General features: G+C 36.6%; 3 protein-coding genes across 18 annotated transcripts in view; all 3 read right to left on the bottom strand.

The window, feature by feature from the left end:
* Window positions 1-10,499: 10,499 nt before the first annotated feature.
* Window positions 10,500-33,893, bottom strand: COQ3 (coenzyme Q3, methyltransferase). Of its 2 annotated transcripts, none has more exons than XM_077764755.1 (7): window positions 33,748-33,893; window positions 27,206-27,332; window positions 24,568-24,720; window positions 21,631-21,730; window positions 20,415-20,657; window positions 12,438-12,597; window positions 10,500-11,272 (listed from the first exon to the last, which is right to left on the bottom strand). In XM_077764755.1, the coding sequence occupies exons 1-7, from the start codon at window positions 33,854-33,856 to the stop codon at window positions 11,052-11,054; spliced, it is 1,113 nt and encodes a 370-aa protein (XP_077620881.1). In that variant the 5' UTR covers window positions 33,857-33,893; the 3' UTR covers window positions 10,500-11,051. The 2 variants fall into 2 exon arrangements, with proteins under 2 accessions (XP_077620881.1, XP_077620882.1); XM_077764756.1 differs by lacking the exon at window positions 33,748-33,893 and adding an exon at window positions 33,418-33,587.
* Window positions 33,894-38,172: 4,279 nt separating this feature from the next.
* On the bottom strand, window positions 38,173-63,159 carry PNISR (PNN interacting serine and arginine rich protein). Of its 7 annotated transcripts, none has more exons than XM_077764747.1 (13): window positions 63,071-63,159; window positions 55,808-55,887; window positions 53,862-53,980; window positions 52,201-52,389; window positions 50,617-50,840; window positions 48,941-49,112; window positions 46,959-47,149; window positions 44,200-44,337; window positions 42,944-43,043; window positions 42,151-42,204; window positions 40,930-41,100; window positions 38,513-39,599; window positions 38,173-38,273 (listed from the first exon to the last, which is right to left on the bottom strand). In XM_077764747.1, exons 3-13 carry the CDS (start codon window positions 53,947-53,949, stop codon window positions 38,243-38,245), a joined length of 2,445 nt encoding a protein of 814 aa, XP_077620873.1. In that variant the 5' UTR covers window positions 53,950-53,980; window positions 55,808-55,887; window positions 63,071-63,159; the 3' UTR covers window positions 38,173-38,242. The 7 variants fall into 7 exon arrangements, with proteins under 7 accessions (XP_077620873.1, XP_077620874.1, XP_077620875.1 ...); XM_077764748.1 differs by having other exon boundaries at window positions 53,862-53,976; XM_077764749.1 differs by lacking the exon at window positions 63,071-63,159 and adding an exon at window positions 62,614-62,649.
* A 7,898-nt stretch (window positions 63,160-71,057) lies between these two features.
* Window positions 71,058-123,251, bottom strand: part of USP45 (ubiquitin specific peptidase 45) — a 76,849-nt gene continuing 24,655 nt past the window's right edge. For 3 of the 9 annotated variants that reach the window (XM_077764738.1, XM_077764740.1, XM_077764739.1), the window contains exons 6-18: window positions 116,952-117,094; window positions 116,193-116,288; window positions 112,527-112,657; window positions 103,555-103,642; window positions 88,099-88,180; window positions 85,871-85,962; window positions 84,604-84,660; window positions 84,008-84,151; window positions 81,372-82,032; window positions 79,634-79,731; window positions 77,735-77,821; window positions 72,536-72,689; window positions 71,058-71,706 (exon numbers count right to left, since the gene is read on the bottom strand). In XM_077764738.1, coding sequence (XP_077620864.1) covers window positions 71,576-71,706; window positions 72,536-72,689; window positions 77,735-77,821; window positions 79,634-79,731; window positions 81,372-82,032; window positions 84,008-84,151; window positions 84,604-84,660; window positions 85,871-85,962; window positions 88,099-88,180; window positions 103,555-103,642; window positions 112,527-112,657; window positions 116,193-116,288; window positions 116,952-117,094 — 1,964 coding nt within the window. In that variant the 3' untranslated portion in view covers window positions 71,058-71,575. Of the gene's footprint in view, window positions 71,707-72,535; window positions 72,690-77,734; window positions 77,822-79,633; window positions 79,732-79,931; window positions 80,047-81,371; window positions 82,078-84,007; window positions 84,152-84,603; window positions 84,661-85,870; window positions 85,963-86,814; window positions 87,619-88,098; window positions 88,181-103,554; window positions 103,643-112,526; window positions 112,658-116,192; window positions 116,289-116,951; window positions 117,095-123,251 lie in introns of those variants that run through there. The other 6 variants (XM_077764741.1, XR_013335301.1, XM_077764742.1 and 3 more) reach the window with 6 other exon arrangements.

Genomic DNA, 123,251 nt, shown 5'->3' with positions numbered 1-123,251 from the left:
AAAAACGTCTGGCCCTAGCAGGTCCCTGGAGCATGAACACCTGCGCTGGATCTGATCAGTTTGTGTCACCTCAGGAGCACAGAGAGATTTGCTTCTAGAAGAGTTAAGTTTCAGCCTCCTTTGACTGGTTCTTAGGGAAAGTTCTGGATGCAAAACTGACAGGTCTGTGGGTGCTCAAGTTAATAAGCAGTGGCCGGCAAGGGCAAAGGTCTGGCTACTATGAGGTGGGTTTGGGTGCCTCCTCATGCTCTGTGTGAGCGTGGGGGTAGCTGAGGGCAGGGAGGTGAGCTGCTTGGGTATCACAGTGCATTACAGCCCTTCCCTTAAGCTCTTTGATAACATAGTTGAGTACTTCTCATCCATTCATCCATCCACCTAGCCATCTATCTATTGATCTGTTTTTCTCTATCTCAATCTCTTTCATGAGTTGAAATTCTTTAAATGTTGCAGAAATCTGATTGTTCATTAATTCAGGCTGGCCCTCCACCATGCCATCCCGACAAACGAAGTCTAAAAACAGAATCCCAGAACATCTCTCTGATTCAGTATCAAGAGAATGACCAAAAATGGGGCACCTGGCTGGCTCAGTCATTAGAGCATTTGACTCCTGATCTGGGAGTTATGAGTTCAAGCCCCACATTGGGCATACAGCCTACTAAAAAACAAACAAACAAAAAGAGGCAATTTAAATATCCCACTTTTAGCCTTTCACAACTTTTGAATAATCATGTTCACTTTTACAGGTTACAGACAAAAGATGGAGTGACCATATTTTTCTTTTCCTGACATACTTTGCTAAGTAAAGACTGTATTTCCCACTGCAGTATTTTAGTAATTTTTAACATTTTTGTGTGGTCATAAATTCTTTTGAGACTCTGACGAGAGCCATAGGACATTCTCAGCAGAAAAATACACATACACACACACAAATGTTTGTCAGTTTGTTTTTTAAGTAGGCTCTATGCCCAACTGGGGCTCAAACTCATGACCCAAAGATCAAAATTTATATGATCTACCAACTGAGCCAACCAGTTGCCACCACCCCCACCCCCGCATTTTCTTCCCTATTTAAGTGCTTCCTGGAACCTCAGAAGCCTGTCTCTAGGCCCCAGATACTACAGAGACTGTTTTAGAGTTAGAAAAATGAATGGAGACCACATGTCAGTGAGCTCTATGTCCATTAGTTCTGTCAACAAGAAACAAAAATTCAAATCCAGCAAATTGGAAACATCTGGTATCCATATTTACCTTGAAACTCTTCACCTACCCCCATTCTCAGCTCTGCCACACCATCTTGAGAACGTATTTTTTTCTTTGGGTCTAACTGGTGCCTTTTAGCTCCTAAACAGTGGCTCATTTATAAGTGCTCATCCTTTTCTTGCTGGGACACAAGGGCTTTTGATCTCACAATCAATTCTTTTGCTTGATTTTCATTCATTCATGCAAACCCTCAGTGTCAGGACTTTTTTTGTTTTGTTTTTGTTTTTTTTAATACAGAGAAGGCTTGCATGGCATTTGCATCTCATTAATAGTAATCAACTAAGAATCTCCCTTCTAATAAAGTCACATTGTTAAGTTAATAAAAGCAAGTATGTGTTGGTTGTATTTTCTTTCATTTGGTCATTTCCATCTTTATTTCTACATCCATATTTTCTTAGGATTCTTAGATTTTTGGACCTATTTCTGTAAGTCTATTATGATGCAAATATGTTTTATGGAATTGAAGGGACCGCACCAGTCCAAGTTTGAAATATATTTCCAGTAAACATAATCTGCCCCTGTGCCTGGTTACCAAGCAGTCTCTCTAAATCTCTACCTGTTGCCTCTCAATGCTGTTCTAGGTCAACAGTAGCATGGAGGCCCTCCTGACGTCCCTAGTACACATCATAAAGCCATTTCAAATAGTGTCCAGCACTGTGACTTTTTTGCCTGACTGAGATGTTTTGGATGTGCTGTATTTTAATACTTTTCTTCAATTTATCATTCTTACAGTAGCAAAACTTATAACTATAATAATAAGTAAGGATATAATTTTATTCTGGGCCTTTAAAGCATTTTCTCAAGTTGCAATTAGTAGCATGCCATTGTTTTAGTGATGAAGTAATGAAGCTCTAAGAGAACTGAGGCAAATAGCCCAGACTGTAGACCTTGTGAAGCTCTGTTTGGCATAAATGCTGGAAGATGTCACCTTGCACACAGACAAGGCAGATATGGCGATAAGCCAGTTGTGGGCGGTCGTACTACCACTATGACCATCTACTGGCACAGATACTGGGGCCAACTGTAAATGCAGAGGCGCACAGGCTCAGGTATCAGACTGTCTGGGCTCAGATCCTAGGTGCATCTTAATAGTTGTGTGACGCTGCACACAGTCTAACAGCCTTGTGAAACTGGAGTGGATAGCAGTCCCTACCTCATGGGGCTGCTGTGAGCTTTAAATGAGATAATACATTCAGAGGCCTCAGCACAGGGTCTGGCGTTCCGTAAAAGCAAAAAGATTACAATAAGTGGCCAATATTATTTGTGGATTCTTTTTAAAAAATAGTATAAGACAGAATTTACATTAGTTGATGCAGAATTTCTTTGCTAGACCACTTCAATATCACAATCTTCCCAAACATTTTCTGTCTTTTTTTTGAAACTTCCAAAATTACAGAAAAATTGATGGAGCAGTACAATGAACATATATACAGCCTTCATCAAAATTCACCATTTGGTAACGTTACTACATACACTTTCTTTGTGTTTATACAGACTCGCACACTCTCAGAAACCTAAATAAATATAGCTTTTCCCAAAGTCCTGAGAAGTATTTAATCTGTCTTCATCTAACTGTTCTTATCCTTTTCTAACAATATGGCCTGTTTTCCTTTTTAAACTTTTTTTTTTTTAATTTTTTAATGTTTATTTTTGAGAAAGGGAGGGAGAGGGGGGAGAGGCAGAGAGAGAGAGGAAGACACAGAACCCAAAGAGGTTTCAGGCTCTGAGCTGTCAGTGTAGAGCCCAACACAGGGCTTGAACTCATGGATTTTGAGATCATGATCTGAGCCGAAGTCAAATGCTTAACTGACTGAGCCACCCAGGTGCCCCTTCACTTTTAAACCCTTTGGATGACAGTTGCATATATCTTGTTTTTCAGAACCTACATTTCCAACTGTATGCAGTTCCTAAGAATAAGGACACCGTCTTTCAAAGACACAATGTTATCACACATAAGAAAGTTCATAATAGGGGTACCTGGGTGGTTCAGTCCGTTGAGTGTCAACTCTTGGTTTTGGCTTAGGTCATGATGCCAGGGTCCAGGGTCATGGGATCAAGTCCTGCATCAGGCTCCACACTGAGCATGGAGCCTGCTTAAGATTCTTTCTTTCTTTCTCTCTATCTCTCTTTCCCTCTCTCTCCCTCCCTCCCTCTCCCTCTGTCTTTGCCCCTTCCCCTGTTCACACATGCCCTCTCTCTAAAAAAAAAAAAAAAAAGTTCATAGTAATTCCATAAAGTTATCTCAGATCTAGTATATGTTCAAATGTATGCAATTGTTTCAAAAATATTTTATAGGTGTTTTGTGGCTGCTATCCTAATCAGAATCCATTCAAAGTTCTTGCATTGCATTGATCACTTTCAATCTACATCTCAGTTCAGGTCAGGTAACTTGTAGAATGTCTCACAGTGTGGATTTGTTTGACTTTTCCCTTATGAACAGTTTCTTTTAGCTTGTCGCCAGTGCCCCTGTAGTCCTGGCTCCCTGCACCTTAAGTGGGCCACACTGGTAAGGATCCCTAAATCACTGCTTTCCTTTGTGTGGGATCTTCCCTTCAACAAATATTTGTTTAGGTTATTTATCCCCACCCACTAACTGGTACTACTGACTCTAGGTCTGGAGGTTACGGTAAGGCAAACTATAATAAATTAAGATTTGATTTGGCTGTGATAGAAAGCCCAAACAGCAGTAGTTTAAACAAGCTGATAAGTCATTCAGTCTCTCTCTCTCCGCCTCCCTTTCTCATTCCCTTCCTCCCTCCCTCCATCACTCTCTCTTTTTTATCAAAGTTTGGAGGAAGACAGCCTCAGGCTAACACAGTAATGCACTTATCAGGCTCCTCTGACTTGATACTCCAGCTCTAGGTCTGAACGGACTGTTCCAACCCAAGCCACCATGTCCCCTTTTCAGCCAGCTGGAGGGAGGAAAGGGAAGGAAAAGTGCGCTCTTCCTATGGACACTTCCTGGAAGTTACACATACCATTTCCATTCACATCTCATTGGCCATAATTAAGTTAAATGGCCACATCTAGCTTCAGGGAAGGTCGAGAAATGTAGCTAAAATAAGGGGTCCTACTGCTACAGAGGGAAGATGAGATTTAGGGGATACCTTGGCCAAGTCGATTAAGAGAGGCAGGTGGTCAAGGTCACTGAGGGGTTACTGGGTGGCTCAGTTGGTTAAGCGTCCAACTTCAGCTCAGGTCATGATCTCACGGTTGTGGGTTCGAGCCCTGCATCGAGCTCTGTGCTGACAGCTCATAGCCTGGAGCCTGCTTCAGATTCTGTGTCTTCCTCTCTCTTTGTTCCTCCCCTGCTTGTACTCTGTCTCTCTCAAAAATAAACATTTAAAAAAATTTTTAAAACAAGAGTCACTGAGAAATTGTTATAGGGAAGAAAAAAAAGGAGGCTCTTCAGGCATTGGAAATGAAAGCAGACCATATTCTTAGAAAAGATACAGGAAATTGAGACTGAAAGAACAGCAGATTAAATACTTTACAGATCTCAAGAAAAACTGTATTTATTTATTTGGGTTTTTGTGAAGGTAGAAGTAGCCCCACAGTGCAGTAAATGTACGCAGCTTATCATTTAAAAATAACCAGTACTAACCTGCTGGATTATCCAGATTACTTGACTTTACTGAAATTTCACTGAAATATATTGCCAGCATTTCATTTACTCATTTTCCCTTTCAACAAACAAATATCAAGGACCAGGCACTGAGCTGGGTCAGGGGATATAATAGTGAAACAGAACAATGGCCCAGCCCACATAGTGTGTATGTGAAACAGATTCTAATCAACTATTCAGACAAATAAAACTAAGTCTGTAACTGTGATAAGTGCTACAAAAAAGGGAAATACACTGTAATGTTAAAAAGGGTGTCTGCCCTTGTCAGGAGGGTCAAAGAAACGTTCCCAGAGGAGGTGATGCTGGGGCTGAGGCCTGAAGAAGAAGTCCAATGAACTAAGCGGAGAAGGCAGGACGCTGGCTAGTGAGTTTCAGTGTGCTTGAGCAGAGGGAGAACTGAGCACCATGTAACCATAACAAGGCTTGAGACGAAGTGTGAAACGGTACCATGGTTTGCTACCTTTCTCATAAGCAAGACAGGAAGAAAATATGCATGTATCTGTTTATTTGTGCAAAACAAATATGCACACGCATATGTGACAAACCAGAAAAATAATGCACTTGGCTACCTGCAGTGAGTAAGTGGGACTGGAGTGGAAAGAATCAGGTGTAGTAGGAGATATGGGAGTAGAGGGGACATGGGGGAGTGACAGCTCTCGGAGTAGCACTTCTTGCATAGTTCTGACTTTTAGAGCCATGTTAATGGAACATACCCCAAAAGTCAGCCAGGATGTTGGGGAGGGAGAACCCAAAAAGAAATACAAATAGTAACATATGAACCTAATTGAATATAAATGATTACAAACTAACTACAATGAACAATGTAAGTGGATGGGGAAGAAAAGAACTAACCCAATGTAACTTTGGAAAACAGTATTTTAACTATATATACTCAGGTTAAATTAAATTTGTTTCCCGGGAAACCTGGGTGGCTCAGTTGGTTGAGCAGACAACTCTTGATTTTGGCTCAGGTCATGATTCCAGGGTCATGGGATCAAGTCCTGGATATGGCTCTGTGCTGAGCATGGAGCCTGCTTGAGATACTCTCTCTCTTCCTCTGTCCCTCTCCCCCACTCACGAGCATGCTCCCTCTCTAAAATTAAAAACAACAATAATAATAATAAATTGTTTCTCATAGGAGTATGAGTTATCAATTGTGAAATTATGAGTATTCTAGGATTGAGCAAATAAGTAAAATAAAGAAAGCAGAATTCTGGAATAAACCCTGTGATGCTGGACAGCCATCAGAGGTATCAGAACGAATTCACGGTCATACACACACAGGGCGGAGACGGGGCAGGGGAGAGAAACAAATACAGATGTGTACAGGTATAGATATTCATATACCTAGCTTTGTCAGCTGAGGGGATCTAGGAGCAATGACACCCAGTAGCATGAGGACACTTGGTGCTCAGATCCTGGTTTCTAAATACTATTCTCCAAGAAAAAGAATCGGGACTCCTTGAACACCAGGGCTAGATCAGGACAAATACAAGTTGAGCCTGGAATACCCTGTGACACCAGAACGCGAGGAAGTGCTTGAAAAATTACAGGGACATGAGAGGACATGGGAAGGGTTTTCAAAGGCCAAATCTGGGACAATTTAGGCAATGACAATGAGAGCACTAGGTTATAACCCATAGAAGACAACGTCCATGAGTCCATACTAATAAAAATAAATAATTAAATCAATGAGGAAATGGGGGAGAAGGGACAGTTCTTTCTTTCAGGATTCCATTAATAAGTGTAGAAAGATGAAAATTACCACTAACCAACATCACAGTCATAAGTGTTTCAAGAATCATCACTGGATCATAAAGCCAGTGGGCAGAAGTATGAAAAACAGAGTATTTGCATATTCTTAAGGTATCTCACAATAAGCTAATTATTCATCATACAGGGAAAAAATATGACTTACAGTGAAGAAATCTGCTAGACACGACCTTCACTGAGTAATCAAGCTTAACATCACCAGTAATAAGACATACTGACATCACGTGTCTGACAAAGGCACATCATTTCGGTGGTGCTTTTGCCAAAAACACATTATCTGAATTTACTTGTGAAGAAAAATCAGAAAAACAAACAGGTTGAGGTATTTCCAAACAAACGTCCAGTCTCCAAGTCATGAATGACAAAGACAGAATGAGGAACTGTCCCAAAATAAAGGAGACTAAGACATGACAATTTAATGCAATGTGGGATCTTGTTTCCCCCTAAAAAAGACACTTAAATTTAAAATCTGAGTAAAACTTGATTAAGATTTGTAGACTGGGTTGTAATGTACAAATTATGGATGTTGTGTCAAAGTTAATTTTCTGCGTCAAAGATAACATTTGGAACCCTTTGAATTACTTTTGGAAGTTTTTTTCTAAGTCTCAAATTATTTTATAATTATTTTCAAACTTTTTAAAAAAGTTTTACTTATTTTTAAGAGACAGAGAGAAAGCAGCGGAGGGACAGGGAGAAAGAGAGAATCCCAAGCAGGCTCTGTACTGTCAGCACAGATCTTGATGTAGGGCTCAAACTCAGGAACTATGAGCTGAAATCAAGAGTCAGATGCTTAACCAACTCAGCCACCCAGGCACCCCTATAATTATTTTTTAAATGTAAAGTTTAAGATAATCCAAAAGAACTATAATAAACTCTTTTGTTACTAAAATCCAGCATACTTGTCAAAAAATGAACAATAAGGCTTGAGAGGCAGGCCGGGCCAGATCATGTCTGGATTTGGTAGCCATGGTAAGGGATTTAGGTTTTTTTCCTTAGGAGCAATGAAAAACTACTGAAGGGTTTTAAGAAGAGCTTGGTATTGAGTCAGTTTATCAGTGAGGGCCCAAACAGGAAACAGATGGCACAACTGAAATAAGATAATTTGAGGAAGATTTATTTACAGGAGACTATAAAAGTATAGGTAGAGAGAACCATCCAACTGAAGCCAACAGGTGGATAGAGCAGGAAAAGGGAACTCAGGCTGATAAGGAGCAGTTAGCAGTTTCAAAGGGGGTGAAGTCCTGAAAATGAAGGAGAAAGGCAGAAGGAGGGAGGTAATCAACAATGTCAATGAGTAGAAGCTGAAAAATGGTCTGTGGGTACAGTCATGTGGTCAATGTGTGACAGTGGTGAGAGCTGTTTCAATAAAACAATAATGGAGGAAGGCAGACCAGAGCAAGCTGAGAAGTTCTAGAATGAGGAGATGGAGACAACTCTTTTGATATGTGTGGCTATGCTGGGGAGGGGAAGGAAACACAGGACAGACATCACTCCGTAAACTTTCCAATTATCCATTGTGAAATCAACTGCAACAGTGGGAAGACCTTTAACAAATTTTCTAAAGCAAGATAATTACAAAGAATGGCTCTTTGTGGAAGCTTAACCTTATCTACAAAAATGACTCTGTTAACAAATCATAACCAAACAAAATGTTCGACCTTAGTACCCAAATGGCACCCCTCCCCTGCTTTCCAAATCCAAATATGTTCATTAAAAAATAGAAAGTTTCCTAAGATCACAGGTTGCGGTGATATTGACGTTTTCATCTGAGAGCAGTAGGCATGATTTAGGGGATAGACAATGTGATAGCATTTCTAGCACCTCAAGCTAAAGCAAAAGATTTAAAGAAGATTCTTTTGCTATGTTATGTCTTCAGAGAAAATATAGACCACACAAATACAGCAATGTTTTATATGACTGCATAGTACCTATTTTCCCCAAAACATAGTAACTTAGGGAAAAATCAAAGCTTTAGTTACAACTGCTGTTGCTTTTTATTCTAGTCTCTTAACCACACTAGTTTCTAGAATCCTGCATCTAGAAGGTTCTTTCAGGTTCCAAAGGAGTTTAGCATGTATGTTCTGGGTGCTGGATCCCACTGCTCCTTGTGCACGTTCTGAGAAAAGCTACACTACTTGACCTGTCTCTTGTCACCACCTGTCTTACATGCTCCTGCCATCATTCACAGCTACTTCTAAGTGCTGAAAGTTTTTGCTCTCCTACGGCTTGTAGCCCTTTGAGCCAATCTTACATGGTCTAGCAGTTTTGCTAGCTGTGGTCCCACTGAGCAATCTGACTCCCTCCACGACTGCAGGTGGTCCATGTGCTTGCCCAGCTTCCCACGGTTGTTCCCTTCCCCCCAAACTAAGATTGCTGGCCAATTCCCCTTCTTGCTCTCTCAGCCTTGTTCTCTTTCATTCTAAGACAGGATTACAGTCTCTTTTGCTGCAGTCATAAAGTCTCTATCATGTTTTCTTGCAGGGCACTCTTGTGAACCCAGAGTTCCTGAGGGAAGGCTTGCAGATTAAATGCCCAGCATAGCCCTAATTGCTAGATTACTGCTTTTCAAAAGGTGGTAATTCTCAAAATAAAAATGTGTAGCTGGGCAATCCTCATCGTACAAATATACACTTTAAAAAATTGTAGTATCTTTTTGAGCCCATTTTCCCTGAAATTTGGTTGAAATTGGCCTGAAAGGTCAAATTAGGTTACACACAGAGGGCATAACATTTTCATTTCTTCATTCCACTGGAAGTCAAGTGAAACATAGAGATAGCTGATATTGAATCATCCTGAATTTCCAGCACTTAACAATGTATTTTTAATAACTGAAAGTTAGTGTTATTTCTTTTTCTCTAAAACAAATACACTTGTTTGGGGGACTGTTTTTAATTAATTCCACTGTATGGTTCTTAATCTTTTATACCAATACTTATTTTTTTCCTAAGAGAAAGAACAAGGAAGCTTTTGTTTTTGTAATAAAAACAGTAGAATTCAGACTAAGAATCTAACTTTTAAATGGAGGTTAGTGGAAGCTCCTAATTTTTAATACTCCAATTACACAATAGCAACAGGGGATGCCAGAGTGGCTCAGTTGGTTAAGCATCTGACTATGGCCCAGGTCATTATCTCACAGTTTGTAGGTTCAAGCCCCATGTTGGACTCTGTGCTGATAGCTCAAGCTGGGAACCTGCTTCAGAATCTGTGTCTGCCTCTTTCTCTCTGCCTCTCTCCCATTCACAGTCTGTCTCTCTTCCTCTCTCTCTCAAAAATAAACATTAGAAATTTTTTTAATTAAAAAATATCTTACAATAAGTAAAAAAATAAATATCTAACTTCATAAAAAAAAATTATACAGTAGCAAGTGAAGTTAAATTTCCTCTTTTAATTCTTTAAATTTCAGTTTCCTCCCCTGAAATCCTGCTGAGAATAAGCAAATGGTACATTAAGATGGCTGGGAAGTATTTGCCTGGGGAGCTCAATCTAACAGGCAGTAACAAAGGGAGAGAAAACATACGAGCTTAAAGGTAAAAACTGCTAGAAAGTAAAAAGCTTACCTTCCACCTGGGTCACATGCATTCAATCCATGTTTGTCACATGGGGTCAACAGCCTCTGTGAATGTCCTTATACAGCATCTGGATTTTCAGAAAAAGCCAGACATTCTCAAACTTCAAGAGGCATAAAAATATCTTTCAAGTCAGTTCCTTTAATTATAAAAATGTTAGCCAAAGAAGAAAATTTCCATAACTGAATTTTTAATTGAGTCTTAAAAAGTCCTTTCTACTTAAAAAAAGTCACAAAAAAGCATTTATGGGTATATAGAAGTATGTCCAAACATAATCCAAATTTCTTGATTTTAATGTTTGAATCCAAATCCAGCATACATTTAACTCTCCATTTGCTTTCCAACAAACTAAAATTTAAAGGAAAAAATACATTTTCTCTTCCCAAATATAAGTGGCATAAAACTATATTTGGTTTCATAAGTCAGAAGCATAACTACCTTTAGCTAAAACCCAATAAAAAACATATATAATGCAGATTCCTTTAAATTAAAACACATTACAGCATATATATATGTGCATCCATGCTGGATGAATGTATAATTTGTAAAAGGAGGTAAAATATGCATATTCTATGTATATAACCAAGGCTGAGGAATTTAAGCGCCTAGATTACACAATACCTTGACAAAACTTTTTTATCCTAAATCATAAAATAATCCCTTGAGAGTTGCTACTAGATGAAACAACAAAAACTTTTATCCAAGATTTAGCCCTTTTTATTGATTTTTCTCTCCTTCATGATGCTCTCACAAAAGATCAATTACATATTTTTTCCAAATGTAAACATCAGACTTTCGAGCCATAGTATACGGTCCTTAGAAACCATTCATTTCTTCAGCTCCTCCTGAGCACCTGGGGTGGTAGAGTCTTGGCCTCTGAGCTCCTCTGTTTCCTCCTTGAAAGCAAACTCAGCAGGTACCGGCTGGTCCTGTACCCCGGATTTCACGGCATGAGCTGCATAGTTAAGGCTGGTGTTTTCAGTCCAATGCCAGTAACCTGACAGGGGGTTGTAGAGCATTCCTGCCACACTTTGAACTGACAGACCATCTGGGAAAAGAAAAAAGCAGAAAGAATGGATTTAATAAGTATTTACCTTCCAAATGCCAAGACTCTATTGCAGCTCTGTATTAAAAAAGGATTCCTAATTCAATGGGAAAAAATACGTACAGATCATTCCTCATTGTAACACAGAACATAAAACTCTAAAGCCGACTGCTTGGGTTCAAATCCCAGCCTGGCACAAATTCAATGGTGACCCTGTGCAAGTCACTTAACCTTTCTGAATCTCGGGTTTTCTCACATGGATAGAACATATAGTCATAGAATTGTTGGAATTAGATGAGATATGTGTATAAAGTAGCACAGTGCTTGGAATTGGTTAAGCACTTAATAAACATAAGCTGTTTTTAGAAAACATCTGCCAAAAGTGATTGCTCCTAGAAAGCATCTTAAAATATTTTCTCCTCCTCTGTTTTCAACAATTGCTTAGAGAAATCTTTAGAACTTCCTACATCACAGTGGACTGATAATATTCCAAGTAAAATCGATTCTGATATACTGTTATGTGAACAAAACCCTGGAGACATACATGAGTTTAAGTACTCAAAAGGAACACCAAAGGCCAACTAAATATTCTTACTTGGCAGGAATTCCACATGTAAATCACAAGCTCACAGTATGTAAAGCAGAGCTAAGCACTGCAAGGGGTACAAAAAGAAGACAGTCTTGCCTTCATAGGCCAGACGGGGCTTAAAAACATCCAAAGAATCATAACACAAGGCATGCTATAAGTATCATAAAATAAACAAAAAGTGACCAAGAAGTTCAAAGTATATCTGAGTTTGGAGGAACCAGAAAAAATAACATGTAAGATAAACTGATGCACGCAGGGACTCAATAGGATGAACTGAGGATGTGTAAGTAATAGACATCTGTACCTGATCCTTCAACAAGTGAGGACTAAGCAAACCAAAAAGTATTCATTGATCATCTGTGATTTGGTTGGCCCTGGGTTAGGTGCACCCGGTAAGACAGAAGTGGTATCTAATACTTAATCCTAAATTCAAGGACTTTATGATCTGATTGAGAGATGAAACCAACATCCAAGGAACAGTGGCCCATTTAATTAAGGGCTAGGCTGTGCGATTAACAATTACAGGTATATTAAAAGTTCAGTTAGGCTTTAAACACTGGAAAAATTCTTAATACTTACTTGATTCCAAAATGCTCTCTAGCTTTTCAGGTGATACAAACTTCTCCCATGTATGAGTACCTTTTGGTACAATACCTGCAATTTCCTCTGCAAAAACAATTCCCAAGGCATAGGACAGCTGTGTCTTGTTGATTGTAGTAATGAATAAAGAACCACCAGGCTAAAACCAAAAATTGTATGGACAGAAGTCACATTTTACATGTCAGGGGTATCAGTTAGGTAAAGGCTTGGCTTCCCCCACCTCCTCCTTCCTTCCAAATAATTTAAGTGCAGTTAAGATACATAAGTATAAAGTATAATTTACCAAAATACTTTTCTGTTGGGAAATTCATTACTAAAGGCAGTTTATTACAGATGTACTCACTGGCTCTATGCAACAGTGCTTAGAACTCTTAAAATCACACTGTGACAGGTTTATAGTAGATACTTTCTTTTGTACATATCAAATATTTTTATAATGAAAACATAGAAATGAGATCAGGCTACTCTTCCTTGTTGCACGTCCACATTTACAGTGTAACGTGTCAATGCTGTTTTCCTTTGGGAGCTGAGTCCATCTAACTTGTTTGGTGCAGCATACAGCCCCGTTCTCTTGAAGGTGAGTAACTCTAAGTGACCTCTGATGAAAATGTTAACGATTAAGGTTCGAGTGTTTTCTGTTTCATTTTGATTTCATTAGTATAAAGAATACGAAGAGATCAAGATAAGCACTTAGAAGAATACAAACCATTTATGGGACTATTTAGTCTGCCATTTTTTAGTGGCTGTACTTATGGTGTTTCCTATATTTATTTCCACAAATGGCAAAGAGTAATGTTCTCTCCCTGTTTTACATATTCTCATTAGTCTGATGGGGATAAAGTGACAAAGGTTCCTTTCAAAGTAATTATCTATACGTATGAGTGTGTATAGATACATAGAAAGTGAGAGAAAATATCTCAAATACCACCCCAAAACAAAAAAGGATGAAACCCTGAAATATTGCAAAGTGCCCGTAAATTAAAAACTGAAATATAGATATTATTTAGTCACACATTGTAGCTTTTCTCTCTAAAAGTCTAATATTCTAAAATATCTTATTAAGAATCACTTATATGGGGCGCCTGGGTGGCTCAGTCAGTTAAGCGTCTGACTTCGGCTCAGGTCATAACCTCATGGGTCATGAGTTCAAGCCCCACACTGGGCTCTGTGCTGACAGCTCAGAGCCTGGATCCTGCTTCAGATTCTGTCTCTCTCTCTCTCTCTCTCTCTCTCTCTCTGCCCCTCCCCTGCTCACGCTTCATCTCTTTCTCTCTCTCAAAATAAATAAACATTTAAAAAAAATCACTTATATGTTAGAGCAGCTGGGTGGCTCAGTTGGTTAAGTATCTGACTCTTGATTTCAGCTCAGTTCATGATCTCACGGTTGGTAGGATTGAGCCCGCCTGGGGCTCTGTGCTGGTAGCGCAGAGCCTACTTGGGATTCTTTCTCTCTCTCTCTGCCCCTCCCCTGCTTGCCCTCTCGCTCCAAAATTAAATAAATTAAACAACAATAACAGAGAATCACTTACATGTCAATTATATCTCAATAAAACCAGGGAAAAGAATAGCTTGTGAATAATCTGTGTCCTACAAAATCTGACTCTAAGAAAAAGGGGTAAGAAATGGTCATTTTTTTTAAATAGGCTTTCCATTAATGCAGAAATTAGTTTTAAATTCCACAATGCCAGCATTCCTATTATGTGTCATAGGACATATATTCATATATACTGACTGGTATATAACACAAAAAATAATTACAGAGTTTTGCTTGAAAAATAGAAGATAAGCTTAATAAAACTCATTTAAGAGGAAACACCAAGAAACTGTAACAGACTGAAGAAGACTAAGGAGACACAGCAACTAAATGCAATGCCAAACCCTAGATTGGATCCTGAACAGAAAAATGGCCTTAGCGGAAATTTAATGAAATTTAACAAGGTCTGGGGGTGCCTGGATGGCTCAGTCGGTTGTGCATCTGACTTCGACTCAGGTCATGATCTCACAATTCATGGGCTCAGAACCTGGAGCCTGCAATCTGCTCCTCCTCTGCTCAAGCTCCGTCTCTCGAAAATGAATAAACATAAAAAAAAAAAAAAAAGAAATGTAATAAGGTCTGAACAAGGTCTGTAGTGAAGTTAATAGTATAATGTGAACGTTAATTCCTCAGCTTTGAGAAATGTGCAATGGGTTATATACAGGGAAAGGCCTATGGTGAGGCAGGTGAGTCACCTCAGGAACAAAATCAAAGGAAGCACTCACTTCCTGGAGTGGGCACGTGCAGGGCTGGCACATAAGCCTGGATGTCTCCTTCAGTTTTGTGTCCAAGGTGCCTCACTTGCTTCACTTTAGTTCCTGTCCTTACTATGTGAAATGTTAACAGGAGAAACTGGGGGGAGGACATATGAGAACATTCTGTACTATCTTTGTAATCATCTCTAAAACTAAACTTATTTAAAAAGCAGTCTTTCTAAAAACCTCTAATTAGGTAAGAGCTAAGTATTTCTTTTAGCTCTTGACCTTTAGGGTGTTACCTCTACATTAACAAAAGAGTCAATTAATAACAACTTCAACAACAACAATATTTTAGGAGATTTATTTTTAAAAAATTTGGAACCACCTTCAGAGGACCAAGTTTGTGGCAAATTATGTAAACGTAATAATGTAAGGGGAAGAACCAGGCGTGGAATCAAAAGATGTTATGTTAACCCCACTTAAGTGCCTAGTGAACTTTGACATAAAGCCCAAGTGGCCATAACTAGAAGTAAGAAAATTTTAAAAGGAAAAAAAAATTCACTGGTAAAAGCAAATATATAGTAAAGGCAGTAGATTAATCATTTAGAAAAGCTAGTATGAAGGTTAAAAGACAAAAGTAGTAAAATTAATCATATCTACAAAAATTAGTTAAGAGATACACAATATAAAAATATGTAAAATACAGTGTCATAGAACATAGAGGAGGTAGTAAACCTGTAGTGCTTTTAGAACGTGTTCAAACTTAAGTGATCATCAGCTTAAAATAGACTGCCTGCTATAGATGTAGGATGTTATATATGAACCTCCCCGTGGTAACTACAAACCAAAAACCTATAATAGACACGTGAAAAATAAAGAGAAAGGAATCCAAGCATGGCACTAAAGACAGTCATCAACCACAAGGAAAGAGAGCAAGAAAAAAACAGAGAACTACAAAACAAAACAAAAAACAGAAAACAATTAACATAATGTCATACCTCTCAGTAATTACTTTAGATGTAAATGAACTAAATGTTCCAGTCAAGACACAGAGTGACTAAATGGATAAAAACACAAAACCTATCTATTTGCTGCTTCTTAAGAGACTGCCTTCAAACCTAAAGAGCATACAGACTGAAAGTGAAGGGGTGGAAAAAGATAATCCATGCAAAAGGAAGCAAAGAAAAAGAAAGCTGTAGCAATACATACATCAGACAAAACGGACTTTAGAACATGGACTACAACAAGAAACAAAGAAGGGCATTAATAATGATAAAAGGATGAAGCTAACAAGAAGATATAACAATTGTAAAAATATATACAACCAACAAAAGAGTACCTAAATACATAAAGTAAATATTAACAGACATAAATGGAGGAATTGCCAGTAATACAATAATAGTAAGAGATTTTATTACCCATCCCACTTAAATCAACAGAGAAAGCATCCAAACAGAAAGTCAATAATGAAACAGTTGTTTTGATTGATACATTAGACCAGATAGACTAAATAGGGAAATACAGAGCATTCCATGTAAAAATAGCAGAATATACATTCTTTTCAAGTGCACAAGGAACATCCTCCAGGATAGATATCAGGCCACAAAACAAGAATCAATAAATTTAAGGGGCGCCTGGGTGGCTTAGTCGGTTAAGCGTCCGACTTTCGCTTAGGTCATGATCTCGCGGTTGGTGGGTTCGAGCCCCGCGTCGGGCTCTGTGCTGACTGCCAGCTCAGAGCCTGGAGCCTGTTTCAGTCTGTGACTCCCTCTCTCTCTGACCCTCCCCTGCTCACGCTGTCTCTCTCTCTCTCCTAGAAATAAATAAACCTTAAAAAAATTAAAAAAAAAAAAAAGAATCAATAAATTTAAGAAGACTGAAATCATATCATCTTTTCTGACCACAACAGAATTAAACTGAAAAAACTGGAAAAAACACAAACACATAAGGCTAACAACATGTGGCTAAATAACCAACGGGTCAACCAAAAATTCAGAGAGTAAATTAAAAAATACCTGGGGACATATGAAAATGGAAACAAAATGGTTCATAATCTTTGGGATGCAGCAAAAGCAGTTCTAAGAGGGAAGTTTATGGCAATGACTGACCTCAAAGAAACAAGAAAAACCTTAAATAAAACAATTTAACCTTATACCTAAAGGAACCAGGAAAAGAATAAAAAAGCCCCAAGTTAGTAGAAGGAAGAAAATAATAAAGATCAAAGCATAAATAAATGAAATAAAAACAAACAAACAAAAACAACCAATAGAAAAGATCAATGAAATCTAAAGCTCGTTCTTGGAAAAGACAAACAAAATTGATAAATTTTTAGCCAGACTCATCAAGAAGAAAAGAGAGGGTCCAAATAAATAAAATAGAATGAAAGAGGAAAAGTTATAACCGGCACTACAGAAATACAAAGGATTATAAGAACAACTACGAAAAATTAAATGCCAACAAACTGGACAACCTAGTAGAAATGGATAAATACCTAGAAGCACACAATCTCCCAGCCTGAATCAGGAAGAAATAGAAAATCTGAACTGATCAATTACCAGAAACAAAATTGAATCAGTAATTTAAAAATTCTCAACAAACAAAAGTCCAAGATCAGATAGCTTTAGAAGTGAATTCTACCAAATATTTGAAGAGTTAAAACCTATCCTTTTCAACCTATTTCAAAAAGTAGAAGAGGAACAAATGCTTCCAAATTTCTTGTACAAGGGCAGCACGACCTTGATACCAAAACCAGACCAAAACACTGCAAGAAAAGAAAATTACAGACCAATATCCCAATAACCAAATTCAATAGTACTTTAAAAGGATCATTCACAAGGACCAAGTGGCATTTATTTCAGAGATGCCAGAATAGTTCAATATGTGCAAATGAACATGATACAAGACATTAACAAAAGAATGAAAATCATATGAGCATCTCAATAGATGCAGAAAAATTATTTACTTAGAAATAAAAAAATAAAAAATAAAAGGCATTCCAATTGGTAAGGAAGAAGTAAAACTGCTACTATTTGCAGATGACATGCTATTATACATAGAAATCTATGAGAGCTAACAAATGAATTCAGTAAAGTTACAGGGTATACAATTAATTTACAGAAATTGGTTGCATTTCTATACACTAATGATGAACTAGCAGAAAGAGAAATCTATCTCATTTACAATTGGATCAAAAAAGAATAAAATACCTAGGAATTAATTTAACCAAGGAAGTGAAAGACCTAAACTCTGAGAACTATAAGACAATGATGAAAGAAATTGAAGACAACACAAATAAATAGAAAGATACACCATGTTTATGGATGGGAAGAATTAATATTGTTAAAATGTCTACACTACCCAAAGCAATATACGGATTCAATGCAATCTCTACCAAATTCCAATATGTATGAAACCCCCAAAGACCCCAAATCTTCAGAAAGGATAAAGTTGGACGTACACAATCTAAGATTTCAACCTATACTACAAACTACCATAATTAAAATAGTATGGTAGTAGCACAAAAATAGATCAACAGAACAGAATGGAGCGCCCAGAAATAAATCCATGTTTATATGGTCAATTAACCTACAACAAAGGAGGCAAGGACCTACAATGGAAAACGGTGCTAGGAAAACTAGGCAGCTACATGCAAAAGGGTGAAACTGGACCACTTTCTTACACCATACATAAAAATAAACTCAAAACGGATTAAAGACCTACATGTAAGACCTGAAACATAAAACTCATAAAAGAAAACATAGGCAGCAATCCCTTGGGCCATCAGCTTTAGCAATATTTCTCTGGATCTGTTTTCTCAGGCAAGGGAAAGGAAAGCAAAACAGAACAATTATGATTACATTAAACTAAAAAAAAAAAAAGCTTTTGCAAAGCAAAGGAAACCATCAACAAAATAATTTTTTTTTTAATGTTTTTATTTATTTCTAGGAGAGAGAGAGAGAGACAGCGTGAGCAGGGGAGGGTCAGAGAGAGAGGGAGTCACAGACTCCGAAACAGGCTCCAGGCTCTGAGCTGGCAGTCAGCACAGAGCCCGACGCGGGGCTCGAACCCACCAACCGCGAGATCATGACCTAAGCGAAAGTCGGACGCTTAACCGACTAAGCCACCCAGGCGCCCCAACCATCAACAAAATAAAAAAGGCAACATACTAAATGGGAGATGTTTGCAAATGATATAATTGATAAGGAGTTAATATCCAAAATATGTAAAGAATTCCTACAACTCAACACGAAAACAACCAATCTGATTAAAAAATGGGCAGAAAACACGGATAGACATTGTTCCAAAGACACACAGATGAACAGTATGAAAAAAATGCTCAACATCACTAATCATCAAGGAAATGCAAATCAAAATTATAATTAGATATCATCTCACACCTGTAGGAATGACTAGTATCCAAAAGACAAGAAATAACAAGTGTTGGTGAGGATGTGGAGAAAAAGGAACACTTGTGGACTGGTGGTGGGAATGTTAATTGGTACAGCCACTATGGAAAACAATATGGAGGTTCCTTCAAAAAATTAAATTAGAAATACCATAGAGCCTAGCAATTGCACTTCTGGATATTTACCTGAAGAAAATAAATACTACTTTGGAAACACATATGCACCCCTATGTTTACTGCAGCATTATTTACAATAGCCAAGATATGCAGGCAACCTAGGTGTTCATAAGTACATGAATGGATAAAGAATATATGGTATATATATACAATGAAGTATTACTTCATTACTAGAAAAAAGAAGATCTTGCTATTCACAACAACATGGATAGACTTAGAGGGTACTATGCTAAGTGAAATAACTCAGACAGATAAAGACAAATACTACATGTATTTCACTTACATGTGAAATATAAAAAGCAAAACAATTGAACAAAAACTAGAAACTTACTCATAAATACAGAGAATTGAGGGCTGCCAGAAGACAGGAGGGTGGGAGACAGACAAAACAGGTGAATGGGATTAAGTACAGCACAGGGAATATAGTTGGTGATACTGTAATAACTCTTTATGGTGACAGATGAGAAGTACACTTATTGTGGTGAGCATTTCATAATGTATATAATTGTCAAATCACTATGTTATATGCCTGAAACTAATATAATATTGTATGTCAACTATACCTAAATTAAAAAAAACACAAAAGACCAAGTAACCTCTGACATCTCTCAAATTGTGATCTCCTTTGGTCCAAGTAGGTCACACAAGTACCTGTTTACCTTCCTCATCTAGTTGTAGGGAAAACCAGTGAGATCATATATATGACGTATCCTTCTAAAAGCTAAAAATTGTTATATATATCACATATAGAGATACTTAAGAAATGTTATCTAAGTCGACTTATATTACTAATGGTTTTTGTTGATTTTTAAGTATTACTCCAAATCAGTTTCTTACTAATTGTCATTCAATATCTATTAGGTATTTAATCTAGATTATACCAATGGAAAACTACCACTTTAAGTCTATTGTTTATAATTATAATGTTCAGCACCAACATTTTCCAAGATTCTTGGATATCAAGATACTGTATCTGGAAAATCCTGGTACTGAGTGTAAACTGAGAAGCAGAAGTAATTGCCTAATTACTTCTATCCCCTAATCCTAGCTTCCAGGTGTCAAGTACTATGAAACATTTATTGTTATGGATACATACACACACTCAAGAGGAAAAACAAACAAGTAAACACGGTAAGTCTTACTTTTAACACTTGACAGCAGCACTGTATAAATGCTTCTAGATCAATCACATGTTCTACAACTTCAGAAGCCACAACAGCATCAAATGTTTCTATCATCTCTTCCAAAATCTCTTCCAGGGAACATGCTCTGTACTCTATTCTCTTATCTAGGACTGGATCAAATGATTTATGGTGCTGTGCTGTCTTAATGTTCTCATCCACAGGATCGATTCCAATAACTGAAGCTCCAAGCCGCCCTAAAGGCTAATGGGATAAAAAACTGTTATCCTCAGGAAGAAAACAGGACACATGTGGGCAATAAAAAGGGTATCAAAAAGGAAACAAGATTAATCATGAGAGGATAATTATTGGAGATTGTTTATGGGTACATGGAAGTTCATTAGACCATTTTCTCTAGTTTGTACACATTTGACAATTATCATAATAAAAAGCTTAAGAGTGAACGATAATCACAACAAAAAAAACCTATGAAGAATTATTTGAGAATAGCGGGGAGTGGGGGGGAAAGTTCTATTTTATCTCATTTTATTTTAGTAGGCTCCACACCCAATGTGGGGCTTGAACTCACAACTCTGAAATTAAGAGTTGTTTGTTCTACAGATTAAGCCACCCAGGTACCCCTCTATAAATACATTTACACATACATAATACAGTATTAACATATTTAAAGTGCACAGAAGATATTGTGTTGATAGAAGACAACAAAATAGAGCTGCCTGGAATAAATATATGATAAGTTAAAGCAAATATTTCTTAAAGGCAGTGAATGAGTATTCTTCCAAGTACTCTAAAGCACCTAAGAAGGGGAGAGAGCCCCACAAGCAGGCAATACTCTTAGGTTTTGATACTAAAATAAGTACAAAGAAATGGCTTATCATTGCATTTAAACCAGTGCAAATTGCCTAATCTCCTAGAAGAGACAAAACAATTTTCAAAGCTATTTGAATGACCAGTGCCCAATTTTACGCAAAAACAAACAACAAAAAAAAACCAAAACAATCCTCACTATAATTCTCTGAAACTTTTATATATTTTTTAAGAAAGCAAAAAGCATGTATTAATGTTACAATGGTGAAAATATTAAGAACATTATGCAATTCAGTTTTTTTTAAACAAACAATACTATTTATTAAATGGATAAATGAGTCATAATAAGCCTACTTTTTCTCAAACTTTTTCCCAGTTAAAAATGGCAGAAAAGTTGTAAATTACTTACTTCAGTTAATAATCCACCACCACAGCCAACATCAAGAATCTTCATCCCAGACAAAGGTTTTCCTGGCTGGTGATCAGCAACTGTTTTTAAAAGATTGTCTCTTTTTTTAAAATCCAAAACATACAAAAACAAATTATTAATTTTGTCAATAAAATCTTAAAAAATTTTTTAATGTTTATTTATTTTTGAGAGAGGGAGAGAGACAATGTGCGAGTAGGGGAGGAGCAGAGAGAGAGGGAGACACAGAATCTGATCCAGGCTCCAGGCTCCAAACTGTCAGCACAGAGCCAGACATAGGGCTTAATGGCGAGATTATGACATGAGCTGAAGTCTGACGCTCAACCGACTGAGCCACCTAGGTGGCCCTGTCAATAAAATCTTAAAAGTGTACAATTTTCAAGGAAACATGAAACTCTTACTTTAAATGGATTATTGATTTTTTTAGGGGGGGGTAAAGACCTTTTATTTTCAGCATTAAATTACTTTTTTAATCACCAAAAGCAGGAAGGAGATTTTTTTTTTTAATGTTTTATTTATTTCTAGGAGAAAGACAGAGAGACAGCGTGAGCAGGGGAGGGTCAGAGAGAGAGGGAGTCACAGACTCCGAAACAGGCTCCAGGCTCTGAGCTGGCAGTCAGCACAGAGCCCGACGCGGGGCTCGAACCCACGAACCGTGAGATCATGACCTAAGCAAAAGTCGGACGCTTAACCGACTAAGCCACCCAGGCACCCCAGGAAGGAGATTTAAAGTAAAGCTCTTGAAATAAACTAGTAATAATTATGAGTTAATTGTTACTTCAGTAGTAACCTAAAGAAAAACTTTAAAAACAATCTAGTTTACATTCACCTAATTTTATTTGCTTGAAATATGTCAACTGAGGCATCTATGACCTACACTGTCAGTACTAGTTAGACCCATTTCATGCCAGCAACAAATAGGCTATTTCATAGGGCTTAGAAGCAGCATACTGGTGATCTATATTATCAGATTTTACCTATATTCCCTTCTAAATTGATTCTCTTTTGATCTTCTAAGTTAGTCGTGTTTTCATGATCATATAGATAGACATCCAAATCAAGTTAACTTAATCCTAAAATGATCATAATAATACTTTACCACATATACAAACATAAGCACACACATATACACCCAAAGATATATACCTAACAATACTATAAACTAAACTTGTAAGTTGGACTATATATGAATTTTAATTATACTTTAATGAAGATACCTTAGAATAGCTCTTTTTTTTTTTTTTAAGTAGGCTCCATGCTCAATGTAGGGCTTGAACTTACAACTCTGAGATTAAGAGCTGCATGCTCTACTGAGCCAGTGAGGTACGATAGGATATCTTTTATTGCTATTAACATTGACTGACTTATAAGAATAACCTACATAGTGGTCAAGTAGATAACTTCAGAATGTTATAATATACATAACGTATACTTCCTTGGATAATTTGTTTTAATGTGATGTCTAAATAATGGGGTCACAGTAGTTTGAACAGAGTTATGCTCAAACTGAGTGTGCATCAGAATCACCTGAAAGGTTTGCTAAAACACAGACTGCTAACCCCCAGAGCGGGAGGTCCAGGGTAAGGCCTGAGGAGTTTGCATTCCTAACAGGTTCCCAGGTAATACTGATGTTGCTAGTCCAGGGCCTACACCCTTACAACCACGGATCTAGCCTAAAGAAATGATATTTCTACTTTTCTCTGTCTTAGTGTTTCAGGGATGCACTAATTCAGTGGTAATAGAAAGGTGATCATATATCCCTTTTGCTTCACTGAGTCAGGATGAACCAGCAAAAAACAATGAAGTTCCTTAACGGCAGTCTGAATCGGAGATTCTGTGTCTATTACAGTGCCTTGCTCATACTGGGTGCTCAAAAATTTCTTTTTAATTTTAAGTGTATTTATTTAGTTTGAGAGAGAAAGCAAGGGGGGTGGGAGGGAGGCATACAGAGAGAGAGAGAGAGAGAGAGAGACGGAGAGAGAGAGAATCCCAAGCAGGCTCCACACTATCAGCACAGAGCCTGATGTGGGGCTCAAGCCTACAAACCATGAAATCATGACCTGAGCCAAAACCAAGAGTCTGACAATTAACTGACTAAGCCACCCAGGCATCCCTCATAAATAAATAAATAGACAGAAAATGAATGAACAATTCTTTGGTAAATAGAGTCCAATGAATCCTTGTCTTTATCTCCCATAGAAAACTGTAAGTTTCTGAAGAACATGGATTATGTTTCAAATGATGAGTATCTTAGTAGAGTCCCCCAAGCTTTGTACAAGATAAGTTCTCAATAAATATTTGCTGAACTGAATTGTCACAGTAGGATTCCCTTTATCAAGACTGCCTAGGGGCACCTGGGTGGCTCAGTCAGTTGAGCATCCGACTTCGACTTCGGCTCAGGTCATGATCTCACAGTTGGTGAGTTTGAGCCCCACGTTGGCCCTGTGCTGGCAGCTCAGAGCCTGGAGCCTGCTTTGGATTCTGTGTGTTTCCCTCTGTCTCTGCCCCTCCCCAGCTTGCACTCTGTTTCTCTCTCTCTCTCAAAAATAAATAAACATTAAAAAAAAATACTGCTTAAAGGTCAAAATCTTGAAACCATTTCATAGTTCCATTTCATAAAGATTTAATTCTAATAAACCTGAAGTTGTCCAAAATGCTTCAAGTTAACTAATAAAAGCAGCCTAGATTTTAGGTAACATTATTAAAAAATTAATGACTTCAAACAATGGACACTGAAAAGAATGTCTCCAATTTCTAAAGCAAACTTAAAATGCAGCATTTTGAACCTGGGTATAAACCAAGAGAAAAATAAACTAAGATACATATTTTTAAAATGTATATTTTATTTTCAAAATAAAAGAAGATACAGTATTGAAAAGAATTACATTTTAAAAGACTGAAGAGTTTCTGGAACATTACCTAATAAATGGCACCCTCAGGTCATTCATAGAATGAAGAGGTGCATATATTCCTTGTTCATCCCACCACTTGTGAGCAAGGGCCAGGAATGTTTTTACCTCACTGCTGTCTACAGTGGTCCGAGAAGTGCTATACAGTCTTGTCCAAGGGTACCTACGAAGTCAAAATAAAGAGCCAGGCAAAAACAAACATTTAAAAAAAAATGTAACATGGGATCTATTTTGTAGACAGATATTCTAATTTTTTTAAATGTTTTTTTTATTTATTTCTGAGAGAAAGAGAGAGAGACAGCGTGAGCAGAGGAGGGTCAGAGAGAGAGAGGGAGACACAGAATCCAAAGCAGGCTCCAGGCTCTGAGCTAGCCGTCAGCACAGAGCCCGATGTGGGGCTCGAACCCACGAACTGTGTGATCATGACCTGAGCTGAAATCGGATGCTTAACTGACTGAGCCACCCAGGCGCCCCTGTAGACAGATATTCTAATTCATAATTTATTAGATTCTAAATACATGTGTTGCTCATTTTTGATGCTTTAAAACCAAATTTTCTTATAATTACACTGCAAATATATATATATTTATAAACACACATATGTATTTATACACATGTATTCACAGATGACACAAAGTTAATTTACTTTCAAAGAAAATTGCAACAAAAATGGAATACTACAAAACTTGGCCTTCTAGGTTACATGTAACAGTAATGATAATAATAATATAAATAGGAGTAGTAGTAATAGAAGGAGAAATAGTAATAGCAACCATTTATTGTGTACTTACTAAATGCCAGGTACTATTTAAGAACTCCACATATGTCATGTCACCTTATTTAATTGTCCTGGTAACGCTATAAGGTAGGTGCTATTATTACCCCTATTACACAGAAAAGAAAAGGGAGGCTCAGAGAGATTCAGTCAGTAGTAAAGCCAGGAAGGGGCGCCTGGGTGGCTCAGTCAGTTAAGTAGTAGAGCCAGGATCTGGACCCAAGTGCCCCCATCTTTCTTCATTTCTACTGCTATCATCCTGGTCCAAGCTACTATCGTCTTTTGCTTGATTTATTTATCGTCCTAGCTGTCTAATAAGTCTTCCTGCTTCCTACCTTCCCCCACCCCAATCTGTTCTCTACAATGCATCCAGAGTGTTCTGAAATATAAATACAATCATGCTATTTTTCCACGTAAAATGCTTCCGCGGTTTCCCAGTGACATGAGGGAAAAAATTCGAAATCCTTAACACAGCCTACAATTCTCTGAATCATTTGGTCCCCAGTTTCTTCCCTCCCCAAACCCACTTTCCACTACTCTCCTCTTCCTCCCCCTTCCAGCCACATGGGCCTTCTCTCATTTCCTTGCAGGGACCCCACTTGCTTCTTCCTCAGATACTTTGTATATGTTGTTCCCTCTACCTGGACCATTCTTCTCACATTCCCTTCCCTCCTCTGCACACGTAATTAATTCCTTTTCATCCTTCAGACCTTAGTTTAGATGTAATGCCATCTAAGAAGTCTTCCCTGACTCTCAAAACTGGGTCATATTTTAACCCCCATATAACTTTGTATTTCTTCATGGAGCTAGGTGACAATCTGATTATGTCTCCTCATTAAGCACTATGGGACATGTACTGTCTCGCTTACCATTTTATTCCTTGAGGCTAGCACAGTTCCTAGAACACAGCTGGTCCTCAGAAAATACCTGTCAAATGAATAATCTAATAAAGAAGGCCCAGTAAGGTATAGAATTCACCTAAAAATTTTTTAATACAGTGGGATCAAACAGGGACTAAACAAGGATCAGACACTCTACCATATTCCATGTCAAAGTATATAATAGGAAAATCCTCCAGAAGTTCTCGGGTAAGAAAGAATAAGGTTGTTACATTAGAATAAGAAATGCCTTTCGAATTTTTACTGTGCTTTTCTTAGCTACATAGACAACAGTGTATGTTAATTACTTACTATCCTTTTAAGGGTTAGAGATCATGCTTCTTCAATATTGTCTTATGAATATCACCTTTTTCTTCCATGCTTCATGCAAAGCCTCAATAATCAATGCCTAATTCATAATATGCAACAGCAGGTGGTTACTCAGTTGACTACCAATGAGTTCACATACATCCAATTTCAAATGAGCAAGCTTGTTTACAAGTAGAGCATGCACTTGGGAAACACAGTTCATATCTCAAGTCTATGCAGTATTTTTCACAAGGTTGGAAACTGTTTTATAAAATACAAATACAGAAAGACATTCTTTGATTCAATCTTACCACCTAGAAACTGTATAATTATCCACCTGATCATTTTTATATTGTACCCAAATCATTTATGATTTTAAGCACTGCATTATTTGTATCTTGTCACAAAGTATGTCTCTAGGTAATACAGTCTTACATTAAAAGTAATAGCTATATTTAAACATGGATGAAGGGTATGCACTAGATGTATACCGTATTACAACTTTTCTATAGGTTTGAAATTTTCCAAATTTAAAAGTTGTTGGAAAAACGAGAAATTTAAATAAATATACCTTAATCGAACCAATATGCTATTTCATACTAACAGCGTTTATGAAACACAATCAATATGAACTTATTATTGTACATAATTATGTAAATTTTTGCCAGAGGAGTGAATAAACTTACCTGTGAATTTTTATTCTATTCAAGCAGGCAGAAGTCATTCTATAGAACTTGAACCACATGATTCTGTAGTCACTGAAAATCCATGGTTTAGTCTGTGGAGTCCAACTGCGCTGATTCTCTGAATAAACTGAAAATAAAAACTATTAAGTAATCTCTATGCCCAACGTGGGTCTCAAACTTACAACCTCAAGATCAAAAGTCACAAGCTTTACCAACTCAGCTAGCCGGGCACCCCTGAAAATAAAAATTAAATGTCTTGAGAAAGCATTTCACAGTATAAATCCCTGATGTGCATATAACTGAAGAAACTATTTCACATGGCAATCTCATATTACAATTGATAAAAAGTTTTCCCCCTTAATTTGGGTTTTATTCTAAAATACAAAACAAAGGTCTTACATTCTGCCATTTAACTGTAATCAGAAATTTCTGAAATTTTCATTAGCAAAAAAAGGTAATGCATATGTAAAAGTTTTTCATGCCATTAGTTTCTGCACCAGGATTATGTTGCACAATTATAAAAACTGATATTCAAAACAAAACTGTGACCTTTTAAAACAAGGATAATATGAATTCTGAGATGTCAAAACTAGCTCAAATTCTGTCATATTAGCTACATGAAATGGATTTATACACATACTAAACACCCTTTACAAAAGAAAACTGTATGTGTATGTGTGTGTATGTATACATATCATCCTAAAATAATCACTCATCCAGTCTTTACATTCAAACTTATAGAGACCTGCTTTATGAACTAGTTACTCTGCCACAAACATACAGTTGTCCAATAAACATTTAGACAAAGTAGACCTTAGAGCAAATTACTAGGGACATTATAAAGTTCACTCAAATCATTTTTTGACAATGGTACAAAAGCAGTTCAATGGAGAAAAATAGTCTTTTCAATAAATGGGATAGAAACAATTGGGTATGATAAACCAAAAAAGAAAATTTAAACCTAAATCTCACTTCTTATATAAAAATGAACTTAAAAGGGATCATTGATCTAAATGCAAAACCATAATACTTTTATTTACTTATTTTTTTAAATTTTTTTAATGTTTTATTTCTGAGAGAGAGAGACAGCGTGAGCAGGGGAGGGTCAGAGAGAGAGGGAGATACAGAATCTGAAACAGGCTCCAGGAGCTGAGCTAGCTGTCAGTACAGAGCCCGACACGGGGCTTGAACCCACAAACCGTGAGATCATGACCTGAGCTGAAGTCGGATGCTTAACTGACTGAGCCACCGAGGCACCCCAAAACTATAATACTTTTAAAAGAAACTATTGAAGGTCTTCATGACTTAGGATTAGGCACAGAGTTCTTACATCTGACACCAAAAGCACAATCCATGATAGAAAATACTGATTAAATTGGTCTTAAAATTTAAAACTTTTGCCCTGCAAAAGACTCTGTTAAGGAAAAAGACAAATCACAGATGGGGAGGAAATATTTGCAAAACACATACCCCACAAAGAACTTATATCTGGAATATGTAAGGATACTCTTTAAACTCAACAATAAAACCCAACTCCCATAAAACAAAAACAAACACAAACAACAAACCAAGCAATCCAATTATATAATGGGTGTGGGTATACAAAGGGGTATAGAAAGACATGAACAGACATTTCATCAAAGAAGTGATACAGATGCAAATAAGCACATGAAGAGACGTGAAATATCAGTCGCAACTAGAGGAATGCAAATGAAGGCTACTACATGCCTATCATGTTGGCTAAAATTTAATCACCCTGGTATAACCAAGGCTGCACTGGTATATGAAGCAACTAGATCTCTTCCATACTGCTAATGGAAATATAAAATGATACAGATACTGTGGAAGGCAGGTTAGCAGTCTCTATTCAGGTTAAACATACACGTGTCATGCAAAGCAACAATTCCATTCTTGGACATTTATCCTGGAGAAGTGAAAACTTATGTCCACACAAAAACCTGTATGTAAATGTTCACAGCAGCTTTATTCATAATAGCTAAAAACTGGAAACACCAAAATATCCTGTAATAGGAGAATGACCAAACAAACCATGTTATACCTATATCATGAAATACTAATCAGAAATCAAAACTGATACAAGAACTTGAGATAGATTTCAAGAGTATTTATTCAAGGGGTGGGGCAGACCAATTTCAAAAGATACATACTGTACGATTCCATTTATACAACACTCTTGAAATGGTAAAATTATAGTAATGGAGAACAGATCAATGATTACCAAGGGTTAAGGTCAGGGTAGGGTCTGACTACAAACAAGTAGTACTAGGAGATTTCTTTGTGATTATGAACAGCTCCATATTCTGATTGTAGTGGTTATTACACAAATGTGAATTTGTGGTAACACACATATACAAGTGCATGTAAAGGTGGTAAAATCCAAATAAGGTCTATGATTTAATAATAGAATCATACTGTCAATTTTCTGGCTTTTATAATATATTATGGTTAGGTAAGATATTATCACTGAAGAACTGAATGAAGTGCATATGGAGATTCTCTGTACTATTTTTGTAACTTCTCCTAAGTCTTAGATTATTTCAAAATAAAAAATGATTTTATTTTTATTTTTCACTTTAAAAAAATTTTTTTAATGTTTATTTTTGAGAAAGAGAGAAAGAGCATGAGCAGGGCAGGGGCAGAGAGGGAGGGAGACACAGAATCTGAAGCAGGCTCCAGGCTCTGAGCAGTCAGCACAGAGCCTGATGCGGGGCTGGAACTCACGAACTGCAAGATCATGACCTGAGCGGATGTTGGACACTTAACCGGCTAAGCCACCCAGGCATGCAATTTAACTTTTCAAAATTAAAAAGCACAAAAGGGTATACTACAAAGTACCTCTCCTACCTTCCTTTTTCTACCTATCAAGGTATCTTGGAGATTTCATAACAGAGCATAAAGAACTTCCTTTCTTTCTTCTTTTTTTTAAACTTGTATTTTTAAGGGAGAGAGCAAGCACTAGTGGGGGAGGGGCAGAAAGAGGGGGATAGAGGATGTGAAGTGAAGCAGGCTGTGTGCTGACAGTAGAGAGCACCATGTGGGGCTCAAACTCATGAACTGTTAGATCATGACCTGAGCCAAAGTCAGAGGCTTAACTGTCTGAGCCACCCAAGCTCCCCTCTTTTTCTTTTAGAGCTGCATCCATTATGTGGTTATCTCACAGTTCATTCCAACGGTTCCCTATTAATTCATATTTATTTAGATTATTTATAAGTTTTTGCTATTCCCAAAACATAAGATTGAATTCCACAGGTAATTTCATATATTTTAGAGAGAACTTGTAGGTAAAATCCCAAGAATCACGGTGTTAAATGGCATGTGTATTTATAAATTTGTAATTGCCACTCACAGATGTTGAACGGGTTTGCAACCCCATGGGTAATATCAGCTTCTACTGCTGGCTTCCCTACATCAATAATACATTGATAGTCACCCATGCAATGTATTATCAAATGTTTTTCTTTGTTAATTCAATAGGTGAAAATGGTATCTCAGGGTTATTTGAATTTATCATGGATGAGGATAAATGTCCTTTCTTAATGGTGCTATGTCTGAATGTTTGTGTCCTCCCCAAATTCATCTGTTGAAATCCTAACCCCTAAAGTGACATTAGGAGGTGGGACCTTTTGGAGGTGATGAGGGCTCTAATGGAGTCTTCATAAAAGACCCCAGAAAGCAAGCTTGCCCCTTTACCTCGTGAGGACACAGCAAGAAGGTGCCATCTATAAACCAGGAAATGAGCTTTTACCAGACACCAAATCTTGGAATTCCCAGTCTCCAGAATTGTGAGAAATAAATTTCTGGTTTATAAACCACCCAGTCTGTGGTACTTTGTTACAGTATTCAAATGAACAAAGACAAACGGTCATTTGTATTTCATGGCTTGTCTTATCATAGTCTCTGAATATTTTTCTCTTGAGCTTTTTGTTTTGGTTTTTTAAATTTTGTTTTTTAATACGATCTTCATAGTCTGGCACAAGGTCATTCCAACATTGTCCAAAAAAACTATTTGGGCTTCTAGGCCTTTGCTCATGGTATTCTCTCTTCCACCATTTCTATCTGTATTACATTTTAAAAGCCAGTCCAAATACCACTTCCTTTATGACTTTAGGTATTAGGTAGATAAATGAAATACTGTTATTATTAGAGAATTACATAAACTGTGATACATAGATAAGAACATATAAGGTATGAATATACAACTGAGCATCAGAGGTTTTAACACAGTCATGCTCTGTACTCACTGGTGACCCCTACCTCCCCTTCACCTCCCCTATGTCTGTAAAACTAGCCCCTTGGTCATCAGTATTGCCAGAATTCTCAAAAGCTATAAAAACCACCACACCACAACTGACAGTAACTGAGTTTGTATTAATAAAGAGAATGCTACCAATTCATTCTCTACTTTCTGGTATTTGAGATGTTAAAGAAATGGAGGAAAAAAATAATCTAATTCATTAAAACATCATTTACCCAAAGCCTAAAACGCACCATGCTGACAGTGAATTAAGACTTCTACTCTGCCTGTATCTTAGTTCCAGTAATCCTCACTTATTGTCTAGACATCACTTATTGTCTCAAGGCCTCCTTGAGCCTAGTCTTGTCCGTCATCCCACTTTCTACCCATCTGCAAAGTGTTCTTTCTTAAACACAAGTCTGATTATATTGCTCTTTCAGTAATTTCCCACTGTCCTCAAGATAAAGTCAATCTCAGGAGGTTTATATGGCCTTTCATTGATTTGTCATGGCCTGAAAAGTCTGTCTCAACCCTCGCCACTCTCTGCCCTCACCTCCAGCCCTCCTTTTCAAGGAACAGTTTGCAGTTTCCCAGAAATCTCAAGATACTCAAGATGGTACTTTGTCACTCTGACAACTTCTAAAATTGCCCAATTCCCTCCAGATATCTTCCTGAATACTTTGTTTAAAAAGTTTCCCTGAGGGGCGCCTGGGTGGCTTAGTCGGTTAAGCGTCCGACTTTCGCTTAGGTCATGATCTCGCGGTTGTGGGTTCGAGCCCCGCGTCGGGCTCTGTGCTGACTGCCAGCTCAGAGCCTGGAGCCTCTTTCTGTCTGTGACTCCCTCTCTCTCTGACCCTCCCCTGCTCACGCTGTCTCTCTCTCTCCTAGAAATAAATAAAAAACATTAAAAAAAAAAATTAAAAAAAAAAAAGTTTCCCTGATCCCAAATATGTATTAGATGCTATGTTCAGTCCCCAAATCTGAAAATATTTTAATTTGTATTTTCTGAATTTCTGATTATAAAAGACATATTTAGGGGCGCCTGGGTGGCTTAGTCGGTTAAGCGTCCGACTTTCGCTTAGGTCATGATCTCGCGGTTCGTGGGTTCGAGCCCCGCGTCGGGCTCTGTGCTAACTGCCAGCTCAGAGCCTGGAGCCTGTTTCAGAGTCTGTGACTCCCTCTCTCTCTGACCGTCCCCTGCTCACGCTGTCTCTCTCTCCCTCCTAGAAATAAAGAAAACATTAAAAAAAAATTTAAAAAAAAAGACATATTTACTAAAAAAAAATAAGTTCTAACAATACATAGTGATAAAATGATAGATTACCACTTCCACCACAGATAGTCACTGCTAAAATTTTGATGTATCTTTATTCTCTCTCTATAGTTGCATTTATATATCTCTAAGTTTATAATACATACTGATTTGTAACTTACTTTCTTAACGTTATATCCTAATCACTTTTCTAAGTGGACACACATTGATTTAAATCATTTTTACTGCCTGCACCATTTTTCATTGTATTGGAGCACCAACTTATCAACTCTGTTGGTGGGCCTGTAAATTTCCCGTTTTGCCCATTATATCCTAATCTTAGTTTCATTTTAACATTATTTAAACAGACCTCAGAGTTACCATTCATTAAAAAAAAAAAAAATCCAGTGCATGGCACACAGTTTTTGTTAAATGAATTTCAGGTAAAGGATAAACTTAACTTTCTGGTTAATACTGGGAGTTAAAAAATTGTGTTAAAAAAGTGTTCTACAATCATCAGTTTCAGTACGTTATTTTCTTGATCTTATTTGTCAATACGGTTTGCTGAATTAAAAAAAATAGTATGGCTGCCTTAAATTCTGAAAAAAGGCAAGATACGTGCAAACAAAACACAAATACAAAGCTATCAAGAATTATGAGACAGCAGCTGGCGTCTTCTCGCTGCGGCAAAGGAAGAAAACAAACGACCTGGAGACTCCGGCCGGCACAGAATAGTCGCTCGGCTCCGGGGGCAAGGGCTCAACCAAATGAAAACAAGTCACTGGACGCCGGGCGGCGGCCAGAACCACCAATTCTCAGATTTTTCGCCAGCCTCTAGTAAGGGGAGGACGAGAGCCCAGGCCAGCGTTCAACGGACAGCGAGGAACAGGGCCGAAGGTAGTCTTGACGTGTGACCCTGCACGGGTCTCAGGGACAACCAGCCGCCCTCTTCCGCGCCTGCGCAGAACAGCCTGCCCGCCCGGTGGGTTCTGTGAGGGACCGCCACCCGGCAAACGTGGTTAAAGTGACACTCACCTGCTGACGTGATTAAGCGAATACCCTCAGTCTGCGTGCCCCAGCACCTAGATCTAATCGCTCCTAAAAAACGATTCCCCGAGCAGCTTAGCTTGCGGCCTCCCCACATCGTTCGTGACAGAAGGATCCACCTCTTTTCCGGTCCCTCCGGCAAAAGATCCCCAACAAAAAGGTTCCGATCCACTCTCGCAGTGTCTGAGGCCAGTCTAACCATGGTTGCGTTAATGGAGGTTATATATATGCGGAGCGATTCTCTTCACGCTCAACATCCGTCAAATTGCGCATGCAATATAGTCAAAACATAGTAAAATTACTAGTAATTGTTTCTATTATAAAAGAACTTGAAGTGTCGTCTTATGCCTATTTCTGTATGTCCACCTCAAACCTCATGGCCAAAGTAGTCATAGATGACGCTACTTCGTACTGTGTAAACTAGCTTTTATTCTCGTACAGCTCTAATTCTTTCATATTTAACAGAGGTCTCCCAAAGACACTTACACGCTTGTGCGCCACTGACCCTTAGAATCACAAAAGCATGCATGGAAGCATTTCTTTCCTAAGGGTAGAAGTGTTCCCCCTTCCAAGGCCCTCAAATGCCACAGAGGTATAGAAGTCGAAATTGAAAATACAGTTTCTACAAGGGACCTGATAATATTCTGGACAGGGCATAGAATATGTAGTAGGGCTGTTAATCACTCTAGCTAGGCAAACTTCACTGAAAGCTAAAACAGTGATCAGTAATACTTGACTTCTAAATGTACAAAAGCCTTTCCTTGAGTAAGAGCAATAATACATTTCCAAGGCAAAAAAAAAAAAAATCATTGTACATTTTCAACAGGCAGGGTCAATTTGGTAAAAGATTCCTTGAATTAGTGAAATTTACTGCTCAGTAATAGTCTTTCACTTAAGGCTTCTTAGTAAAATATTGACCTCCTCCTAAGAGTGGCTGCAGATTTTTCAGTTATGTCCTCTTCAGAGTTCCTCTCTCAGGACACATGACCATCTCTCCAAATGACGACACAAAGCTCTGGCACAAAAGAACATTTAGCATGTGTTATACTTGTTGGAATGACAGATACAAGGAAAAAGCAAAGTGCAAGTATGATTTAAAGTTTTAAAAGCTTTATTTAAATGTACTTTCTTTGAATGTACCACTTCCTTGGGCTTCAGGGCCTTCCCACTACCTTTTCAATTCAAGGACAAAGGCAATCAGTAATTTGCCTTTAATAATGACAGGAAACCAAAGCTTCTTGAATACCCACCAGTTTGGCCCAGATAAACAAAACTAGCTCCTAGTACTTTTCTCTAAAGATACCAAAAAAAGCCTTTTCCAATGACACTTCAACTGGAGTTGTGCTGGAAAGACTAGCAGTTATAATGTGGTGTGTGGCCAATGCTGGAGATATTTCCCCGACCACTGCTATAGTCTCACTCGTGTGTTGTAAACCAGAATCTACGATTTATTTTACTATAAAAACTGAAAATTTACTTAATATTTTGAAATTCAATTTTATAAAAACTTTTCCAAATTAAGGGTGAAGTACTACTCCCTTACAACTAATATCTTTATCCCTTTGACATGATATACATCAACTCAAGAATTTAACTGGTAAATTTTCATATTTACACATAAATTGGTAGCTCAGGATAACTTCTTTACTTACATTACCATAATCAGATTGTGGCAAATTTAATCTTTGTTTATTTACAGGAAAACTCTATAGAGGACACCTGATATATCTTGACAATATAAAATGTAACTCATCACACTTGAGTTATGTTAAGGGTTGATAAAAAGCCTATTTTTTCATTCAGGATTAGACATTACAGCCAAATTTCACTTAAAATTGAAAAAACTTAAGGGCTAGAAGTATTCAAGATCTTAAAAATAATCTAATTCCACACTTCTATCGTTAAAGAAATTGAAGCCCATCATGTTTAAATGATTTGCCCATAATAAATTAAGCAGCAGAGTCAGGACAATTCAATGAGTCTAATAATATTTCCATTAAACCATGATTAAGTACATTTTAGAAACTTCAAGAAATAAAAATAGACTTTAATGTATATAAGAGAAGAAAAAATCTGTTAAAATGTAAACGTTTCCAGGACAATATTACAGGAACTTTGGACTTCATACAATTCCTATGTAAAAATTCCCACATAAAAGAAATCTCACCTACTGATTAATTACACTTCATTTGTTTCTTTGAAGAAACAATAACTTACTTAAAAAAAAAAAAAGACTATGTTTGGGGAAGTTTACCTATTGTGTATTATACCATTAGAAACTGATGCTAAAACAAGACATTTTACAATGGCAGAAAACATATACACTGTGATTCCACACCATTCTTTATTTTTATTTTGGGGCCTTCATGAAACAAATCTTATAATTACCTCTTCCAAGTTAACATTTTATTCACTTAATGGTGTGGTTTACCCCCATTCCACAAAAACAAGTATGATTAATACACTAGAAATATTTTAAAAGAACCTCAAGACAGTTTTATTAACCACTTCAGACTCATGATTGTCTCAAAAATTGAAACTACTGATTTTGTGATGGTGTCATTTTAGATTTCATAACCGAATTATTTTATCTAGTTAACTTATGTATTTTAGCATTCACATTCCAAATCATGGAAGCCCTATTTTATAAAATCTTACACTAAGGTAAACATAACTTCATTACATGTCAGTGAAGTGATGAATTCTCTAAATTATCCATAAAAATCTGAAAAACCCAAATATCTAATTATAACACTAATGTATCTACTAATAATCACATATATCATGAGTGTGTTTTTAAAAATATCTACAGATTTAAATAAGAAGCTTGCATATTATGGCAGAGTAAATAAAACTGTCAAATACTATTTTTGGCTCTAATCATTTATCTTGTCCAAAAATGTGCATATCATAGCCAACAGAACTTTTCTGTAGAATTTTATTTTGAAAATATTATTTCACCTGAAGATTGATCTAAAAAACATTTTAAGATATGAAAATGTTATACAACTTATCTATTACAAATTAATCTGATAATTAACTCTGCAATTAGGTACACCGTGTTAGCTCACCTACATAAAAAATATTGCACATTGTCATTTTGTCTCCACATGTGACTGATGTCTAAACTATATAGAATTCCAATATTTAAAAGTTATTCTGTGAAATATCAACTTTATAAATATCAGAACTAAATGCACTGTAATACAACCATTTTGGTAAACATGCATTTATTCACAGTTGATTTATTTCTTCTAGATAAATGCAGAACTGCTCAAAATTATTTAAGAACCTATGTAGAGGTACAAGAGCACATGTACAAATCTATTTCTACCTTCATTCTGAAGAAACACTGATCGTGGCAAAAATCTGGCTTATTTTAAAATGAACTATTGCTGGTAAAAAGGCATACTTTAAAACTTCCCCGTGACCTGCACCTGCTCTTTTCTTTTTAAATTAAAACTTAAAAGCATTTGTTTTCAGACACGTATCTATTGTGGCGAAAGTGAATAATCACATAAAAACAGACCCTGGAAGCAGTGGAGCATTTAAATGCCTGCAGAGCCTCATTTTACTCGTAAGTTATGACTGCCTTAAATAGCTAGACCACTCACTGATCATTATTGTTAAGAAACTGATAAAACCAGACCATTTTAATGTTATGAATTTGACACAAACCTGAATAATACAGCATTCCTCCACTGAGTTGAAGTTATATTTTAAAAATGTAAGTAAATATATTGGACTGTGAGTCTTATTTCTGTAATACCCCAGTGTTCAAAATATGCTTCTAAACCAGAAGTGGATAAGTGCAGAATAGAGTTCCAGGCTGGACTATTAGGGTCAAACACAACTGTTCCTTATAAATAACTCTAATGGTGTACTGGCTTGATTGTTTCCAGCAATTTCACTGTACAGAAGTAAACCATACTTTATACACAGAGAATGTATTACTTGAAAATCCTCCAAATAGGAAGAAAAGTTTAGAAAGCTGTCAAATGTTTCCAAATGAAAAGATCTATTTTTGGCCCTCTTCCACACCCTTAAAGTTGGAATTTGACAAAAAAAAAATCCATGGGTACAGTTTACAAACTTTGACAAACTATTAAATTAAAACCATTTTCTTTGGGGGAGATGAGAGGAAGTACCTTTAAAACCTGTTATACAAAATTCCAGCTGCCTTTTTATAAAAGTACGTTCCTTAGATTCAAATCATAAAATTAAGGTGCAAGAGGTTAACAAAAATGAACTGAAGAGCTTTATTGACATCACAGTACATTCAAGAATAATTTTAAGAACATTACAGCTGAAAGAGAATGGCATGTTTATAGTCTTATTAAGCACTATTTTTTTGAAAAACATGTAATACAAAGAAATCCTATTAAGTAACTTGGAGCAGCATTTGGAANGCCTCTATAATGAGACAAGCCCTTAAAACTCATGGAATTTTTTAAACATCATGGCATTCTTGCCACATCATTCCTCAGCGTTTACGACGGGGAGGGGTTGTTGATCTGAAAAAAAAAGGGAAAAGACAAATTTAAAAATAAAAATGTATTTTAAACTAAAGAATCTGCAATTTTTAAATAAATATTATTATATAGGATTTCTAAAATTACTTAAGACTATGATCATTTATCAAGTACCAAACTGAGTTTATTAAAGAGAGAGAGAGAAAGGACACTTTCAACTTTGAATAAATTCAGTCAATTTTTTTTAAAAATCAGACAAAATACTTTAAAAAGTATACTACCTTGATCGGGACTTAGACTTGTGTTTGCGGCTTGCCTTCTTACCAGACCTTTGAGATTTCTCCATGGATCGCGATCGACTATGTTTAGGCTTCTTAGCCTTCTTTTCTTTGCTACTTCCTGGAGATTCAGAACTGCTCCTTCCACTAGAATCAGAGCCTGAATGTTTTTTACTATCTTTGGTAGTACTTTTCTTACTATCCTGTCTAGAATCATGTCTAATGATTTTAACAGATATAGAACCACTCCTAGAGAATGTTCTTTCACTTTCTCGCTTCCTTTTTAACCTATCATCCTGACTACTGAACTTAAAATCCTTTTCTTCCCTTTTTTGTTTCTCTTTTCTTTTATCTTGTTCACGTTCCCTTTCTTTGTCTTTCTTTTTCCTATCTTTATCTATACTTCGGCTCCTCTCCTTTTTTCTCTCTTGTTCTTTAGCCTCACCTTTATGCTTATGACTGCTCCCACTAAGATTTCCACGTTGATCATCAATTTTACGCCTATCTCGACTCCTACTGCGACTGGACCGATTGGTTCGCCTATCCCTTGAGCGACTTCTACTTCTACGTCTTTCTCGAGAAGGACTCCGATTTCTTCGTCTTTCTCTTTCAATGCTATTTCTATTAGATCTCCTCCTATCTCTAATCTTTACTCGAGCCCTATTGCTCTCTATTTTAATTCTGCGAGAGTAACTTCTACTTCTACTCCGTCTAGCTTTAATTGTTGGAGATCTACTCCTACTATGTCTCTTTTTCCTTTTAGGAGAAGAAGATCGAGAAGAAGTGCGACTACTACCTGAGCTAGAACTGTATGAAGAGCTAGAGACAGTACTACTAGTACTACTAGTTCTGCTATTGCTACTGGAACTACCACTACTGGAACTTCCTGATCTACTCCTTCCCTGTTTCTCTTTTTCTTTATGCTCTTTTTTTGGTTCTAAAACTGACGTAGTTTCATTTGGAGTTCTTTTCTTTTCATTAACCACATCACCGTCTGCTTCTCTCGCTTCTAGTAGTGATAAACTATTTTGCTCTTTATGGATAAATTCATTCATCTCTTTTGTAACCCTTTCTGTTTGTTGTTTTTCTTCTGAAACAGAAAAAGAAAAAATACTATGAGAAGTCAAATTATAACAAAAAACTCTCACACTACCAAATTTCAAACTATCAAATGATAACAGTAGAACAGCATTATTTAACAAGAACAGAATACAAGCCACGTAAGTAATTCAAAATTTTCTAGTGGTTACATTAAAAAAATAACAACATGGGCGCCTGGGTGGCTCAGTCAGTTAAATGTCTGACTTCAGCTCAAGTCATGATCACACGGTTCGTGGGTTCGAGCCCCGCATTGGGTTCTATGCTGACAGCTAGCTCAGAGCCTGGAGCTTGCTTCAGATTCTTTGTGTCCTTCTCTCTGCCCTTCCCCTGGCTCATGCTCTGTCTCTCTCTGTCTCAAAAATAAATAAGCTATTAAAAAAAAAAAAAAAAAACAGATGAACTTAATTTCAATAGTTTATTGAAGTAGCTATCTATGCTCCTGGACAATACAACAAAAGAGTGCCAAAGCATAAAGGTACATGTGAAGCAATAAGAAAAGATTTCACTTTTGTCTCAAAAGACAACTTAAAGGTAGGTAATTGATAGGAAATTTTCGACAGCTAATAACTCTTAATAATTTCCTTGTCCAAGTATGATTTTTCCAAAAAATTCAAAATACTCTTCAGTATTCCTAACATCATTATGTAAACTATAAAAAACTATAGTCATATTTAGTATTTTACATTTAAAAACTTCTATAAAGGGGTGCCTGAGGGGCTCAGTAAGTTGAGCTTTTGTCTTCAGCTCAGGTCTTGATCTCACAGCTCATGGGTTTGAGCCCCGTGTTGGGCTCTGTGCTGACAGCTCAGAGCCTGAAACCAGCTTCAGAGTCTGTGTCTCCCTCTCTCTGTGCTTCTCCCCTGCTTGCACTCTCTGTCTCTCAACAATAAATAAATGTTTAAAATTTTTTTTCTATAAAAAGTCCTCTTTCTATTTCCTTAAATATGCTAGCTACACATTAAATATCCTAACTACAAATTACTTTTCAATAATTTTACAAATACATTTCTGCCATTTCAAAAGTCTTCTTTTTCATTTTGGTAACTTTGTAAAGAAAAAAATACATTAAATAGCTTAACTTACCGCTACTGAAATTAATGTCTTAACAAAACAAAACAAAGTTTACCTTTTATAAACTACATATTTTGAATACCACAATTAATTTTAAGTTTCATAAAAACTGCAAATAAGTCAAAAATCTTAGTTTTATTATTTATATTCTAACCTCAATTCTATTCTCAATATTGTTAGGTTGGTTAAAAAACAAAAAGAAATACAAATAAAACTGGACAAACATTAAGTGAGTATAAAAGATATACCTTCCATCTGTTTATCATGCAACAGCTGCTGTTCTTTTTCTTTTCTCCAAAAAGCTTCCTGTTTTTGCCGGATTCGGTGCCGTAACTCCTCATCATCAGTGTCAGATGACTCAGAGCCTCTGTCACTCCTCTCATCTTCACTGTCTCCTGATCCATAACCACCCAGTCCACCTGTGTGCATAAAGCCCAGTCTATCATATGGAAAAATTATTCTAGACACCAAAAAAATTTTAAGGTCTGAGAAGAAAGCTAATTTTTTTCATTGCCTTTTCTTGGAAGAATATGCTTATTCGGGGTGGGGAGGAGTATAAATTCCAATTCTTAAGGGAGTTCATAGAACCCTCACGAAAATTGACAGCATCTCATTCTTTCTGAAATATTTATATTTCTCACCATAAAGGAACCATGATAATGGTCTTGTTTTACTGTCCATACTAACCAACAAAATAATTTAACAGGGCAATAAAGCCTCACTAAAGCCTAATTAATTCAACTACCAATGATCCTGAAAATATTTCTAAAATTAATTCTTTCATTGCTCAAAGCTAAGAAACCCCTTGTAGTAGCAAGGTATTTTTTCCTTAAAAAAATTGGAATACTGTAATTCTCACTGGTACAGAAATGGTAATATGCTAAAACTACTCCCCACCCTGAAGAGATCTAAATAGTTAATTAATCATAACAAAACCACATGGGCATTTGGTTCTACCCATTTTTGTTGATCCCCACAAAGATTAATCTGAAATGATGTGGAAAAGGCAAGATCAAGCTTTTATATACTTGAGAATATATCATGCAAAGAGCAAATTACGAACACATCATTACTATTACACTATTATAAGAGAAACTCCTCTATGTTAAAACTCGACTTGCTACAACACAATCTAAATAAAGGTCCCTTGTTAACAGCATTAGTGGATAAGTTCTTCCCTAAAGCATGTATGCAATCATTTTGAAAGTGAGCTTAAATATAATCAGGGCTAAATTATTAACAATTACAACTCGCCCCAATAAACTATGAATTAGTCACCACATTTATAATAATCCCTATGAATGCTTTAGTCAAAACAATAGGCAAACCTTTAGGGACCAATATAACCCTAAGACCTAGGTTTTATAAACTGAGTAGGAATAGTACAGTTTCAAAACAGAACATGTAGAGAGTCAAGGTAAGTGTGATTTTCCCTTTAAGGCCCTCTCACAAAAAAGGAAAACACTTACCGAGTCCAGTGAGGGAAGCCAGTGCACTGGACTGTGCCAGCTGTTTTGCAGGAGCTTTGTATCACATCAACAACAGGAACAACATGTTAACACAAATAGCCACGATTTCATAGTCATGAGAGTCTATGGTATTGTTAAATCTACTACTATTGCTGCTTTTTGGGGAGAGAAGAAACATTAAAAACATAACATTCATTTTAAACCAGTAGCATGTCTGGCCTTGAAAATTCTAATTCTGAGGTGAGCTGAAATTGGTTTATAATGACGAAGAATACTGACCACTACATCAGTATTTCTATTTTTGAGGGATGGTCCATAATTTAAATTTTCCTTTCATTATCTTTTTTAAGTGTTACTAAAAATATGGGGGGTGGGGATGAGTGAATCTCTTGTTTCTATAAGAATTTTAAGTGGTAAACTGTGAAAACTGAAGGGTCATAATTCATTAGTGAAACTAAACTATACTAGAAGTTATACACCAATACCATGGTATGTATAAAAAAAAAATAGGTGAAATAAATTGAACATCAAGAATTTTCCACTATACATTTTATAGAAAAACAGCATAATTGCTAATTTGTGCTCAGGCAAGTTGATTAAAAGGAAAAACACTTCTATAGTTTTTAATATGGTTATCTACAAATCTAACCTTTCTTAAGAGTGTTAAAACATGCAAGAAGAAAATATTCAAATATCTGCTAGAATTCATCAAGGACAACCAAAAAAAGTCCAAGATTGCCGCCAAAACCAAAATACTCCCAGAAAAACAAAACCAAGAACACCCACAATATACCTTTCGTTGCTTTCCGGTGTGCATCTTTGGCTACATAATAAATTTCCTCATCTGTGACATCCAGTAGAATTTCAGTCAGAAGCATTTTTGTCAGCAACATCTACAGAAAAATATTTTATATGCTCATATATTATTTATATATATTGTTTCTAATTTAATTATTATAGTTATTAATACTGTTTGACATTTTTTAAAAAAATTAACAGGCAAAGCCATTTTATAAAACATTTTTAAATAACATCATTCTAAGGAAATGAGTATCTTGAAAATTATTCTAAAATATAAAAACTTTAAAAATGTCAAAATCGTGAAATAAAAAATATGAATTTATCTGTACAGCAGAGAGATTGATTTCTATGTCTAGAAGACAAAATATTTTTAAAAGGCCCTTATTAATAAAAATTTCCATAGATGTTTTAAATTGAAAGGAGATGACCTCATTTAATAATAATATTAGTAAGCAGCACAGCACTAGTTAAATTACTTAGGAACTTAACGTTAAGCCTCAGCTCAAGGTGAAATTTAAGGGGAAAAAAAAGAAAAAGCAGCTATTCCACTCTGTTAGAACAAGTCCTTTTTTTCTTAACTACTGTAATACAGACTACAAATGACTTGAAATAAAAGCTGGATTCTAGCACTAGTTTGGTTACCAGCAACTGTTTGAAATGTACACCATTAGTTCTTCAGCCTCTGTGGGCTCCAGATTACTCATCTGCTAATGAAAGTACACATTCCAAAGATCACTGGTCTTTCAACAGAAGAAATGCAACATATTATATTCCCAATCTCAGAAAATGACAATACACATTATAGATATTTAAGCCTTTAAGTCTTGCAATGAAGAAATAGGTTTAGCTGTGTTCAATTCAGTGCTTCCTAAACTTATTTTTCTATGAAGTCTTTTAATGTTTCTAAGTATTCAAAAAACATACTTTAGAAAATAAATGCTCTCTTGAGTCTCATATAGTGAAGCACTGTTTTTTTTAAAACATTAGTGTTAGGAAATATGCTTAATAACTGCTGCATAAGCAGTGATATCTTATTATAAACTGCAGACATTATTGTCCAGCATCTCTATAATTAATATACATTTTGTAATTGTTTCATGAATTCAGTTTAAATGCTTAAGACAGCCAACTCATAGTTTAAAAATTCTAAACAAAATAAAATTTTGTAACATAATGTTCTATGCCAATTATATCTCAATAAAAAATATTTTTTTAACCGTGTACATGGTTAAGAAATTAACATTCTACCATTTGATACTCCTTCTCTTCTTCAGTCATCTCTGGCTCACTTTGCTCTTCTTGAGGAACTGGAGATGGACTTCTGGTGACTTTTCCACTACTTGCAGCCTCAACATTTTCAGTGTCTTCATCTTCCTCATCACTATCCTAAAAGAAGTAATACTATGGGTAGCCGAAATTCATGCTTATAATATAAAATCATTATCTTACACATTCTATTTTAAACATAAATTAAAGTCTATGAGGGGCGCCTGCGTGGCTCAGTCAGTTGTGCGTCCGACTTCGGCTCAGGTCATGATCTCACAATTCGTGGGTTTGAGCCCCACATCGGGCTCTGTGCTGACAGTTAGCTCAAAGCCTGGGACCTGTTTCGGATTCTGTATCTCCCTCTCTCTCTCGGCCCTCCCCAGCTCACAATGTCTCTCTCTCAAAAATAAATAAAACATTAAAAAAAAAAAGTCTATGAAACAAGACATATAAAAATAAAATTTCTCTCTAAATTACACTACAAATTTGTACTATAGATTTAGTAGTATAAAGTGTTACCTGAAAGGAAATGTAAGATTATAAGATAGCTTATGAACATAAATTATTTTGCAAATTTTTAAAAAGTTTATTTACTTTTGGGAGTAAGAGAGAGCCGAGAGATAGGGGCAGAGAGAGGGGGAGAGGGAGAGGGAAAGGGAAAGGAAAGAAGGGGAGAGGGTGAGAGAGAATAAATGAATGAATCTCAAGCAGGCTCCACACCACTAGTGCACAGCCCAATGTGGTGCTCAATCCCACAACCGTGAGATCATGACCCGAGCCAGAATAAAAAATCAGATGAGTAACTGACTGAGTCACCCAGGCGCCCCTCAGTTTCTTTTTTTCCTTAGTCAATTTGGTCTTAGTTTATAAATAGCCAAAAATAATATCATACCAAGAATGACTCAATTAACATCCATTATCTATCATGGTCCTGAAATGAGTAGCTTGTAGAACTTTATTAAATAGACCACATTTATATTATTCAGTGTTACTTTATATAGCTATAAATTTAAGCTGTTTACCTAAAATCATGTCACTTTAAGTCAGTTTCCAGATCTTAGCTGGCCTTGAAACTTAGTAAAATGTGGTGTTTTTTTGCTACAAAATGGATAGATAAAAAAGGAGATCTACTTCAGATGGAGGACATGCCAGCAGTTCATCTGTTTCTGGCTATAGGTTTTCAGTATACAAATAGCACACCTTAAAAAGGGGCTTCTCCTTTAAGCAAAGAAGTATCCTAGAGTTACCCTTAAAAATCCTACTAAGTAAAAGATAAGGCGATCATTGAAACACTACTATGGAAGACTATTTGAACCAAGGGAAAATACATGTAACACAAGCTCAAAGGCATTTGGGAGAAGAGGGAAGATAATCTCCACTTTTTTTGACACTTAAATCTATCAAATCTGGAAATCCACTATTTCATGTTAAAAGTTAAAAATTACATTAAAAAAGGCATAAACTATTATGGCAGTCTTTTGGTTCTTCAGAATACCCACAACAAAAACACAACTTTGATTTTTTTTTTTAAGGTTTATTTCTTTTTGAGAGACAGAGACAGACTGAACATGAGTGGGGGAGGGGCAGAGAGAGAGGGAGACACAGAATCCGAACCAGGCTCCAGGCTGCAAGCTGTCAGCAGAGCCCAACGTGGGGATGAACTCACAAACTGTGAGATCATCACCTGAGCCAAAGTTGGATGCTCAACCGACTGAACCACCCAGACACCCCCAAAAACACATCTTTGGCATGGTTATTTTGTGAAATACTAAAAGTAACTTACAACATTTATGAACTTTAAGCTAAACCAATTTCGGCTTGAATCTAGTTACCCTGCTGTCCCCTTGATATTTATTTCGGAAGCATAAAATGGCCTTGGGAAACGGACCTATTTCCAGAGTTGCAGTGCTGTGGCGATAGTGTCAGCTGAAAGCACATTATTACTAAATAAAAAAAATTCCTAAGCCACTCACACCATCCAACTGATGGATCATCCAACTGATCCAAAAATTTAACTTTGTTACTTTCAGTGTTCATGTCAAAAACTATGCTCTCAGCTAAAAAAAAAAATAAAACAAAACAAAACAAAACAAAAAAAAACTATGCAAGTTATTACATCCTCTGGTATAAACATATATTTAAGTGTTCAAAAAAGGCAGATTTACTTCTTCTTTGCCATTTTTTTTTTTAATTTTTTTTATTTCTAGGAGAGAGAGAGATAGACAGCGTGAACAGGGGAGGGTCAGAGAGAGAGGGAGACACAGACGCTGAAACAGGCTCCAGGCTCTGAACTGGCAGTCAGCACACAGCCCGACGCGGGGCTCGAACCCACAAACCGCGAGATCATGACCTAAGCGAAAGTCGGACGCTTAACCGACTAAGCCACCCAGACGCCCCTCTTCTTTGCCATTTTAACTCAGTTTCGTTTTATAATCCACCACCAGGGAATCAGCTGCACTGCAACAAGAGAATACGGATTTGTTTCTCCAGGTAAGACCTATCTAGCATCCCAATGAGTAATTTATCTCTGGAAAGAAATGTTTTATAAACTCACCGCCCCCTTTTTCTCTTTACCCTCAATAACAACATATATAAAAACATAATCCTCAAAACATTTACTAAAAGTAATCTCAAGAATATTATAATACTTTTTTATAACTAAATTACTCATTACTTTATTTCAATAATTTTCACATTCAAACAACATGGGAGTTTCATGTCAAGTGACTCTTCACACTTACAAATTTACTTCTCTGAGGTAAACGAGGGCCATCTCCTCCATCAGCATCTTCTGTGGCCTTCTTTTCTTTTTTGGACAATTGTGAACGTTGTTGTTCCATTCTTTCTTTCTCCAACTTCTTCTGCTTTTCACGTTCCATTTTTTCAAGACCTTCTCGAATCCAAGCTGGAAGAGTCCTGCGTTTTACTGCATCTGTTTCACATGTAAAAAGTATTTATTAGTTAAGTAAAAATCATAAACAAACAAGTTCCTTATTCTTGAATTTCTAGCAACTTTGTGAGTAAATGAAATAAAAGAATTCTGGTGCCATCTGAGTGCCTATAACTGTCATTCTTTAGTAAGACAGTGGTAAAGCAACCCATTAGCCATTATGCTTCCCTTAAGATCATTTTTATGAGAAGCAGTGAATACGGTCTTTCTTGTTTTTAAAGTAAGCTCCATACCCAGCGTGGGGCTTAAACTCACAACTGAGATCAAGAGTAGCTGTCTACAGCCATACCACCCTGAATGCACACGATCTCATCTGATCTCGGAAGCTAATCAGGGTCGGACCTGGTTAGTACTTGGATGGAAGAGTAGCATATTCTATCAAATGAGCCAGCCAGGCAACCCTGTGAACACTGTCTTAATGCTTATAACAAGCCAGAACACTATGAAAGCACAGTAAATGATCATCTCACTTAATTCTATTAAAAAAAAAAAAATCACTACTATTATTCAATCTTTTTTACAAATAAGAAACCTGAGGCTCAAAAAGATTAATGATGTGTTCAAAATTAAAAAGCCAGTAGTAGTGATGTGGGCTAATTCCAAGCCAAACTTTTATACTGCACTGCTTCCTAAAATATAAAAAAAAAAGAGTCCAACAAAAGCACAAATTCATTTTTCACACTGAGGATTCATCTGAATAACTATGATTCATGAGTTAAAAAAGAAGTTAGAATCTTCCTATAATGTCTACTTTGTGATAAAAATGAAAGACGTATTACATGTTCTGGTCTATTAACTGTTGGATTTGGATTTCTTGATTTAAAGTAGTGTAAGTGTCAATAGACCTATGTACTTATATTAAAAATTCAATTGGGGCTCAGTCGGTTAGGTGTCCGACATCGGCTCAGGTCATGATCTCACGGTTTGTGGGTTCGAGCCCCACATTGGGCTCTGTGCTGACAGCTAGCTCAGAGCCTAGAGGCTGCTTCAGATTCTGTATCTCCCTCTCTGACTCTCCCCTGCTCACGACATGTGTGTGTGTGTCTCTCTCTCTCAGAAATAAATAAAAACATTAAAAAAAAAATTTTTTTTTTAATTCAAATCTTCTAGGGCACCTGGATAGCTCATTCAGTAGAATGTGCGACTCTTGATCTCACGGGTTTGAGTTTAAGCCCCAGGCATCCGATTCCTGATTTCAGCTCAGATCATGATCTCATCTCGTGGTCGTGGGATCAAACCCCGTGTCAGGCTCCGGGCTGGGCATGGAGCCTGCTTAAGATTCTGTCTCTCCCTCTCCCAGGCTCATGTTCTCTTTTCTCTTTCTCAAAAAAAAAAAAAATCTATCTTCTGCCAAAGTATTTCTGGCAAGTAAAATAATCAAAGGAAAATTAATCTGACACTAGGAGTGGAAAGTGACCAGAGACAGAGAACTAAGAGGTTTTAAAAGGGGGAACTGTTCATATACTAGCATAATGTACCAAATTCCCAACATTGAAAATATCAAGATGCTATGGCTATGGTAAATTTATAATTCATCACAAAATCTAGAGTATCAGGTAAAGATTTATTTTTAAAAAAATTATTTAGAACTTTTCATATTTTAGACTATCATCTTTTTTGTAACTTTGAAAGTTATGACTATAAAATGATAGGGCTTTCAACTATCAATTCCTAACATATCAGAAGTGTCAGAACAAGTTAAGGAAACACGACATCCTTTTTACATGATCAAGGAATCATGCCAATTGTGGTTCACTAAACTTAAATAGCTACCAATTTGTGGAGGCTCCTGCTTCACAGGAAGTGCAATAGGTGACCGTTGCCGATCCCTGAATGATGATGGCCTTTCTCTCCGATTCTGGGGAGGTGCTGGAGGTCCTGGAGGTCCTGGTTGCCAATAAGGAGGATGAAATCCACCTTGCGGTGGACCAAAAGCAGCCCCATGCTGAAAGAGTATTGCAGTTTATTTTTCTTCACATTAATACAATATACTCTCTGGGACACACGTGTGTTATGAACTGGGACAGTAGAAATCCATGTGTGCAGCAAATCCAAGAATTCCATGGTTCTAATATCCACCGATATTTCTGTAGCCCCAAGAACTTAGGCTTACTTTTCTTAAGAAAGATAAAGACTTTCTGCCTATGTAAATGCAAAGTCATCTAAAATTCAGCTAATACACTATTTTAAAGAAATATAGAAAAAGATATATATATATATGACCTTTTTCATTCTGAATCCATTTATAAACTAATCCTTCCACTACCATGAAATCAAATGTCAATTTTTCTATAACTAGAAAATACAGGAATTTTTTCTTATCAATTCCAACTTATTTCTTATGAACTTCAGTTGTTTCTATAATCTTACAAGAAGTATTATCTATTTTAAACAAAATAAAAGTTATGGAATCATTAAATATTTTCTGCAATTTTGCTATATTCAGAGGCTTTTCTAATAAGCCCATTGCCAATAGAGCTCTTTATCTTGTTAGCACATGGGGGTTTATCAAGGTAATGGGGTATAAGGAGAAACTCCCTGCCACTACATTTTTTCAAAACCAAAACCAAACACACACTGTCATGTCTGTATACCAAGTACAGTATACGATAAGTGCGAGTATACAATAAGTATCTGAATATATATAAATGAGGATTATGGTCTCAAGGTGCATACTGTTTACATTTATGTTCATTATTAACACAATTAGTGAAATAATGTATGAGTATTTTCAAAAATTTAAATCATGATAGCTCAGTTTATAATGTAACAACTACAACCAGTTATTTCAAAATGACATCTATCACTATAACTTAAGGGTGGACCCTTGGCAGAGTGATTAGAGAAAATAAAGCCCCACATAACAATACTATTTCCCATAGAGTTCTATGTCCCTAGAAATGAATTAGATGCTACAAAGGAAATCATGTACAATTCCATTAACATGTCATGTCAGAATGGAAAAAAAATGACAACACTAGAAAAAGTCGTAACTCTATATAGCAGAAGGAACTGCATTTAGGAAGATGATCTATGTTCTCCATGTATTTTATTCATGTCTTATTCATGATCTATTATTGACAAATAATGTATTCAACTACTGTGCATTTTTTTTAACTTTATTCAACATTTAAATATACCATTTTGAAACTATAAATTAGAAAACAAAACATCATGTTGCTATTGCACTTACACATTTTTCATTTCATCCAAATTTTTCCCTAATGATCTTTTAAATAATTCTCCTAACCAATCAGAAACCAGAAATAAAAAAATCTTTTCTAATGATTTTAATACTCAAAAATTGAGACCTTTTCTGAGACATAATATACGCTTATCTGTACAGGACTGAAAAGTGAAACACAGATCTTAGGAACTCTTGATGAGACACTTCCAAAGAATGGATTACGTGCACATCTACAATATTAAAGCAACAAAATATCTTTCACCTGATAGTCAAACTGGTTCACTGGCCCCACTGCAAAATTATCGGGTGGTCCACCAAAGTTGTGATTGTTCTGGTTAAATATATGCCTGTTGTCAGGGGCAAATTCCCCACTGTCCTGACTGTTGCTGTCTTCAGAAGGAGGAACAATGTCCATTGGGCCAGGTGTTGGTGGCATCCATGGCTGGTCTGGAGGGGGGTGTGGGGGCTGCTGATGCATTCCCCATTCTATTTAGGATTTAGGCATAAAAACATTCAACAGGGGGTTATAACAACATCAACACAAAAGTTTAAGATCTCAAGAAAGATTTTTCAGCAAAGAAACAGATTTAAAAATTTATGACTTCCTGGGTCAAATTCCTCTTGCATCTTAAAAATAAGCAATTAATTAAACTAATAAATAATTCAAATGAACTAACTCCACTCTAATTCATATCCTAAACATATAAAAATAGAATGCCCCAAATTACTTTTAATAATGTAACAAAATCCAAAGCAATTTTTTGTTGAATTTTTCTATTTCTGTCTAGTAACAACACCATAAAAAATAACACCTTGAGGTTTTATATATAATATCTTTCTTCCATAAACACATTTATCCTCACAACATCCCTGTGAGGTAGGGAGAAATCAGGAATCTTTGCCAATTTCAGGAGGGGAAACTGAGGCACACAGAGGTCAATCATTTGCCCAGAGCACAAAGAAAGCCAGTAGAATGAAGCTGGAGAGTGGGAATGCCAGGGTGAGTCATTTATGAACTAGAACCTGGGAACCAAAATATTTTCAAATTTGGTGTAACTTCAAGAAAACTAGAAATAAATGACCTCAGAGTATCAAAGATTAGAATATTCATTATTCTTTTAAAAGTGATGTTAGAGGATTACTTCCTGAGTTTTTCATTCTTACACTGAGGAATAATAATAAGTATTAACAGGGAAAGGGAGATTAATTCTTCACCATCAGCATACTCAAATGTAAGATTCCTCTATAAGTATTTTTCAGTGACTATTAAAAATAGTAACACAAGACACGAAGACTGAATTAGCATCAAGAAATCTAAATCATACTGTGAAGTAAAAAAGCAAATGAACAAACAAAAAAAATAAAACAAAAACTTATGGAAGATCTTCACGATCTGAAGAAAAAAAAAGGAAAGATGAGTGGATGGTAGGGGCAGAGTATATTTAACAGATTAATTTGTCACTGAGTGACACAATATTTCTTTAATTAGAGGCTAGACATGTTTTGCTCTGCCAGTGCTGCTTCTGAAAAGGCCAGAGGTTGCAACAGAGAGACATAGAATGCTCTCTTCCCTAGATGCCAAGTGAGGTTTCCAGTGTTCCCAGCCCCTGTCAGCCTAGGAATGAAGAACCAAGAAAAGAATCAAACTGAGTGCCACAATGCTAGCAGATTGAGTACAGAATAATTTTAACCACAAAATTTCAAGGTCAAATCTAAATGAAACTGCCTATTCTTTAAGGAGCATTAATTTCAAGAAGTCATAAAACTAAACAAATTAAACAATTTATTTAATCCTCATTTTATTTTAAAAACAGTCCTAAAATCTGGATAACATGAAACAACAAACCTGGTTGCCACATTCTGTTAAAGTTTGAATCCCCTTGAAAATTCCCATGATTGTTTGGACCAGATTCCATTGTAGACATATCTTGTCCGTTTGGTATCATTCCTGGTGGTTGTTCTACCATACTTTGCTGCCCTGAAGCTTCTCTTTGGGCAATCCAAGCTTGAGCCAATGCAGCCCAGTCAATCTGGCCTAACATAATTGAACACAGCAGAAGTTAGCATTCAGAAAGTAAGAGCTAGAAGAATAGTGCCTCTATGTAAAACTAGCATCTCCGTTATTCCTTACTGGAGATTCTGAATACTGGATTGGTTATGGCTGAAAGGATGCTTAGAAAATAGTCTACATTCAGGCTACAAAATAATACAAGACTTTTGGAAAACAACTCCATAAAATCACTCTTAACTGACTTCTAATATTAACTCATAAGAAATTTATCCTCTGTACCTTAGTTTGCTGAGTCTTAGAAGTCTTTTCTCTTTATTTTTTTTAAACTACTATAAAAACAAGTGATCAAGCTCACTCATTTCTTCCTCAACAGATCTTATCCAGGCCCACAATGGATCCTGTAGACTCAGGATGAGTACAGCTATCTATGCCTGCTCATCCTCAGTCACCCTTCTTTGGCTACCACTCCCTTCTTTAGTCAAAATACATCTTAGCAACTCCTTAGCCATTCTTTACTCAAAACGTATTACCTCCCTATCTTAAAGGTCCTCTTCCTTCTCCATGTCTGTGCCTAACATTTTAAGTCTAATATTATTAATAAAGGAAACAAAGTAGAATAAGACACTTTTTCACATAACATCTTTAATCAGTGAAGATTAAATAGGTATTCTCATACATTTTGGTAGAACCATAGGCTGGCATAACCCATGTGGAGCTGAACTTGGGCAATGTGTATCCAAAACTTTTCAAATGTGCCAACAGTGATATAACAAACCTAGTTCTTAGATTTTCTTTCCTCAGAAAATAACTGGACAAGTAACAACACAATGGTATGCACAAAATTATGGTAATTATTTCAAAAAGTACAAAGCTACCATCAATCATCCAAAAGTGATTTACTAAATTATAGTAGAGTCCTATAACAGAATGCTATGTAGCTATGAAATAGAATCAGATTAACCTAATAAAGGCAGGGCAGTGGAAGAAGTCATATCAATGAAGCAAATCTGGCCATGAGTTAATAACTATTAAAGCTAAGTAATAAAAAAGGGCTCCCTTACTCTTTTCCATATCCATATATGCTTGAAATATTCCATAATAAAAAGAAAATTTTTAATGATATATATAGCATACTTTCAGTTGACTATGAGCTACATAGAATTAAAAGATTCAGAATGAACAACAGATGTATGCCTTACTTAAGCAAAACATTTAAGGAAGATTTTCCTCCTGCTTTAGAAAAATAAGAACTAAATCAGTTTTAAAAATGTAAAACCTTCATAAAGCTTTCCACTCTTTGAGGAAGTCTTCTAACGAGAAATCCATTCCTTAATATGTATGCAATGCAGTATTATTTATGAGAAAAGATTTATTTTGATCATAAAATGATCCAATAAACCAATCCCAATTCCATTTGCCTTACTTAATCCCATCACCTATCCCCACTCATCTCTATCTCCCCTTCCCCAACTTCCAAATTCAACTGATTTCCTTACTTGGATCCTGCTGGTGCTGGAATGACTGCATCCACTGTTGCTGGTTCAAGGGCCATTGCTGCCAAGGCTGTCCTCCTTGATCCCACATCCTGACTTTTAAAATATATTTGATTTTCTATCTTCAACAAAATAAAGTTTAAAAATGAAAATCAGAATTCTTTAATTTTAAAAGCTCACACATCAGAAATTATTATACGATGATACATTTATGTGACCAGAGCTCTAAACTTCTGGTCAATAGGTTACCAAAGGGAAGTGGAATTTTTAGACTGGCAAGCAAGAGTATAAAATTTAATCTTAATGGTGTCAGAGTTTGACGGCAAGCATACCTCTAATCAACTTAGCTCAACAAGGTGGGAAAAATATCTATTTTTTTCCCAATACAGAGCTTTGGAAATATTGGTATTTATTTTAAAGATTATAAGAGGGGCACTTGGGTGGCTTGGTCAGTTAAGTGTCCAACTCCTGGTTTCGGCTCAGGTCATGCTCTCACAGTTCATGGGTTCAAGCCCTGCATCGACTGCCGCACTGACAGGGCCGGCCTACTTAAGATTCTCTCTCCCTGTCTCTGCCCTTCCTCCAGAAACCCATACACTCTTTCTCTCAAAAAAAATAAATAAAACATAAAAATAAATAAATAAATAAAAATCCTAAGAAAGAAAGTGATTTAATCTCTCCCCAACCAAGACTCCCTAAAACGGGTAACCAAACAGCTCTAGCTGATGAAGGAAAGCTCTTCCTTATAATTAGAACAATTGATTCAGGAAATCTTAAAAGTTGATGGGAAGTCATAAATTCAAAGGTTGCTGAAATACCACTCCTACAGACTATTAGATGTCTCCTCATGATATACAATATTATGTCCCGAAATCACTATGAATATTTTCTCCAAAAATGTTTAACTGAGTCCAACTGAGCTTTGGATCTCATTCTAGTATAAAGAAACTAAAGGGAACAAAAGAATGATATAAACAGTATCAAAAGAAAGAATCAGACAAATCCAGAAAGTCAGATACGTCTACAAGAGGAGGTTTCTTAACATTTAAATAGCATGGAAAAGAAAGGGAGAGTGAATATGTGTTAATAACTATTAAAGCTAGATCATGGGTGGTTGGGGTGGGGGATCATCACACTAGTCTACTTTTCTCTAAACTATTTAAAAACTTTCATAATAAAAAGTTTAAAATTCTTACAAGTCTAACACAGATGTACGTTATCCAATACTGACATACAACTCTGTTTAAGAACAACTGATAATGCATGACAAACAGAGTATGTTTCTTCATTTTTGTACAGTAAGGGTTAGCATAGAGAAGGCATTGAATAAATTTTTACTAAATGAATTTTTCTAGACTGACCCTTTCCTCTATTCTAAAAACAAGACAAAAGCGAGTCTTAGCACTGCAGGATAAAAAAAAAAAAGAAAAAAGCCAGATAACAAGGAAGTAAGAGACACCCACTCAAATAGGACAACTGGCTGTTACAATTCAGTCTCTTAAAAGAGCTTGCAGCTCCAATCTTTGCAGCATTCACACAATGTTCTATAGTTCTATCATTGGCAGATCCTGACCTTTCAAGTGAAGAACACTGTAAATTAGGAAAGATGCATTCATTTGTTACCTTGATTTCCTTACAATCAAGTACATGAGACTTCTAGTCACAGGGATACTGTCTATAATAATAGCATTATTAGAATATGCTAACTAGCAACACACCTGAGGCCAACAACTGACTTGAGTATTAATTTCAAGCTGCATCTGCTTCTTTTTCTAATCTCTCTTCAAATTTTCTTTCCTCTCACCTTTTTCCCTCTCCTCTTTTTCAACTACACCTTTAAACACTTTAAAAGCTAAGTGACTTATTAGAACCCTTTACTTTAATTAAAAGGTAACAAATAAATAAAGAAGAAACCCCCAGAAGAAATACCAACTGCTATTTTGACTAACCTCAGTGGTTCACCTTCTGTTTAAAATTTAGGTTGATTCAGACTACAGCTTGGAGGCATAGCAGCAAGATTACTTATGCCCTGAGGGGAAAAAGAAACAGTGTATGTTTACTCTTAGATTATGAAAAGCTACTAGAATTAATAAACTTCTAGAGACGCAACATAAAAGTGTGATCATTTCCAAATTAATTTGGAGCTTTTTCTACCATTAACTTTATAATGAGAAACTATGTACCAGTTTAAAGTTAAGGGAATTAGGTACATCACAAATGACAAAGCAAAGCTCTTTAACATTTTTTTCCCCTTTCAAACGTCTTTTTATTTACTTGAACAATTCATTAGTACAAAATAATGTCAAACAATTTAAGGATTGTCCTGTATGCTGAGAAAAAAGGAACACCAAACATGTGAAAAGATCCCATCCACCTGACATCAACTTAAATGGTACAAATAAGCAATAAAATGCATTAAGTTTTTCTATAGAATTCTAAGTTTGAAAATTAACACCAGCAAGGTGAAAACAGTTTGTCCCTCAAATGTTTTCATTTTATTTCCATCAGATCAACAGCTTTTTAAAGTTGATAAAAAGACAAATCTATTCATCTTTTTATCTTCCATAAGGTATAGGACAGGATGGTTTCTTGCACACAGGAGTCTCTAAATACCAACTGAAAAAATGAATAGTCTCTAGCTCCTTCTATTTACTCTAGCTCCTAATACAACAAAGCTGTTGTAAGCATGGCCTGCTGTGTTTTCCAAAGCTCTAAATGGTATATCAAAACTCAATGCATAGATTTTTCCGTCATAGGTTATAAACTCGTACAACGTAGGCATCATAACTAGCTCTATATACCGCCTACCAGAGTTGCAACTAGATGTGCTCTTAAACCACTTTCATGATGAAAATGATATGTACTGACTCCCTACCATCATTTCCAATACATAGAACTACTTCTCTAGAAATCATTCCAAGTTTCTTTCACTTAATCATGTTTAATGGTTGTCATGAACAATTTTTTCAGTTCTCTTTTTAAGTTTTCTAAACATCACTTGTAACCTGGACTTCAGAGCACACCTAAACCACTCACCAGCTATATGAACAGCAAATTAACCAGTCTCTCATTCTTGGTTTTCACATCTGTAAAATGGAGGACATAATAAGCATCTACCTCATAGAGTTATTGTGAGGATTAAATGAGAAACACATGAAAACTCAGCAAGGGTTCCTGGTTGCTCAGTTGGCGAAGGGTCTGACTTTGGCTCAGGTTATGATCTTGAGGTTCACAGGTCTTAGACCCACATCAGACTGTGCTGACAACCTCCTTTGGATTCTGTGTCTCTCCCTCTTCTGCCCCGCCCTGCCTCTCTCTCTCTCTCAAAAATAAATAAACATTAAAGAAAACTCAGCAAAAGAGTCTTCAAAAGGCAGAGCTTAGTATCACCATCAAGACTTTCTCAGTTATCTCAGTATCATTTAAAAAAAAAATTTTTAATGTTTTATTTCTGAGAGATAGAGAGCGAGCGAGTGTGAGGAAGGGAGGGTCAGAGAGAGTGGGAGACACAGAATCCGAAGCAGGCTCCAGGCTCTGAGATGCCAGCAGAGAGCCCAATATGGGGCTCGAACCCATGAACCGTGAGTGAGATCATGACCTGAGCCGAAGTCGGAGGCCTAACTAACTGAGCCACCCAGGTGCCCCTCTCAGTATCATTTCTGATAGCACTTCTCAAGTTTACAACTGGGCTCGAGGAGAGGGGCAGGCAATGGGGTTGTAATCAAGCCAAGCCATTTCTACTCAACTCTTCTTTCTCTTTGAAAATAACCTGAGATACCCTTGGGGGGAAAAAATAATCTTCTTGTTCCTACCTCTCACAATATTGATTGAAGCTGTAAAAAAGAAAAGAAAGTTCAAAAGTTTTCCCACGCACAAAAGTTTTTATTTGCATATTTTCAGGAGTTTGATTTGTATTACTTGTAGCCATTTCTGTTTGTTAAAACCAGCCACTTCTACTTTTACTATGTGTTCCAAAGATTCTCCCTGTCCCCCAAGTTTTTATGGAAGCTACTATTCAAATCCAGTGTTTGATACACTTAGGCTAAGAAAAACAGAGATGTGAAATTATGAGAAACAGAGCAGAATAAAAATACAACAAAGAAGGTGACTGTAATTACGTCAAGGAATTAAGAAGTTAGGAGGTATTTATTAAATGCTTCAATGAGAGCTGCAGTTGAGAAACTTGGCTACAAAGGATGAGTGTTGAAAGATGGAGTAAAACACCAAACAGACTTGATGGAAGACAATTTAGCATCACTGTATTTTATCAAAATACTAGCAATTCCACAACTTAAACCATGGATGAGTATACTCACCATGTAACTCAAAAACCTGCAGCATGTTTTTAACAGTGAACATTTGCTTTTACTGCCACTCAAAGGGCAATGGGTGAAATGGAAGTGAACCATACAGTGGATTGCTATTCAGCCATTACAGTGAGTAAAACTGACTTTTCTATGCTGACACATAATGATACACAAATTGTATTAAGCAATGAAATAAATTATGTGATACAGCATGAATAATGATGCCACTTGAGGTTTTTTCTTATTAGAATGCAATTTAGTATAGCAAATCCCTAAATTACAAAAATTTAAAAACTGGTAGGCTCTGGGAAGTAAAAACAGATCAGGGAATTTTGATTGTTTTATATCTTTGTTCTTTGAATTACTTTACCATAATGTGTATTTTTAAAAATAAATGTATAGATTTTTAAAAGATAGAAAAAAAAAAAATCAACAGAAGCTGATCAGCACAGTCCATAATGACAGATATAGGCAATAAACATGTAACAGAACTGTGAGACTTTGGGCAAATTACCTAACCTCTGTCTCATTTTCTTATGAAGGATTTGGAGTAAATTTCTATAATCTAGTCCAAAAAGGGTTTCTTTCTCTGGTCATTAGAATAAAATTAAGAGTTATGCTAAATTTTGTAAAGGCACAGATTTTAAGAAAACACTTAGTATACCCAAATACCTAGTATAAACTTTTAGATATTTTCAGCATCTGGCACAATGCTTGACAAAGGGTTTCATTGATTATTTGATTAAAGAACAAGATTATAAGTGATTTGATGGCAAGGATTTAGAAACCCCACACTTTCTTCATCTTCACCATAAAATCTTTACTAACTACTAAACATAACAAATGCAAAATCTGGAAAAGAAAGAATATGAAGGCACATATGGCAATAATAAAAGATGTCCTACAATTTCAGCATGGTTCAATGAGGTAACACTGCCTCATCCCATTAAAAATGACATTTACACATTGGTTTAATAATGATTTGGAAAATACTGGTAACTGTAAAAGATGAGTGATAAGTACACTAGAGTTCACTATTCTCTACTTTTGCATTGTTTGAAGATTTCCATGATGATAAGCTAAAGAAAATGAGGTGTACATGTTATAGAGACTTAAACTGAATTTTAATTTTTTTTTTCATGACTTGAACAAGATCCTTTTGACGGCAGAGTCTTATAATTACATGAATTCTCCACAGTGCTTTGTCCATATTAAGTAGTGAAATTATTTTACTCATTCACTGAAGTTTATTATCAACTAAATATACTAACATTCAATGATGAAAAGAACATTCTAATACTGCTACTCTGATTTCATAACATCAAAAACCAATTCCAATGTATTTGTCCTTCCTTTAGCCTTAATTTTAAAGATGCTTAGGCTCAACTTCTCAAGTTTGGAAAATATGATTATAGATCAGCCAGGGTGCAAGCCTTTCCCTTCATGGGACAAAATTAACTGCTATTTCCTTGACAACAACTGGGATTTAGGGAAACCATAAAGATCAATAACAATGGTTTGCCATCAGAGCATCCAAGTTATCACATATGACTGGAAAAATCTAGTTTATGACTATGACCAGTGTTATGGATTGAATTGTGCCCCCTCAGAAAGATTTTGTTTTAGTCCTATCCCCACTCCCATAACCAATGAATGTGACCTTATTTGGAAATAGGGTCTCTGCAGATTTATTCAAGATGTGAGGTCATACTGGATTAATGTAGGTCCTAATCCAAAGACTGGTGTTTTTATTAGACACACACACACACACACACACACACACACACACGGATAGCACCATGTGGCCACAGAAGCAGGGACTGAGGTGATGTGTCTACAGCCAAGGAAAGCCAAGGATTGCTGGGAACCACCAGAAGCTAGGAAGAGGCTAGGAAGGATCTTCCCCTAAAGCAGGGTTGGAGGGTTGAGGGTGAAGCAAGCAAGCATGGCCCTGCAGAAACCTTTATTTTAGACTTCTAGCCCAGAGAACTGTGAAAGAATAAATTTCCATTGTTTTAGGCCACTCAGTCCGTGGTAATTTATTACAGTATGCCTAAGAAACTAACACAACCTGAAATAATCATCACTTATCTTTTCCATTTCTTAGATGACTCTATATTAGAACATCCATTGCTCTGAGATTCTAAAAATTGCTTGTTTTAAATGAAACGACAATCGTTAATATTTGCAAAAGTCCTCTCATAGACTAACAGATGAATGAGAATGAAAGCGGTAGTATTTATTTTAAAGCACTGAAGCATCAATTGCAAAATCAGAGAGATACGGAAGCATGCCTATCCTTTAAAGCAAATGGTAAAAGGTTTCTCATATCACACACAAAGTTTAGAAGCCACAAAATTCAACAGTCATCTTCTCCCCTGCCACTTCAGCACTACACCAGATGACTGACCTCAAAGCCAAAAAGAATTCATTTGTTCAATTCAGGTTAGGTGGAAATGGCCCTAGTAAAGGCTAACCTTGTAATCATTTGCCATGTAGTAAAAAAAAAATTTGCTACTTGATGGGACATGCATTTTAGGAGATATTGAAATGCTCTGCAGCTTGCAGATCAAAAGAGGCATTCAAAAAAATTGGAGTGTTGGATAGTTTGGTTATAGACACCAAAAAAAAAAAAAAAAGTGATAATTGAAAAGTAAACGTACAGAAAGGGAGAGAGTCCAAAGGAAACGACACCCCAAGCAGCAAGCAAGCACACATAACTTGGTTCTAATACCATTCTCCGATAAATCAGAAATCAGAATCAGAATCTTTAGAGAAATAACTTATTCTTAAGACTGGGGTAAAAAAAACACAAAAGGAGCCTGGAACATCTTATAGTGCCAAGAAGAAAATGCTAAGGAAAAAAAAAAAAGAATGGAGGCATGTCAGAGTAGATAATTAAAAGAGTTCCCAATGTTCAAAACTGGAACAATTTGAGCAACAAAATAAAGTAACATTGGATTTTGAGACAACTTATGACATACACATCTAGATGTTTGTACTGATATAAATATGATTAAATAGGGAGAGACAAATCTTCTATGCAGAAGAATTCCAACTAAATTATGTAGATACTACACCCTAAAGGAGTGAGAACATAGCTCTCTACTCCTCAACTACAGACTGTGCAAAAGGACTTCCTTCCAATGAGTACAGTATGGAAAGGAGGGAGTGATTAAGGGCGAGTAACTTTACAGTGGAGAAACTTGACAAACACCGCCTTAAGCAGGTGATCAAGGTCAATAATCAATGTGATAAATCACATTCATATTACATACCCTTGAAAGGATGTAATGAAAAAGGCATTGCTCCACTACAATCTTCCTCTCCAAATCCCTATCATCAGTCTTATGAGAAAAACATCAAATTCCAACCAGAGGGAACCCTATAATATGCCTGACCAGTAATCCTCAAAACCATCCAGGTTACGGGACCAGTTTGCTAGGGCTGCCATAACAAAGTACCATAGCCTGGGTAGCTTAAAGAACAGAAATTTATTTCCTCATTATCCCGGACGCCAAAAGTCCAAGATCAAAATGTCAGCAGTGTTGATTTATTTCGAAGGCCTCTCTCTATGGTTTATAGTTGGCTGTCTTCTCTCTATGTCTTTATATGGTCTTCTCTCTGTGTCCTAACCTCTTCTTAAAAGAACACTAGTCATAATAGATTAGGGCCTGCCCTAACGACTTCACTTTACTTCTTTAAAGACCCTATCTCCACCAATGGCTATTTCTAAGGTACTGAGGCTAGGACTTCAACATACGAATTGTGGAGGGACACAATTCATCCTGTAACAGTCATCAAAGACTAACAAAGTCTGAGAAACTATCACAACCAAAAGAGGGCTAAGGACACATGACAAGTAAATGTCACACAGTATCCTAAATGGAATCGCAGGCCAGAAAAAAACATTAGGTTAAACTTAGGAAATACAAATAAACTAGACTCTAGCTAATAATAGTGTGTCAATATTGGTCCATTAAGTCTAATAAACGGATCACACTGACGTATATTAATACTAAACTGTATAAGGCGGGAGTGTTTTTATAGGAACTCAGTACTATCTGCTCATTTTTTCTGTAAATCAAAAACTTTAAAAAAATAAAATCTATTAACAAATTTTTTAAAAACATGGTTTCATGAACATCTTCAAAAAACCGATTTACTGTTACTATACCTACAGCCCCACAACAGTCCTACAGGTGAATCTTTAGTGCTCAACTTTGTTCTTATTTTTGCTTTGCTGCACCCAAATCACACATTCCAAGTTTATTTTGCTCTTCTATAAATTAGCCACCAACGACCAAACTCTCGAGTGCCCATGATGTTCAGATGACAATAATAACCACCACAAGACAATACAACTGAAATGCTGGATACTACTCTTTCCCTCTTGAAGCTTATCACACAAAGCCCATCGCTGTATAAAAATCAAGAAAAATACAAACCAGGGAACCTAATTGGAGTGAACAGGACGCATTTGCCCTGGCTGCGCCTGCGTAGTCGGAACTGCACAGCGCAAAAGGTCCAGGTCCGGGCCCCAGCCGCCTCCCGCCCCCTTGCACCCCCCTCCCCATAAGGGGGCTCCCACTGCGCACGCGCAGTGCTTAACGGCCGGTCAGGAGTCCAACAATTACTCCCTTCTCATCCGAGAGAAAACTCTTAGAGTTAGAGGAAGGAGTCGTGAGCATTCTCTTTAATAACAACGTTTCCTCTTCACTGAGAGCACCGGTCTGACTCACCAAATCCGGCGGACACCGCCGCTTTAAGGAGATGAGGTTCCAGCGGTCGCGCCAAGCGGCGTACGCAGCCTACGTGTTTAAGTTATACTACCTTCACCAAGGAAACCAAGAAGGCTATGATGGCCTGGCAAGTCCCCACGCCTAATTGTTCTCCACCACTTACCCACTCTGGTTCCGGAACCCCGTTGTCGCCACAGTTCCTGTAATACCTCTGCAAACCTTTCGATGCTTCTACTTCTTCACGAACAAGACAAGATGGCGCCCGATTGGTTGCACCCGGAAGTGAATAATAATAACATCCGCTTGTCATCTGAAGCCATATTGTCCCCCATCCTGGTCTTTGAGCACGTGACTATACCCGGTTAATTTGTCTTGGTGCCATTTTTGTTTTGGGCAAAACCGCCGTGATTTAATAGTCGAGATCGCGCAAGTGTCTGAATATTCCTGTAGGTTACCTCTTAATTGAGCCATGCTCAACTCACTTTCATCTTTACAATGGGCTGAAAGCCAGAAGCTTAAGTGTTCAGCACAGAACGCCCTCAAATTTTTTTTTTTTTTTTTTTTACACTTTAGCAACGGATCCTCTTTCAAGGGGCATTTTGTTCCCCCAGGAACGTTTTCGCTTCGGAAAAGGGAGGCTGAATTCGCTGCGCTACTTTAAGACTACGGCGGGGCGTCAGGGTCAAACTGAACCAGCTACGGCGTGTTGCTCGGTACGGCCAGAGCGGCGCTTCAGGCTCGCCAGACTCTGGTCGGAAGTGCTGGAGTCCTCCAGGCTTCGGTGTTAAAGAGCGTCTCTGAGGGCTCCGCCTCAGACGGGACGTTAGTGAAGTGCCCAGTGTGGATGGTAGCGATCGCGGAGACCTTAACTGAACCCGCGGCGGTTGCTCTCTTTGTTAACCTCAAAACTTCGCGCCCCCTTCTGGCGACACTTGCTGAGCTGTACGTCTTCCAGCTAGTCCTGCTATTTTGTTCTTTACCCGTGACCCTTAGGGAAAAGTGGGGCTATCCGTTTCTGTCCTGTTGGTCATTTCTCTGGACTACAAGATGGCTTCCCGAAAGAACTTAGGCAGTGCCTTTCCTCGAATAGAATACTTTGCACGGTGTTTTAGTATAAACGACGTTAAAGTATCAAAAGCATCAATTTCCAGGCCAGAAACTACAAATTACAAGAAAAAAGTATTACGAAGATACAGTATTTAATCTCTCAACTAAATCTGGAAAGTGCCTTTCTAGAGAGTAGCTAGAAACTTGCCGGACCGAAGAGTGAACCAAGTTGTTTCATTGGAAATTGTGCAAACAAACAAAAAAAGCAAGTTGCAATAGAAATAAAATTATGTACATCTAGATGCAATAGAAATAAAATGTACATCTAGATGGGTAAAGGAAATAAATATACATGTGAGAATATACATTCCATTTGCATGAAACTCGGTCTTCCTTAGTAAAACACTTGAAACTTAAATACTCCTGGATCAGCAGTAGAAGGAAGTCTCAATTGCTAGATACGCTAGTCCTGAAATCCATGTGACCTTTGAAATAAAATTTTTTCTTGGGAGAAACGCTTGCAAATAATTACCTAGCAACACCATGATGTGAGTGCATGGAGATAGTACAGGAAGCAAAAGAAAAGCTCCATTCGTTTAGCACCCCAGTTTCCACTTAGTACAAAAAAGACTACGCAACAGTGTAATGGATTTTTTAAATCACTTATGAAAAAAAAAACAGGATATAATACATGTTACTAGTGATTGTCAGTGATTTTACTCTGATTTTATTACCCAGATTTTTTGCATAGGGCCTGCTACTCAAGTTTGTTTCTCTGAGAAACATTCTAATCAGAAACTTCTCTGTGAAACCTGATTGCCCTACTGAAAGTTTCATATGTTCCTACTTGCTATAATCTATTTCTCTAGTTAAAAGTTCAAGCAATTTTCTGGTACAGTTCCTCCGACCCCCCATCTCTGCTAGCCAACCAGTCAGCATAGTTGCTTATTGTAAAAGAATTCTTGCATTTGTTGAGTGAGCTAATATTTTGAACAACCCCAAAACAAGCTAGTCGTTTTGGAAACCCATTGCCAAATGGAGATAATTATTAAATATCTCATTGTTTTGTTCCTTGTGCCAACTTAAGACATTGTCAGCAATCACTGTTGGCCAAACCAAGAAAGGAGTTTTATACTCCCACATCCCTTTCGTCACCACTATCATCTGGGATTTCCCTGTAATGTTAGGAGCTGAAGGAGACAGCACACATATATATGTATTTCAACACCAAACTTTCTGTTTTTGTGTTAAAGTGTCTGTCTGAGGGTCACTTGGGTGGTTGAGGAGATTGAGCGGTTGAGCATCTGACTTCTGCTCAGGTGACGATCTTACGGTTCCGTTCGTGAGTTTGAGCTCACCATCCAGCTCAGTACTGACAATTGAGAGCCTGGGGCCTGCTTCAGATTCTGTGTCTCCCTCTCTCTCTCTGCCCCTCCCCCATTCATTTTCTCCCTCTCTCTCAAATATAAACATTTTTAAAAAATTTATATAGAAAAAGTATCTGTTTGAACAGCTGTCCTGTACACGATCTGCTTCAGTCCAGTCATTCTGTGCCTTGATCAGAAAGTGCTAAAGCAGCCACCATCTTGCCAGTCCTGGAAATTTGCTATTTATGATTAACAGATTAGCAGACATTGTAAGTTACATTTTTTATTAATTTTCCCTGTTTGCACTGTTTGAAGTAGAAAATTCAAAGGGAGGATGTGTTCACGTTAGTACTTGTGGAATCAAGTTAGACTTAGGTTAAATGGAAAAAAGTTAAATGAGATGTGGAAAAGATACAGAATTAGGAAGTATTCCTAACATCCAAGATAAGAATTTTTAAGATTCTTTAAGGATCTTTAACACGTAAAGTTCCACATAGCATCCATCTTAACACGTAAGAATAAAAATTATTTAAAGCTGTGGTATATACATACAATAGACTTATTTAACTTTCAAAAGGAATGGAATTCTGATACATGTTATCATGTGGATGAACTCTGAAAAGATTATGCTAAGTGAAATAAGACAGTCCTTGGGAGACTTAATCTTTCTTACTTAGCCTACCCAAAAAATTGCCTCTTTGCAATTAGGCAGGGCCATGTGACTACTTCTGGCTTATGGGTTGTGAGTAACACATCCAAGATAAATTTAACTGCTGGTGCAAAAATTTTAATGTTCTCTTCCCCTGCTAGAGTGAGAGATCTGGTGTTAAAATGATAGAACCACAAGATAAAAGCCTGGATTACAAAATCACCAGTTGGAGGGGCACCTGGGTGGCTCAGTTGGTTAACCTGATTTCAGCTCAGGACATAATCTCATGACTTGTGAGTTTGAGGCCCCCATTAGGCTCTGTGCTGACAACTCAGAGCCTGGAGCCTGCTTCTGTGTCTCCTCTCTTCCTCTGTGTCTCCTTCTGCCCCTCCCCTGCTATACTCTGTCTCTCTCTCAGAAATAAACATTTAAAAAAAATTTTAAAGTCACCAGTTGGAAAATAGTTGCCTGTGCAGACTGCCCAGATTCATGGAGGACTTTGGGTGAGGAAGAAATAAACTTCTGTTGTGTTAAGCCATTGGGACGTGGAGTTATTTGTCACTGCAGTAAAACCTAGACTATCCTAATACATATCAGAATGCAAACATTTTGGATAGTTCTGCTTGAGTGAAACTTTAAAAATGTATGAAAACAGCTTCAGGGAGGTCCATGAACCTCTGAAATGACATACAAAAATCTGTAGCATATATTTTTCTGAGATAATGTAACTGTCAAGATTTCCCTTCCCAGCCCCTACACTGCCATTAGCAAGAGTGATGAGAGGTCCCAGAATTAAAACCTTCCTTCTCCCCCAACTAAGAGCTTTCTTTTGGGACTATTAGGACTAATATCATAATACGTTTTATCCCTAGAACATCTTTCATCCCTGGACCTTAATTCCCATATGACTCTGTAGGTAATGTTGCTTAATTTTTCTCCAAGTCATTGATCATTTGATGTATCTTTTCTTTACTCTTTACTTCCTGGGGTGCCTGGGTGGCTCAGTCAGTTTAGCAATCAACTCCTGATTTTGGCTCAGATCATGGTCTCGTGGTTGTGGGAGTGAGCCCCATTGGGCTCTGTGCTGAAAGTGCAGGGGCTGCTTGGGATTCTCTCTCTCTGCCCCTCTCCCCCTACCCCCTCAAAATAAACAAACTTTTTTTTAAATGTCTATTTCCTTACTTCTTAGATTTCTGTCTCTTGTGTTCAGTGCTGTATTTCCAAATGTGTACCACAGAAGGTATTCAAAAAGTACTTAATCAAATTATTGACCAAATGAAAGATGGTCTATAGCTTTCATCATAATCTCAAAGAGTTTCATGACCCAAAAAAGTTTAAATTCAAATAGGCAGACAAAATATATCCTAATAAATTGTCCTGTCTAAATAATCCAAACATTTTGACAAATATGTGAAAGGATCAAGACCCACCCTTGGTAAATATTGAAATTTCAAAGAAAGTGACCTATAAGATTTTGTTCTGAAATAATGAATTTCTAAAATGCAAAGGATATTTTGAATATAGCTTAGCTAGCAAATAAACAGTTGATAAATACAATATTATCAATAATGTGCACTGCAAAAACTCCAGGACCAATTCTGAAACAAAGAATTTAATATTTATTATGCATTTTTATACAGTAACATCAAAATAATGCTCAATAAGTTACATAGTTATTTTCTAAAAACACTGCAAAAAAAAGTAAAGATAAAACAGTAGGAATGCTCTATAACCAGCATTACTCAAAATTAAAAATATAGGCATCTATCTTTTTTAAACAAATTTGAGTTGATGATTTCTACATGAACCAAAATATTTTAAATATCTAAAAATAGTCTTTCTTAATGCACTAGATAACATATATAAAGGCTCAATTTAATTGCACATAATGTATACAGTCTAGGCTTATTTGATCAGGTAACATGCAGATAAGTAATGAAGATGAATTTAGAAAAAGTAGGCAGAATGTTGTTTTGTCCTATAAAAATTAGATGAAGGTGATACAGTCTACAGCTTAATCTTCAGGAAATTTTATTCAGCTATTGTATAAAATTACTGGCTAAACTCATCACACATGCGAGCTAAGAGCTTCCATATTTGGTTAAATAGCTCTGTTGGAACATTTAAATAAGAAAACAGGAATCAACTCCTCTTAGGACTGACACCAACTACCACTCTCCCTGCCACCCAAAAAGGTGGTTTTTCACATCTGTTTTAAAAAACATTAAATAACAAAATCTTAAATATAGACACATAATTGGTTATGTCAAAAATATTCATATAATTGGCATATAATCAAAATGTTATCATTTTAAACAGGAAAAACCAGGGGAAACTGGGGTTAGACATACCCTGTACACCAGTTCTAAATAGATCTAATGAAATTTATGTTTTACTTACTTATACTCATTTGGCCAAACACTATGGTAGTTGTCTTGAGAATCTGTAAACATTTCTCACTTATTTGTATGATGTCCTGAGGTCATCTAGAAAGTGTTATTATAGTAGCTTTACAATATAGTAACCCTGCAAATGTGCTTTCAAAATGTTCAGAATAAACATGTAGGCCCATGTGTAACTTAACATACTTTCTCTATTACAAATCTATCTTTAGGAAATTCTTAGGTATCAAAATTAAATTTATTCCATTACCAGTGGACCTAGAAAAACATTCATAAACTCTAGACCATAAAAAAAATCTATTTCAGACTTAGCTCTTTTACCATGAAATGAAAATAAAGTATTTTCTTTGCATGTTACTTCTGGAATAATGTCTGTAACATATAGAGGTCTCTCCATTTTAAGACATGTTAAAATAGTGTCAGCACAGGGGCGCCTGGGTGGCTTAGTCGGTTAAGCGCCCGACTTTCACTTAGGTCATGATCTCACGGTTCGTGGGTTCGAGCCCTGCGTCGGGCTCTGTGCTGACTGCCAGCTCAGAGCCTGGAGCCTATTTCAGTCTGTGACTCCCTCTCTCTCTGACCCTCCCCTGCTCACACTGTCTCTCTCTCTCTTAAAAAAAAAAAAAAAAAAAAAAAATAGTGTCAGCACAGTGCCTGACCCATAGCAGGTGTTCAAAAAATACATACTCAATGATTAAATGTGAAGTTAAGGATCAAAACTACCATATCACTTGAGTACCCAGGTCATATTCTGAAGCTACAATGTACTTCAGTGAAAAGTCGTGACTGGTACTCAGAATAAAGGTCGATAGGTCTTCTCTTTGATAAATACATCACTGGTACATTTCCTGGCATCCTATTAATGAAAAGAAGATGAGGCACTCTCCCTGATTCTTGCCCTTGCCTATCATTTACCATCTCTGACTTAGCTGTTTAAGGGAGGAAGCCAACAGGCAACAGAAAAGAACGCACTTGTTTTTTTCCTATCCTTCTTTCTTCCTTTCCATCTCTCTTTCCTTTTCTCTTGTCCATCCCTCTATCAATGAAACAAGAAGCAAGTGACCACTCAATGAAAAATACAAGCCTCATAATGGTATCTTTACTTTTGGGGAAAGGGATAGGAATTGTCATTACCAATATGGCTAAATTGAATAGAGATTTAACACATATTTTTCACAAAAAAAAAAAAATCACTGCTCTGGTACTGAAAACGTCAATGTTAATGGATTACAATTAAACACAGAACACCGCTTAATTTAAACAGTATAAACTGATTTTTACTGGACACAACCTGAGTTTGCAGATTAATTTATAAAGATATATTTCTCTACCATTTCAAGTTAAAAATCAAGAAAATACTACTACCGAAATTTCAATACCTAAAAAATAGAACTTGTAAAATGATATTTTTAAGCTCTGACTTTTGTATATTATTACCATCTTTAACTCTAATCACAGTTCCTTTCATCTACATATCAAAAGGCAGCACCAGTAAACTTGACAATGTTATATATACCTAAATATTAAGAAGGGTCAGAGGTTTGGTTAAATATTTCCATACATTACCTATAGCCACTATTCCTATCCTTCCTTCCCAAGAGGAGAATGAACTAGAACTAGGCACTTATCCAGTAGCTGCCTGTAGTATGATCTGTTGGCACTAATAATTAGGTTGCTTGAACCATGCAGTTATATATTTTGATTCAGTAATATCAGACTCAAGTGGCCATTACTTTTTACAATTTTAAGTCTAAGTAATAGTAATATTTTCATGCCAAGTTTTGACAATTTTATAATTTGTATTCGGGAGGGTGGGTGGTAAACTACCACATTTTTGTTATTATTTACTTAAAATCTGAAGTGCCAATTTATAACCCATTAAAATACAAGCTAACCTCACTTGAACTTATTAATGATACTTGCTGAAGACAAAGAAAAGTGATCTCAAACCCAAAACCATGATTAATACTTAGTGACCTAAAAAACTAGAAAATGTACTATACTCCCCTGTCAAGTAAAATAAGAATATAATTCTCCATCATTTACAAATTTGTATTTCAAAAGTAACCAATGATCCTATATGGATTAAAAACTTCCATTTACTGGGGCACCTGGGTGGCTTAGTCAGTTAAACGTCCGACTTCAGCTCAGGTGATGATCTTGTGGTTCGTGGGTTTGAGCCCCACATTGGGCTCTGTGCTGACAGCTAGCTCAGAGCCTGGAGACTATTTCGGATTCTGTGTCTCCCTCTCTCTGAACCGCTGTCTCTCTCTCTCTCTCAGAAATAAATAAAAAACATTTTAAAAAATTCCATTTACAATTCTGCAGGATACAATTATCAACAATTATATTTTCACCTTGGCTAATTATATGCAAATTTTCCTCAACTCCATCATGAATAGGCTTCAAATAATATGTTGATATATTTCAATCTTTTCTTAGTTCTCAAAACCTCAAAACAATAAGTTAATCAATAAATTATTTGTAAACCCCTATTACTGAAGCTACAGTGGGATCTTTAAATGATTGAATCACATAAAATATGAAGAGGTCACTATGCCTACTGTGTAAGTGTACATTATAGCAATGTTTCCCACACAGCGGTATAGTATACATACACCACTGGACAGCCCTGAGGTGATTTTCTGTGGAGTGCTACATGAATGAACAATTTTTCTTCAGTAGTTATATATTTATTTTCATGTTTATTAGAAAAAATATAACTAGCACATAAAATGTGGAATATGCTCAAAGCAAGGCTATGTTTAAAAATGTAAAGCTAAAAAAAATAATCAGTAAACAGTACATACATATGAAATCAGGAAAGTGGTACGTGACTCACATTTGGTAAACACTGTTTTAAGGAACAATTTGATTGGCCAGCATCATTTCTGAATTCTCATAATAATAAGCCATACTATAAGGGGGTTTCCTCTACTACTGCAAATCCTGGGTTTTTTCCCAGGACAAATGCTTTTTAAAAAACATGTGTTCACATTTATTTTAAGAATGTAAATTTGAAAGCACTGAATAAATTTAATTTAAAAGGATTCACCAAAAATGGTAAAAATTGTCAAGGGTATTTGAGGGACATGCTATTTCTACAGAAAAGACTACAAAGGCACATTGCATATTATGTTATCATTGAAACATTTAAACAGAAGCAATCTAAATAATCATTACCATTAATTATTAACAAATAATTATAATATTCTTTCATAAAAAAGAAGGTAGGCTTGTGCACCAAGTGCTCTGGATTCTGGAACCACTTGCACGTAAGTGTCACTAACATAGACCCAATGGTCTGCTGATTCACCGCCAGGTTCTTTCCAATCTAACAAAACAAAAAGAAGTATACTTCTGCAATAAGTATGGTCTTGCTCTACATTATAAACAACACATTCATCATACACACTGTATTTCTCTAATGCTAGATCTTATTTTGTATGTTTCTTCTTGTGTTAAACATTTTCCAAAATGAACTTTCAAAGCATTAATATTAGTGTCACTTCACTTCAAATATCCAGTGAAATATTAAACTCTTAAATATTTATTTGCTCAAAGAAAAGAATCATTTTCACTGAAAATAGAAAGGAAAAAAAAAGATAGTTTGTAGGGGCGCCTGGGTGGTTCTGTCCATTAAGCATCTGACTTTGGCTCAGGTCATAATCTCATGGTCACTGAGTTCGAACCCCACATCAGGCTCTGTGCTGACAGCTCAGAGCCTGGAGCCTGCTTCGGATTCTGTGTCTTCTTCTCTCTCTGCTTCTCCCTCACCCACGAGGTTCCTGTCTCTCAAGAATGAATAAATGTTTAAAAAAAAAAAAAAAAAAGATAGTTTGCTAATCCATAGGCAAAGTCTACAAATTTTCAGCCCCAACTGTATTCTGAGGACCTGGTAGGTCTTCAAAATCTTTCAGCATTGTATTGTGTTAAATAAAATGCCACTCCACTGCTATACACAATGACTTAACACCTTGAAGAAGCATACAGTCTTAGGATATTTAAGGTGCTCTAGGATTATCTAAGTATCTTAAAGGTATTTCTCACTTAATTTTAACAAAGTGAATCCACTTGAGGTATATCCAAGGAACAGTTTGCCTCTTCCAGAAAAGGAAGAATAAATTCGTTTTTAAGAATAACATAAACATACGATGACATACCAGGTACATTTTTCTTTCCAGTGATGTGCTCCAATAATTTCCTGGAGGGCGCTCTCACTTTCACGTAAGCTGTGTAATGACCTCCTCTCATTGAGCCACTATGTTCCACTATGCCATACAGACCATAGAGAACCTTATCTCCCACATTTACATTCTTTTAGACAAAGAAAAAACTGAAATTAGTAATATTTAGTCCAATATTATAATAAGGAAAATTAAGTCAAACATATGTCCTGCTTCAACTAAGAAAAACACATTGTTAAAACTACAATGAGACATGTTTCCACCTGTATTAGACTGGCAAAATGCAGAAGCATGACAATGATCTCTCCTGGCTAGACCATGAGGAAAAGAGTTCTCATACATGTTGCATGTGGAACGCAAAGGGGTACAACCTCTATGTAGATGTATTTCATGTAATCTAGCTAAATTGCACAGGCATTACTCTTGGATTTATAAATCCTCATACAGGATTCTATCTCACAAGCACATGAGTAAAACATAAAAAAGATATGCTATTGATTAGTCATTATTTTGTCTATTTACTGCAGGAATATTTGTAATATTAAAAAACTGGAAGGGCATCTGGATGGCTCAGTTGGTTAAGCATCCAACTTGATTTCAGCTCAGGTCATGATCTCATGGCTTTGAGATCAAGCCCCATGTCAGGCTCCATGCTACGTCAGCATGGAGCCTGCTTAGGATTCTGTCTCTCCTTCTGCCCCTCTCCCCTGCTTGCTCGCTCACTCTCTAAAAAGATATTTGTCTTTTAAAAAGAAAAAAAAACTGGAGACATAGAGAGATAATGTATGGTACAGGGAATATAGTTAATAATACAGTAACAACTTTGGTGACAGATGGTAGCTAGATTTCTCGTGATCACTTTATAAAGCTGAATCAATGAATTATATACCTGAAAATAATATAATATTGTATGTCAACTACATTTCAATTAAAAATAAACTGGAGGGACCCCTGGGTGGCTCAGTCAGTTAACAGTCAAGCTTTTGATTTTGTCTCTGGTCATGATCTCATGGTTAGTGAGATAGAGCCTGGCCTCGGGTTCACTAACAGTGTGGAGCCTGCTTGGGATTCTCTCTCTCCTCTCTTTCTGTCCCTCCCTTTGCGCTCTCTCTCTCTTAAATAAATAGACTTAAAGAAATAAAAATAAAAATAAACTAGAATGAACCCAAATAAATGGTGCCCCATTAAACTGGGGACTGGTTGAATAAATTATGATGCATTGATAGAATGGAGTGTTATGTTGCTAGAAAAATGCAGTGCAGACTATCTCAAAAAACTCCTATGAAATAATCTCCAGGATATGTTAATAAGGTAGAAAAGGGCGCCTGGGTGGCTCAGTCAATTAAGTGTCTGACTTTCGGTCAGGTCATGATCTCACAGTTTGTGAGTTTGAGCCCCACAATGGGCTCTGTACTGACCGCTCAGAGCCTGGAGCCTTCTTCAGATTCTGTCTGTCTGTCTGTCTCTCTCTCTCTCTCTGCCCCTTCCCTGCTCATGCTCTGTCTCTCTCTCTCAAAAATAAACATTAAAGCTAGGTCCCAGACTATTTGGGAATATTCATTTAAAAAGAAAGAATAAGGTAGAAAAAAGAATACATATTGTAAGCTGTGATAATTTAGTTGTGTGTGTTTTTAATGTTTTTTATTTATTCTGAGAGAGAGAGAAAGCACGAGCAGGGGTGGGTCAGAGAGACAGGGAGACACAGAATCCGAAGACAGGCTCCAGGCTCTGAGCTAGCTGTCAGCACAGAGCCCAACGTGGGGCTCGAACCCACAAACTGTGAGATCATGACCTGAGCCGGAGTAGGACATTCAACTGACTGAGCCACCCGGGCACCCCAAAGTGTGATTATTTAAACCTATCTGCTTATATTTTTAAAAATTACAGGGAAATAAATAATTTTTTAGTGGTTATCTATAAAGAGAGGGAAGAAACAAGTAGAATGGACATGGAGAAAAGCTATACTTGTTTGAATTTACCTTGTTTTATACATGCATTTGACTTTGGAATTATGTAAGTATTTTATGTAATTATTTTTAAAATTTTTTTAAATTTAAGTTTAAATTTAAAAGCAATTCCTAAAATGAAAATTTAAAAATTAAACGAATGAATAATAATATATTCCAGTGGCAGCATAATCATTTACAGAGAAACCACCAGAGTCACGTCAAAAGAGGAGTCAACTTAAAGTGGCTTTCAGTAAGCCAACTATGGATCAATTAAGCCAATATATTAGGCCAGGAATAAAAAGAAAAGTGTAGTAAGTTGAAACATATCTAATGTGCTTAAATCCATGAATTAATAGTGATAAATTAATTGATGACAATTTGAGGAGGCTAGTGAATTAATCCATTATTCTGAAAACTGGTTTGAAAGGGGGGCCGGGAAAGAATTGAACATTTATCCAGCCTTTTCTATAAGAACGATATTATAAGATAACTAAAGAGATTTAAAAGATTTCTCTTTGTATAGAAGTGGTCTAGCTAATAAGTGAAGAAGAAATGACATATTAAAATATTACCATTCTGTAATTCTTAATGAACTCATGGATCTAACATTTGAGCATAACTGGTTGTTAACATCACAGAAAGATAGACAGATAACTGGCATTATTTGCCACCTGATGAAAAAAACAAAACACTCCCTATAAGACAGCCTTAGCAGTGGGGAAAAAAGAGCAAACGTGAATCTGTTCAAGCCTGTTAAGATCCAAACTATCTATTTGTAGGAAATAAACAGGACAGAGAAGGAAAAATCTAAATCTAAACTAGAGAAACTACCAGAAAGATGACTCAGTTTCTTCAAAAAATAAATTGCAGGGCCCTTGGGTGGCTCAATTAGTTAAATATCTGACTTCAGCTCAAGTCATGACCTCACGGTTTGTGAGTTCCAGCCCCATGTAGGGCTCTGTGCTGACTGCTCAGAGCCTGGAGCCTGCTTCAAATTCTGTGTCTCCCTCTCTCTCTGCTCCTCTCCCACTTGTACTCTGCCTCTCTCTCAAAAATAAACAAACATTAAAAAAAATTAAAAAGAATAAAAAATAAATTGCCAGGTGGGAGAGAAGGGGAGAGAGAAACTATATATTAAAAGAGACTAACCAGGGTGCCTGGATGGCTCAGTCAGTTAAGCATTAGACTCTTGATTTCACCTCAGGTCATGATCTCACAGTCATGAGATCCACCCTGTGTCAGGCTCCTTGCTGACAGCATCGGGTCTGCTGGGGATTCTCTCCCTCTCTCTCTGTCCCTCCTCTGCTCTCTCTCAAAATAAACAAATCAACTTTTTTTTTTTTTAATGTTTTATTTATTTCTAGGAGAGAGAGAGAGAGAAAGCATGAACAGGGGAAGGTCAGAGAGAGAGGGAGTCACAGACTGAAACAGGCTCCAGGCTCTGAGCTGGCAGTCAGCACAGAGCCCGACGCGGGGCTCGAACCCACGAACCGCGAGATCATGACCCAAGCGAAAGTCGGACACTTAACCGACTAAGCCACCCAGGCGCCCCTAAACAAATCAACTTTAAATATATAAATAAAATTTAAAAAAGACACGAAAAGTGGGGCATCTGGCTGGTTCAACTGGATGACTAAAAGACGCCTGATCTTGAGGTTGTGAGTATGAGCCCCACATTGGTTGTGTAGAGATTACTTACATAAATAAAACTTAAAAAAGAGACACGGAGACTAAAAGACATTATCCAATCATAATGTGTCACTCTTACTTGGATACTAGTTCATTTCAAAAATTTCATTTATGGGACAATTAGAAATATATACACTAGATGATGTGAAAGAATTAGTGTTAATTTTGTTTTAGTGTGAGAGTGGTATTGTGCTTATGTTTTTAAAAAAGGGGAGGGAGTGATTCTTATATTTTAAAGATATATGGTAAAATATGTATGAATGAAATACTGTCTGATATTTGCTTCTAAATAATATAGGAAGTAGTAGATAAGTATATGGATATGGTAGGACTGGCCATGTATCTAAGGTTTTAGTTAGGTGATGGGTGCAGTATAGGTTCATTGTATGGTTCTACTTTTGTGTATGTTGGAAATTTTCCACAATAGATACCTTTAAAAATGTGTTTTTATAAATTTATTACAAAGTTTGTTAAATTTTATTTTGTCTACTACATAATCAAATTCTATGAGTACTGAGTGTTAATAATTGACAGATAAACAGGATTCAGTGAATAACTGCTTTTAAGATATTTTTGTTTTGATTAATCAATATGTTGAAAATATTAAGTCCAATGAACATTCTATCACATACTACCAAACCTAGACTGCTAACCAGGAATCATGAACAGAACAATGTTACCCCTTAACGTTTGGTTCCCTTAAGGAAGACAAAATCATCAATTTCACCTACACAGTGCTTACATAGGAGTACAAGCAATTGAAACCCAGTCTGCTTTCTCTACCAAATTATTAAAGTATTATCAATTTTAAAAAAAAAAACTGTTTAATGTTTATTTTTGAGAGAGAGAGAGAGAGAGAGAGAGAGAGAGAGAGAGAGAGAGCAGGAGAGGGGCCCAGAGAGGGAGACACAGAATCCAAACCAGGGACCAGGCTCTGAGCTGTCAGCACAGAGCCTGACGCGGGGCTTGAACCCACAAATCACAAGATCATGACCTCAGCTGAAGTTGGATGCTTAACCGACTGAGCCACCCAGGCACCCCTAAAGTATTATAAATTTTAAAATATCATACTAAGCTGACAAGTACACTATTTTCAATAGTGTACATGAAACGCCATGAAAAACAATGCACTAGTATACTGACTCACAAAAGATAAAGAACTCTACAAATGCTAAAACTATTGTGAGTTAAAGCTTACCATTCACAAGGAACAGGAGAAGGCACAAAATTTGCCTGCTTCTCTCAGCAACTATCTGCTCCCAGTAGCACTTACAAGCAGCATTGAACTTCCTGACTACCATGCCTCGTGGTTTATACATCTTCTCAATTTCCCCTAATTCTGTCTCCCAAAGGACAAAAGTCATATTTGGTGTTTTAAACATTCCACGTTTAAATGTCACTAAGTATAAAATTCTCTTTCAGAGAAATTTATTGGAAGGAAAAAGGGAAGGGAAGGAAGGGAAGGAGGAAAGAATGGCCTAATACTTTTAAGCATATTATTCACAAGTCAATTAAACATCTTAATAACATACTATACCTTACAAGTAGCAGAACAGAATGGTGCTAAATCAAGAATAAGTGGAAAATCGACATGTCTGTTTACTTTTCGAAGACTTAAGCCAGCCTTAAAAAGACCAAAAAAAAAAAAAAAAAAGTTTTAATGCGACAAACTTAATTCATCTACATTACTGTTTGTTAATAAAACCAAAAGAGGAATTCTAGAAGTTAGTTTTTTTTAAATAGCTATGTAAACTGGACTAGTCCATAAATATTTCCCTTTGAGGGCATGAATTCTTTCTGTAAGTTCCTAAATTGAGATGAAAGCACCAAATAGAAAATAACTGTGGTACATCATGAAATTAGGGTCTAAGATCTGACATGTTGGGGAGCCTGGGTGGCTCAGTCAGTTAAGCATTCAACTTTGGCTCAGGTCATGATCTCATGGTTCATGGGTTTGAGCCCCACGTCGGGTTCTGTGCTGACAGTTAGCTCAGAGCCTGGAGCCTGCTTCAGATTCTGTGTCTCCCTGTCTCTCTGACCCTCCCCTGCTCATGCTGTCTCTCTCTCTCTCAGAAATAAATAAAACATTAAAAAAAATTAAGATCTGACATGCGCCTATCTTGCTCACACAGAGTAACTGCACATATATACCCTTCACTAGGCATTCTGGTACAATAAGACATGATACATCTGCTTGTGCTCTCCATGGCCATTTTCACTTCCACTGAGTTTCTACAATCCTGGCTATAGAAAATTAAGAATTTAATCTTTCGGTGGATATAGATGGGGGTGTAGAGAAAAATCTCTTCCTGCCTACCTGTGGACCACCTGAAATGTTACAGATATATAATCAAAGCTCCTAATCTTTTTTCTTGAGATGTTTTTCATGGATTTTATACTTCTAAGTCCAACAAGGTTAATATTCATTTAAGTTTTCTTCTAGTCTTTTGGTGATTTATTTCATACAGTTAAATACTTCTTTGAAAATAATAATTGATAATATGTATCGAGGGAAGCTTTATATTTTCATTTCAGCTATTTTCCCTAAATCCTTTATTGAATAATCCACCCTCCAGGGTGCCTGGCTAGCTTAAGTTGGAAGAGCATGTGACTCTTAATCTTGGGGTCGTAAGTTTGAGCCCCACATTGGATACAGAGACCACTTAGAAATAAATAAACTTAAAAAAAAAAATCCACCCCCTTCCCAACTGATCTGAGATTCTTCCTTTACCATAACAAAAAAGCTTTGAGTAGTACTCATGTTTTTATTTATTGACAATTTTGACCATACTGCTGTAATTACTATAGTTTTACTGGTATCAAAAAAGACTACCCATTCTAAAAAATAATAATAATAAAATGAATTACCCATTCTAACTTTTTCTAAACTGTTTTCGTAGTGTCACTTATTTATTCTTTCAGAGAAACCTTAAAATCATTATATCAAATGCAAAACAAGACAAGGCATTAGATCAAACTTACAGAGAAAAACCTGACACATTAAAAACATCAGGCTCCCTCTTACTGTAGAGTCCCTACAGGGGTGAGGCCTGCCTTGCAGCCCCTTTTGCATTTTGTCCAAGCCAACCATGCCCAGCCCACTTACCCGTACCACTGGGATCATGAGAGCTCAGAGAGCTATGTGTACTTTGATATTTCCCTCTTTCTAATGATTCTTAATAAATCCTATTTTTCATTCTCTCCCTCTTCCTCTCTCATAAACACACATACACCCCTTAGCTTCCTACCACCTAAACTGTCAAATGCAGTATCATGAATTAAACAGTTTTAATCATAAAAGTCCTATAAACTATTATGGCTGAAAAGCACGTAAATGCCATATGACAATTTTTTAAATTAATTACCGTCTAATCCTTGATAGCAATTTGCAAAACACATGATAAAATTACTACAGTACTATTAAAGGGACTTTTACCTGATGGAATCTTTTAAGATGGAGAATTAGGATAGGTGGAACAGCAGAAATGAGAAATTGCTTCCTGGCATTAGTATAAACCCCTTCTGCTTTCTTTTCTGTGTAAAATATAATAATTTATTTATAAAATTCCATTTTATACATCATGTACCATATCATAAACATTTATAAAGAAGCATCATACCATATTTTTAAAAACATGAAAAAAGAAATTAGACTCCAGTTACAACTTATCTCTATACTCCTTTCCAAAATTCCAGTGAAACAAAAGGGATTTTTTAAAAAAGCACACACTTACAAGGACAAAAAATAGGAGAAGTGACACTTGCAACAAAATTTGGGGAGCTGAGAAGCAGACAGACTAGTAGTGACTTATGTCAATGCCCTCCAGCCAAAGACCACCAAAAACTCATCTAGAGTTAAAAAAAGAAAAAAGAAAAAAAAAGGGGGGGGTCATTACTTATTGCAGAGAAAGGAGATCACATATCATGGGAACCACAGGGTATTTCAGTAAGAGGTTGTTAGACAGTACTTGGGATAGGATTTGAATATGGCCAACAGCATATTTAACGTGGACTAATAATGTTAAATGGTACTTCTTCCTTCTCCCATCTAGACATTTCTTTAATTACTAGCGTATTAAGCATGTCTTTATTCTTTGACTTTGACACCTAGGGCCTTGCTGACACCAGAGGGAAGGCTTCTGCCAGAGCTAGCTAGTGAATTCCTAGATACAATATAAGAATGCCTTTCATATGCAAACCAACCAATCCAAAGCCCATACCCAACCACCTCCTTTATTGGGCTCTGGTACTCTAAGACACTATCCACCTGCCTTAATCACACCAGGGCCAAGTATTACACAAGTAGAGATAGCCCCATGCCCCAGAGCCCACTGAAATTACTGAAAACTAGTCAATCAATCCTAAGCCTATATATCCTATCTTGCTGATTCCAATTCCCTCCCTGGGAACGACCGCAAAGGTTCTTGTCCATGTCTTCTCTCGCTCCTTCTGCCTCCTGACAACCCTGCTACTTCCCCCTGAGGCCCTGCCTTGCCATGGCTTAGTGTGCTCACTCCTCTTCAGAACTGTACGTAACAAACTATCTCTTCAGTGACAACTGTCTCCTGATCTGTTGGCCTCACCAACCCTGACTAATTATAAAACCTGCATTTTGAAACAGACTAGTCACTAAGAATCAGAGTATTCTTTCCATTTAATCATGGCTAGATATGCACTAAAAATTTATTTGACAAGTCCCCTTTTTCCACTTTTCTCTGATCAACTAAACACAGCTACTATTGCTAGCTTTATAACATACAATTGTTTAAGATCATGAAATTCATATCTTATGATAGGACGCCATACTAGATTGGTGGGATTTTTGAAGCACATTAATCTCATCCTTAATCTCACTAGTGATATAACTGTCAGTTCTAGGGAAATTTTTTTCTGGAAAGATTTCAGATAGTGAGTCCCCTGAAATGAGATTCTATAGATTTGCATTTTCAAGGCAGAGATGGGTACTTCCTGTTCAATTTATTTCAACAAAAATCTATTTAGAAGTCCAGTCACCATCTTCAGTGTTGAGGTACAATTATGAAAAAGACAATCCCTGCTCCAAGCAACTTAAGTGTGGAGACAAGGTTCTCAGGTTCCTTTATTTGGGATCTATACTAGTCATGACTACCAGATAACCCAGGAATACTAAGAAAAACAAAAGCCTAAATATTTACCTGCAGAACTGGTTTCCTTTTGGTACTTCTGTTTCTTTTCAGTACAATTCTCACATAGAAGCTTGTTATTCCCCATTAGTAATTCCATAGACGTAAACTGGTAGAGACAGGACTGAATTGAGCATTCTTTAGAAGTAGTTATATAGCTCTGAGAAAGGGTCTGAAAAGCATTTTGGGGACTAGGAGACAACATATGCTTCTCCTCTGAAGAACATAAATTATCTGGAACATTTGGTGGCTTATTTTCTCTGTTAAAATCCCTGTCTCCAGTTACAGTGCTGCTCAAATACAGTTCAGAAATAGCTTTAGCCACTCCCTCATCACCACTATCAGTCTCCTTGGTGGGCAGCAGTTGAGGAGGGGGTCCATTTTCCTGTGCACAGCATCCACTTCTAGACCTCAACAGGAGAGCCTGCTGTGAAGCACTTTCTGATTCTGAAGCCTCACTGTCAGCATCAGCACTACTTTCAGAACGACTGGCTTCTTTTTCACTGCCATCAGTTGGGCTTTCGTTCAGAGCTGCCTCGGTATTTACCACGCCTGCACACACTGAGGAATCCCCACTCATCTCAGGGTGTTCATTTTTCCGGCAAATGATAGCAGCTCTATCTTCACCAGATGAAACTTTTCTTACATATTTTCGGCCATGTACTAGTTGATTCTGTAAGTTGACAGTATTTTCAGACAAAAGAATCTTGTGACCTTACTGAAAATGAATGCCAGTAAAACTTATTCACACCTTCCACAATTATCAAATACTTTTTCTAGTACCTCTGAATTTCATTTCCTAAATCTATCTGAACTATGATCAATAAAAGGTACATGATCAAAAGAACTATGATCAATAACAAATAGTCCTAATTTAGAAACTAATCTTTATACAAGAAGCCCACAATAGTAGGTATATGTGGAGAAAGAAATAGGACTTTTGTAGAACAAAAGATGAAACTTTTCATCTTTTTTATATACTGTCTGTAGTCTTGCCACTTCAAGAGGCTTCTAACAGAAAAAGCTAAATCTGGTAATATATCAATTCCCAAGATGGTACAAATCATATTGCGTTAAAAAAAGTTTTTTAAAAAAATGAAGTGCAAATTTAGATTGATTTCTTTATATTTTTATGAAGTAGGGGCACCTGGGTGGCTCGGTCAGTTAAGTGTCCAACTTTGGCTCAAGTCATGATCTCGTGGTTTGTAAGTTCAAGTCCCACATCAGGCTCTTTGCTGTCAGCATGGAGCCTGCTTCAGATCCTCTATCCCCCACTCTCTCTGTCCCTCCCCTGCTCATGCTATCTCAAAAATAAATAAAAAACATTAAAAAATAAATAAATAAATAAATATTTATGAGCTAATTCAACAACCAGATATGTTCCTGGTAAAATAATGGATCTAGACAATGGTGACTGGTGACATCAAAGATTAGACTTCAAACATTATGTGCATCTTGTTTTTTAAATATATTTTTTAATTTTTTAAATTTTTATTCATTTTTGAGAGAGAGGCAGAGCACAAGTCGGGGAGGGGCAAAGAGAGAGGGAGACACAGAATCCAAAGCAGGCTCCAGGCTCTGAACTGTTAGCACGGAGCCTGATGCAGGGCTTGAACCCACAAACTGTGAGATCATGACCTGAGCTGAGGTTGGAGGCTTAACCAATTGAGCCACGCAGGCACACTATAAGTGCATCTTCTTGATGGAAGTATACACTGCCAGTTAAGTCATTTTCCTGCCAAAAATTAAATAAACAATAAAACTTGAGCGTAATTAGGCCTTTAGGTCAAAATGTCTTAGAGAGGAAACGACACAGTGGAACCTGTTAACACCATGGGAATGCAATAGTAAAACAAATTATTACTGAATGTGGGAATGTGAGAAACTGCTAAAAAAAAAAAAAAGAAAAAGAAAAGAAAGAAAGGAGGGGGGAAATCTATATGTGAAATGGGATCTAAGAATCATGTGATTAAGAGACGGCAATCAACTGTGATCTATAGGTCTTTTTTAGATCCTAAATTCAAGCACACCTTAAAAAGCAAAATCAAAAATGAAGTATTTTATGAGACAACTGCAGACATTTAAATAATCACTGTATGTTGGTACTATTAAGAAGTTACTAATATTTTTTGATATGATAATGTACTGCAGTTACTCTTTAAAATAGTATTTATCTTTTTTTAATTTTTTTTAAAAGTTTATTTATTTATTTTTGAGACAGAGAGTGTGAGCAGGGGAGGGGCAGAGAGAGGGAGAGAGAGAATCCCAAGCAGGCTCTGCACTGCCAACACAGAGCCCAATGTGGAGCTCGAACTCACAAACTGAGAGATCATGACTGGCACCAAAACCAAGAGTCAGATGCCTCACCGACTGAGCCACCCAGGTGCCCCAAAAATAGTGTTTGCCTTTTAGAGATATACATTGAAGTATACACTATATTGGGAATTATTTCAAAATAATTTGAGATGGAGGAGGGAGAATGTGGGATACAGATAAAATATGATTAGCCTTGATTTGAGAACTATGAATCTGGGAAACAGGTACATGGAAGTTTATTATACTATCTTCTCTACTTTTGTATATTTTTTAAACTATTCATATTGAAAAGTTTTAAAAAACAGATGTCTCACAAATGCATATAGTCTTACCTTATCTTTAGATGAAGACTGGTTCTTGGTGGCTCTGGGTTGATGAGTATTTTCTATAGTAACAGTGTCACTGTACTGACTGTTACCTGTTGCCTGTAAACTTCTACATTTATTCATTCTTCCCAAAAGTACAGGTTTTGAAACCTATATAAATGCCATGTACATAACACAAAACTTCTTTAGGAAATAAATTCTGGATATCGACTATTTTTTAAAGTTTCTAACTCATTTGAAATGAGATAATTTCCTTAACATTAATTCTCAAAACATAAACATATTGGTTTGAATTCTTTGAGGACAAGAACTATATATCATACTTTATGCATAAATACACAAACCTCAATATCAAATACACTATGCAAACTCCATAAAAAATGACTCTCAGATAATGTGATAATATACTCAACAAATGTCTTCTTTTTTTTAAAGATTTTATTTTTAAGTAATCTCTACACCAATGTGAGGCTTGAAGTCACAACTCCAAGATCAAGGGTCACACGCTCTACGACCAGCCAAGTGCCCCAACAAATATCTAAATATATGAATGAATACATGCTCTCTACCAAAGACTCATTAGTAAGTTTTTTTCTCCTTACCCTTTCTTCTATAATAGGAAGTGAAATATCAATAAAAGGATCTTTCACTGTGGAGATCTTAAAAATAAAACATGTGGAGAAATTCAGTTAGAATTCATATAGACAATGTCGTTTTGTAAAGTCTTAAAGAAACCAAATTTCGAGTTAAAAATCATCTCTGGAACAAACAGTGATTTAATTGGGTAGAGCAGCACATACTGTTAATCAAAACAAGATACCTCAACACTTCAATAAATGCAACCCAGTTGAATTTTATAACATTGCCAATGTGACTAACCTATAATATTTAAAGTAACTTCAAAATAAACTGTGTTTAATAAAACTGATTAACTAAAGATATAAACATATTTTTGGTGAAACTGTGCCACAACATAAATCAAATATAAACATTTAAAAGAAAAAAAAAGCCATGAAGAAAAAAGCCAGAGAGCTTGACTGCATTTTATAGATTTTTAAGGATAATTCTGTTGAAAAAAGACTCTCTGGTTTGTGAGAGAGAAATCAACTTCTATGTTGAATATACTAGAAATTTAAGTAGTATCATGTTGACAAATTCTGTGCTTCAATATGACAGGCTAGAAGGAGATGTAACATATCCTGATTTTATGACTGGAGAGAAAAGAAAAGTACCCCATTATCTGAAATAGGAAAATGGACATAAAGACCCTCCATTTTATGATAAAAATCTAACAAAACTTTACCCTCTAAACCATATGCTTTCAGAAATATTTGTTATTAAGCATTTGAAAACCTATAAAAACTTTTATGTGTTTTAAGTTGTTGTTAAAGTACAGATGGCATTCAAAATAAAAATTATCACTAAACTCAAATATGAGCTTACTTTAAAAAAACTTCAAGTAATATAAATGTAAACTTTAAATAAAATGTGGTACGTCTCCCTGTTACATTAGTATGTTAACTCATTTCTATTAGAATTACCTTTTAAGGTAATGCACGGTTATATAACAAAGTTATTCCCTTCCCAGAAGCTTCTTTCATTTTAATCGAAACAAGTAGCTAACACATTCCAGGACATTCAAACTGGTTAAAGAACTTCACAGGTTTGTCAAGAGGAAAAATAACACTAAAAAAATTATAAATCATGCTTCCTTTCTGGGAGTAAAGGATATATTGTAAAGACTTTCAAAAACTGTTATATAGTCATCTGTCACAAATAAAAATAAATGATGATTATATGTGAAAGAGAACAATAAAAATGATATGACTGTAATCTATTCCATGTTGAAGTGAATTCCAAAGCACCTACATTTGCACATTCTTCACACATGACTGTGCTAGTTAATTCACCAATAAAGATCCGATCTATGAAGTTCATTTTCACACCTTCTCTTCCATATGCTGCAAAAATAATACTTTTTAATGCAAAAAATATGTCAACCATCAACCTAACAATGTAACATGCTTTTTTCTGTTGATTCAAAAGACATCTGAATAAGACAGATGACCAGTACCACATTTAATAATATATTTACTGTATGATGTTATGTCTTTCTCCTTTACAATTCTGTAGAGAAAAATTTGACTATTAACTACAGTAGTCTCCAAGAAATAATAGACTATTCTTAAACTTGAGGCAAAATAAGTAAACAACCACTGTTCATATCATATCTCAACTGTTCCCATTAAGCCCTTTAAAGCCTCTGTGCCTAATGTAAAGGTAGACAAAGGGATGAGAAAGAAGATGATGTTTTCAGAGTTACACATGCCTGGACCGTAACTATGGAAACAATAGGGTAGACAAGTAAACACAGCATAGTGTAAAGAATTAACCTGGGCAATTAATAACTCAGTTATATATGTAAACTGCTCAGTTACATATAAAAAAGTGATAAAAGTATTCTGTTTGGGAAATATTCCCTAAATCAAATAAAATTATGCCTATGATTTCCTTCAAAATAATCCGGGGTTGGGAGAACATAGATAAAACATAATATACCACACATTCAATGTAGTTTAAGTGGGGTGATGGGTACATGAGGCTTCATCATCCTAGTCTCTCTAATAAAAGTTTGAAACTCTCCATCGTTACTCATGATGAAAACATATATCAACAAACCTCACTCCTCTTTCAATCTTCTATCTTTTTTGGATCTCTCAGTTCAAATTTCATACCAACATTTAAAATCATTTTAAAACATTACTTGAAGCAGTGAATGACAGAGCCAACTTATAGCTAGATAGGTCAATAAATGTTTATTAATATGATGATAACCATTTAGAAGGTATGATAAGCTAAGATGATTCATTAAGTACAGGTGACGCCTGGGTGGCTTGGTCGGTCAAGTGTCCGCCTCCAGCTCAGGTCATCTCACGGTTCATGAGTTCAAGCTCCACATTGGGCTCTCCGTTCTCAGCACAGAGCCTGCTTTGGATCTTCTGTCTCCCTCTCTCTCTGCCCCTACCCCGCTCATGCTCTCTTTTTCTCAAAAATAAATAAAAACATTTAAAAAAGAAAGAAAAACTTGTACAAGGGATTGAAAATGGAAGAGTATACAAAGCTGGAAAGAAAAACTGAGCAGTTATTCTCAATAGGCACTAGATGGCACTATCTCAAACAAAAAAAAAAGCATACTTGAGAATCCACATTAAAAAATCTTGACCCTTTCACATGAAACTAATTTAACATTGTGTGTCAATTATACTTCAATTAAAAAAAAACTTGAACCCTAACTGCACATAGTTTGGACATGTACATCACAATGTGTGTATATTTGTTTATGAATTATAGACATGCACTATGTACAAATACTACAAAAGAATAAATAATAAAAGAGAATAAGTAAACTACAAATGATATTTTTCAACATTTTCTAAACATGATGACTTCATACTACCATTAGTTAATATCTGAAGGCAGAATATACAGTTAGGACAAGGTAAATTGCTCGTAACATGACATATAAGCCCACACTTAAATACTGATAATTATTAATGATCAACTTTGATTAGGTAATCACTAGCTTTGCTAATACTTTGGCTGATGAAGAGTCGACACTAGGAGTAAAGTAGACATGTATGTTTGAATCACTATTTTCGTCAATAAATGGATTCCTTGCAGTAATCTTTGGAACACTTAAGCACTTTGACTCATTAAAACTATATAATATTCATAAATCCACTTATGCAAGCATAGGTCAACTGCAAAATGATACAATATGATGAAAGTGAACTTCCAAGTTAGGTTGCTACTTTCAACCACCTTTAAAGCCTCCCTTAGGATACCTCAAATAAAGTTATCAGTGTCAATCTATACACTTGATCATTAATTTTAGTTTTTAAAGTTCTCATAGACACATTCTAACATATTCTTTCTATGACCCACTAGACTATCTCGCAGACACTGGAGTAAGTACACTCTCTTTTAAGGCCACTACTTTACAGAATTACTTCACGTAATGCTCAGTACTTTTTCCTTTAAAAAGAAACTTAAATTTTTCTTCAAGGAGAAAGTTTTAACTGAAAAAGTTGACATACCTTTGACTTTTTTTCTAGTATCATCATCAGCAGTTTTAGTAGTTGGGTTGTTAAATGCTTTTAGGATGCCAGCTTGTATTCTCTATAAAATAAGAATTTAATGAGAATCTATACTTGAATGTATTCTTAGAGAGTAAGTTTTCCCTCTTTTCCCTTCTTTTTCCCACTCTGTCACTCCGTCCCTAAAATAACGTTATCACTTGAATCAGGACAAAAAGTAAAAAAGAGACTACATGAAATTTCCTATCTATTAAAGAAAATCTTAATATATACAAAGCTATCAACATTTTAAAAAATATTTTTAAAAGGCCGGGGGGGGGGCACCTGAGGGGCTCAATTGGTTAAGCATCCAACTATGACTCAGGTCATGATCTCACGGTTTGTGGGTTTGAGTCCCACATCAGGCTCTGTGCTGACAGCTCAGAGCCTGAAGCCTGCTTCAGATTCTGTGTCTCCCTCGCTCTCTGCCCCTCCCCCGCTCACATTCTGTCTTTCCCTCTCTCTTTCTCTCTCTCTCTCAAAACTAAATATTTTAAAAAAAATTTTTAAAAAGAGAAGCTATTAAACTGATCACTATGACATTCATGTAGATTATTTTATTTATATACATATATGTGCAAAATCCAGAACATCAAATAGTTTCCACAGCAAGATTACCTCAGATCTTAATTAGTTATCATTTTATTTGAATTCAGTTGTCAGTAATGACAGTATTAAAGATTTTAGCAGCTCTTAGGAAATGACAAGATTTATATTTCAATACCTCTATGTATGTTTTAGGAAAGATCCAATGTCACAGAGAACTTTCAGAATGAAATAAAACCAGATTCCAAGAATAAAGATTTGAGTAATAAATTATCATCTTTTATGCTAATTATGTTCCTAATCAGTGGATGAATTTAATCTTCTCCAATTCACAGTTTAAAAGTAGGGTGAGGGGGCGCCTGGGTGGCTCAGTCGGTTAAGTGTCTGACTTCGGCTCAGGTCATGATCTCACGGTTTGTATGTTCAAGCCCTGTCTTGGACTCTAGGCTGAAAGCTCGGAGCCTGGAGCCGGCTCCCTCTCTGCTCCTCCTTTGCTCGCATTCTCTTTCTCTCTCTCAAAAATAAATAAACATTAAAAAAAAAAATTAAAAGTGCACTGAGAGGAAAGCTGGTTAATTATCCTTCAGAATTTTTTTTTTAAATAAAATCTTAATCACAGGTTTTCATGTTTGAAGGCACTGTTTAACCTGGACTTCCTGGCATTAAAATGATACCTAATTCTGCTATTTAAAAAGTATTATATCAAAGAGAAATAAAATTCAAACTGCAGATCTACCAGAGAATTAAATAAATACTACATATCAGAATCCAGATACTTTCCACTGTTCAGAAGAAAATTCACAGCCTTAAACATTTAAGTCAATTAAAAAGAATAAAGACAAATGAATTAGGCAGCCAACTCACAAATTTAGAAAAAAAACTGAGCATATATTAAATTAAAAAAAGGATATGGCATAGTCAGGTGAGTGTCCAACTTTTGGTCTCCGCTCGGCCATGATCTCATGGTTTGTACTACAGAGCCCCATGTCAGTCTCCACACTGATAGGAAAAAGCTGCTTGGGATTCTCTCTCCCTCTGTCTCCAACTCTCCCCTGCTTGTATGCACACTCTCTCAGTCTCTCTCAAAGTAAATAAACTTTAAAAAAATAAAGAAAAAAATACATGTGTGCGCATGTGCACACACACGCACTCACACTCACACACACACACACACACACCACCAAACGAGAGCATAAATAAGAAAGACAACAAAGCTTACAGACCACAAGAAGGCCAACACACAAGAGAGGCAAGAGAGGGGTGGCAGGTGGCTCAGTCGGTTAAGCCTCTGACTCTTGATTTCGGTCATGATCTCACTGTTGATAGAATGGAGCCCGAGACAGGCTCCATGCTGATGGCTCTGAGCTGTTTGGGATTCTCTCTCTGCCCCTCTATCCCGCTTGCGCTCGCTCACTCTCTCTCACTCACTCAAATTAAAGAAACAAGAGAGGCAAGAGAATTCCCAGGAGCACAGTTAGATGGAATTCTAGAATGATGCTTGTACATCAAATGTGGGAGACAACCAATCCAGTGAGAAGCGGTGAGAGTTAGGAAGACAGACATGCTGTCAACATCAAGACCGCTCTGTTGTACCATGCTTTAAATCTGAGAACAGAATACATGGGGAATGAGCTGCTAATGTCCTTATTCTCCATGCCATGCTAAGTGGTGGATCAGCAGAGGATACACAGTACCCCTAGAGTTGTTCTGCTCTGACCTATTCCTGAGAGCAAAGAGGTGGGCCATGACAAACTTAGACACAGAAAATACATAGCAGCCTTTAACCTTTCTGGAAGACAGCTAACGCCTGGTCTCTCCTCTATCTCTGCCAGTTGCTTCAACTTTGACAAGCGTGGCTCAGAATACATTCATAATCTTGCCCACTGACCTCCCCAGAAAGGGCTCTCCTAGAAATTCTGGGAAGACTAAGTCAGACAAAGTTCCAGACTCTCTCTCAATCCCTCTTCTTTTGGGAGCCTTCATCCAACAATGGTAATAGGTTTGTGCTTGCTACCCAGTTATGCAAAACTCAACTATTTATTGTTTAAGCATACATAGGTATGCTCTCAAAATTATAAGAAAAGGCAATGAAATGATGACCATAAAAGTAAAAAAAAAAAGTGGTTACCCCTGATGAGGAAGCCATGTTTGAAAACAAGGAACAGGTAGCTTCTATGGTACTAAAAACATTCTATTTTTTAAAACTCTGGGTGTGGTAGTGAGGAGTGCTAGTGATAAATGACTTTTCTTTAAATTATGTTTTAAATTGTATATACATCTGTATACATTCTTCTGTATGTAAGATACATTTTATGGTAATGGTAAGCTTTAACACCTTCCCCCATAATTATGAAACTGAGTTTTGTTTATTAACTGGCTTATGATCAGCACATTATATTTCCTAGAACTTCTCACTATTCTCTTCAAGTATATTTTGAAAGTTGATGCAAGATTCAAAAACTTAAATATATACAAAGTAGGGTATAAAAGTAAACACGCAGCAATCCATACCATGCCATAATGTCTCGAAATCTATGTGAAAAAAAAAAACAAAATTAAAAATGTATCCCAGAAGCTAGAAATACTGAAATAATCTCCAATCCAGACTCAATTAATTTGAAAATTGATGCAATTCTGATATTATCTGAGCTAAAGTTGACTTTTATACCTTCAAAATAGAATTTATTGAACTATTATAAGCAAATGGTGTAAATTCCATTCTCAGGAGGAAGAACTTAAAGATTTCAATAAATATCATGCTTCATGCTAAATACTAAATATTTAGCATAATTGTAAAAATCCTCTCTAACTAGCAAAGATAAAGAACTCCAATTCCAATTATGTCCATACAGTTATTTTACAATTTCAATATTTTAATAATTCAAACATGACTTTCAATATGATTTAATGAGCTTTTTCATTTTCTAAAATGTAAGCTATAACATCAAATTCTTACAAAATAAAAACAATGAGGTTGTTTTAATTATTGACTTTTAAACTACTAGACATTTGCTTTTTTACTGTACCTTAGCCACAAAATTTATATTCTCTAAACTGCTAAAGGAGCTAATTAATAAGTAATTCATCAAGTTGAGTAAAATAAATGGGTTTAGGTCCATTTACAGCCTCTCATTGTTAATAGTTGTGCTCTGAACCATTTAGGACTTAAAAAAAAAAAAAAAGACTTTGGCCAGGGCGCTGCTAACAACTGCAGTGCATTAATCAATTAGCAATGTCAAGGTTCAACTATTTCAAATCTCTACCATAAACTTCTTTCAAAAATAAGAATGCAAAACACTCATAGTTTAAGTTACAGATATATTCTGCCTTTAAAATAATCCTAGCCAATAATGTATTAGTGATATATCTTTAAGAATAAAAATGTAGTATCATTAATTTGGTGATAGCTCAAATTCAAGCAAGTGAAGAAGCATATATTTGTAAGCGGAAAAGACTCCCTATAAAAGAAATTCTTGTAGTAAATTTGCTTTTATTTGTTTTGCGCTTGAAAATTTTAAATTTTTGCGCCAATGACTGCTTTAGCACTCTATTTGGCAGGAGCATGTTAGATCTCTCAACTTTAGAGTCATAAGAAAAAAAATTTAATGAGACAGGAGGAAAGGAGGTCAGTAGTTTTTAATCATTACTAAAAGATCCTGGTGGCAGACATAATGCTGTAGCCTTTCTTCAATCAGAAAACACATGGCACTGACGGACTAGCACAGTGGGACGATGAGCAGCTGTGGGGTTCCCAGGCCACACAATGCAGCTCCCGCTCGGGTACTCCCTGTAAGCAAATGGCACGCCTGTCCTTGCCTACAGGACTGAATAAACCCACAGACATGACATTTTAATTCTGCCACACCATCTGAAACCCTCAAATAGTGGAAGAGAGATAAGAGATTTCAAAAAGCAAGGTTTCCCACTGTACTGCCGGAGTTTTTAAGATATTGTGAATCCCAATGCACCATTATGACAGAATAATAACTTAATTAGAGCCAAGAATGCCGTCAATAGAAGTGAAATTTAAAAAGTGATAATAGGGATAGATTTTATACTTTTATTTGTAATATCAACAGACAAAAACAACGTAGAGAGCTGATTTTTAATTCCATTTACAATGATCCATGACCATATAGTAAATATATCCTTGCAAGTCACAGTGGGAAAAAAATCATTCTAGAAATTGATAGTCTGAATTAATCTTAAAGTAAATGCTATATATCTGTAGGTTCAGACGCATCACTGTATATTTATCATTCATGACACAAATTCCTGTTTGTATCTCTCCCCACCTTGCTACCTTCTATCAACTCCTCAAGAATGTCCATACACCAATGTTACTGAATCATGTTTAATACTACTTCAAACAGTGAAATAACTATGGTTAAATTTTAAACAGCGAGTTTAGGGGTGCCTGGGTGGCTCAGTAGCTTAAGGGTCTGACTCTTGATTTTGGCTCAGGTCCTCACAGTTTGTGAGTTCAAGCCCCTCACTGGGTTCTGCACTGACAGCACAGAGCCCGCTTAAGATTCTCTTTCTCCCTCTCTCTCTACTCCCTTCTTCACTCATGCACTCCGTCTCTCAAAAATAATAAACTTTCAAAAATTAAAAATAAATGAATATAAATAGCAAGCTTAAAAATGTTTTATTTATATTGCTCACTGATGATTAAGGATTAAAAACTATGCTTTCATAAGCAGTACTGTATAGAATTAGAATTTGGTTGGTCGTCAGAAAGACTTAAGTTTGAATTGCCCTTTCCTGGCATCAGTTTCTAAATCTAAGAAAATATAATGAAATATCAACTCAGAAGCATTGTGCTAATGTCCTCAAAAGTTAATTGTAAATATCTTAATTGATTTTTTAAAACAAATTACAGGTAAAACACAATGTATTATCCTATCAATTTATCAGTTCATTCAAATTATAACCTATTCAAAATAACAGTAAATCTCCAAGAAAGTAGGTAGTATAACTCATTTAAGAAACTTTTTTTCCCCAATGAAATCCTCAACAAAAACTGTCCACTCCAAGGTTTAGTACAGACAACCTATTAACAAACAAATCACTGGGCACCTACTATGTGCAAGGAACATGGGATACAGAGATAATACACAGCATCATTCCTTGAGGAGATCACGACCTCAGAGAGGTGACAAAAACATAACTCTAAATAGAAAACAGTAGGGTTCATGATTAAAACACATAAAGTAGAGCCAGGAAGGGAGATGGTGTGGAGTAGGCAGACCCTAGGCTCACTTCAGCCCACGAATACAACTATCAAATCCTGCATGCCCCAGAAATCAACCTGAAGACTGGCAGAACAAACCTCACAACTAAAGGTAGAGAAGAGGCCACAGTGAAGAAGGTAGGAAATGCAGAGACCTGGTTTGGGAGAGAAACAAGTCATGGCCACTGCAGTGGGGAGCTAGCTGCAGTCCTGGAGAAGGGGGAGAGACTAGGGCCCAGGGGAGCACATGGGGAAAATGAATCCTCATAGCAAATGGCTTGGAAAGTAAGAGAGTCTGGATTTTGTGAATTCTGGCAACAAGTGGGGCTTAAAACCTGGAATTTTAAAGGTCAGAGGACTTGGCTAGGCTAGAGCTGAGAGGTCACTAAGCTGCTCTTGGAGAGAAAGCAGGCAGACATCACATGGACATACAGCAAAACAGCGATCTGAAGAGCACCTGGGGCACCCAGTGGGGAGGTTATTTGCTCATCTCCAAGCGCATCCCAGAGAGACAGCACTCACAGAGACACTCCTTCAGGGACAAAGGAACTGGTAGGTATACTTTTCCTCCCCCACTTCTCAGCATAGGTTAAGGGCCACCACAGGAGCCAGGATAGCACTGACACTCACCACCTAACTTGCTTACACCAAGCCCTGCTCCCTCATGGTCTGTTGGAACTGCCTTTCTCAGTCACGTCTGCCTTAGCCCCAGGGCTGTGGGCCCCCTTTCCCAGAAGACCAGTTCGATCCTTGCCCACACACAGCTCCCCATGTGGGAATTTTGCAGGGCCTCAATTCTGGCAGTGGTGGTGACAGGTCTCAGTTAAAACTCATCACGTTCGAAAGACACCTCGCTGGCTCAGTTGGAAGGGCATGCAATTACTGATCTTGAGGTTTTGAGTCTGGGCCCACACTGAGTTTATTCCCTAAAGTGCCAGGCCCTAGGGAACACTGAGTATACCCACATTGGGTATAAAGATTACTAAAAAAATAAACTATTAAAAAAAAACTTGCCACATTTCAGACCAGAGACCCAACACTGTGCACAACAGACACAGAGCACCTGCGCAGATGACTGGCCTGAAAGATAAAACGGCCAGGACCCAATAGTAGACTGCATGCAGCACACCCTGGAGATATCCCCTAAAGTGCCAGGTCCTAGGGAATAGGGGATAGTATAGGGCAGGGTTCCACAGGACTTCCTCTTCATTAGGCCATTGAATAGGGAACACAGCTTTCTTAACACAGAGAAACAGGCTCAGAGACTCAGACAAAATGAGTAGACAAATTTGTACCAAATGAAAGAACAGAAGGCCATGGCCCGAGATTAAAGCAAAACAGATACAAGTAACATGCTTGATGGAGTATTTTTATTTATTTATTTTTCTTTCATAGTTTACTGTCAGGTTGGTTTTCATAGAACACCAGTGCTCTTCCCAATAAGTGCCCTCCTCCCAGATGGAGTATTTAAAGCAATGATCATTAGGATATTCACTGGACTTGAGTAAAGAGTGGAAGACAGTGAGACCCATAACACAGAATTAAAAAGAATCGATCAGAGATGAAAAGTGCAATAAACAAGGTTAGAAGCATGCTTGATGCCAAGTACAGCAGGCTTGAGGAAGCAGAGGAATGAATTAAAGACCTAGAAGACAAGTAATGAACAAAAGAGGAGGGAAAAAAAGAATTATGCAAAACAAGAAAAGATTTGGGGAACTCAGTGACTCCATCTAATGTCATAACAATTCGTATTAAAAGAATCCCAGAAGGAGAGAGAGAAAATGGGGCAGAATATTTATATACCTGAAAACTTCCCTAATCTGGGGAAGGAAACAGATGTCCAGATCCAACAAAATCAACAAAAGCAGGCCAACACCGAGACATACTGTAATTAAACTGGCAAAATATAGTGATAAAAAAAAATTTTAAAGCAGCAGGATGAAAAGAAGACAATTACATACAAGGGAAACCCCATAAGGCCATCAGGGGATTTTTTTTTAGCAGATACTTCCCAAGCCAGAAGGGAATGGTGTGACATATTCAAAGTGCTGAATGGGATAAAATGTACAGCCAAGTATACTCTATCCAACAAGGCTAACATTCAGAATAGAAGAAGAGATAAAGAGTCTCCCAGACAAACAAAAACTAAAGGAGTTTGTGACCACTAAACCAGCTCTGCAAGAAATATTAAAGGGGACTCTCTGAGTAGAAAGGAAAGACCAAAGGTGATAGTATAAAGGTAGGAAACACAAAAGCAGTAAAAAGAGCATTCCTGTAAAAAAAGAGTCAAAGGAACTCATAAAATAAAAGGATGTAAAATATGACATCATATACCTAAAACATGGAGAGAAAAGAAGGAGTTCAAACTAAAAACAACCATGTACTTCATATAGACTGCTATATGCAGAAGATATAATATACAAACCTGAGAGTAATGATAAATCAAAAACCACTAATAAGTATTCAGAGAGTAAAGAGAAATAAATCATATCACTAAATACACCACTAAAGAAATACATCACTAAAGAAAACCAGCAAATCATAAAAACGAGAAAGACAAAGGATCAGAGAAAATCTTCAGAAACAACCACAAAACAAGTAATACAATGGGAATAAATACGTATCTATCAGTAATTATTCTGAATGTAAATGCACTAAATACTCCAATCAAAGACATAGGGTGTGGGGCACCTGGGTGGCTCAGTCGGTTAAACATCCAACTTCAGCTCAGGTCATGATCTCACGGTTCGTGGGTTCAAGCCTGCGTTGGGCTCTGTGCTGACAGCTAGCTCAGAGCTTGAGGCCTGCTTCAGATTCTGTGTCTCCCTCTCTCTTTGACCCTCCCCAGCTCGTATTGTCTCTCTCTCTCTCAGAAATAAATAAAAACATTAAAAAAATTTTTTTAAAACATACGGTGATAGAACTGATATAAAAAACAAGACCCATCTAAACACTACCTATAGGAGACTGATTTCAAACCTAAAGACGCCTGCAGATTCAAAGTGAGGGACAGAGAAACATTTATCATGCAAACGGATGTCAAAAGAAAGCCAGGGTAGTAATACTTAAATTGGACAAAACAGACTTTAAGACAGAGACTATAACAAGAGACGAAAGAAGGACACTATCTAATCATAAAGGGGACAATCCAACAAGAAGATATAACAATTGTAAATATTTATGCACTCACATAGGAGCACACACATACATAACAGTTAATAACACGGATGCCTGAGTGGCTCAGTCACTTAAGCATCCAGCTTTGGCTCAGGTCATGATCTCACAGTTCTGCATTGGGCTTTGTGCCAACAACTCAGAGCCTGGAGCCTGCTTCAAATTTTATCTCCTTCTCTCTCTGCCCCTCCTCTGCTTGGACTCTGTCTCTACAATGGTTTTGAATAACACACTGAGCCAGATGGATATAACATATTCAGAACATTCCATCCTAAAACAGCAGAATACACATTCGTTTCAGATGCACATGGAACACTCTCCAGAACAGATTATATATTAGGCCAAAAAACAAGTCTCAAACTCAAGAGAATCAAAGTCATACCATGAGTCTTTTCTAACCATAACACTATGAAACTAGAAATCAACCACAAGAAAAATCTAGAAAGACCACAAATAGATGAGGGTTAAATGCCATGCTACTAAACTAAACCAGGAAATAAAAGGAGAAATAAAAAATTACATAGAAACAAATAAAAAAGAAATCACAACAGTCCAAAACTTTTGGGATTCAGCAAAAGCAGTTCTAAGAGGGAAGTTTATAGCAATACAAGCTTACCTCAAGAAGCAAGAAAAATCTCAAATAAACAACCTAAACGTACACCTAAAGGAGCTAGAAAAAGACCAACAAACTAAAACCACCAAAAGGAAAGAAATGATAAAGATCAGATCAGAAATAAAACTATAAAAACAAAAGAACAGATCAACAAAACCTAGAGCTAGATCTTCAAAACTAAACAAAAATTGATAAACCTCTAGCTAAACTTATCAAGAAAATAAAAAAGGACTCAAATAAAATTAAAAATGAGAGAAGTAACAACCAACACCACAGAAATACAATTATAAAAGATTATGTAAAACTATACGTCAAAAAATTGGACAACCTAGAAGAAATGAATAAATTCCTAGAAACATATAAACTACCAAAATGAAACAGGAAGAAATACAAAATTTAGACAGAAAACCAGCAAAGAAATTGAATCAGTAATCAAAAAATCCCAACAAATAAAAGTTCAGGACCAGATGGCTTCACAGGCAAATTGTACCAAACGTTTAAGAAGAGTTAATACCTATTCTTCTCAAAGTATTCCAAAAGATAGAAAAGTTAGGAAAATTTCCAAATTCATTCTATGAAACCAGCATTACCCTGATACCAAAACCAGACAAGGATACCACAAAAAGAGAATTACAGGCCAATATCTCGATGAACAAAGATGCAAAAATCCTCAACAAAATATCAGCAAACCGAATCTAACAATACATTAAAAAAAATCACTCATCATGATCAAATGGGATTTATTTTGGGTTGCAAGGGTGGTTCAGTATTCACAAAGCAGTCAACACCACATTACAAGCAAAGGATAGGAATCATATAATCATTTCAATGGATGCAGAAAAAGCCTTTGACAAAATACAACATCCATTCATCACCAAAACCAAAAATCAAAACAAAACAAAACAAACCTCAACTAAGTAGGTTTAGAGGGAACATACCTCAACATCATAAAGGCCATATATGAAAAACCCACAGCTAATATCATCCTCAATGGGGAAAAACAGAGCTTTCTCCTAACATGGGGAATAAGACAAGAATGTCCACTCTCACCATTTTTATTAAACATAGTACTGGAAGTCCTAGCCACAGCAATGAGACAACAAAAAGAAATAAAGGGTATCCAAATTGGTAAGGTAGAAGTAAAACTTTCATTATTTTCAGATGACATATTATATACAAAAAAATCTTAAAGACTCAATTAAAAAAAACTACTAGCACTGATAAATGAATTCAGTAAAGTCTCAGGATACAAAATCAACATAGAGAAATCTATTATATTTCTATACATCAATAATGAAGCAGCAGAAACAGAAATTAAGCAAACAATCCTATTTATAATTACACCAAAAATAAGATACTTAAGAATACACCTAACCAAAAAGGTAAAAGACCTGTACTCTGAAAACTATGCAACAGTGATGAAAGAAATTGATGATGATACAAATAAATGGAAAGACAGGGGCACCTGGGTGGCTCATTCGGTTGAGCATCTGACTTCAGCTCAGGTCATGATCTCAAAGTTTGTTACTTCGAGGCCCACATCGGGCTCGCTGCTATCAGCACACAGCCTGCTCCAGATCCTCTGTCTTCCTCTTTCTCTGCCCCTCCCGCACTCACACTCTCAAAAAAATTAATAAGCATAAAAAAAAAAAAGAAATGGAAAGACATTCCATGCTCATGGACTGGAAGAGTAAATATTGCTAAAATGTCTATACAAGGGGCGCCTGGGTGGCTTAGTCGGTTAAGCGTCCGACTTCCGCTTAGGTCATGATCTCGCGGTTCGTGGGTTCGAGCCCCGCGTCGGGCTCTGTGCTGACTGCCAGCTCGGAGCCTGGAGCCTGTTTCGGTCTGTGACTCCCTCTCTCTCTGACCCTCCCCTGTTCACGCTGTCTCTCTCTCTCTCCTAGAAATAAATAAAACATTAAATAAATAAATAAATAAATAAAATGTCTATACTACACAAAGCAATCTACGTGTTTAATACAATCCCTATCAAATACCAACATTTTCATAGAACTACAACAAACAATGCTAAAATTTGTATGGAACTACAAAAGACCTTGAAGAGTGAAGGCAATTTTAAAAAAGAAAACCAAAGCTGGAGGCATCAGAATCACAGACTTCAAGCTGTATTACAAAGCTATAACCAGCAAGACAGTATGGTACTGGCACAAGAACAGACTCTCAAATCAGTGGAACAGAACAGAAAGCCCAGAAATGAACCCACAATTATATGGTCAATTAAACTTCAACAAAGTAGGTAAGAATATGCAACAGGAAAAAGACTGTCTTTTCAACAAACAGTGTTGGAAAAGCTAGCCAGTTATGTGCAAAATAATGAAACTGGATCCCTTTGTTACACCATACACAAAAATATATTCAAAATGGACTAAAGACCTAAATGTGAAACCTGTAACCATAAAAATCTCAGAAGAGAACACAGGCTATGGTAACTTTTTTGACACCGGCCATAGCAACTTCTTTCTAGATATGTCTTGTGAGGCAAGAGAAACAAAAACAAACAAAAAAAACAACTGTTGGGATTAAGTCAAAATAAAAAGCTTCTGCACAGCAAAGAAAACAATCAACAAAACTAAAAGGCAACCTCCAGAATGGGAGACAATACTTGGAAATGACATATCCAGTAAAGGGTTAGTATCCAAAATATATAAAGAATTGATATGACTCAACACACATAAAAAATAATCCAATATGGGGCGCCTGGGTGGCTTAGTCGGTTAAGCGTCCGACTTTCGCTTAGGTCATGATCTCGCGGTTCGTGGGTTCGAGCCCCGCGTCGGGCTCTGTGCTGACTGCCAGCTCAGAGCCTGGAGCCTGTTTCAGTCTGTGACTCCCTCTCTCTCTGACCCTCCCCTGCTCACGCTCTCTCTCTCTCTCTCCTAGAAATAAATAAAAAATATTTAAAAAAAAAAAAAAAATAATCCAATAACCAAATGGGCAAAAGACATGAACAGACATTTCTCCAAAGACATGCACACAGCCAACAGACACATGAAAAGATGCTCATCATCATTCATCATGAGGGAAATGCAAATCAAAATACAATGAGATCACTTCCTACTTGTCAGAATGGGTAAAATAAAAATATAAGACACAATAGCTATTAGTGAGGATGTGGAGAAAAAGGAACCCTTGTGTACTGTTGGGAATGCAAACTGGTACAGCCACTCTGGATGAAGTTCCTCAAAAAGTTACAAATAGAACTACCCTATGATCCAAAAATCGCACTGCTGGGTGTTTACCCAAAGAATATGATAACACTAATTCAAAGGGATACATGCACCTGTATGTTTATTGCAGTATTATTCATAATAGCCAAATTATAGAAGCAGCCCAAATGTCCATCAATTAAAATGAATGAATAAAAATGTGGTACATTTATAAAATGGAATATTATTCCACCACAGAAAAGAATGAAGTCTTGCCATTTGCAACAACATGGCAGGAACTAGAGAGGGAACTAAGCGAAGTCCGTCAGTCAGAGAAGGACAAACACCATATGATTTTATTTACATGTGGAATTTAAGAAACAAAATTAATGAGCAAAGGGGAAATGAGAGAGAAACCAAGAAACAGAGTCTTAACTACAGAGAACACACTGATGATTCCCAGAGGGGGAGGTTAGTGGGGGGATGGGTGAGATAGGTGATGGGGATTAGGGAGTGCACTTGCTGTGCTGAGCACCAGCTGATGCATGGAACTGCTGAATCACTATATTGTACATATGAAACTAATATAACACCATATGTTAACTGGAATTAAAATACAAACTTAAATATATATAATACATATATACATATAACTTAAATATATACATATATCAAGTAGAGAGATAGCAGAAAAGGATTGACACCTTCAAAAGTTGAAATTAATTAATTTAATACGGAAGTCAATAAATAGCCAATTAAGAACAGAACTGTAAGGGGCGCCTGGGTGGCTTAGTCGGTTGAGCGTCCGACTTTCGCTTAGGTCATGATCTCGCGGTTCGTGGGTTCATGCCCCGCGTCGGGCTCTGTGCTGACTGCCAGCTCAGAGCCTGGAGCCTGTTTCAGTCTGTGACTCCCTCTCTCTCTGACCCTCCCCTCCTCACGCTGTCTCTCTCTCTCTCTCCTAGAAATAAATAAAAAATATAAAAAAAAAAAAAAAAAGAACAGAACTGTAATAAAAACATTGGTAGCAGGAGGGAGTGATTAACTCATTCTTTATGATAAAAGAAAATATTAGAACTCTACTGAAAACTAGAATACTACAATATTACAATTTGAGGTAAGATTTTATTTTTCATTATTTTAGTTTATTTATTTTGAGAGAGAGAAACTGAACGCAAGTAGGGGAGAGGCAGAGAGAGAGAAAGGGAGGGGTATCTGAAGCAGGCTCTATGCTGTCAGCATGGAGCCCAGCTTGGGGCTCAACCCCACGAACCATGAAATCATGACCTGAGCCAAGATCAAGAGTCCTATGCTTAACCGACTAAGTCACCCTGGCATCCCTCAAGGTAAGATTTTAAAAAATAGAAAGAGGAGGATCTACCTTGCTTAGTGTCATAGTAACTGCTATCACAAGAATAGGAGTACTTCATTTTCTTTGCTCTGCTACATAGTAACATAAATTAAGTAGTGTATGTACCTTGAATGGAAAACAGGATTTCACCTATTATAACAATTATCATTGTGAGGGCGTGCCTGCAGTAGTAGGTTGAGAATGATTCTGAGGCTGAATCCAGACTCAGCAGAACTGTTATGAATGATTAATAATGTGATAGATGGAAAATGGAGAATAGGTGATGTGTACTTGACATCTGTAATATCTTGCATTTTCTCTGAAAAATTGTATCCCATTTGTAGGACCCCACCAAAAAAGTCGAATTTAACTCATTTACTATTAAAGGCAACTACCACCCAATCAATGAAGGGATAGGATGACAATGAACACTGTTTGGGGAATCTCTCCAGGCCATGAGCCATTCTTCCTTTTCTCAAAAACATTCCCTGATTCAGGAGGCTTGGATCCCACTTCCCTAGTTACAAGTGACTAATCCCTGAGTGGATCCTAATCCAACATGAGGGAACAAAGTTTCTCTTCAGAGCTGGGATTCACAAACAGCCAGTTTTGTTTTTATATATGTGGAACCGCAACATGTGCAAAATATGAAGGTCATGTGCTACCATTCAGAGAGAGAAGCTGAGAAACTACTCAGTTTGCAAGGAGATGAATAAAGAAAATCTACAGAGCCAGAGAAACTAGGAAAATAAGGAAAATATTCTCTAGATTCTGGAGAACCTTCCTGTCCCTATATCGCTACCTATACCTCCCTTCACTGAGATTCTTAGATTTCCTTTTCTTTATTTAAGCTAGCTTAGGGGCGCCTCGGTGGCTTAGTCGGTTAAGCGTCCGACTTTCACTTAGGTCACGATCTCGCGGTTCGTGGGTTCGAGCCCCGCGTCGGGCTCTGTGCTGGCTGCCGGCTCAGAGCCTGGAGCCTGTTTCAGTCTGTAACTCCCTCTCTCTCTGACCCTCCCCTGCTCGCGCTGTCTCTCTGTCTCTCTCCTAGAAATAAAAAAAAAAAAAAAAAAATTAAGCTAGCTTGAATTGATTTGTTATTTACAGTCAAAGGGTATTAACTAATAAAGGATGATGGGGTTGCAAAGGATAAAAGAAAATAATCTTTTAGAAGAACCGGCCAAAGATACATAAATAAAGGAATAAATAGAAAAGTTAGAAAAAATCAAATTACTTCTCAATCTATATTAAAATTATAGTAGAAATTAACTTCTTCATTTTTGTACCCTCTTCTTAAAAAGTATGTGTTATCAATTTGAAGAAATCTGACCTTTGTTTCTTCCATCCTCACTGCGTCCAACAGATAGTGCAGAAGCTCCTGACAGTCTTGTTGCTGGAAACCTTTAAATCGAGGGGCCCTATGATTTAAAAAAAAAAAAAAAGGAAAGAAAATAGATAATTTCATCAAAAATACATTACTACCATCAAAAATCATTTTTTAATGGTTAAATGATTAATGTATTTGAAAGAGAGGGTGTGTGTGCATGGGGGGGGGGGGGGAGGGCAGAGAAAGAAAGAGGGAGAGAATCCCAAGCAGGTTCCAGGCAGTCAGCCCACAGCCCAACGCAAGGCTCGATCCTACAAACCTTAATCACTTAAGCGACTGAGCCACCCAAGCACTCCTCATCTAAAATCATTTTTAAATAACATATATTCAAAGATTGTATACAGTCCTTTTACCACTTGGTAAAAAGAACAAACATGATCACTGCTCCAGTTGGGATGAGATCTTAAGTACACAGAGAATAATATAGTTATCAGGGCGCCTGGGTGGCTCAGTTGGTTAAGCATCTGACTCTTGATTTTGGCTCAGGTCATGATCTCATGGTTCTTGGAATCAACCCCCACATGGTGCCCTGCACTGACAGCATGAAGCCTTCTTGGGATTCTCTTCCCCCCTCCCCCTCTTTCAAAATAAATAAATAAATTTGAAATAAAAAAAGTATAATATGGCTATCATTTGTCAAGTGACTACTACATGCAAGCATAGTACATATGTTAAGCTTTACATATGTCAATCCTCAAACAAGCGTGGGATGCACTACTTTCTCCAGTTTATATATGAAAGCTAAGAGGGATTATTTAAATAATTTGCAAGGTCACACAGCAAGCAAAACTATAGCAGTCAAACCCATGCCACTGTGATCCATTACCTTCCTACAAAAAGAAAAACAAGAAGCTATTTATATTAAAATAAAGAACTATAATCTGATATCTCTGTGAATGTATTTCTTTTAAGGATTTAATGCTTAGATTTCCTTGTATTAATTAAAGGATCAGGTGCTATTCATGGAGACATCAACACAGCAAGTATGTAGTTGATTCTAGTAACTTTAAAAAGCAATCTTTTCTGCAATAAACTCCAATACAAAAATGAAATGAAAATGAGTACTAAATTTAGATAGCGCTCTTATCTAAGATGAAGAAATAATTTTGTCAAAGTAATACAAAATAGTAAGAATATCATATGGTAGTACAAGCTTATAATGTTCTCCTTGTGATATGCCCAACATATATCATTTAATACGTACAACTTAGCTGTTAAGAAATTCATAATTAATATGAACTCTGTTTTACACTTGAGGAAACTGAAGAACAACCTGAGTGCCACTGACATAAATCCAAGTCTTTTGATTCTTGAATCCAGTACTTTAAGCATTATTCTTCACTATCTCATAATATACATTCATTCCAGTAATGCACTAATGTGAGTCCCTGGTACTAAAAAGCTATCTGAACTAGTAGTGAATCTAGCCTGTAATAGGAACTGTAATTTAGTTACTCACGCTTGTCAAGTAGTAGCAAAAGCCACATGATGCTGACAACTTTGATTTACTCCCCTTGTGGGCTTCCCTTTCTGAATTTCGTGGATATTGCTCACCTTGTAGATCAGAGATGAGGACAGAAACCAAGATGGACACATTTCTCAACCCCATCTGGGCTTCTATGGCTGGAATCCATAAAAGGTAGAAATTGCATGACATGACACTCGTGCTATAGGCATCAAGGAAGGTCAGTAAAGTGGAAGAAGACTGCAAAGGGCAACCAGGGAATCCTTCAGGGATCCTCATCTGCCATGTAACAGGTAGGCGGAGAAGTCTGTGACTTTCAAAGCAGATGCAAAGGGAGGTAATAGTTCCTGAATGAAGGAGAAACTTCCTCTACCATGTCTCTGCCTATAGCTCCATCTAAGCTATGCACAGAACAATTACCACCTTGTAAAACACTCAAGAAAATTAATGATGAATCACTAAATTCTACTCCTGGAACCAATACATATATTGGTTAACTAACTTGAAAATATATGTTAACTAACTTGAAAATAAATAAACAAACAAAGAAAAACCTAGATTTCTTTTTTCTTTCTTCTACCTAGGACTGGGTAAAAAATTCTAAGATGCCTTAAAGATTCTCTAATAGAGTTGATACTACCCAAAGCAATCTATATATTCAAAGCAATCCCTATCAAAATAACACCAATATTCTTCACAGAGCTAGAACAAACAATCCTAAAACTTATATGGAACCACAAAAGACCCTGAATAGCCAAAGCAATCCTGAAAAAGAAAACCAAAGCTGGAGGCATCACAATTCCAGACTTCAAGCTGTATTACAAAGCTGTAATCATCAAGACATCATGGTACTGCCACAAAAACAGATACACAGATCAATGGAACAGAATAGAGAACCCAGAAATGGACCCACAAACATATGGCCAACTCACCTTTGACAAAGCAGGAAAGAATATCCAGTGGAATAAAGACAGTCTCTCCCGCAAATGGGGACATGTAGAAGAATGAACCTGAACAACTTTCTTACACCATCCACAAAAATAAACTCGAAATGGATGAAAGACCTAAATGTAAGATAGGAAGCCATCAAAATCCTAGAGGAGAAATCAGGCAACAACCTTGTTGACCTTGGCCGCAGCAACTTCTTACTTGACATGCTTCCAGAGACAAGGGAAACAAAAGCAAAAATGAACTGATGGCACCTCATCAAGATTAAAAAGCTTCTGCACAGCGAAAGAAACAGTCAGCAAAACTCAAAGGCAAATGACAGAATGGGACAGATATTTGCAAATGACCTATCAGATAAAGGGTTACTATCCAAAATCTGTAAAGAACTTATCAAACTCAACACCAAAAAACCCCCAAACAATCCAGTGAAGAAATGGGCAAAAGACAGGAGTAGACACTTTTCCAAAGACATCCAGATGGCTAACAAACACATGAAAAAATGCTCAGCACCACTCATCAGGGAAATCAAAACCATAATGAGATACCACCTCACACCTGTCAGAATGGCTAAAATCAACAACTCAGGCAACAACAGATACTGGCAAGGATGCAGATAAAAAGGAACCCTTTTGCAATGCTGGTGGGAATGCAAACTTGTACAGCTGCTCTGGAAAACAGCATGGAGGTTCCTCAAAAAATTAAAAACAGAATTACCCTATGACCCAGCAATTGCACTTCTAGGTTCTATCCAAAGTATACAGGAGTGCTGATTTGAAGGGTCACATGCACCCAATGTTTATAGCACTGCTATCAACAATAGCCAAGGTATGGAAAGAGCCCAAATGTCCATCAACTGATGAACAGATAAAGAAGATGTGGTATATTTATATACATACATACATACATACAATGGAATATTACTCAGGGATCAAAAAAATGAAATACTGCCATGTGCAACAATGTGGATGGAACAGTGTATATTATGGTAGTGAAATAAGTCAGAGAAAGACAAATATCTTATGATTTAACTCATGTGGAATTTAAGATACAAAACAGATGAACACAAAGGAAGAGAAGCAAAATAATATAAAAACAGAGAGGGAGACAAACCATAAGAGATTCTTAAATACAGAGAAAAAACTAAAGGTTGTTGGCAGGGTGTTGGGTGGGGGGGGACGGGCTAAAGGGATGAGGGACATTAGGAGGACACTTGTTAGGATGAGTACTGGGTGTTACATCCTAGTGATACATCAAGTGAATCACTAAATTCTATTCCTGAAATCATTATTACACTATACGTTAACTAACTTGGATTTAAATTTAATAAATAAATAATCAATCCCTAATGGGGCCTATCTGAGCTACCAATGCCAAAGAGACCTTCAAATTTAAAGGATATAGAGGAAAATCACCAAACATATGAAAAGATTCACCCTATTCAAAATGAGGGGACAACGAAATATACACAGAAAATGTACCTTAGTAAAAAAAAAAGTGTTACTGTGGGAAAGAGGAGAACACCTCTAAAAATCTCAGTTTGTAAGAGGAAAATGTATTCATATTTATCAAACAGGAATAGACTGTTGACAAAACAATTTAGAACAAGGGGATTTGTGCAGATGTCTTACAGATAAAGGTGAGTCAGTCTGCTGATAATCCAAAAACTCTCTCTACTCCAACCATACTGACAAAATAGAAAAAGAGAAAAGAAACCAAGAAAAAGAAAAAAAAGGCTTATGTGGAATTCAACACAAAATAAATCCCACAGAGCAAAAATAGAACACAAATAGTTGCCAGAGGGAAAAATAGCCTTTATAAGCTCAGGGCCTGAAAGAGCTCAGCCCTGAAGAGTAAAGAAAATGAAAAGTACCCCATGTCAGACAGACACCAGAGCTGGGCTCACTGTTTAAGGATGGCAGACTTTCTTTTTTTTCTTTTTTTTAATTTTTTTTTTTTTTAATTTCTAGGAGAGAGAGAGAGAGACAGCGTGAGCAGGGGAGGGTCAGAGAGAGAGGGAGTTACAGACTGAAACAGGCTCCAGGCTCTGAGCCGGCAGTCCGCACAGAGCCCAACACGGGGCTCGAACCCACAAACCGCAAGATCATGACCCAAGCGAAAGTCGGACACTCAACCGACTAAGCCACCCAGGCATCCCTAAGGATGGCTGACTTTACCAAGAGACTGAAAGGAAGCCCCTAGGCAAATACTGCCTAAGGCTACAAGAGAACACAGACATAGCCTAGAGACCTGAAACTAGGCCAAGCATACTGACTCTTCTCACATCTCCCAGATGAGGGCAGCAGAGTAACTAACTGTAAGCTAGCACAAGACCAGGACCTCCAAGGCCAGCCCAGGGTTCAGAGGTAAGGCTATCTTAAAATTGGAAATTTTTAGGCAGAGAAGAGAGGGATATGAGGAAAAGAGGCTATGTAATGGAGAGGCGGTGAAAAGGGCAGCAGGGGAAAAAAGGAAGGGTGGAGGAAATGGAAGAAAGCAAAAGGGGCAAAGATGGGAAAAAACAACAAAAAAACTCTCCTCCCACAGAGCTTACAATCTAGTATCATAAAACACAAAGAAATCTGATGTTAATCAGGGAAATAAAAATCAAAGCCATACTGAGATACCACCTCACAACAGTAAGAATGACTAAAATGAACAAGTCAAGAAACAACAGATGTTGGCGAGGATGCGGAGAAACGGGCACCCTCCTACACTGTTGGTGGGAATGTAAACTGGTGCAGCCCCTCTGGAAAACAGTGTGAAGGTTCCTCAAAAATTTAACAATAGAACTCCCCTATGACCCAGCAATAGCACTGCTAGGGATTTACCCAAGGGATACAGGAGTGCTGATGCATAGGAGCACATGTACCCCAATGTTCATAGCAGCTCTCTCAACAATAGCCAAAACATGGAAAGAGCTTAAGTGTCCATCAACTGATGAATGGATCAAGAAGATGTGGTTTATCTATACAATGGAATACTACATGGCAATGAGGAAGAATGAAATCCTGACATTTGCAGCAACGTGGATGGAACTGGAAGGTATTATGCTAAGTGAAATAAGTCAGTCAGAGTAAGACAGGTATCATAGATATTCACTCATATTTGAGAAACTTAGAAGAACATGGGGGAAGGAAAGGAGGAAAAAAAAAGTTACAGAAAGGGAAAAAAGCAAACCACAAGAGGCTCTTAAATACAGAAAACCAAGAGTTGATAGGGGGTGGGGGGAGGGGAAAGTGAGTGATGGGTAGTGAGGAGGGCACCTGTTGGGATGAGCACTGGGTGCTGTATGGAAGCCAATTTGCCAATAAATTATATTTAAAAAAAAAGAAATCTGATGTAAAAAATCAACAACCGAATTGCATTTACTTCACTCCAAATAAATTTTATAGAACTGTCCCAAAGATGTTACAACATGTTGAGAATGTACAAAAACATAAAGGCATAACTGCCAAGAAAAGCCTAGGTATTAGGTAAAAAAGAAAAAAAAATTTAAAGGATATGTAGATATTGATAAGATAGCCAATTGAAAATATTAGAAAAAAGAAAATAAAACTACAGATATAAAAATCAATAGAGTTTAAACTATGCAGAGTTGAAGGGTAAACTAGTAAATTAGAAGATATAGTATTTTGAGAATTTGGTGGCACTCCTTAATGTACATGACATACCATAGAATATCATGTGTATGTATACACACATATATATTTGTAGTGTGTATATATACAATACATACACACCCCCACACGTATATATTTCCTCATGGACAAAACCCAATGAAAGCTTAGCACATCAATATTAGTTGGCAACATAAATGAGTGAAGGAATAAAGGAAGCAAAAGATGGACATTAATGAATATAAGGAAACAATCACTCTAGAGCATCTTTGAACCTTTTAAGGAAGAATGCATGTAGAAACTGGTGAGATCCAAATAAGATTTGTAGGAGAGCTGACAATACTGTGTCAATGTCAATTTCCTGGTTTTGATAATGCACCATTGTGTAAGATATTATCAATGGTGGAAGCTAAATAATGGGTACACAGTAACTCTGTACTCTTCTTGCAACTTCTTGGAATCCTTAAAACTACTGCAAAATAACAAGAATTGGAGGGGGAGGGGGAATCCAGAAGAAAGCTTAAGAATTTTTTTTCAACATTCACAAGTGGTAGAAGGGTCTGATAATCACTTTTATAACAAAAACTACAAGAGATTGGTTCAACTTTCAGAAATCAAGTAATATATACACACAATGTAGAGGACTTCCAAAATAATTACAGCAAGAAACCAGATTAAAAAAAGAGTACACATTATATATAGGAATCTAAAACATGTAAACGAATCCACAGTGACAAAAAACAGGTGAGTGGGACCGAGGGAAGGGGTTTAGGGGAGAGAGTCCAGAGAGAGGGATCACAAAAGAGCCCAAGAAAACTTTTGGGGGTGATGCATACATTCATCACACTGATTGTGGCAATGGTATCACGTGTGTGTGTGTATGTGTGTAATCAAAACTCATCCAATGGTATGCTTTAAACATGTACAGCTTAATGTATGTCAAATATACAAGCTATTCAGAACCATTAATACAATTCACTATTTCAACAGATTTTTAAAAACCCATATGATTATTTCAATAGATGCAGGAAAAACATTTAATAAAATCCAATACCCATTCTTTTTTCTTAAAAGAAAAAAACATTCATTATCTCATTATCTCATGGTTTCTCTGGGCCAGGAATCAAGGTATACCAATGGTAATACATAATGTTTATTTATTTAAATAAATCTTTGTTGTTTTTTTAAGGAAAAAATGGATATTGGGAGTTTATCAAATACTGTTATTCTTTTTTTTTAATGTTTACTTATTTTTATAGAGAGAGACAGAGTGTGACCAGGGAAGGGGCAGAGAGAGAGGGAGACAGAATCTGAAGCAGGCTCCAGGTTCTGAGCCGTCAGCACAGAGCCCGATGTGGGGCTCAAACTCACAACCACAAGATCATGACCTGAGCTGAAGTCAGATGCTTAATTGACTGAGCCACCCAGGTGCCTCTGTATACTTAAAATTTTTAAGAAGGTGGGTACTCCTGGGTGGCTCAGTCGGTTAAGTATCCAACTCTTGATTTCAGCACAGTTCATGATCTCACCGTTGGTGGGATCAAACCTTGCATTGGGCTTTGTGCTGTCAGCACAGAGACTGCTTGGGATTCTCTCCCACCCCACCCCTGCCCTGCACATCTCTCTATATATATATCTCTAGCTCTCAAAATAAACAAGTAAAAACTTTAAGAGAAAAAAAGAAAAAAATTCAAGAAGACAGAACTCATGGTAAGTGCTCTTTTCACAATTAATTTTTAAAAACTTAACTTTGGTACAATTCTATGAGTTAAAATACAATATCCATGGCATAAATAACTAGCTTAAATTAAAATAAAATTTTAAAGCCTAGAGTTATAAAAAAAAAAATGTAAGTTCCCATTTAAAGAATTTTGTTTCTATATATTTTAGTAATTGTGGACTGGACCAGCACATGAACTCCATGACAGGATCTATTTTTAATATACTATACACTATGTACCCCTAGATTCTAGCAAGTAACTGACACAAATAAGTTCTCAATTTTTTTAGATGAAGGAGAAAGTGAAAGCATTAAAGTTAAGTCAGGTCCTTTACAATATGTATTTATTTCCAGGCACACAAGAATTTTGTTTTTGAACATACAGCACTATCTTATGAAATTCACTTAAACTCTACTTGCCTTGAAGCTCATCTCTGAATATAAGGAAAGGGGCACCTGGGTGGCTCAGTCAGTTAAGCGTCTGACTCTTGATTTTGGCTCAGGTCGTGATTTCACAGTTCATGAGATCAAGGCCCATGTCAGGCTCCACACTGACAGCCCAGAGCCTGCTTGAGATTCTCTCTCTCCCTCTCTCTCTATGCCACACCCCCCACCTCTCTGTCTCTCAAAATAATAAATATTTTTAAACAGATAAAAATAAGGAAGGCACCTGGCTGGCTCAGTTGGTAGAGCATGCAAGTCCTGATCTTGGGGCCATGAGCTTGAGCCCCATATTGAGGGTAGAGTATACTTAAAAAAATGATAATAAAATAAAAGTAAAAATAAGAAAACTAGGTTCAGATGACCTATTATAGTACCTTTTAGATTTTACAATTCTATATTTTTCTTACTTTTTGTGATTACATCATGGGCTTCTGAATCAGACAGACCTTTATCTGAATCCTGGCTTTTAACTATACAACTAAGCAAGCTACTCAACTTCTGTGAGTCTCAGTTTCCTTATTAATAAAATGGGGATAAACAACCACTTCTTAGTATTATGAGATATAATTTACATAAAACACAGCTGCAACAAATATTGGTTCTTACTCTGAGAGTCTAGATAATAATAGTGTTATAATAAGAGTGAAACTACCCATATTAAGTGATGTATTAGAATTTTATAACTCATAATTATTTGTATCAAAAACTTAGATGCACCCACTTCTGACAAAGCTGATTAAAAAGAACTTTAGGAGAAAGTGGTCCTTTTCCAGTCTCCTTCATGCTATGAAGAAACAGGAACAGGGCTGAGGTCAATGGTCCAGGGCTTGAAAGTTCCACCATTAATGGGTCCTTTAAAAACATGATCAACTCTTTGTCAGAAATACAAAATTTTAAAATTAAATATTATTAAAAACTAAGTTATACTTTGTTTGAATGATGACAACTAAACTGTCTCAAGTGTATTAAGAAACCTTATTTCCACACATATAAAGTGAATATTTAAAAAAAATAGATAATGGAATTAAACGTCTTACCTTGAAAAACACAGGTATTTTCACATCCTCTGCTCTTTACATAATAAAAGTATTAGCTTAAGAGTAAAATCACCAATATTTAGTTGCTTATAAATGTCCCTTAATGTGCTTCCCTAGAAGCAAAATTACTTATCTACTTGATATGTATTTATTTCCATATAAACATAAATTATATTTAATAAATTATGCTTATTACACATAATTGTAAATTATATTTATTAGCAAAACTCCAAAGCCTTCTTTTCCCAAAATATTTTACTAATAAAACAAGGAATGGGAAATTATGTCACAAAATTGGTACATCATTCCCTCTCTTTTAAAAGAGAGAAACATAAAGCTTGACAAAAGCAGCTAAAATTGTGTGAGGGAGAAACTCACTTCAATTCTAGAATTTTTTCCCCACCAAGTTTTGCATTCTAAAATGTTATCTTCACTAGTAATCCTCTCTCCTTACAAACAATAAATTAAAAGCAAATGCCAAATATCATCTTGGAACATTATAAAAAGTTATCTTCTAAGACAACTATCAAATATGTTGTCTCATTCATGTATTTATGAAATACATGTTACAAATATATTTCATGCCAACTATCCTTAAAAGTATCTACCATCTGGGGCGCCTGGGTGGCTTAGCAGATTGAGTTTCTGACTTTGGCTTAGGTCATGATCTCGTGGTTCATGGGTTTGAGCCCTGCTTTGGGCTCTGTGCTGAGAGCTTGGAGCCTGGAGCCTGCTTCATATTCTTTGTCTCCCTCTCTCACTGCCCCTCTCTCCCTCCCCCTCCTTCTCTCTCTCAAAAATAAACATTAAAAAAAATGTTTTTAAATATCTACCATCTGAGTAAAACCACAGAAAGTACAGGCTCTAATTTTTCCATAGTCTCTGAGTATCAAAAGTGTTCTCTGCCATGTTGAAGACATGAATAGACATTTCTCCAAAGACGACATCAAGACGGCCAACAGACACATGAAAAGATGCTCAACATCACTCATCATCAGGGAAATGCAAATCAAAACTGCAATGAGATCTCACCTCACACCTGTCAGAATGGCTAAAATCAAAAATAAAAGAAACAACTGTTGGCGAGGATGTGGAGAAAAAGAAACCTTCATGCACTGTTAGTGGAAATGCAAACTAGTAGAGCCATTCTGGAAGACAGTATGGAGGTTCCTCAAAAAGTTAAAAATGGAACTACCATATGATCCAGTAGTCACTCCACTGGATATTTACCTAAAGAATACAAAAACATTAATTTGAAGGGATACACACACCCTTATGTTTATTGCAGCGTCATTTACAATAGTCAAATTATAGAAGCAGCCAAAGTATCCATCAAGTGATGAATGGATAAAGAACATGTGGTGTACTTCTACAATGGAATGCTACTCTGCCATAAAAAAGAATGAAATCCTATCATTTACAACATGAATGGACCTTGTAGGCATTATGCTAAGTGAAATAGATCAGAGAAAGACAAATATAATATGAACTCACTTACATGTAGAATTTAAAACAAAAAACCCAAAAACAAACAACCAACCAAACAAATAAAAAACATGCTCATAGACAACAGAGAAGAGATCAGTGGTTGCCAGAGGCAGAGAGTGAGGGGGTGGGTAAAATGGGTGAATGAGGTCAAAAGGTACAACCTTCAGATATTGAGAAACAAAAAAGGACATGTATGAAAAATCTACAGTTAACTTCATTCCTAATGTTATTAAAAGATTGACTATTTCCCCCCTAATCTGGGAATCTTAGGCAAGGATGCCTGCTATCATCATTTCTATTCCACACGTTACTAGAGGTTCAAGTCAGCACAATAAAGTAAGGAAAAGAAACAAGGCATACAGTTTACAAAGGGTAGAGTGAAACTGATGATTCAGAGAGTAGTGATCTGTGCTGACAGCCCTCCAGCTCAGGTGACCTGTATGTCCTACAAACCTAAGATTGAAACTCTCCTCTTAGAATAACACAAACCTAAAGTGATCAGTTATAATATCTAATTGTCCTCTAGTAATCTTGCGACACAGTTCTACATGTAAAATACTTACCATTCAATCACATTTAATAGGAAATCTTTTTCAAGTGACTAAGCATTAACTTCCATTTAGTGGTTTTCACTATCTCAGTATACTTTAGAAGAGGGCATTAGGATCTACCATATAGATTTTCAGGGGTTGAAGAGGCAATAATTTATAGGCTGCCCTTTCAACAAAGAAATACAACAATATTGTCCTTCAAAGCCACCTCCTTGGGTAAAAAAAAATCCAAGATTACTACTACAGACTCTTGGGCTAAGAATTTTTAGAACTCCCCTTTCTTAAGTGTTCTCAAAAGCCGGATCATGAGCTATATATACACTGTCTTCCTCTAACACACACACACACACACACACACACACACACACACACACACACAATTTCTAACTAAAATCATTATTACTAGTGTCAGTGCCCTCCAACAAAAGACTACCAGGAACAAACTGGTAGTTGAACAAGAGGGGTTTTAAGGAGAACACACACCATAGTTTGTTGGAAAGAACTGATAGAGGATTTGAGCATTGGGTAAGTAATTTCAGAGAGAGCCTAAGGAAGCAGAAGTCTGCTCTCAACTGAATACTGTCAGAAAGTGGGGTAATTCCATGACTGGGTATCTCGATAAACCTTATCTTTGAGTTAGGATAATCTAAATTCTAGTCTTTTTGGGAGACTAAGTGGTAGACTAACCTTGCTTTTGTCTGTGTTTAGATAAAACTATGAAGTGGCCTTGCTTTCTTATTTTGTCAGTCTCAGAGCAACCTAGCCTGAGGCTGGCCTTCTGTGAGACTGCTGGAACAGTATGGCCTAACTGTAGGTGCCGTGCCATCTTCTGAATGTTAAGGGCTGTTTTTTGTTTGTTTGTTTTTTCCTTTCTCACTGGCTTAAAAACCCATTTTCAGACAGGGCTCCAAAAACCTTTAGATGTTCACTATTAAAATCAAATCTACCTTTAAAGAACTAAAATGCTGTATTTAAGGAAGTGTTACCAGTAACTACCAAGCAGGAATCCTGGACGTTTTGCTCAACAAAAATTCAAACCCCTTTTGTTTTTTCCAGTATGTTTGTTTGAAAGCTGCCTTAATATTTTTGTATTGTTTGACCCACAAAGTGTTTGAACCCTAACGGATCTTGAAGGTGTAACTTTAGAATTTTAAAATCTGATTTTCACAAAATGCTTTTGAGTTATTTTTTCAAAATATTTTTTCAAAACACCATCTCAGTTAACAGTTTGGAAAAATAGGAAAGGTAGATTTTGACACCATCAGTGGCTCATCTAAAAAGAGCTATTATCCAGATAATCATACTTCTTACCAGGTGAGAGTCTGAAGAAGGAAAAATCTTGAGTTTTGCACTACTTTCTTTGCTCTCATTCATCAGTTCTGAGAGAATATAAGATTGTGCCAAATTCTAAAAGAAAGCAAAAGTATAGTCTTCTGATTCAGTTGTAACATGCCTCTGACTCTACGGAATGAATATTCTCTTACACTCTCAAACGTCATCTAACATGGCAAAAAAAATGTGTAAGTTTTAAAAACCTTGACTGAGTACATTTCACATTTAATAAATGTCAGTATTACTGACTGAATCACAGTAAAACACAGAGTAGGCTTCCAGAAGCACTGTGCAAAAAGGGGGTACACATACAAACAGGGGCTACACATACAAAAAGGGTATGTATGCAGCAATGGCTGGCGCCAGCCTAAAACAAAAAGAAAACAGAAATTTCTAGGAGAACATTTAGCTGTCATTTGCTAGTTTACAGGTGTGCCAATGACTATAAATTAATTAAAATAATCTTTTACAGGGGCGCCTGGGTGGCTCAGTCAGTTAAGCCTCCGACTTTGGCTCAGGTCATGATCTCGTGGTCCATGAGCTTGAGCCCCACATCAGGCTCTGTGCTAACAGCCCAGAGCCTGGAACCTGCTTCCGATTATGTGTCTCCCTCTCTCTCTGCCCCTCCCATGCTTGTGCTCTGTCTCTCTCTGTCACCCAAAAATAAACATTAGAAAAAATTTTTGAATAAAATTAATCTTTTACATTCTAAAAAGTTTCCTGATGACTCACTCTTACCTGCATGACTGCATTGAAAAAGCAAGTGTTTCCTAAATTTGTGATTCCTTTCACTGGTGTTACACTGCTGCCTTTTCTTCCTTTCTTTTTTTCACCTGCTTCATATTTTTCTTCACAAAGTTTTAAGATTCTAGAAAATGCACCTAAGTCAGAGAAAACATAACTGACATAAGATGTAAAATTAAATATGCATCATTTGAAATAATTTAAATACATTACTAAAAATTAAGTAAGATTTCCCCATAAATCACCGTCCTGAAGGGCAAGATTACAAACACAAATAAGTGTTTCCAGTTGGTTATCTTACTATTAAATAGTTTTTCCTGTTGATATATGTATCTGTACCTCATACCATAGTGAAGAATAAATTCCAGATGAGTTAAAAATTAAAAAAGAATAAAGTAAAAAAGAACAAGGAGAGAACATCCAGATCTTGGTTTCTAAATATCATTCCCCACAAAAAGAAATGAAGACTCCTCGGGGAGCCTGGGTGGCTCAGTCAATTAAACATCTGACTTCAGCTCAGGTCATGATCTCATATTTGCAGGTTCAAGCCCCACATCGGGCTCTGGGCTGACAGCTCAGAGCCTGGAGCCTGCTTCATATTCTGTGTCTCTATCTCCCCCCCCCACCCCCCACTAATGCTCTGTCTCTGTTTCTGTTTCTCAAAAATAAACAAACAAGAAAAAAAACAAATGAAGACTCCTGATTCTAAACCTGGAGCAGCAAATAAAACAAACCTATAACATTTTTATTGTGCCAGAAAATAAGGAAGTGTTCAAAAAAAGTGATGAGCATGTCAAAATATATAAGAGCCATTTTGACTAAGTTCCCACTGGTCCAATCTGAGAAAATCTGAATATCAAAATAAAGGAGGATACTAACACTTTATTATTCACTGAAGAAAACAAGAATGGGTCTGAATGGATTATAGGTTTTTTAAATGGGAGGAAAAGAGAAAAACTCTGCCTTACAAGAGCATGCCAACTAATAAATAGAAATAATGATGGAATTGGAAAATCACCATATAGTGGCATTTTTTTGTACTGTTCTTGCAACTTTTCTGTAAGTTTGAAATTGTCCAAATAAAAAGTTAAAAAAACTAATAACTATATTATAATATAAAAAAGTAAAACACCAGGGTCCTGTGGCCAGGCCAGATGGTATGAGTAGGGTTCCCGTGCCCCTGGCCTAGGGGCCTCTTTCCTGCCCCCTCAGTTTGCCATTTCTGGGGTTTTTCATTGTTATTAAACTGAAGGGACTTTCTGTGTTTTTATAGTGACTATGTGGTTCAGCCCTTTAAGAAAACAAGGATACAAGGCGCCTGAGTGGCTCAGTCCGTTAGGCGTCCGACTTTGGCTCAGGTCATGATCTCACAGCTTGTGGGTTCGAGCCCCGCATCAGGCTCTATGCTTACAGCTCAGAGCCTGGAGCATGCTTCGGATTCTGTGTTTCCTTCTCTCTCTGTCTCTCTCTGCCCCCTCTCCCATTCATTCTGTCTCTCTCTCTCAAAAATAAATTTAAAAAAAGAAAGCTAGGATATGCCTTAGATGCAAAAAAAAAAAAAAAAGTAAATACCCATGTGTATGGTATATAAGCACATGTTTTGGGCTCACTGATTTGTATAATTAATACAGATTTGATTATAATATCAATTCATCATGTTTAAAAACAATATGAAAATGAAGAACAATTTCTAACATTTATAAACTGACATGATTGATCATATCTATTAGCAGCACATTAATTTCTGAACCAAAATATAATTTGAAATTTGACAGGAAATTGCCAAGTTCTCCAATCTTTTGGTTTTAACTGAAATATTATTTTAAATTCCATTCAACCTTCAAATGTTGTGGTTCTTCGCAACTATATGTTTTACTCATCTAATACTGACATAGTGTCTTGCATTGCTAATTAACTTTTAAATATTTGGCTATCTCCTCTGATTGTTGGGGATCAGAAAATGTCTCTACTCTTGCTCCTTCTTCCACAGGGCTGTGAAGTGGGGAGAACATCCATAGTAAAAATTCAATGTAAACGAAAATATACCAGATTAAACAGGAGATCCAGAGAATCTTAGCCCTCTAAGCTTCTGATGAGTTTGTAAGAATAAGTTAACACTTCCCTTCCCATCCAGCCCTCCTATATGACAGCACTGAGGGAGATGAATGATGCTGGAGGCAGCTGTGTTCAGGGACAGAAGTGGAGAGCAAACACCATAATCTCAGGTATGGGCAGACTTATGTCATGTATACCCTGTTGGTTGAAATAAGGTTTGACTTGGCACCTGTGACTTTTGTTTGAAAGGCATCAATCAAGGGGGGGTTATTAACATACTCTTTCTGTCTTTCAACATATATTTTTTTGAGAGACATAGAGAGACAGAATGTGAATGGGGGAAGAGCAGAGAGAGAGGGAGACACAGAATCCGGAAGAGGTTCTAGGCTCTGAGCTGTCAGCACAGAGTTCAATGCAGGGCTCAAACCACGGTATCATAACCTGGGCTGAAGTCAGACACTAAACCAACTGAGCCACGCAGGAACCCCAACACATTTTCTTAGAAGGTTTTCAGATTAAATGCAGAGCTGCTATCTGCAAAGTACCTAGCAAGGTAAGCACTATGTAAGTGTGTGAAAACAGCCCAGAGCGCCTCCTCAGAATTGTAATTTGTGCCAAAATCCATATCTTCGTACACTATCCTTCATGTCTGTTTTTTATATGCTCTCACTTTTAATCATCTCCTGTAACTTACTAGTTTCTTTCCCCCGCAAGTTTATCTCTTATTTCTAATTGGATTCCCTGATTTGCTAATATAAGTTTTGCCTTTTATATTGACTGTGGTTTTCATATCTTCTTGGCTTTTCTTTTTTTAATTGCAGTCTTTCAGCTAACTCTTTTTTTTTTTAAGTTTATTTATTTCTTTTGAGAGAGAGAGAAAAAGTGAGAGTGGGAAAGGGGCAGAGAGACAGAGACAGAGAATGCCAAGTAGGCTCCACACTGTCAGCACAGAGCCCAATGGGGGGCTTGAACCCACTAACCGTGAGATCACGACCTAAGTCACAGTCAGACACACTTAACTGACTGAGTCACACAAGTGCCCCCGGGGCTTTTCTTTTTAACATGTGGAAACATCTTATCCCAACCCTAGAGTTCTGAGTTAACACAGAGAAGAACTAGCAAGATAGTTCTCTTCTTCTGTCTTCCATATAGTAAAACAAGTGATATGAACTAAATTCCATACTAGAGCTTGGGGACAAAGGCTGGTACAATCAATGGAGAAAAGGCAAAGCAGGAAAAAAAGCAAAGACAATATCCAAACCTGCCAGCGAATGTAAAAGCAAATGAAAAAAGCCAGTCAGTGGCTGAGAAGCACTACGCAAGAGGCACCTGGGTGGCTCAATCGGTTGATCATCCCACTTCGGCTCAGGGCATGATCACAGAGTCCGTGGGTTCGAGCCCCCCACTTAGGTCTATGGTGACAGCTCAGAGCCTGGAGCCTGCTTCAGATTCTATGTCTCCCTCTCTCTCTGCCCTTCCTCTGCTTGCGCTTTGTCTCTCTCTCTCAAAAATAAACAAACATTAAAAGAAAAAAAAAAAAAAAGGAAGCACTACGCAAACAAGAGGAGGCCCCATGTGTCTCCTGGCTGGGTTTGCAAGTAAGAGCAATCTACCTCTTAATTATATCTGAGATTCCAACCAGAGCCTAAAGCAGGTTTCAGCTCTCATTACAGCAATTGCCACTAGATGGCTTCATGGTGATTGTTAAGAGATTGAAGATGATAGAGTAATTAAATCCAAGCATTAGTCCATCTTTTTGGGCAAGGTTGTTACTCTGATGTCACATTTACAAAACTCAGTCTCTAACATGTTGTGTAATTTGCCCAAAGTCATAAAGACAATCTTTTGACTATAAATCTATTGCCATTTTACCACCTAATTTCTCTTCAGTGATTCATGCACAATGAGAAGAATTATAAAAGATAGGAGGCAAGAGTCTTACATATTTAGGTTTACGGAACACTGAACAAATGACTCCTCAGAAGTATTTCCTATACTTAACATTCCATAATGTTTTTTTGCTAATTAACATGAAAAAATGTTGGGGAAAATAAACTATATAGATTATACTAACCATATAACATACATACACACAACATATATGTTTTTGTACTTTAATATATTTAACACTCACTTGGAATAAATATTTTATTCTACCAGAAATACATTTTATTCTTATAAGAACAAAGACCATTTTTTAAAACAGTAACATGCAAATCTGTGTACCACATTTACCCATAAGTTTTCAAAACATCTGGGATAGCATCCTAAAGTAAACAATGTTCATAAGACCATCTGGACAAAACTGCAGGCAAGAAAAAAAAAGCATAAACATATGGAAAAACAGATTTTACCCTTCCCTTCAGCAGTAAGGGATGACAAATGTCGAACCTAGATATATCCACGCTTCACTGTGCGATGCTTTTCAGCACCACCTGGCTCTCCATGCACAGCCACCAAATATGGACAGCACTGCCAGAAAGAACATATCCACAGGGCAATGGCAATAAAAATAGTTTATTTCATGGTTAAATAGCCACTTCACACAAGTGGCAAGGGTCTGTTTGTTTGACTTTTACATCTAAGTCTGTGAGAACATACTCAAAATTAATTATGCTATTAGACTTAAATATTAAATAGATCAGATATAGAACTAGAAAATAAAATGACATATTCTAAGAACTATTTAAATGTGTTTTAAAGTACAAGTTTTTCATTTTACTAAGTAGTACATTTATAAAATCTAACAATTTAAATTCAATTGATTTATAAATTTCTACTGCGTGTCAGGTACCACTATCTGTACCGGTTTATACTTAATTGCTTACGATTTAAGAGTAAAAAGGCTGATATACAGTGAACAGTATAGGGATATCAAACCTTATATTTGTGATAACATTTTAACAAAACTTTTAGAAACTTAGTATACTGTATTACTTCCAATACATTGCTTTTTATTAAAACGCACATAGCTGTCTGTATGTCAAATTACTGAGAGATTAATTCAGACACCCTTTCTTAAAACTTAGAATCTTAAACTCTCAGCTGACAGTTTCTTAGCAAATTTACATGTATATTTAGTTTCTATAAGTTTTGCTAAGATGTTATCATGAACATCTTAGACTCCGGCTCAGGTCATGATCTCACGGTTCTTGAGTTCGAGCATGGAGCCTGCCTGGGATACTCTCTCCCTCTCTACTCCTCCCCTACTTCCACAGTAAGTATCTCACCTTACTTATCTCTTTCATATTACCAACACTGTGATCAGATATTGCATTTACGTAATAAAATAAATATAGACCTCAGAATGCAAGGAACATTCTGAGAAGGCTTCAGGCATTCTAGATAAAATTTTTAAAGCTCTTTTGTATCTCTGTGGTTTCCCTTTAAGCCTATAATCTGAATACTCAAAGAGTTGCTGGTTAACTAACTGAACAGACCTGGTAGGTTCTATACATACCTCAGGTCTTATAAAACAGTAAACAGTAAATTTTAGTAACTTAGTAAATACTGATAGAAAACAGTATGTTTTTTCAAAAACTTGGCTAAGACTAAGACTATCTAAAAAGTAATCTTAAGTACCTCAAATTTTCCTACCATAAAAATGACTCCAATACAAAGATCCTATGATTATCTTTTTTAAAACTAAACTTAAATCAGACATATATAAAAAAGTAAAATTGTAGGTGAATATCTTTATAATCTTGGAGTTCAAAAGACTTTCAAAGCATGGCCCAAAAGGCTAAAAAATCTTCACAGAAAAGACTGATGGAACTGGTAATGATGACATTAAAAACTTCGTTATTGACAAAAAATAAAACACCTGAAAACTATAAACAAAGTTAAATAAGGAAAGATAGGTATTCGTGCCAACTATACCCTTTGTATAATCTTTCTGGAGGGCAGTTTAGCAACAGTGACCAAAATTTAAGGTGTTTCTAAACTGGCCAGAAATTCCAAACAAATTAACTTATAGAAATAAACAGGAAGTACACACAGAGATTCAGCTTTTGTGGGAGAACTTTGAAAACAGTGAATAGTAAATTTGTTGCCAAGCAATATTAAACATCTACCTTTTCTCAAAGTTATAAATTGTGAACTGCCTTGGTTAAACCAAAAGGGGAACACTGGTGATTCCCGAGTTTCCTGTGGGCACGGGAAAGTTAGCTTAGTTTACAGTTCGCTTATTTAAAGACAGAGTTTGAGAGCATTATTTCCTCTGATAACTGTCCCCACTGC

The sequence above is a fragment of the Crocuta crocuta genome, unplaced genomic scaffold, assembly GCF_008692635.1.
Source record: "Crocuta crocuta isolate KB4526 unplaced genomic scaffold, BGI_CrCroc_1.0 scaffold194, whole genome shotgun sequence".
NCBI classification, from domain to species: Eukaryota; Metazoa; Chordata; class Mammalia; order Carnivora; family Hyaenidae; genus Crocuta; species Crocuta crocuta.
The sequence above is the reverse complement of the archived record's forward strand: the minus strand, read 5'-3'. Positions and strand labels throughout refer to the sequence as shown.

What these genes read in the sequence shown, in the direction of transcription:
- COQ3 (XM_077764755.1), bottom strand. Translation starts at nt 33,856, where the DNA reads ATGTGGGGAGGCCGCAAGCTAAGCTGCTCGGGGAATCGTTTTTTAGGA. An exon ending in AATAGAATAAAAATTCACAG is followed by an intron (nt 24,721 to 27,205) that starts GTAAGTTTATTC and finishes TTGACTTCGTAG; the next exon opens with GTACCCTTGGACAAGACTGT. An exon ending in GTGGTGGATTATTAACTGAA is followed by an intron (nt 20,658 to 21,630) that starts GTAAGTAATTTA and finishes TTATCCCATTAG; the next exon opens with CCTTTAGGGCGGCTTGGAGC.
- PNISR (XM_077764747.1), bottom strand. Translation starts at nt 53,949, where the DNA reads ATGTGGGATCAAGGAGGACAGCCTTGGCAGCAATGGCCCTTGAACCAG. An exon ending in TAACAGAATGTGGCAACCAG is followed by an intron (nt 50,841 to 52,200) that starts GTTTGTTGTTTC and finishes AATCCTAAATAG; the next exon opens with AATGGGGAATGCATCAGCAG. An exon ending in GGCTTCCCTCACTGGACTCG is followed by an intron (nt 41,101 to 42,150) that starts GTAAGTGTTTTC and finishes TTATGCACACAG; the next exon opens with GTGGACTGGGTGGTTATGGA.